Genomic DNA, 121,110 nt, shown 5'->3' on the forward strand with positions numbered 1-121,110 from the left:
AGAGATAAGGACACAGGGCTGTGAAAGGGAGTGGGATGTTGAAGCTCTCACTGGCAGCTGGGCAGGAGTGGTGCCAGAGTTCCCTCTCCATCATCCTCTTGTGGTGTCTGGCCATGCTGGGTTCCTGCTGGATGTGATTTTGGTGATGGTAAACAGGATATTATTTGCTTTCTGAATTAGTCTGCCCCAATGTCCTAACATCCTATTGAAAGTAGAAAATACTGTGCTAATCAAAAACCAAGCAACCCACTGCCTGTTACGCTATTAACTTTTATATCTCTGCTGTTTCAGTTTGTGACCTTGAAATTGTAAGTTTCACCATAGGAAGAGAAAGGCAGGATTTTCAAAGAGCTTAAAGTTTGTCCTTTTACTTATTTTCACTGACAATATTTTCATAACATATTTCTAACTTAAATAACAGGTGCCTTTTCTTAAGAGGTGCACTTACTTGCTGGTTGATGTTATCCTTACAGTATACTTTTTTTTCCTTTGCTCTTGAGATCCTAAGCTAGGGAAGCATCAGCATAAACTTTCTACTGTTGTTTATATTGTGTTTCTAATCTACTACAACAGAGATGAAAAATGTTCTTTCTTGTAACCAGTCTAAACAAGAGTTAGGTTTTAATATCTTATTTATGCATAGCGTTAACCCCTAATGATAGTGGCTTAATCATCTGCAGTTAACTTTGAAGATGTAGACTATATGGAAACCTGGGACCTTGTAATAGAGCTTTTAGCACCCCTGTTAGAAATAATATTTTTTAAATACTCATTGTAACCTGCACAGAATAAAAATGAGGCTAGAGACGTTCTTCCTCAAAAGCATTGGACTTAAAGTTTAGAGTTACAATTTCCAGTAGCATAGGTATGACACCATTGCTTTAAAAAAGAAAATTTCTTTATTTTACAACTCAGTTCTCAGAAATGCATCAGTATTTCGCATCAGTATTTCTTATCAGTATTTCTTATGAGCAGTTTAAGTATAGGCTGCATACAGAAGCCTGGAAAACTATGTATTGTCATTCATTTGAAATACTTGTGCCTGTGCTTTGCAAAATGAGCATCTGGGGGTTTTAGTGATGCTCACAGGACAGGACTTTCTGTGCAGGTGGCAGAACGGTGTGAAGTCTGTGTCTGCCAGTTTTCTGTTCTGTGTTACCTGAATCTGGGTTGCAGGAGCGGCTGTGTGGCAAAGTTAGCGCAGCACGGCTTGGGCCCCACCTGTAGCGGTGGCAGGGGCGGATGAAGTTTGAGCCTCCATCTCTGGGATTACACACGTGGCCACTCGGGCAGCATCCCATGCGTTACCCATGCCAACACTTGAATGTTTGCATGAATGGAGATGTATGCAAGCTGCTGGCTTATGTGGTTGATCACATTTTACTTCTCAGTGTTTTAATGTAGTCCCACAGTAAAACTGGAAAGCTCAAGCCAGAAACAAAATGGACTGTTTTTAAAGCCTTCAACTTTAAAATGTGTGGAATGTGACTTAGTCTGTGTGGCAGATAAAATTCTACAGATAGGTCGTTTTATTTTATGCTTCCTGTGAACGTTATCTGAAATATTCACTGCAAAATGTTAGTGTACTTGTGCTTATGCTTCCAGCTATATTTTATCGTGGGATGATTCCAGATGTAGCAGGTTAAATCGGCACAGCAGCACTTGTTGGAAGGCTTATGTTTGAAATGTCTCATATAACTTCAGTAAAACAGGCTGATAGTGTGTACGGTAACCTTGTAAGTTCATAGGCACAGAGTGTCTCAGTAGGAACTGTTTTGAATTCCATACTTGGCCTGAAAAGTTATTTTGCAGGAGTTCTGTGGAAGTCAGCTTTTATAAAAATGCAGAAAAGTAATCTAGCTGTTTATAAAGCAAGACTGTTTGTGAGGCTTTGTTCAGAAGCAGTTTATGCTCATTGATGTTTCTGTTAGGATTGTGCATCTTAAGAAATGTGTTTTCTTGGTTTGTTACCAACAGAAAAAAACTATTTTAGGCAAATGTACTTTTGTATTTTTTAACTAGTTTTATAAGCAAAGCAAGGGAGAGCCTCAGTTGTTACCAGAATCACATTTAAATTATTTTTTTTTTCCTTTTATGTCAGTTCTAGGAAACCATGTAAAGAAACCAAACCACCAAAAAGCTGTTTCCTCCAGATAGAAAAATTTGTATTTAAGTCACCATGAAAACAAAGTGCCTAATGTGAGTAGAAACTAAATTGAAAAACCTAGAAGGTCCTGTAACACAGCCAGTCTCACTTGAAAATTTCACTTATTGTAATAGTATTGAGATTTTAGACAGTTATGTCAGGGAAGAGACAGCAGAAATAATCTAGTTTTTACTGATGATGAGGAAGGCCAAAGTAAATGATTACTACAGATGCTGCAGAATCCAGTCTTTTGTTTCTGTTGATGTTTCTAACCTTAAGCAAACAATAAATGTATTGTATCCTGCATGCCAAACTGAAGTCTTAATAAAAGAATTTATTTTCACTAAACATGGCAGAATTAGGGCTGTATTGAAAATGGAATCAGGATTAGCGGTATTGAAATGTGAAGAATTTAATTCTCTTCCAATCTCCCTGAGGAACATATTCTAAATATTAGAAAACAGAGCATTAAGTGACTAAGGAAGGGCTTAAGTGCTGCAAGTTTGAATTAAAATTAGGGTTGTTCTCTCTCCAGTGGGACAACTAAGTCAAAAAATGTTTTTAATTTTTGAGTGTGCTACCTCAAAACACTGCTGACAAGCAATACGCATGGTACTGCTGTCAAAAATTTAAGTTATTTTCATTTAATGACTCCTATATGTCAATTTTATTGCTTGCTATATTATGCTGAAAGGCTTCATGTGCAAACACGAACCAGCTCCTTATATCCATTTAACTAGCGATAATTAGTGGAATTACCCGAACAATGGAGCCATTTTTTCACTATTCTCAAAATCATCTGTAGTATCAGAGCTTGTTTCACTGACAGGAAATGTCAGCCAAGACTGGAGGCATTTGCTTTCATATGTATACACCTGTACATGCTTTACACCACTGCTTTAATTTCTGCCTTCTCTCTGTCCCTTTTCCATTGCTTTCCTTTAAGTTGTAATGAGATCTTCACTTTCTGCTTGGGTATCCACCAGGCATGAGCAGCACTTCTCAGATTTTCTATCTGACATTCTGGTTTGCCACTGACTGGAGGCAGAAAGGAGGCTGGGCGAACTTGTAAGAGCAGAAGGGATCACCAAAATGCAGCCCTTCTTCTTCCCAGTGTCTGCACTTTGTGTCTGGGAGCCCTCCTGTAATACCACGGGAAGCTGCGTGGACTTGTATGTGCTTAATACATCATGCGTGGGACCTAAAATGACAGTTCTTGTTAGCTTGTTAGAATCTCCCACACGGATGCTTCAGTTCTGACTTAAAAGAACTGTTTGTCCAGGCTGCTTCCTGCTCTCTAATTCTCTTCCTTTCTGAGGCCCAAATTTTTATTTGGGTCGGTAGCACTTCAGTAAAGTTTCAAATAAACTTCATTATATTTTTGGATTGTGCTTCCAGAGGAAGTTCAATGATCACTTTGAAAAGCATGGTTTGAAGTTGCAGCATCAATACTCACCTTGATGAGACTTTTGGATCTGTATTTCATCTCTAGAGTGGTGTATATGAGGAAGGAAGAAGTGTAAATTATAGTACTCTTAGAACTCAAGTATTTCTCCAGATTTTTTTTTCCACTACAGGTAAGCAGTGTATGCATTACCTCTAAAGTCTTTGAGACAGTTACAGAACAGGAAACTTTAATTATAGTTAAGAATTACTCTGTTCAACTTCTTATGCTTATTGCATTGTTTCTACTGAGTTAGGTACAATACTGCAGTGAAATGTTGGTGACTCCTCAGAAAAAGATGCCTACTTTTCCATGAGCTGTATTTACTTAGAGCACCATCTTCGTCTCTGTCATCTGTCAACACAGTGTTCATGCCAAAAAAAAAAAGGAAAAAAAAGTGGTGTTTCCAGCAAGCCAGGAACCCCAGTAACCAGAGTCTCCTGTCTCATCCTGCCTTTCTGACCACAAAATGTGGCTTTTTTGGAGAACATGACCTCTGACACAGCAAGGAGAAATGCTTCACTTGTGAGAAAATGTCTCTGCTGAGATGCCACTCCACAACTTTTCAGTGTGGAGAAGATGGGAGTGTTTTGGAAGTTCACAGGGAGAAAATTTAGTGCCCAAAAAGAGTAGCCTCAGTCCTGGATTTGTGGTGTTGGAGGAGAGAAGTTTTAATGCTGGGGAAGGCATCCTGGCTGTCCTTCCCAGCTGCTCTCCTCCTCAGTGGAAAGGCAGAGGAAGCCCAGGCCTGCCCTGTGTCTTCGTGTGTGCGCATGTGTGTGCAACACCTATTTCCGCTGGTTTGCATCAGGTAATTCTTCCCCTCCCTTTGCCTGCAGTGGCTCCTGCCAACCATCTTGTCTGTCTTCTCACCATTACTAGCCGTGGCACATGCTGCTTTTCTTCCTTGGTCGGTCCAGATATGGCTCTACTCTTCGAGCTTTTATCTTCCTTGCTGGATGGAAACAGTTGAGGCTATGAAAGTCTCCTCTCTGTGAGCAGAAAATATACTAAATTAAAGAGCTTGTGATCATACTCGCTTATCAATTATGCTAGAATTAACTTTTAAAGATCTTTGTGTTATATGAACATGATAACTGTCTTGTGGTGAGCTAAGGAAAACAATGGAGAGGAAGTACTGTTTTATAGCTATTAGGTTGGTCAAAGTCTGTGGTAGCACTGAGGCCATAGCGATGTGAGTTTATAGCGATTAAGGAAACCTAACCTGGCTGCCACTGCCTTAGCTGAAATGTCCAAAGTGGAATGTTTCATTGAAACTTCCCCACTCCCCAAGAAACTATTCATAATTATTTTGAGAGAAAAGAAAAATACTTTGGCTTTTCAGTTCTAAAAAATATCTCAGGCAGGTATGAGTGTCGGGTAAAGTAAGTGTTTATCCTTATTTTTAATTCTTTTTTTTCAAGGTGGCTGGGCTCCCTCCTGCCAGCATGCCATTGTTGGAGGGGTTTGCTCATTAATCATGGAGGACTTGAACCTGGAAAGTGCTGGATTGTCCTCAGCTCCTTTTGAGTCAATGGGAGTTCATGGTACTCAGTTTCTTGAAAAATTAGACCTTCTGAAAGTTGGGGCATATAAAATGTGCTTTTACCTCAAAGCTCTTCAGAAAAGGGCATGGAGCATGCTATAAATGAAGTATTCAGAGGGGAAAGCAAAAATTTTCTGGCTTATTCCCGGCACCAAGTATTTAATCATGACTTTTGGTCTAAGAAAATGTACAAGCTCTCAACATTGCCAATTTATTTTACCCACAAACCAACAACAGACTGATGATGTGCACACAAAGGTTATTTATTTTGAGCACAGCCAGGGAATGTGAGTATTCCAAATGCTTCCTTATATCTCCCCATGGGATCTCTTTAATAAGTTGCATAATATTTTTCTGTACTAGAGGATTGTAAGATAGACATGGTAGGTCTCTTCTTTACTTAAATGCACTGGTTATGTTTTCTCTTTTCTTCTTTGAAGGAAGTGTAAGCACAGAATGAATAGTTTGAGAACAGTGTTAAATTAAAAAGCATAACTTCAAAGACCTTTTTAACAATTTATTCTAAAACTATCAGCCAACAGATAATGTTCCAAGCAAAATAACTAATTATGTGGGAGGTTAGGCAAGCATTGATTTAGTTTTTGATTTCTTGGACTGCTAGATAATTCTTCAATAGCAAGAAGAAGAATACATGAATTAAATCTCTGGACTTGAGTCCAAGTAGACCCTCTTCTGAGGATGAGTTTATACGTAACAATTTTCTTGGAAAATGTGAAAGTTACTTGGATATTTTCTGTGGACCTTGGCTGACTCTAAGACGCTCCCCATTACAGATTGACAGAAAGGTTAAAGAAGGATAAGGGAGTGCCGCAATGAAAGTATTTTAGTTCTTGCAAACTTATGTTAATTTAGAATAGCATTGCTCTTACAGAATGTAAGGGTATTTATCTGGAGTATCAGGCACAGTTTGACAGTGATCATGTTACTAGGAAAAGCCGATGGGGCTCAGTGGGCCAAACATCATTACTTTATATCATCAGCACATGACAAGGTAAGACTCCAAACACATAACTTTAGCATTTAACATGTGGAGACATGAAGATAAAATTCCTTTCTATCCACTAGAGCACTGAACCCTTTTGCGTTTTGGCAAGAGAGTTAGAAAAAGGGGAGCACTCTGTAGTTACTTGTTTTCTGTTTCTTCGGTTCTGGTGTAACTTGTGAAAATGTTTCTGCTTCGCCTACTTTGTATATTTGCTCATGGCAAGTGATTGTGCCAGTTCTAAATTGCTCTGGCTAAACTGCACTCTTGGCCCTAGCTTGTGCAGTGGGAGAAGATTCCCTCAAATAGTGTTGACTTTCAGCTTCAGGTTTCTAAGAATTCTTAAGACCAAAGTGTTACGAGAGGTGTACTTGCTGTGACATATATTCTGCTTGGGAAAAGCATCTGGACATTTGGTTTTTCTTCATCTGTTATCTAGCAGCTATCACTGAACAGAAATTGAAGAAATCCTCAGGCTGTCAGTGAAGCTGATTGTTTTTGAAACAGTCGGCTTGAGTTTGTAGGGTTTTTATGACAGTCTTTGTGAAGTACATGTCATGACAGCACAAGTATGTTACATTTACTTGTAACGCTTATCTTGGATGCCCCTATTAACTTTTTGTACCTGGTTATCCAGTCACCACATGCTGTGTTCATATTGGATATGCAGTTTGTGGATTTAATTTTGTTAGATAGAACCTGCTTTAACAGGACCTGTGTTTGTCTTTTCTAGGAATAACATGCTTGGAAGTACTTGGTAGTGTTCATCACCTGGACCCCAGCACAAGAGTTCCAGCTTAATCCTTTCAAACACTTCTAATAGAACATGGGGGAAAACGATGATGAAAAATACAGTCAAGCTGGCCAGATATTTGAAAACTTTGTACAAGCGTCAACATGCAAAGGTACCATTCAGGCCTTTAACATTCTCACTCGTCAACTTGAATTAGATCCTTTGGACAATAGAAACTTTTACACCAAACTGAAGTCAAGAGTGACCACGTGGAAGGCCAAAGCTTTGTGGAACAAGCTTGATAAAAGAGCAAGTCACAAAGAGTATAAACGTGGAAAATCTTGTATGAACACTAAGGTAAGTGGAGAAGCTCAGGTTTGGGTTTCATAGCTTAGAATCTTTTAAACTTGTTTTTCTGCAGAAGCAAGCTTTCTACCATCACATGTAATGTGTCTACTCATGTAACCCTTACTTTAATATACTTTTGGAAACTATGGTTGTTACCAACTGATTTTGACAAATTTTTGTTCTGCAAGTTATGTGGAAATGCACAGCATGTAAGAGTGATCCAAAAAGCACACTGTTTTATAGTCTGCCTCAATCATGGCAGAAAAGGTTTCTGCCCTCTTTAGATATCAGCATCAATCAGGCATAAGATGTAAACTCATGAGGGCAGTAGGCTTTGTTCATTCCAGGCTCACAAAAACTACCTGCTTTATTAAACAGGGTTTTGCAAGGTTAAAATCATTTGCATATTTAGCAGGCTCCTCAGTTTGCTGCTTGGTGCATGCTGTAAGAGACCAGGGCTGGCCATGTGTTTCAACAGCAGTTCCTAAACCATTCTCTGGTTTAGGAAAGTGCTGCTTGGAGGTCTGAGGATCTGTCTTTGTCACCTAGCATTGGCTCTACTTGATAAACAACAGCAAAAAGAAAATCCTGCACTATTGATGGATTTAAATACTTTCCTGTAACTGCTTTTTTGCAAGCACAATGTGGATAATTGCTATGTGGTAGTTACTGAAGGAGATCATCTGCTTGGTTGTGGAAAGGACAGGAAATGATTTCTTCAGCAGAGTATGCAATACCATATTTTGATAGAGAGAACCACTGAATGTTGGTATAAATCTTGTTGACAAAACTGTACAAAATATGGTAGTTCATGCCACTTGTTTCATGTAGCTATCACAGAATATTTTTAATAGCTTTGTTTCAGAGCAATTCACTTACTGCCAAGTGATGGCTAAAAGTTGCCCCAAGAAGGGCAAGTTTTAAGAAGTTACTTGACCGTATAGAGGTAGAAGAGAGAAGAAGGGCACGCTGGGGGGTAACTAGGCAGGAAACTGTGGAGGACATTTTAATTTAGTATCACTGAAGTGTTATTTTATGGATTCAGTAGATAGGCAGTGTTTAAAGTCTCTTTCTCTTTATTTGCATCATTGCATTGAAGCTTCTCAAAAGCAGCAGGGAGAAGGGCACTGCTTTACCTTCAGTACATATAGAAGCCTCTGTTTGTATTTATTAATTTTTAGTAAGTTCCCAATGATTATTAATTTTTTCTACAGTAATAAATGTCCTTACTGCAGTTTTCTTTAGAAAATGAAGAGTGCTATTTCAGCTGTTTGGACTGTTTTCCTGACAGCCTCTGTTTTTTTCCTTTCCTTTTTCCCTTCATTTCCCTTCTTGACCTATGCTTCCTTCCTCCCTTTTGTTCTTTTGAAAAGGCCTTGAACATATGTCGTTGAGCGTCTTTGTGATGAAAACAGACAGGAAAGGGAAGGAATGAGAAAGTGGCTGATGACTAACAAATTATAGCAGATACTCCACACGCACCTCACCTACATATACAGCCCCAGGTCCAAATTTCCATGGTTAGTTTGAGGAAATACTTGCAACACAAAAAAGCGGTTTTAAGAACCATGTGAAATATAAAAATGAAGTCCTTCTTTCTCAACTGTGACATTACAAAGTCAAGGCCTGGTTCTGCAAAGTTCTTAAGCAATGTGATTAATTTTATATGTGGTGAGAAGACTCATGGAAATTGGTTGGTACATAAAATGCAGCCTGTGTAATGCTTTACAAGGTTGCCAAACAGGAGGCTAATCAACACCTTCTGCAGTGTTGAAAGTATGGTATTACTGCTCGTTGAGAATAAAGATTAAATTTTAATGGCATGGTGTAAGTATTTGCAGAAATTAATGGACAGATCTATGATGCACACATCATCAAATTGCAAATCAATATAGAATGTCTGTATGTGAACAGTGTGTGTATAGATGTTCTGTGAAGTACTTGTAGATGTTCCTTAGGAACCTGGACCATGCCCAGAGCTGCACTTTACTGTGTCATCACTGATTTTAACGAGAGAAACATGAATCTTCAGATTGCTGCAAATGAAAGCAGTAACCACAGTCTGCAGGCTCTGTGGGGATATCTACCAAACATTCCTCACGCGTGAATCACAGTCTGCTCTGAAAGCCTATCTATGCAATGTGAATGAGAGGAGACACTTTGCGAGAAGATTGCGGGCTCCCTGATCATTGCCACGGTGTACTCTGACAGCCCCACTTACAGATAAGGAATTCTCAGAAATGCTGGCAATGCAGAGAGATTAGGCTACAATATACATACCTCCATTTTCCTTTGGTGCAAGTGGTGATTTTAAGTTTCTGTCTGTCTTAAGTGTTATGCCAGCTACCATTTTTAGTAGTGAAGCAGGCAAACAGGAGTTAGCAGGCTAAATCCTGAAAGCGGTGCCCAGTGCTCACCTCCTTGGAGTTGCCTGGGGACTGGTTGAAGTAGATCAGCCTGGAGTAAAAATCTTACTTGTTAAAGCAGGATCACAAAATGAGCTAAGTGGATTTTTGCAATTGCAGTTCTGTTAACAGAGCCAAGGTTGCTAGTAGGCACCATTTAGAAAAAAGATGTGACTTGAAGGCTTTATTATGAGGTTGTGGCCATGAGCCGTGTAGCTGAGTCTGCAGCTCAGAGTTCTTCTCAGATACGGCTTTGCAATCTGTCTGGCTTCTTGCAATCTTCCCAATATTCGGAGGAGATAAAGGAGATAAAATGCAATCAGGATCTAAACTACTTACAGGCGTTTTTTGGTGGTGTGTTGTTTTTGTTTTTTTTTTAAACTGTGAACCTGCTGCCCTGCCCAAAAACTGTTCATTTTTTTGCACGGTGTTTAAGAGCTGAATGCTGTACTTGTTGATTTTTGTGCTTGTAAACTCTTCAACCACACTTAAGTTACTCATTGCAATATACACAAGTTTTGTACTTACAGAACGTTGCACTCCAACTAAATAACAATAATCCTGTGTCTTAACCTCTCTTGAAGAACATTGCCAAATATGGCTTTCAAAGTTTCTACAATGATATGATTTTAAGCTGGATGAATAAAACAAGTTGACCAATTTTCAAGAAGTTCAAACCGAGTGCTATTTCAGAGTTGCCTTACTGTAGACTTCATTTTCCCTTTAATTCTTTGTAGAAGAAAAAAGCCCAAAAGCAAACTGCTGCATAAAGACATGCACAAAATCAGGGCAGAAGCAAACTTTTTTTTGAAACTGCAGGAGTCGATCTGTATGTATGTTAAATGTGTATTAAGCATACACTTCCTTCCATCACAAACTTGTGAAATAGGAATGAGTACTGTTCAGAATAGGTGTTTCTGGAGCTGGCATTTGCACAGTTCACCAGTATTAGAGAGAAACAGAAGTCTGTCCAAAGTAGCCAAAACTCTAGAAATCATACTGTGATTTTTGCAAATATGTCTACAAAAAGAGCACACTATTATTATCTTGGCAAAGTTTCTCTCTCATTTTCCATCTTTCACTAATCAATGGAGAATAGCATGCTTGGAATCTGATTATTTGTTTCTTCATGGAATTAAAAGTAGCTAGACAATTGAAGAAGATTAAAGGTTTAGCATATGCTGTTCACCATGCTAGCGGTTTGAGGGTCTCTCTAAATTTTTGAACTTGAAAAACGTAATATGATGATGAACAAGAATTCCTCCAGCTAGTTGCAGAGCGTCTTCAATAGCCTTTTTAAGGTGAGTGTTCTCTAGACTTTTATTTGAACCTCTCTATATGGAGTAGATTGTTTACTTGCACTTGATTTGCTGGCAGTTTTCTCTGTAAATGATACAGATGTATGCATGCACATGTAAATGAGGCTCCCACTGATGTTTGAGATGTGTATGTATATGTATCAGAGGGCAGAACCTGACTCACGCTGTGCACCTGAAATTCTGGCTCTCCCATGACTGTAGGAAGGATGCTTGAGGAGAGCAGAGATCGAGGCACATGAAAATATCCCAGACTTACTCTGAAGGGAGGTGTTGATTCTCTGAAGCATGCAAATGTGGTGTTGTCTTCCCCCTCAAACATGTATGCCTTTTTTTCCAAACACATGCTTACACTTGAGGAGAACTAAGGAAACTTGTTTAAAGTGCTAATGTGTAATTGTCAGCTCCCTTGGTAGACTCTAACATTTCTCTCTGGATATACGCAGTTTCAGGTGATGGTGTTTCGCATGGAGGGGGGAGGGCAGTGGCAAACTCCGGTGAACGGCTTTGGTCTTCTGAGCATTGTCTCTATTGTAGATGCCACCTTGGGCGTGGTTCTATTGTAGGCCCCACCTTGGGCATGGTTCAGAGGACTTGTACAGTCTGAGTGGGGATTTTGAGGCCTAACTGGACAACATTAACATAAAGCAAGTCAATTAAATTAAGCTAAGAAGTTTCAAGTGCTGTGTATATAAATACATACATATGTGCATTTGTAGGTATACGTGTGTGTATATATGTATCTTACAGATTCCTGAAAAACAAATGAAGTGATCTTGAACTCGGTCCCTGTTGACCTTTTGTTTTCCTTGTTCCTGGACTTGGCCTTTCAAAGCTTGTTTTACAATAGATTAGGTTCCCTTCCAAAAACTGCTGTTGGGAAACTTATTGCAAGAGAATGACTCTAAAATTTATTTATGACCACACTTCCAGGGCTTGCATAAAAACAGAGTGACTCTTTTCAGTAGTGTCATATGCTGTCAGTCCTATCCAGACTTGGTGGCATTGGTGTCTCTGTTGTAAGGAAGGCTCCACGGGCTCCTCTGGTGGGCTGCTGCTTTAGCTGAGGTAGCATTACAGAGAGCTTGAGGGGGGACGGGAGCAGAGGGGAGTCAGGGGCCAGGGTGTGAGTCAGCTGAAGAAGAGCCCTGGGTCAGAAATGGGGATGGAGGCTGGAGGTTTTGCGACTGACTCAGCAGTGGCCCCGAGCCTCCTCTCCGTGTACTAACCACAATGGTGTACCCGCAAATGATAAAACGGGACGGTCTTTATCTGCCAAACTCTTTCCATTCCTTTTCATGTTGTCTTCATTTCCAAAGACTGTCAAATGAATGCTTTGGGAGTTAGTAAAGCCTACTTCCCTTGTGCTCTCCTTCCCACAGAGTTGAGAAAGGAGAGCAACTCCCGGACCTTGCTGGGTGCTGCCATGTTACTTAGCTATAGGATAATCGGCAGGACGAGGAGTGGATACCAGGTCTCTCTCCTTGTTATTAGGTAGCAATTTGCTTCCTACCAGTCCTCAGTTGTTTACAAACGTCCTAATCGGCAGTCTTGTCCCTCATGGTAAATGAGGCAGGTTGGGTTCTAGATGTCTTCCTCTCCCCTCTTCCCACCTTCCTCTGTAGTGCTAAACAAATACTTGTCTCTTAATTAAGCAAATCTCAGCATGTATAAACCTGCTGGTGTTGTGGCTAAATTTCCTCCTGAAGGGCTGTCTTGGTTGATCCTTCAGACGCAACTGGGATTTCCAGCCAGGTTTCTCCTGTGCTGTATATACTGGTACAGAAGCCAGTGATTTCGTGTGTTCAAGTGTTGTGACTGATTGATTGTGTCCCTTGAGACAAATACTTGCTTTTTTAAGAGAGTAATTTAATTGTAAGGTGAAAGAAGGGAATACCAGTTATGTTTCAACTCAAAAATATCCTTATTATAATAAAAACTTTAACCTGTTTATTCTGTGAAGAGCGAATATCCAGATGGCACGTCCCTTTCGCTGGATTTACTAATCTCTTCAAAATAATAATTGAAATGGGGAGATTTCCAAACCTGATAATCAGGGTTTATAATGAACACACCAAACTTATCTTAGATGTATTAGATAGCATTGCTACCTTGCTTATTATAATAGAAGTGCATTCCTGTGAAGTTTATAAAACTTGAAACCAGAAGATGACTGCCATATTTATAGGAAGTTTAGTGAATGAAAGATTGTGACTTCTCACAAAAAGACATTCAGCTGCTTTTTTGGGGGTATTTTTTGTCGTGGTTTTTTTTTTTGTTGTTGTTGCTTTGGGTTTGTTTCTTGGTTTCTTGTTTGTTTTTTAAAATGCAAATGCACAGTGCTTGGATAGCAGAATCCAGAAGCTTTGGAGGTTTTGGGGGCATTAAGGGCCATTTATTTTACTGACTTCTTAGGTGACACCTAGATGTGTTCGGTGTACTTGAAAGTCAAGCCGTTTATTTTGGTAGCCGTGCTTCTTTGCTCTTGCCTTTTGGGACATGGCACCTAAAGCCTTGCACTGGATTTTCATTGTAAATTTCTTTTAAAGAACTTTAATAAGCAGCTTTTAGAGAGTTCTCTCAAAGTAGTAGAATATGTGGGACTGATGGGAATGAGTGGTAAGAAAGATTTGTTTGAGATGAGGGGAGAAGCAGCATATCACCTATGAACTTGCAGTGTATCCATAGTTGTTGACACTGTCTATGCCTTCGTTTCTCTAAAGATTTTTAGAGAGGGGATGGGGAGAAGCTCGGGTGATGACAGGACACACAGCAGACAGGGTTCTTTGAAAAGAAAACAAAGTATTTGACTCTTTGAGCTGTGTTTTAAACTGAGATTGGGCCGAATTACGTCAGCAAAAGCAAATGTTTGGCATGTGATTTGGTAATGAAATCACTTATTTTTATTATCCTACAGACATTTCCACAAACACATGATTTTTCAGCTTTATCAGTCATGAAAAGCAATGAAGCCTGGCCAAAGTAACATAATCAGACAGCCTAAATAAGACTTTTTCAGGCATTTGGGAATTTTAAATTTTTTGGCTTGCAAAATACCAGTAGCTTTACATCTGTACTTTAACAGCACTGTGCTGTGTCTCTGTCTCTTGCTTAATGACTTTGCAAGTAATCCGCAGAAGGGAACTGTCCCACCCTGACCTGATTTCCTAGATATTTTATAGAGATTCCCACAGGGAGTGACACCCAGTTACTTTCACACAAAACGCTACTATTGCCACCACAAGTGGCTTAATTAAGTTTGAATGAAACAAAAGGTCACAACAGGGTGTGATGCTCTAACTGTGGCTTTGTAGTGCTTCTGGGTTTGACTGCTAGGAGCAGCAGGGCTGTGTCCAGTGTCCATCCCCCAGGCAGGGCGGTGTGTGCGGGGCGAGGGGTGCTCTCGCCTAGCCCCCGGCACACAGTTCCTGCCAACCTGTTGCCGGGGTCAGGCCATTCTCCTGGCTTCAGAGGGGCCTCCACAGTACCAGATGTGGTTGTTAGGGATTTGTTGTTAGCGACATTTCCAACTTCGCTTTGGTAATGTTTGTGTACTGATAAGTGAGGAAATACATAACTTTTGCTACCAAGAAGTGATTAAACACTTGGCTGCTAGAAACCAGATTTCAGACAATAAGGCAATTTCCTGTCTCCTACAGTTCAGGTCCTTTGTGAGGTTCCCATGTCTGTCTTGAGAACTGGGGTTTTGGGGATGTGGTTGCTCTCTTTCTTCTTTGTGCTGATGAATCTAATTTTACATTATTTTCTGGTTTAGGCATTTGTGCAGATAGCTTTTAATACACTTTTGGTAGAATGTAAAATACGACAGTTCTAAGAGATGCTGTATAGTAAGTAAAAATGTAAAATATTTTCATAGAAGCTGATTGTCTGTAGCAAATAATAGAATTTCTATTTGCATTTTCTTGCTAAAAAGCCTTCAGAGTGATGGAGTTGTGGTCAAAAAAATTTAACTGGGATCTGTTGTCATGACAAAGTAGAAATTTCCCCTTTAATGCCCTTGAAATTGGATTAATTTGCCTTACTTTCTCTGCTACAGTGTTTAAAGGTGGATTATTTTGTGTCAGTCAGTTCTCAAAATTCCCACATTCACTATCATTTCTATATGTATGCACAAAATCTGTGAACAGTCAGGTTTCTGCAAACTAATGCAGACACCTGTTTGTCATTTCAGGTCTCTAGGATACTCGTGTCTTAACTTATATATCTGATGAAAAGTACTTATTGAAAAATAATCAGAGTTTATACCACAATGTGACATTATTATAGTTTTCTAATTCTTCAGTCTTTTGACCTTTTCCTCAGGTCAGGAATATTTGGGTGAGCTTAAGATGTATTTCGGAACAAACCTGGCAGGGGGGAGAACCACCTATTTCTGTGGTGAAAAATCCTTTTCAACTGAGAGCTGTTGTCCCGGCAGCTGGTCACAGTTTGCTTCAAATCTTCCTGACCTGTGAGAGTCTGGCAGGTACCTAAACGGGCCTCGGTTTTGTTCTGGGCCCTGGGTGATGGCAGAGAGAAGGACAAGCATTATATCATTTCAGCTAAGATAGAAGGTATGCTTCACATCTACAGAAGTTTTAAATTAGAAATAGAGATGAGCTGTGGGCCTATTATACTATATACCGGGAGATGAGGCTTGAGAGATGAGGTGGGTAATGGTGACATCTTGCATTGATTGTGAATGCTATAGCCAGATATATAGGTATCTTCCTCCTGTATGAAGAAGTTGGCCCAGCATGTCTGACGGAAGCAGAAGTTGCAATTCTGACTTGACCCTTATAGAACCCTTTCTTTAACGAGCAAACTTGTGAATATGGTTTATGTTAAATTATGTCACTGGAGAAGCTAAAGAACTGTACTTACAGTGATGCTAGTGACAGTTTGCTGCTGGACTGGGGAGGTGCATTAAGTGAGATTTCAGTGATTCATGTTGTAGGCTGCTACTTGTCATACCCAAAGACCCGAAGAGGAACGCTACATAGTTACTTGGAGCACAACCAGCGTTGTTATTCTTTTTACTTTCCCTCTAATAATCCTAACGCTGCTAGATCAAATTCTCATTAGTTTTTCAAAGTTTGCATTTTGCCTTGGCCATTTGCAGTTCCTGTTCCAGTTCTTAAGAACGGCTTGTGTTTCCCAAGGTCGTGCTGCTGAAGAAACCAAGCAAGAGATACTGCCATGCTTGTCTTGCATCGCTCTCTGGATTTGTTCATTTGACTAAGATGTTAACTTAGAAGGAACCATGTGGTTATGTCACACTTCAAATTAGTCTTGTGTTGCTTACTTCCACTGCCAACAGCGAGTTACAAGAGCAGCTTTAAAAGGAGCTGTGCAACAGCAAATACTTCTCTCTGTGACTGGTGTCCACCTTCCCATCCTGCCAATACTCTGCCATCCTCACTGGATTTACAATGCAGATAAAACAACTGCCCCAGGGTAAATTGCAACTCAGATTAGAAAACACTGCAGGAGATGGCAGTGAGCTTCCTGCCAAGGATGACACACCCAGATCATTAATAAGAAGTTATGCTGATCAGCAAGTGCTCAGTGGAAGGCGGAGGTGTTTCTCTCAGATTGGTTTCTTTTTCCTTTTTGTCTTGTTTGTTTGTTTTTTAGTGAGGTAGGAAATAATTGCATATGGTGGGAAGCCTTTCCTGACAGACAGGGCTGTTGTGACCGGTGGGGCTGCTACTGGGTCTTCTCGTTGGTGGGGCTGCAAGAGCTGGGCTGGTTTGCTCAGCCTCCTGCCTGGCTGTAGGCACCTGGGGTAGGAAGTTCACTGTCAGCCCAGATACAGCCCCGATAGTGGCAGAACAAGCGCAGCCGGTGTTGTTCAGGCAGGTGCCTCTGAATTTCACCCTGCCTGGAATGTGAAAACAGAGTCATTAATACGGGGGCTGTGTAAATAAACACTGATCTTCTGTGTATGTTTATCCCCCTTCTGTCGGATGTTGGTGTAAAAGAGACTATTACACCTGGTGACATGCAATTTGCTGCCAAATTTTATGTCTTCAACTCTCTGCCTCTCTCTTTGAAGCATGCTCCTTTTTATGTTTTTTCACCTTTTTTTATGTTTACTTTTGTTTTTCAAGACTCTTTCCTTCCGTAATAAGGGCTGTTATGTACCATCTTTGTTTTCAGCCGAAAAGGTTTTGGAAATAAGAATTAGAGGTTCTGAAATCTAATTTTCACCGTGTGATATGCTACCAGCAGCCTGGTTTGTTGCTTCTGTGTAAGTGCTGTTAACTTTCCCTGTTGCCAGAAGTCTTCCTCAAAAATGTTACACTAAAGATATATTTTCTAATTCTAATTGTTTGAACTGTTCAAGTCCATCTTGCTTGTTGCCGCTATCAGATGCCATATTGCTAAGAGGTGCTGGTTGGTCAATTCCTAGTATTTTCAAATTGTAAATAAAAATGTAAAAAGTGAAAGCATTGTCTACCTATGGCAAACTGGTATGTGCAAGTGACCAGTTAAATAAACTGGGGGGAAAAAAAAATCAGATTATAGCTCTTTGGAGCTATATTTGACTTTACTGGTTAAGTGATAGTGAGTGCTTTGGAGGTTGCATGATGACCTGAAAGGAAATAGGAGCCCAGAATTGGTACCTACTTGTACAGCTTTGCATTTTGAGCTCAGCTCTAGCTGCCACACACCACTACAGTCATTCTGCTGCTTAGAAAAGTTAGAAATGATGGGATTAAATGATCCAGCTCTTAATAAATAAATAATCTGGATTCTGACTCAGACCTGATGGCTAATTCTGTATGAGCTCATTTGCCCAGTACTGGCTTCTAAAACCCAATTCTTACTTAATTGGGTATGGGTTAGTAATTCATGTAATATAAAAATGTATTAGAATTTACTTTAAAATATTCTGTGAAATGACCTTGAAATAACTTGACTCACCACTTTAAAAAAGCCAGTTTCTAAGCAGAAGCTTAGCTGATTTATTAGATTGTTGTAATTGTTGTTGTTTAGTTAAGAATTTTAGGTTCAGTGTAGTATTTCATCTCAGTAGACAGACCAGGCTGTAGCAACAGTGCTTTGCTGCTTTTTTTTTTTTTTTTTTTTTTTTTTTTTTTTTTTTTTAAAAAAAGTGTATTACCAGCTTCTTTCAGTAGCAAAGCCATGGTTGTTGACCAACTTGCCTGCATGCTTTGGATGCCATAAAGCATGAGAAATCCCTTCCTCTGGGTCTGTGGACAAGTCCTTTACTAGCTGGTCAGCCCCTGACCCTGAAACCGTTTAGAGGATTAATTATTTTCTTGCAATTGCGATCTCACGAGGTCGCTACTTGCAAGGCTCCCAAGACTCAGGGCTTTGTCCCTTCTTAGTCTCTGCGCTGCTCAGAGGTGAAGCTCTTGGTGTCCTTGTTTCTTCATCTCTGGTCACCAGTTCGCTGTTTCTGGATGAGTTGTTTTGTTTCATGTATTTGGTTTGGGTGGTTGGGTGTTTTTGCTAAGTTTTTAAGGATAGCCTTAAAGCACTATCTCAGGATGACAGGCATAAGCCTACCAAAAAAAAAGTCAAGGTACTTAAATGCTGCCAAACACATTCATGACCGGGATAGTCAGGCAACATTCTTTCTGCAAGGTTTATCTTGTTTTCATTTTAATTGTTTAAGCATCTGGCCAAAAAAAAAAAAAAAAAAAAGAAAAAAAAGAAAAGAAGCCATTCTCTTCTCTTCTGTTTTTTGGGTGTGGTTTGGTTTTTTTCCCCCTCTTTTGATTATACTGAAAGGCAGGTAAGAAAACAGTAAATATGCTCTTAATTCCAGTGGGTGTTAGAGGGTTTATTTTATGCTTTATTTGAGGAGATTTTTGGATTAAAGCACTTGCCTGGTCGATAATCAGTTTATTCAAAATACTATAACATTCCTTGTCAGATGATGTGCAGGTTTTCATCAGATAACTGGAACTGAGGTGCAGTTTCTAGAGATACTTTTCTGTATTATGTCTCCAATTGCAATTTTTTAAAATTATTTTTTGTAGATTGTTATAAAAGATCTGAGATCAAGTCAACATATTTAAATATGACTAATGCCACCTGAGAGAGCTCTTCAGAAAAGCTCCAACTAACCAAGTCCTGACAGCTTTGGTGCATCAGCAAAGGAACTCTTGACCCTCTAGCACAATGAATGCGTACAGCCTTTCTTTAATGTGTTGCATAGCAGACTATAAGTTTCACGTGTCTTTCATACCATTGTTTCAATTTCAAACTATGGAAAGGCTTTTATATGCAAATCTAATATTAGTACATAGAGAGGATGGATGGACAAGTGTGTCCAAATTCATCCAGGAAAAATGAAGGCACGTGGTTTTTTCCATGCAGAAGCTTATCTTCCAAAAAAGAGAAAAAAATCCCAGTAAAGATGAGCCAGATGAATGCAATAAATCTACTAATGTTTCACTTCTGGCATTTTGACCCAATAAAACAGGAGGGCAATAAAGATAGATCCTCTGATCCCTGGATTGTGCCACGTCCAGCTGCGAGTGCAGCAACTGCAGGGCGCAGTGCAGGGGAGGGAGCTCTGTCCAGAATCAGCCTAGATTAAGTAGTCTCAAATCCATGTTACAGTCCTTTAAGAACAAAAATAACAATGTCTCTGTATTTGCTGGTTGCTGATACAGGTGCTTTTGGCAGGAGATGGCAAAACTGCATATTTTTGAGGTGCTCAGCTGGGTGTACAAAGGGTAAAATACTGGTGGGATCAAAAGCAGAAATGGACTTGTGTTGCGCTTCCTGCACCAGGACAGGGTTTTGTTGCTGCGGTTCGTGGCGATTAGGGGTACGTGAGTCTCGCTCTTCCCAGCTGCCTTTAAACTTCCCCAGCAGTGGTATTTATGTGGTGTTCACTCTACAAAAATGTCTGTTCAGCAAGATCCAGCTAGTCTTAATAATATTTTAAGGTAGATTTTGGAACTATCTGTAGTGCGTTTAAGTAGCGTTCACATAACCCTTTGGAGAATTGGGACCTCTCATTAAAATACACTTAACTGAATATTATTTTTGTCTAATGAAACATTTTTTAACCTTACTAATTTTATAAGGAGCTCATAAAACATAGTATAATAGAGGAAAATATGCTTTTAAAGATTACTTAATTTTTGCCGGGTGAGTTTAATTAGCTCCCATACCTTCTCCTCCCCCTTCCATCGAATTAATTCTGAAGTGGCATATAGGGTTTTATTTTTCAGTGACTTCAATTTTAATGTTTCAAATTTTAAAAACAATATTGACTATTTGGTGGATTTAGGGCATATTCGACTGCACTGCTGTATCCAGTGGCTGTCTATGAATTTATGTGATAAAATCTGAGACTACAAATGTGAGATGAACTCTAAGTAAGTCAGGAATGTCCTACTGAGCAGTCCTATTTTTGCCAGAAGCATTTTCGTGTCAAGGGCTGAAGTGAAAAGCATTGTGGTGGAGAGAGCTTCCCGCTGCAGTTTCTGGTAGCTGTCTGCCTTAGCTGCTTATGCAGCTGTTTCTCTTTGGAGCCTTTCCAGGGAAACAGTCATTGCTGATCCAGAAAATGTGTTGTTTCATTGCATTTTGTGCCTATCTCGTGTTGCATCACATTTAGCTCTATCGCAAATAAACACTTGCCCAAATCCATGTAGGATGTTATCCTGTGGAGTCAGTCAAATTAATCCCTTGGTGCATCCCTGTCGCCTTGGATGTTGCATGAAGGCTAGGGTTGGTGTGAAGTCCCAGATCTGGTGACTATGGAAACGAACACACATTGAGGCCCAGAGCAAAGGATGGAAGAGGGTTTGCCATGGAAAGTAAAGCATTCTGTCCCTCTGCGTCCTGCAGGCTGTCTTGAGTGCGGGCAGAGCCTCCTGTCACTGCATGGGGAGGCACCTGCAGCACCCGGCAGTGGCGTCAAGGTGTGTGGGGAAACCCACCCCTTGGTGCTTGTTCCTAACAGCATGATCCATTCCTATAGGTTTTGATTTCCAACTGGTGATTTGGATAAATATTGTGTATAAGCTAAAGGAAGCTAAATAATTTAGGCAGGTGGTTTTGACTATTTTTTCACTAGTATATGTGTGCATTTCCACTGAACAGTGGTGCTTCTGATTTGGTATGCCTTAGGACAACAAAGGGTATTTTCACTGAATTTCACTGAATTTTTAGAGTTGGAAGGGACCATAAAGATCATCTAGTCCAACTCCCCTGCCAAAGCAGGATTGCCCAGAGCATGTCAGAGCATGTTACTCAGGATTGCATCCAGGCGGGTCTTGAAAATCTCCAAAGAAGGGGACTCCACGACCTCCCTGGGCAGCCTGTTCCAGGGCTCTGTCACCCTCACCGTAAAGAAGTTTCTTCTCATATTTGAGTGGAACCTCCTATGTTCCAGCTTGTGCCTGTTGCCCCTCGTCCTCTCACTGGCAACCACTGAAAAGAGTCTGGCTCCCTCCTCCTTCAACCCACCCTTTAGATACTTATAAGCATTGATAAGGTCTCCCCTCAGCCTTCTCTTCTCCAGGCTAAAGAGTCCCAGCTCTTTAAGCCTTTCCTCATAAGGGAGATGCTCCAATCCTTGAATCATCCTCGTTGCCCTTCGCTGGACTCTTTCCAGTAGTTCCCTATCCCTCTTGAATTGGGGAGTGTCCATCCAGTTGCTGTTGAGCTGGAGTCTAAAATGAATTTCCTCTTTTTCACCTCCAAAACAACTGAAAGGCAGAAATGAGAAAAATCATGAATTCTTGGGGTGACTGTAGCATCTTTCTTCATCCCAAGAACATATGAGGAGTGCATCATAATTGAACAGGCTTTTATTTTCCAGGACCAATTTAATGGTTGGGCCCAAACCATGACACTTGGTCAGGAGAAGAGAGGGATTTAGAGTTGGACAGTAACAGTGTAATGCATTGAGCTACAACAGGATTTGTCTGTTCCTAACCGTGCAAAGAGGTGCTGTTTGGTTGCATCACCCATTCTCATGCTACTACCAACTGGTAGATTCCTTGACTGTGAGCATGTAGACGCTGAGAGCTGATGGTTTTTTTACATTTTTCAAGGTCAATGAGTAGATTCTACTTTTCAGGTATTAAAGTGGATGAGATTTTTGTGACAAGGTCTTTGTGGAGCGTTATTTTGTTTTTTGCTAGGCATGGTGCTAATATTCTTGCTCTCTCTCAAAACCTCAGTTGTTTCTGTAAGCTTACTTTACTGTGTGAAAACCAATGGAGACATTTTGCAAATTCTCAGCTGTTAAACTGCATATGGTTTTTCCAGAACGGGATATAGGTGTCTGGATTCACAGGCTGCCGATTTAATAGTGGTGGATGGGAGGGGTTTCAGGAGGCCCCTGCTTCGCATCCCTCTCTGTCTTTCCTCCTCTTTTATTTTGGAAGTCATATCATTGTATGTTATATACAGGAGATCACATTGAAAACCTGCGCCTGGCACAAAAGTCAGTCTGCTTTTGGAGAGGTAACTTGTGCTGCCATTTAGCTCAGCACTAAGTGCTCTTATTCAGTGTAGAAACATATTCTGGAGATTTTCAAGGCACTGCCATTCTTAAACATAGTAATAAGGAGAAATTAGCGTCTCTTACAGTCAGACTGATCTTTGAGTAGAATCAAGCTTATGAGATTTGCCAAATGCCATGCATGTTTATATTATTACAAGTGAAACTTTCTGATATCTTTTAATTGTACTGGGGGAAAAATACATGAAGTTTCTGCTTTATTTCAGTCTGAAGATAAATAATGCAATGAGCCGTGTGCTTGATTATCGTGTAGGAGGAGATCTATGCAGAAATACATAATTATCTTTTAGGGAAAAGCACAGTACTTTCTAACAGTACGGTAGAAACAGTATTTACTCAGCAACTTAAGTAGACAACTTTTATAAAATATGCATGGACTTAGTTTTATTTTGAAGTACAAAAATCTCCTTGCTTTACTTAATATTTATAATTTTAAACTGAAATAGTCCCGAGTTTGTCACTAGGCAACTACTACTGGCCTGTAAACCTGCGTTTGTCCTCTTCAATGAGACTTTTGTAACTGGTATTCTAAAAATGTGCTTGCAGAAATTTTAATTCAAACCAGCGTGTTCATTTTCTTATGATAATTTACATTCTAAGTGTAAAATTTTCATTGCCGTATTTATCGTAATCAGTATCATTCATATCCAGGATATTTGCAGAAGAATAGATGAATTTAGCTCACATAAAATTCTCATGAAAAGTACTCTTGGTGACCGTTGCTGGTAGGAGTTGGTGTTTGTGGGCAGTCTCTTCAGTACTGCCAGTTACTGCGTAGCTGCAGTTTGGTGCAGGAAATGTGGTGTACGCACCCTTACATGGTCCTGTTGCTGAGGAGGTGATGGAGCGCAGATGTCCCTGTGTGGGGCAAGCCACTGGGTGCTGCAGGGCATTGGCAGTGCCCAGCTTTTTTCCCCTTGGCTAGGGAACTTGTGGGCACAGTGCTGGGCTGCGGTGAGGACCAGGGCATGGGAACGGCCCAGTCAGAGTCCTTGTCCTGGCTCCCTTTCTCAGTGTGTGCATTTTGTCTTCTAGAGGATGTATTCTCAGTATTTTAAGCATTTATAAGATCTTTGGATGAAATATGTGAACATTTTAAAATCACATGCTTTAATCTGCCATATGAATGCATAACTGTGGTGTTTTCTCCATCCTTGTTTATTTGTTCTGTACTTTTGCCTGCTCCTGTCTTGTTGTAATGTAGGTGCTGTTCCTGGGGAGTGTATTAAATTTAATGAAGCTTCTCATTTGGCAGGAAGTATTTACATACATTTTCAGGCAGAAGATCAGCCCTTTATACTATGAAGTTTTCACTGAAAAAATGCCTTCTCTCAGTATTGCTTTCACTAACATGGTATACTCTCAGTAGTAAAACTGCATATAACATCCAGCGTGATACTGATTCTTCAGGCAGACCACAGAAGTCTAATCATGATCTTATTCTTGGATAAGCTGCTGTGATCTATACAAGTCTTTCTCCCTTCGTTTGCAGCCTGCACAGGAAATATGCATAAGTTCCTTGTCAGTCCTCTTCAGCGACCGTTACTTTGATTAATTTGCAGAAGATGCTTTGAAAAGTCAAGTTACCCTTTACCTTTTTAGGAGATGGTCTGGCACCATTTTAAGACAGTTAAGCTGTGAATGGTGATGTGGCTGTCAAGAAACCGTTGGCATTTGTCCAACCCTGTTTGTTGCATTTCAAGACTGATGGTTTGAGACTTCCTTATGTGATGTCAGTTGTCACGGTCCCTGTTAAATTGCAAGAAATTAATTTCATAAGCAGGACCTCATGAGACAGGAGACTGGGGTAACAGGAGATGAAAACAGGAAGCTAATCAAGGTTTCTTCCAGGCTGACTACAAGAAGGTTTCTCCTGTGACTTTGCAAGCAGAGAGCTGGTGAGGGAGGGTAGAGACAGCACAGCAGTACGGTCTCTTTCCTTACTTAATAAAGGTAGGAACACAAACACAGTAAGAATCACCTTTGCAAGAGTTTTGTACTGGTTCTGACTCCAGAAGTTTCAAAAGAGATGGCAAAGTGCCAAGAGTAAGCTCTACACCAGCAGGAAGTGTCCTTAATGAATCAAAGAACAAATGGTTCTGAGACACAGATAAATACGTTTATGGAAGGTAACCATGGATGATGGCAAATAAACAACCATTTTTCACAGTACCTCTAGGCAATTAGGAAGATATTTTGTCAAAGGTGATAGGAGGAGGAGAGAGGGCAGATCCTCCTTAAAATTGTAACGTACTGTGTTGCAGAGCATAAGGAGGAACTAACAGTGTTTTCTGTGTGGGTTTTATTACTTGGCAGGATCCACTATGACTAAATCTCAAACGACTGGTTGCATTTATTTACATATAATGCAGTTTGTTAGCCAAAAAATCAACCCCGCCTTATCAAACCATGTATGGTCTTTATTTGTAAAATGTTTCAAACTGCTTGCTAAACATTACTGGAAAACTATGTGGCTGTGAAGGCAGTCGCTTACTTGTCAGAGCTCAGAGTTCCCATGTTAATCACAACAAGCGTGTGCAGAAAAGACCTGATCCAGACTCCACCAGTGATCCTCTTCAGTCAGGATAACATCTGCACTCTATTTTATTCCTTTATATAATTACATCTGTTGATGTTTTCTTAATATTTAGCATGCAGTGAGGCGTGTTCTTCTGAAATTATGAACTAAATATACCCTTTTAAGAGGAAGAAAGCCAAGTGGCTAATGCAACAATCTAACTTTAACTTATTTAAAATCTCTAGTTAACAAAACACTTGTCTAGAGCAAAGCAAAAGCACCTCACAGGAGCTCTTCTTTTAGTGGGAACTTTTCAATTTATTCAATTCAAAAGAATTTTTTGCACTTCCATGATTGGGTTGGACGAAAGTCATGGACAAAAGTCAGCACCAGATAATTTTTGCTTAAGTTGTTAAATTTGAAAACAAATGACGAACAAACCAAAATAAATAAATGACTCTATTTTATGAAATTGAAATGTAATGGGAACCAGACTCGTATCCGACCAGCCTCCAGATACAGCCCCTGCTTGCTTTGAAACTGTAATCACTGTCTGGCTATGTGTGCGGGACGCACAGGAGCATGTCTGGCGTGTGAGATAATGGGTTTGGATTTGCAACGCGGCAGAGCTCGGCCTTGCAGCCAGAGCTCTCCCCTCCGCTCAGGCCCAGCGCCGCTCGCCTGCCCTGGCCCCGTGCTCCAAGGGACGGCGTAGATTTGGTGAAGTCTGCATGGGATTTGGGGGCTTTGTGGAACAGCGACCTTGTCCAGCTATGAGACTGTTTCTCACCCACTTTCAGTAATCATTCAGGAAAACGTAAGCATTAGATATGTTTAGGTTTTAATTAGTTTGCTTTCTGGAAATATTTTGCTTGTTAGTCTGTGAAAACTTACAGCTGTCAACTGAAATTTGGGCAAGAATTCTCTGTAATCATTTCTGAAGCGGTTCTTCTGAGGATGCCCAAACTTAGATTTAAGCTCCTAAAATGTGATTGTCCTGAAGGGTGAGGATGTTGACCACTGGATGAAACAAAATAGAAACAGGCTGAGTTCCCCAGCTCTGGTGAAGCAGGACAAGTCTGCTGACTTCCCTTGGCCTGCCCCGCTTTACAGCAGTAGGTGAACTAGACTGTTACATTCAGGATACGGCCTTGCTTGAAAGAAAAAGTAACTGATACTGTAAGACTACTAGCTTATCGTAGATTTGTCGAACAAGTCTCCAGAAAATGTACGCTGATTTCCTCTTTAAATCAAAAAAAGCCTACAAGACCACTTACTTCCTTTCCCCTCCCTTTTATGTAGCTGTAATCCTGTTTACTGCAAGCAATTTTGCAATGCTAAATGCAGGTTAGAAATGTACAAGCAGATGCTCAAAAGTGTTTGGCTTTTTGCTCTTTTCTTCTGATGCATCTTTTATCAGATGCTTTTATGTCTGCATGAAGCGCAGTTTATCCTCTTGTATAAATTGACTGAACACCACATGCGAACAAAATTTGAATGTTTATTAATTTAAATAGATGACCTGAATAACTCTCAGTAGTATAAGTCCGGTTGAATATCAAGTACCAATAGACTAAGTTAGAAACTGTGTGGAAGTCAATACAAAACCCTGTGTAAGACTCCTTCTTTTCTCTGCTAGTGTTTAATTATTGGAGGTGGCCCATGTGGCTTGCGGACTGCCATAGAACTTGCCTTCCTGGGAGCCAAAGTCATCGTCGTAGAGAAGCGGGATACTTTTTCAAGAAACAATGTGTTGCATCTCTGGCCATTTACAATCCATGACCTCCGGGGACTTGGAGCAAAGAAATTTTATGGAAAATTCTGTGCAGGATCTATTGATCACATCAGTAAGTACCTGAGGGCATGGGCACTGTTCAGATAAGAGATGTACTGGGGTCAGAAGATTAATGGAGACTTTCTTGATTTGGCAGAAAGCTTATCTACTTTAAACGTACGAATGCATGCACGCACACACACACACAGAGGAAAAATAATGGTCTCGTTGCAAGATGGCAATTGAACAAATGACAGTCTTATGGAGCAGCTTTTTTGTTAGTCTGGATTTGTTAAACAATAAATTTTTCTTATGAAGTATGAAGAATATTGATATTCATTCTAGTATGTTGAAGGTAGACACAACCCTTAATCTAATGAGAAAATACGCAAAAGTGGGATATTTTACAGGGAAATATGCTGTAAAATTTTCTATCCTAAAATGTTCAACATATTAATTAATGATATTTAAAGGATCTGCCAAGACAGAAAGCTCTAAAAAAGTATTCTAAGAAACTTGCTGAAGTGAGTTTTATTACCTATGAGATTCTGCTGCAAGAGGAAAATGAGCCGGAAGAGAACAACATCCTGTGATGGCTGCCACATTTGCATTTGTCACAGTATGGGAAATAATAATGCTGCATGCTTGTGTTAACAATGAATATCAGTTGGATGGCACGCTGGCAGCAGCTGTGATTATGTACATATTAAATACATCTTTGTTACTTGCTGTCTACAGGTATTCGACAACTTCAACTTATCCTCTTCAAAGTTGCACTTATACTAGGAGTTGAAATCCATGTGAATCTAGAATTCGTGAAAGTCCTGGAACCTCCTGAAGATCAAGAAAATCAAAGTATTGTTTATCTTAATGTAGTTCTATTCACAGTAACTTATTTTTATGTCAGGCATTAAGTGAAATCATTCAAAACAGTTGAATTCTGCTTAAAGAATTGGGAGTTTTTTGCCCTTCTTACTCAGATAAGTTTTCTATATGCAGTTGTAGGCATGATAACTGTCATTGTGATAAAGCACTGATAATTCTTAAAATATGACCCAGTCTGAGAAGTTGAGGTTTTGCACTATGCCTTCTGGCATGTGTTTGAGGCCTTGTAGGGAGTCTGGTGTGGCTTTTTGGTATCTTCTTGCAAAAACAATTTTTGATTGATAATATAAATATTGAGGATGGATTAAGCTCCCTGGGCCTCATTTTGCATTCACATTTGATATAACTCCCGCTGGCACGTGGAGTCTTATCAGCCATCTTATGCAAGATTTTTAAACAAAGTAGAGAAGAATTTCTTATTCTTTTTTTTCTACTTTTTTTAAGATTAGTATTTAGGGTAGGAATAGAATATTTTAAAATTTTACTTTAAATACTATGCTATCTCTCTTTAAATGGTTATATAGTGACAGTGGAATAAATACATTGTTTTAAGGAGTTAAAGCGTGTGTAATTTTTAAATATGGACAATACATTTTCACATGATCAGCTTTGTGCTAATACAAAGATTAAATTTAGCTTTGTGAGTATGCTTCTGTACAATTTCTGTTTAGAAGGCAATTAAGAGTATTGACAATGGCATGATATGTTTCTTCTTTTAATACCCAGCTCTTCCTGGCTGTAACTGAGTGTATGTACTGTCCTGATAAGGTCACTGTGGGGCTCTTTCTGAGAGAATGAATTCCTTAAAGCATATTCTTGTGACGTGGGACTGAGAGGAAGTTTAGTCCATGAAGTGAACCAAATGAAGGCTTCCTTTTCTTTTTTTTTTATTGTCAGTTTACAAGCTTGACGCCTTGCTAATACAGCCTGAACATAACTTTGACTGCAACAGAACTTCCCTCCATCAGACCAAGGCAGAATTCAGCTCCATTTACATGAGAATAATGGACCATTTGTCTTAATGCCCTTTTTTCAGACTCTGAAATCACTTCTTGATTTTATTACTGAAGAATAAATAAATAAATATTCTGTGTGTTTTTAGAGATAGGTTGGAGGGCTGAATTTCTCCCTGTGGATCACCCGTTGTCAGAGTATGAATTCGATGTTATTATTGGTGCAGATGGCCGCAGGAACACATTAGAAGGTAGGTGAATGTGTGCTTTTAGCTTTATTAATAGTCTTTAGGGTATTTTGGAAGGCCTGAAAGTCAGAGGTTACCTTTCCAAAGCAAGAGGCTACCTTTCAGTCCACTGAAGTCTGTATTGAAACTATTTTTTATGTGGTATCTTTTGCTTTTGTTATTAAGTTGTAGCTCAAAATAAAGACATTTACTGTCATTACTAATTCTCAGCACTGTGTATCTGCATTGCTGATGCACTTACAAAGTGCATCATGATGCCATTGGGCTTGCTTCAAGGTTAAGTAATTATATGAGGATTTAGCTTTAAGGAGGCTGACAAGAGATGTGTCAGGAATTGCATAGTCTTTGCTATTGTGCTGTAAATTTGCACTGTATGTTTGAACCAATGACCAAAACATGACTGCCAGGTATTTAATGAAGGCACCAGAAGGTATTGCTCTTTTATAGAGATGATTTAATTTCAGAAGCATTACTTTGGAAATGATACCTAAAGATAATAAATAATGCTAAGGAAAGGGGGGAGAATGCTTCATGAACTTGAGTCACTGCTGAGAACTCAGACCACCTGAGCTGTCCTTCTTAGCAAGACACTAGCTAAGCTGCTCCTGTATCACGTGAACAAACCTGTTACTTAATTATATGTTCCCCTTGTAGTTTTAATTATATCCATATTAGTTTGAGTTCACTAAGTACAGTCCCCTTTTTTTTTTTTAGCTTCATGGTTTGTCTGCTTATTCTTATATCTGCCAACTACAAAATACTCACAGTTAATCCCTTACAATGCTCAATTAAAAGTTTCCCCACACTATTGTCCACCTATCGCCCATAAAAGACTATTTAAATAGTCAGGCATCAGCAAAATGAAAATATTCTTACCTCAGCTGCAGAGTCTATTGAGAAGTTAATGGTTATCATAGTACTAGGATTCATGTTTAGTGCACTGAAGATGAAGAATATTAACATACAGAAGCTGGTCATATTAAATTTCATATTAAATGAAATAACTACAGCATATCAAGAAGTACAGAGACAAAAATTCATAGCTGATCTATTTCTTCCTCGAAAATGCATGTATTCTCTGAAAAGTCATCTGCAATTGGCTAAAAATACTCTAAGGACCCTCTGTCCTACTTCAGAATTTACTTAAGGATCGGGAAATGCGCAGAGGGAAAAACTTTAATGTATGATTGCAAGATTGTGGCTTCGCAGGCTGTTTTTGTGAAAAGAGGAAGCTCAGATAGAGAGAGCAAGTAACTTCTCAGTCAGTCTCACCTTAGAAAAATAACAGTTAAACCACTGAATATTTTTCAACCCCTAATATCTTTGAAGAACCTCATTAGCTGGTAGTGAGGGCACCTAAGCACTGTTACAGAGGTTTCTGTTTTTCAGGTCTTTCTCTGCTGCTTTTGACTGATGATCTCTTGCATGTTTTTTCCTAAGCTGTTTACCACCTGTATAACGCAAATCTTATTTGCTGTTTAGCCTGTTAAAAATGTTTCCCTCCATTAAATATGATCAGCTTTATTTCCAATCTGTTTTTCTGTTTTTCTTTAGTCATCATTTGTCCTTAACTTCTTCCCATGCTCAGCTTCTTCCCATAGCTCTCCTCTAGACCTATTTTTTTTATGAGGCTTTATTCTGAATGCAGTACAGCTCCAGTTTTGCAGCTAGAAGTGAGGGGAAAAGACTCTGCATTCAAGGGAATTTTGGACGAATGATGGTATCTGCTGACGGTGTGTGATACTGATGGTGTTTGAAGTGTAGGACTAAACATAGGAAAGAGACTGAGCAGCCTTGAGCTGACCCTCCCTGAAAGTCCAGTGTGAAGTTTCCAGTGTTCTTAATTCTTTCCTTTGCTTACCAGGTTTCAGGAGGAAGGAGTTTCGTGGAAAGCTGGCCATAGCTATAACTGCCAATTTTATAAACAGAAATACAACTGCAGAAGCCAAGGTAGAAGAAATTAGTGGTGTTGCTTTCATCTTCAATCAGAAGTTCTTCCAGGACCTTAAAGAGGAAACAGGTGGGTGCATCCTCATTTTTTCAACAACCAAATACAAGAGGCAGTAAAGGAACTCATTATGTGCCAGGCCACACTCCTGTTCTTATTAACATAATTTTAAATATATTGTTTAAAAACCCCAAGTGATAAAATGCTGTTGATGTCAGAATCTTGCAGACAGAGATGTCCATTTATGGTACAATGGGATTTATTTATTTATTTATTTAGCTTGGGCGTTGCCACATCATAGCTTGTTTTAATGTTTAAATTTTTGTCAACTGTAAAAATGTCTGCTATGTTGAACAAATTTAGAAGAGCACTTTTAGTGCCCAGAGATTTCCCTCAAGACGTGGTTTGTTTTGTTTATATCCGTTCACATACTGAACAGCTTAAATCCTGTTAAAAAGGTTCTGTCCTTCTGGGAGGAGTTTATTCTTGCTTTTTGATGTGTAGATCTGATAAACTGAAAAGAACTAGACAGGAATCTGCCATAAATACTTGAAATATAAACCGTGGGGGTTTCAGAATAGTTGTATCCACTGTCAGTACAAACAATTCCATTCTTGATTTACAGCTGATTTTTTTTTTTATTATTATTATTACTGAAACCAAACCTCTTGGTTAGATCCAATGCCAGAGCCATAGCAACATAAAAAGCACTTTGTTCCCTTGGCTCTGCTTTTCTACCTCAGAAAAGGTTGTTCAGGCTGTAGATAACTGGCTGTTCCTTAAAAGGATACTAAATAACTTTAAATTATGCTGAGACAAACTCTTGTGGAATAAGGCCTATCCCCTCTCTTGTTTTGTTTCATAGCATCTTGTCCACTAATGCTTTGTCACAGCTGGGAAAGTGAATGTACCCCAAGAAGGAAATGCACCTGTGCGGATCGATCACATGTTGTAAATGACACAGACAGTGCACTGCACTTCATAACAAATGTATTATCTCTTTTTAGGAATTGACCTGGAGAATATTGTTTACTATAAAGATAGCACTCATTATTTTGTGATGACAGCAAAAAAGCAGAGTCTTCTGGACAAAGGAGTGATTATTAATGTATGTAAAAATGCTGGCTAAAACCCTATTTTGTTTACTTGGCACAGAATAAGTGTGAACATCTCCATAAATGTTGTTGCATGTTACAGAGGGTGTTTATAAACTTACTAGGTCGCTTCATTAAAGCTCAGATCACTTAGGCCTTACTCTGCCTTTTTTTGTTTGTTTGTTTGTTTTTTCCCCTCCAGTCAGCACAAAGTTTCTGTAGAGAACTGAAAACAATATTTCCTAAATTTGTCAGGTCTGAAACTGGCTGAAATGGGATCTTGACTCACCTTGGAAGTACGTGGTGTGGTCATCACACCAGAAAATAAAAGCCTCATTCATTTAAAGGTGAACTTAAGACAGCAATGTCCAGTTTTATCAGGCAAATAAGGAAGCTTTAAAACCTACCCCTGGCTAAATTGCAAATTCATTAAAGTGGGTGAAACATGACAGGAGGAGGCTATAAACACAATGGCCTGAACTTTCAAAGGTACTTGGGATTTTGAGGCCTTTTTATTTTTTTTCCTTCTTTTTCATCCTTCTGTAAGATGTAAGGGTTTATTTTCTTTTGTTTCTAGAAAGTGTTTTGGCACCATTTAAATTTCTCTTCCTGGAAACCCAGGAGAGGTCAATTTTTCTTGCAAAGTAAGACAGTGCCAAAACAGTTGAGTATAATTTCCCCGAAGGAAGTACTTGTGGGGAGCTATTAGAAGGCTTCTCTGCTTTCTGATAGGACCCCTTAGCTCTGTACCACAACTTCCTTGGAGGAAAATGTGGGGGGCTCCAGAGCAGAGCAGCTGGTCTTGGCTAAGTGGGAGGGGAGAAGGGAAGGGTGGCAGCCCCCAGCGGTGTGGTGGGGAGCAGGACGTGAGCCCTGGGGTTGAGGGGCTGGTGTTCATAGGTGGGGGCAGTCCCAGGAGATCTGTGGGGAGTTTGGAGAAGAGGAACAGCAGCTGTTGCCTGTCAGAACTGTTTTCCTGACCTGCTCAGGTCTGAGTGGAGAAAAAAAAAACTAGTCTGTCTAAAACAACTGGGCTAATAGCGTTTCTGTGGTATCATCCCTGTGATTAGGGGTCTCATCCATGATTAACCTGTAAATAGAAACTGCCTTATTAATGATCACTGGCTTTAAGTAGGATGACCTGTAAAGGCAGGGTCCTTCACCACACTGGTCAAAAAAAAAAAACCCAACCCAGTCCAAAACAGAACAACAGGGAAGCTTCTGTGGTCCAAATTTGAATATGTTGTTACTGAGATGCTAAATCAAATCTTCAGGCTGAGACCCGCGTGTTACGCCATCAGTACATCGCTATTTTTGCTCTTGTGTGGTTTCAGATGTGGGGTGCACACATGCAAAAAAGCATTGCAGCAATGACGATAACATCTTCTGATGGGAGGGAAGTATCGTTATGAAAGAATTAACACATAACCGAGGAACTGGAAGGCACTATAATCTTCTAGTGCAAATAAAGCTGCTAATTTGGTGTAGGCATAGAGAGTTCCTGATTGGGGCAGTACAGTAACCTATGTATGTGTGTTAACTTTTTGGAGGACACAACAAATCTCCCTTGGTTCTTTATGCTGTGAGGTGTATGGTTGCCACTCTGATGCTCTGAGACTGCAATGCTCTGATCCAGAGAGGATGGTTGGAGTATCTAATCCTACTTCTCTCCTTGCAGGACTATATTGACACCGAGTTGCTCCTCTGTGGGGAAAATGTGAACCAGAGCAATTTGCTGTCCTACGCCAGAGAAGCTGCTGACTTTGCAACCAATTACCAGCTGCCTTCTTTGGATTTTGCAATTAATCACTATGGGCAACCAGATGTAGCAATGTTTGATTTTACTTCCATGTATGCATCAGAAAATGCTGCACTAGTGAGAGAGAGGCACAGACATCATCTCCTGGTGGCGCTTGTTGGAGACAGTTTGCTTGAGGTATATGTTGGAATGTCTTCCAAGTAGTCATTTGTGCTTTTTTTTTTTTTTCTTTTAATCCAGCCATTCAATCTACCCTCCAAAACAAACAGTCTTCTCTTACATGTCCTGAAACAATGGTACCTTCTTTGGAATGGACATTTTTTCCTTTTTCTTTTCTATGCCATAGTTGATGTCATAACTAATGCTTGGCTGGCAGTCTCTGGCTGAGATCCTGTTTTACTTTATGCAAGTTGTATTTCTGTCTGAAAACTGAGACCGGTGTGTCCTCAGCTTGGGTACATGGCATAATTTTCCTGACTTCCCTCACGGACAAAATCTTGGTTCCGATTTTTTTTTTTTATTGCAGCTTCTTTGCCTTAATATATTCTCTTTCTGAAGTGAAAAGTGTCTGTTGCAACTAACGTTTCTTTTTTTTTTTTTTTTTAACTCATGCTGACAGCCTGAAGTGTTTGAAAAGATCAGCCCAAAGCAAAATTAGGAGATGAGAACGCATCTTTTTTTCCTTGACTAATTCTTGAGAATTGAGTCTTTTTTTTTTTTTCTCAGCCTTTACCTTTTGAGGTTATGAAATTTATTTTTAAATATAGAACTTAAAAAAAAAAAAAGTGAAAGCAGTCTTTTTCATTACCTAAGACTTGGAAGAGAGGAACATCTGAAAACTTCAAGAGTTGGCTATGTTGTGTTTTAACTCTTTCTGGGCTACTTTTTTAAGACAGTATGAAACCCTAGACTCCACATTCACATTGCAAGTTACTTTTGTAACAAGAACTTAAGAAATACAAGGAATTAAAATGTAAACGCTTCTTACAGCCCTTCTGGCCAATGGGTACTGGCTGTGCAAGAGGTTTCTTAGCTGCTTTTGATACTGCATGGATGGTGCGGAGCTGGGCTCAAGGAAAACCCCCGTTAGAAATCCTTGCTGAACGGTGAGTGCTGCTTTTGTCTTCTCCATCGTTTCTACTGTTTTAAAGAGATACAATATTAGTAGAAGGCAGTGGAAACCAGAATGACAACAGGAGAAATAGTCTTCCTCACTGCAATGGCATTGGCTTGAAATTATCCATTCCTTTAGGTTACCGAAGAATTTACTTTAGTAGCAGGCCATTGCTCTGTAAGTTTCTGCACACTAATACAGAGGTGCAGCAATGTGCATGACATGGGTTTAAATCAATAATTTACACCACTAATGCCTAGAATTAAGTGTCATCCTTAAGGAAATAGACCAAAGATAGCTTGTGTCAAAAGAATAGCCCTCCAACCATTTCAGCACCTTTGGTTTTTTTAATTAAAAAAAATAATATATATATTCCTGAAACAAGTCTAAATAAAAACTTCAACAATAACACTTATCATAGTCCGTACCAGTGATTTTAACTCTGCATTTTACCCTAGTAGCCCTGATGCCCTCTTTATTTAAACTGATAAACATGTGGCAAAAGAGAATTGCTATAATGCTGCATCATAAGCTTCTCTATGTAATGTCTTTTTGACCAGAGCAAAAAATCTGTTGTTAAGTACACCAGCAATCCTGGGGTTGCCGTGGTCTGATGGTTGAAGTTGCTGACTTTGGTCCTGATGGCAACTGCCCTGCTCCACTACAGCTGCCCAGGCTGTTTCAGGGCAGATACATAATAGAAATAGTCATGTTGTGGTAATGCAAGTAGAAGCATTACTAAGTACAGTGCTTTGAGAAGTTTTAAGATAGAAGCCTGTGGGATGACTCAAACACGGCATAGTACCAAATGGAAAATTGAACAGCATAATAAAAAAGGCTGTGGTGATTATAGGAATTGCAGAATGACGGGATTTAGTGCTGTTATGTGGCAAAGAAGTTACTCCTTGGGTGGAGGTTAAAGCAAAACCAGATGACTGAATGATGTAACCTCCTTTTTTTTTTTTTTTCTTCTTCTTTTCTTGATCGCTTCCTGCCTCAGGAAAATATGGGCATAAGTTCTAAGAGTCTGTCTTTTTCTTGTCCTTTTTCTGTCTGGCATCCTTCTCCTGCTGAGCAGGGATAAGAAATGGGACAGATGCATTCTGCACTTGTCCTAGCAGAATCAAAAAAAGGCAGGTAGCTGCAAAAAAACCCAGAACACTTTATATAATAAATATTTATTTTAATCAATATCTCTCACATCTTTTTTCTCTATAAGAGAGAGCATTTATCGACTCTTGCCTCAGACTACCCCTGAAAATATTAACAAGAACTTTGACCAGTATACCATTGACCCAGGAACAAGATACCCAAACTTGAACTCCAGCTGTGTTCGACCTCACCAGGTCAGTACTTAAACAGCTTGCTTGTGAAATCACAGTTCTCTTTTTGTCTAGAAGAAATAGGGTTGCAAGTAATGTGTAAACAAAATCTTCGGGAGACTCCTTAATTTAGAATCAGCTGTTGATATGATATGGCTAACCTAGAAAGAAAACTTGTTTTTCCTCTCGAAGCAATCCTAACATTATGCTGCTAATCACTTTTACTTGTAGGTGAGACAGTTATATGTTACCAATGAGTTACAACAATGTCCTCTTGAAAGAGTAAGCTCCATTAGAAGATCAGTGAATCTCTCAAGACATGGTATGTGAGATCTCATGTTTGCTGTGACTTAGTATTTGAACTATCTGGACTTTTTTATGCTTCTGAGCATAAAAAACCTGATTAAAATGTTTCCTGTCCACTGTAACTGCAGAGTCAGATATTCGACCCAACAAGCTTTTGACCTGGTGTCAGAAACAGACAGAAGGGTACCGTAATGTTAATGTCACAGACCTGACTACCTCCTGGAAAAGTGGCCTTGCATTGTGTGCAATTATTCATCGCTTCAGACCTGACCTCATGTAAGTGACATCTATAGATCTTGTTGAGTGTAGGATATATTAAGCATTTACCGAAGTATAGTGTAAGACCAACCAGAACAACACTGATACTCTACAGTCCCACCCTATTGCTAGTTTTTGCAAAGAGGTGCAAACCATTGCCAGGTTTAAGGGATGAAGAGGGTGGGGTTGTTTTTGCTTTGTTTTCTCTTTATGTCCTTGCATGCAATTTAAAATGAAATATATATGCTTTCAAAGAGCTAGGAAGGCTTTGAACCTTATGACTTATCATTATGTTTGTGGGAGTCATATGGCTATTTGAAACAAAAATTGCAGTGCTTGGAGAATGCAAGAGTTGCATTCCCAGATCCCTGGAGACAGGTTTTTAGTGCATGTTTAAAACCATGGCCATAATGGCATTTTCAAAAGTTACAGAAATACCTGGATAAGCCTTCAATGAGCCATCCTCAGTGTGTTGTAATGGTTGCTGTGACAGTCACGTAGTGAAGCATTGAGCACATCAGGTGCACGGGAGATGGTGGTTTTGCACAACTCTTTATCCAGAAAAGTGCAGTGCCCTTGCACGTGGGCTATGCAGCAAGGGCTGGCCCTTGAAAATTAACTTCTTTAGGGACTGAATGTAAGCCAGCATTGCCCTTTTGACAGTGTTTCTGGGGTTCTAACCCTACAATACCTGACTTCTTATGTGTGAACATTTGGTAGGGTTCCTCAGTTGGCTACAAGAGAGTGGGTATGTAACGGGTGTCAGGAAATGGCAATTTCTAGCACCGGGTTACTGGGCCTGTTTGATGCAGTCTGTGGTGGGTTGACTCTTCTGTCCTCTGTGCCAGTCCCCAAAAAGCAGTGGATGCATTCTCTTGCCTTCCTACACAGACTTAGGAGTCATGAATGAATTATTGCCAGCCTCCCTTTATCATGGATACATGAAAGAAATGATTGAGCTCTTTTATGAGGTGTGATAAGTTGTAAAAAAAAATAGGAGCAATACCCAGGGTGCTTGTTTGTATGGCTTTGCCAGAGGAAGAGCTAACATTGTAAGAATAAGATTTATTTTTTGCCTTGGTTTAGTTTAAAAAAATGAGAATTATGGATGGTTTTGTGGATATAAGTTGGGGAGAGAGTGTGCAGAAGGCAAAGTCATCTTTGCTATCTGTGGAAAGCATCTCTTATACACTGGTATCTCTAGAAAGTTTATAGATTTATCTTCCTGAGCTAGCAGACCTGCTGTTTAATTAACATTGTGTTCGGATCTTGTTGGCTTTTTTTGTGTTAAATGGGAGTGCTGAAGGACTTGGCCAGATGAAAGCTGGGCAGGCAAGAGAGGCAGCTGCCTGTGGGCAGCGCTGGGGTGGAGGGCTGCTGGCAGCGCCATGGCTCCAGAAAAAACAGGCAGAGTGTGTGGGTGGAGGGGAGAGAGAGGAATTCTTTGGGGGTTCAAAAACTCGCATTCCTTATGAGGAGAAAGAAACTACCCTGCCTGGAGCTTTGTAATTTATTCACATGTTTATTTTAATCATGAATTTTGGAAGCTGTTCAAGGGATCAGAGTCTTAGAATAGGTCCCATAGAAAATGGATTAGAGAATGGATAATGCAGTTCCAGATGTGTGATGGACTTTAGTGCACTGCTAAATCCAGTTATGACATAAACAGGAGGTCCTCATTCAAACTGTGTGCATAACACCTTAAACAGGAAGGTAGTGCCTGCGCATGTGTATATGCACATGCATAACATGTTTCATAAAATGCTAGCCTAAATTTACTCCTCCTGGCTTTGATGATTTATAGAACTAATTGAAACTAAGAAGTCAATTGCAAACAGGTGAAAAGTGTAGTACCACAGCTGTATTTGGAGACAAAGAAGGTTTCTTAGCACTTCTGAGGATGAATTGCATTTCTTCATAAATATGGGAATCCTTTTTCATGGGACTACATCAAAATCCAGTTTGGTGAAATTTCTTTTAAGTTATATTTCTGGCAAAGCCAGGCTTTGTAATAACGGTATTTGAATGAGACTCTTACCTTTGGCATTGTGTAGACTCTGTAGCTTTGACCCAGTGAAATTCCTGTGCCCTCATTCATGGTGCTGTTCTGCACCTCTCCAAGTGGACAAGGGAGCACTGTGTGTTTCCAAGGGGAGTGGAGAGCAGACCACCACTGATGCCAGTTTGTTATCCCTGCAGTGACTTTGATGCTCTGAATGAAGAGGATGTTGTCAAAAACAACCAGCTGGCATTTGATGTTGCGGAGCAGGAGTTTGGTATCCCCCCAGTGACCACAGGGAAGGAGGTGGGGTCGGCTGGGGAGCCCGACAAGCTCAGCATGGTCATGTACCTCTCCAAGTTTTACGAACTGTTCAGGGGCACACCTCTGCAGGCAGTAGGTAAGCTGAACCCAGGCTGCTCCTAATTCTTGCAAGTTTGGGGAGCAGAAGAACTTCATCCGGGCTGCTTATGAGCACTGCTCTTGAGCCAAGAGTCCTTTCCCAGCTGAGCTGTTCTGGCATGTGAGTGTGCCAGCTTCCGTCTGCAATAGTTACCTGGTGCTTAAAAAAGGAAAGGGGGAAAAACTTGATTGAAGACCAGGGTTTTGTGGGTCCTTGGTGGTTTCAGAGAACAGGATCAGCTGGATGACTGCTGCTTGACATCATGAAGTTCATGTATCAGGTCGTTAGAGTGATTTTTCTGGTAAGGATGACAGCATATGACTTGTCCGTTCCTGGGTGTTTCTCTTCTTTTTTTAAAGTCACCCTACATTGTATGTATATACTTTTACTTGCTTGGGTTTCATATAGATAATTGCTACCAGCACTCAACTGGAAAGTTCTGGCTTAGTTAAAGTATTTAAAAAAGAAACCTGAATAAATATCCTAAGCAGTTGGGTCTTTTTGAACAGATGCTGGCGACAAGCAAAATGGAGAAAATAATGATCTTTCTTCAGCAAAATCATCGAACTTCATCTTTAATAATTATATCAATTTAACATTACCAAGAAAACGTGTACCAAAGGTAAGTTGTGAAGGAAGACTTGCCCCTATAAATCTTTCTCTTTAAAAGAATGAAAACAAAGACTCAGGCTCAGAAATCAGGGTTTCATTTATATATATATATATATATATATAAATATATGGTTTTACATATATCCTACCTGTAGAAAAGACCTGTAGAAGGAGATTTTTGAGCATATTAAAAAAGTAAAATAAGATTTCACGGTAAACAAAGCTTATACATGCACACTCAATCATGATGTTTTTAAGGATAAAACTGAAGCATTGTTGGTGTCAAATTCCTAAGGCATTAATAATGGTCACAGTTAAACATTCTCTGTAAATCCAAAATTTCGAATCACAGTGAGAAATTGAGTTTATTTGGGGATAAATTGTAGCCATTGTCCATGTCAGTCTTCCTCAGTGTAGGATGTTTTATTTCGTGTGTTTACAAGTTGCTGTTTTCAACTTGAAATATTTTGAGATCTTGGCTTTGGTATGTGTACTATCTTTTGTGTTTTATTTCTGGAATTTTTTCAAAAGGTGTTTTTAGGAGGCTTTGTGCAATGCTAGATGCTAAGTGTTTTTTATTTTGGGGGGCTTTGGTTTTGTGGTTTTTTTGAGATATGAAAGTGTGAAGTTTTTCTGGGCTATTCCTACCTTTAAGAAAAATAGTAGTGTAGTTTTGTATTCTTGGAGTCAAATATATAGCCATAATATTATATATATCAGTTCAAGTAATCACTGGTATGCTAGATTGGTTATTGATTGGGAGGGAGTGCTGTTTTTTAACAAAAGCAGTGATTTGAACAGTTTGTGAAAGCTGCCAAGGCTCTGGAGGGAAGCTCTCAAACCCTTGTAGATGCATAAAGCCTGCAACGGTGACAAGGAGTGGGCACGCTGACTAGCGTGACTCTGATGTTGTCTTAGTCATACACATGTACTTTTCTCTCTCAGTCACTTATTAATGAAAACTTATTGACATGCTTTGTTTATGTCCCTCTATGAAACACCTCCATGCCCATATATGTTGTGATTAAAGACTCCAGGGCTTTGAGGGGTTATTGAGACCTGAGTTAATACTGTCTGGCATAGGACTGTGGGCAGGGAGAGTATTGTTTGTGTGTTTCTGAATGGATTATAACTTCAAAAGTTTTATATGACTTAATTTAAGAGTTTCTCTAATGAAATCATTCAGTAATAAACTGTTCCACCTTCTGCCTGTTCATTAGCTTGGTCCTCTTCTGAAAGGAGACCTGAAGGAGGGGCTTTGCTTTCACAGCCAAGCCTACCTTCATTTTAACCTCAATTTAAATGGGGAGTGTCTGCACAACCTGGCTCAGAGGCACCAGTGTCTCAAGTTCAACTGTTGCAGATTAACCAGCACAGGTTAGACAGCAGCATGTACTCCCCACCAAAATGAATGTAACTTCTATATTTTTTCAAAACACAGTTTATTGCAAAACTGTTCCAGGTTTTGAGTTTCCTGGGCTAGCCAGAAACTCTGTATCTACTACAATGGTTCTGAAGTTCTTTCTTTGGTTGTTTATTTTTTCTTTTCTGTTTGTTTTTTTTTTTTTCCCAGGTTTTGGTTTGTTTGGGATTTTGTTTGTCTGTTTGTTTTTAAACAGACCTCCTTAATGCTTAACTGTATCACTTCATTTATACCTATGCAGAGACTCTAAATTTTGCCTGCAAAAGTACAGATTTCCTACTTCTTTTAGAATTCATTGTCCTTAATAAAAGTTCATGTGCACGTGTATGAGCTGGATTTCTCAGTATTTTAATATATTGCTTTTAAAATTTGTTGCTATCTTCTCAGTTTTGGTTAAAATGTGATTTCTTTTTTTTAATTTATTTTTTTTCACCTAAAGAATTACTTCAGAATTTCCAGATATTTCCTAGACTGGCTTATGTCTTGACTATTTTCCATCGACAAATACATTTTCAAAAACTGTGGACAGTCCATTGCCCAGTAACCTCATATATCCTTGTTAGGAAATAACTTTTCCCTGCCACCCACTTATACACAAAACCAAGTAACATGTTTCCCAGCTAACTGAGCAGCGAGAAACCAAATAAGCAAAATAAACATTGCTTTTTCTTGTGGGTGACTTCTTTAGAAGAAAAACCTTTTTCATGACCACAATGTTTTTGTTTTTCCATGAGTTATTTGCAGAAGTAAATAGACTTTTAGTAGTGGCGAGAGCTTTCCATTACTAAGCTATACAGCCCTTTGACTAACCTCCCGTCATGAAATAAGCCTCCTGTCGTAACAGGAGGTATAGTTCTTGGCACTACATGAAACCATGAGGTGATTTGCTTGACAGGACCCTGTGGTTTCACACTACAGGGGCTCATTTGAAATAAGAGGTGGAAGTGATATTTTCCAAATCAGCTCGGGGAGCGGGACTGTCAAGACCTTGTTTTGTTGAGGCTTTGCAGCCCTGTCACAGATAGGGCATGAAACTAAGCAAGAAACACAGTACTCGGGTTAGGACAGAGACTTGCAAGTGCCATAACCGTCTGAAACTAGCCGGGAAATGAAGCTCCTTGGAAAGCAACTGCTCAAGTTAGGAGTTTGGGTGTGGCTTCAGTTTTATGGCTCTTTCCCCTGCAAAAAGTGGTGCTGAGCATTATCTAGGTACGACTGTAGGAGAGCACTCGCATACCACAGAGTCAAAAACCAGCTGGGTTACAGAAGGTAGCTTACTAAACTTTCTGTACCAGCTAATTTGTCCTTTTTTTTGGCTGGAAAAGGGACTCTTATCTGGGTGCAGGTTGTGAGACCCCAGGATGCGGGGGCCTGGAGCTGGTGTGGCAGTAGCTGTTCTGGCAGCATATGCTAGGCTGGATAATGTTTTCCATTCTCCTATGAGTGTCAGCCAGGCTGGAGAGGAACTGAGATTTCCTGTGCTCCAGACTAATAAATGAATGGAGGTGTTTACACAATAAAGGGCAGAGTCGTCTTTCTTGGAGTTTTGCTAGGCAATTAAATTGCTTTGTCTTTCTCTTCTTTGTAAATACGTTAACGAAAGTCCTTTATGTAAGATTTTTGAAAGGCAGCATCTTGTTTGCTCCATTCACTTAAGCAAATTCTGCTTTTATGTGGTACAGATTATTATGCAGAATACACTGTGCTGTAATGTTGTTTACTCCTCCTTGGTAGACTAATGACTATAGGTAGTGTAAAGCTAGATTACTGAGAGCTGGTGCTTGAAAGACAATGTACCAAAGCATAAAAAGTAATCAAAATATTGTCATCTGATTCTTTTGGTTTTTGCCCAGGAGTTGTTTGGGATTACTTCTATTCATTACATAATGATTTATTACAAACAGTGTATATGTAAAAAGGAAGCCTGTATTCTTTGATCTTTCTCTCTTTATTCTTTTTTTCCTCTTTTTTTTTTTTTTTTAATTGGCTGAGCAATCACTAATTTACAGCATTGGCAAATGCAAATAAGTGGAATGTAGTTTATTGTTCATAAAGTATAATGTAGCATGACATTTTTCAGACAAAAAAAATCTCTCCATTGTACCAAATCTTCAAGACTGAATTTAATAACTGGTACAAGTTTTTAAGCATTGACTATTTTGCAAGTTTGTGTGGACTGAGTATGAAGTATTATTTATTATTTGTGTAATCTCTAGTTCAGTAAAATAATTAAATATGTGCATAGCTTGAGCACAAAATAGGCAAATTTATTGTAATATAAAGCCATAGTCAGGAGAGGAACCTTACAAGGGAGACAGACCTTTAAGGCAGACAGTAATTGCTCCAAAAAAGGAGATATGTCTGCACTGGGAACATATGATCTGCCTGCAGGTATCTAGGTTAAAAGAGATGTGAAGACTATAGTGAAGGAGTGATAGGTTTCTGGATTTTTTTACTTATCTGGAAACCAGCGTAGTCTGGATTAAAATTCACAGACTAACTGATGCTGTAATGCCTTTTTCTTCAAGGATGTGCTAGTGCTTTATGAATTATAAACTTTTCAGTGCTGAAAGAGGAAAAGGTGAACACCAACATTGTATGGCCTGTGTTCAAAAAACGTGCGAGCATGTATTTTCATCCATCAGAGTCCATTGAGAGCTCCCAGTCAGGGGTTCACAGGGCAGCTTTTGCCTATGTGATAACTTCCATGAGGGCCACCAGGCTCCTCATGAGGTCCTGCTGAGCTGGGGGGGAGTGGCTAATGAGGCGCATCAGTGCTATGAGGACCCTCGCACACTGGCACTGCTCACATGTGTTTGCCTTAACACAGGCCAGACCACGCTTGACTGGTTGTGAAAGTTAATATCCTGGGTGGAACTGCTTGGGTAAATCTGGGAGCTGCTGCAGTAATCTATAGAACTTGTTTTGGCTTTACCGTTTCAGGTTGAAGGGAAAACAGAAGAAAATGAGACTAACAAAAGACGTCGAAAAGGTCTTTTTGGTGTTTTTGAGGAGGTTGGTGTTCAGTAGTGTTCACACACATCCGGCTTCTTGATGAGCAGCAGGAGTTGGGGGGCCAGGGCTTGGCCTCTTGTGTTTGGTGGGAACAAAAAGCCTCTCCCCTTAAAAACTTGATTTTACTGTGGTGTGCACTGCAGAAGAGCTAAATTTATTTAAATCATTTGGTAGTGAGGAGACCATTACCTAAATTGCACTAGTGTTCTTTCTGACTCAAGAACATTTAAGGAATTGGGTTGGTTTTTTTTTTTTTTCCCTTTTTTGCAACTCACTTTACCAAATTTTTGTTTGAAGAGTTTGCATTGTAGCTTGTTTCCTAGCCCCTCTCTGATTAGTTTCCGTTGTGACCCTTTTTTATCATCACCAGTACTGATTAATGTTCCCTTCTTTACTGTACTCTGGAACCAAAGGAAATATTTTTTGGTGACTTTTGCATGTGAAACAGTGTCACTTTTAATATACTGTAGACTGTATTTCCTTTCACCTTTCACTAATAAGGATGTTATCTCTCTATCTCTCTCTCTCTCTCTTCATGAGTATCATAGCTAAACTCAAGGAAAACATTGTTTATTGTTTCCTTGCAGGCTTCAGGCCTTTCAAGCCAAGGGACAAATTCTGGGAAAGAACAGAGTGATGGCAGAGAAGGAATGAACCAGAACAAAGTTAAATCAATGGCAACTCAACTCTTGGCAAAGTTTGAAGAGAATGCTCCAAATACAATTTTTCGGAGGCAGGTAGGTCATAGATGAACATAAAGATAATCTCTGAAATTAAACTCTGTAGTCCCTCCTTGAGAATGCGATGCAGATTTCCAAGGGAAAAAATGGATGTTATGTGTTTGAAGTGGGTTGTCTTTTTTTTTTTTTTTTTAATACTTTATACAAATTGAAGGTATTCCTCGCAATACTTAGGAAGCAAATATGAATAATATAGATTGACTAATGCATATTAATATAATGTATTGATATATATTATATTAATAAAGTGTAGTGGAATTGCAATATCTAGAAATCTCTTGTAGAATTTTTGCTTTGTGTGGAAGTCTAAACTGGCTGCATGTGGTATTGCAGAAGGACTTTTTTTTTTTTTTTTTCTTATATTGTATGAATAAAGGGCGCTATATAACCAGTGGACTTCTTCTTTGTGGAAAATTTAGAAAGTGTAAGAAGGGAACCTAATCTTGTGCAAGATGTGTCCGGCTGCCATTTCCATTCCTAAAGTATGCATAATGGAATATATTTGTACCTTCCACATAATTTTCATGGTTTGTTGTTAGTGTGACCAGTGGCGTTCTAAAAATAATTCTGTGCTGTCAAGGTAGGGATGATAAGGTCAAAATCACACTTTAGCCAGTGAGATGGTTTGAGTCAGCTGAGTTTGAATCTGTCACCTAAAAGATCTGAAGGAAGGATGAGCAAAGTGTCGCAGTTCCATCAAAGGTGGTGGCTTTCTTAATTCTTTGTGCTTTTATCCATTTGTTTATTTACATATTTAAGTCCTCCAGAAGTGCAGGCTTTACAGATGTCAAGCGACTTTCTCAGTCTGTGAACCACTGTAGTTTGCACTCTGCCTGGCTACTCGTCAAAGCCCTGAGCTTTCTGCATGAGATATGTATGCAGAGGTTTCTTTGGCCACGTTGAAGGAATCCTCAACGCGTTACCTTTTGATCATATCCTCTCTTAAAGAATACCGAATGTGCTGAATTTTAAGTATATTTTTGATGGTAGAAGGAGTTAATAAAATGGGTAGGTGACAAAAGGTGCAAAATGTGTTGTTAAACTCCACAGTAATGTGTCTTTAAAAGCAGCTTTTATTTCTTTCTGCCTCAAAAGATATTTGAATCCTATTTACTGTCTTCCTTTCCTCCCCTCCACCTCTGTCTTTATAATTTTAAAAATGCTTTACAAGGAGCTAATAGATAAACCAGCTCTGCTCTCTTCTGACCCTCCTGTTAATCCTCGCTTTGCTAAACCTAAGGATCCAAGCCGTCTTCCACCTCAACCAAAAAGGCAGGTAGGAACTCATATGGGTAACACCTGACAAACACGCCATTTCTCGTAGTGCTGGGAACTCAATGTTATTGTGTAACTACAGAATATATAAAACAATATTTAGATTTAATCTGCAGAGCTACCAGATATACTTAGCTGAGAATTGTGAAAACCATATTAAAGCTTAAGGCAATTTTACACCTGATTGGCCAGATGAGAAAACTATTTGAAAGAATTAGTAACTGTGGAAAAAGCCCTAAAAACTTAGATGTTGATTTCTGTGTTATCACATCTAGACTATAAATTGTATAAATATAATTACATAGCTACATTTAACGTGCATGAAAACTACAGCAGTACCTTAAAATTTGTCTGTGCATGTACTCAATACTTTGGGCTGTTGCAATGATAAGGCAAAGGGAGTTTTCCACCCTGAGAAACCTGGCAAAAATGTCTAAGATAAAAGGTTGAGCATTGAAAGCCTGATATTGATGCCCAGGGTTTTTTATTTCTTTAAGCAGAACTTGTGATAAGAATTTCTGTTGAAAGTTCTTTTGCAATGTCATATACGTGGGCCAAAATCTTTGAATACGTTGTCTAAATTTTTCTCATAGTACTTTCAGTGAAAGCAACCTCATATCAAGTAGTACTGATGTTCACTTCACATGAGAGTTTTAAATGGAAGTAAATTAGTGGCATTTCAAGAGTAGTCTGCAGTGAAATGAGATCTGCATTGCCTGTGGAAATCTGCAGATCAGCTTGATGAAAAATGCAGGTTCATAAACCAGTTGAGAATGGTTGTTTTACAGGCAGGTGTTCTATCCTGAAACATCAGGAGCATACTGAAGTTGATTGGCATTAGGTTTTTTTAATTTTAATTCTGAGAAATTTGGAAAGTTTGTGCATTTGTTTGAATTGGACAGATGGGTTGAAGTAGAAAACTGTCATGAAACGACCAGCTTGGAAGGTCGTTTTTAAGACTGAATTTGATAAAGCTGGACTGGTTCAAATGTTTCATTTACTTCAAAACCTATTTTATATGAAGATTCAACGGAGACCTATTCTGAACTCCTCAGAAAATGCTTTTAATCTGAAATACATTATAGTTTGACTTTGGTCAGATTAGGTTTAGAATTATGCCAAGAGCTACTGTTGATATTCTTACAATTTGATTGTAAGTTTAGTTTCAGGCAGATGTGATGCTAAAAAAACCCAACCCTAAAACCTTTACTAAAAACCCTAGAAGGAGATATAGTGTCATGTTCTTCTGCACTGATGCTGTCTGGCGTTATTCATTAAAACTCACACAAACCTAGAGAACGATGTCAAGACCTGCGTAAGTTATGTAGGACTGATTTATTTCAGTGCATGGACACAAGCATCAGAGATAGAGTAGACAGCATGCAAAGAGTGATGTGAGAACATTTTATTTCTAGTTGTGTGCATGACTGTGCTGCGCTTTCGGAAGCATCCTTAAAAGCTGCATATACTGCATGGTAGTGCAGAAAGCAGATTTTTTTCACTTCAAGTGTTTCCCAGTTTCAGGTGGTAGCTAGGAGTGAACACGAGGTCAGGGAACCCAAACAGTCTTTAAATGGTTCTGATCATATGGCCAGGAGAGCAAAGACCGTACAAAAACCAGATACCCAGCCCAGTCTGTCAGAAACCTCTGAAAATCTTGCATCTGCCTGTTCTGCTGCATTTGTACTTTCTGGAGTGCTTGAGCGTCTTCAGCACCTGGAGGAAAAAATGAAACAGGTGACAAGCAATTTATTTTCCTTTCTGTCTCTTAACTGCCTGTGCTAATCTCTATACTGTATTTTCCCTAGATATGCTGGCTTTTTATCTGTTGACTTTAGGTTATATTAAGACAATAAAAAGTCTTTCTACAAACTGGCTGTAATTCTGCTGATGTATGTGACATTAACTGAAATCTCTCTTTCTTTCTTTTCTTGACTTTCCTTCCCTGGCTCATATTGCAGAAAAGAGCTCAGACCATAGCAAATAGGGAATTCCATAAAAAGAACATTAAAGAGAAAGCAGCACATCTTGCCTCAATGTTTGGATACATGGAGTTTCCAAAGGTGAATATTAGGTTTTGCTCCTGAAGAAGTGCTAAGATAGAAGACGTATCAGAATTCATGGGAGCGGAAAAATTGCAGTGGCTTTGTTTTTAACTTTCCTTTTACCCTGGATGGATCTAAAAAGTAACGTGGGTTCCACTGAAACTGGTAAAAAGCTTTGTTTAAATATTACTGCATAATTGAATTGAGGTAAAACACAATAGAAATTATATAGCTAGTAGGAGTACTTTAGCACAAGAGAACTGTGTCAGAATAAACCATGTCTTGTGCTTAAGTATATGCTGATAGCTCACAGTGCGATATGGAATTTCTTATGTTTCGTTATGTTTTCTCCCAGCAATATCTTATCTTACTGCCCATTGTAAATATTTTTATAAGAAAACTGAGTACTATAATATCATCTGCTGTGAAGGTTTTGCCATGATTTCCATGGCTCCTCACTCTGCAGAAATAGAGAAAAGAGCAGAATTGTAGTTATTATCTTTCTATTTTTTTGATGCATGACTGTGAAATTATTCTCTTAACCTTTGCTAATGTCACTGTCTCTTGGATAACTCTCCTGTTTCTGCTCTACACAGAATAAGCTACCTACTAAAGGCTTTTCCCATTCTCAGTCCCCAACTCCCTCTTGCCCTCCACCACATGATTCAGCTGCTGCCTCTTCTCCATCATCTGTTGGTTCAGCTTCCCCTGCTGTTCCTTCTAGACAGGTACTACTATTAACACATTTTACCTGTAAAATCCAAACTTGCACTACAGCTGCTTGAGAAATGGCTTGGATGGAAGGCGCTGCCAGCAGATCTGTTGTATAGGTTGTATTTCACATTTGAATCAAACTTTACTTTGTTCATTGTTGTTAATTCTGCATGTTTGTAGGAGGAAAGGCATTGTTAAAAATAGTTCAGGTATAAAGCTGAAGAACAAAGCAAATAGTTAACAGAATTTCTGCTTTCATTCTGAAAATTTTACATCGCTGCTTATTTTAATTGTTCTATTGTTGGATAGTACCACAGACATGCCTAGCAGAGAAAGAGCTTCACATTGTACAGCCAACTGGATCTGATGGGATCAATTAGTTGTTCTTGGGTGGCGTTTGTTTCTTTTTATAAGAATATCCATCTGGACTGCAGGGGAGAACCTGCACAATAATGTTTTTTTAACTAGAGGACGTCTTAGAATTGTATGAGCACTTGTCGAGACAGACAGATTTTATTGTTGTTTGTTTACTTATTTCTACCTTAAACTTGCTTCTGCATATTAATTGTTAGCATTCAGTTCTTTGTAACAGCAAACTTTACAGAGAGGAAATATGCATACTCTGAATGAAGGTGATTAGATAACACTTGAACTGGAGATACTCAGCTCTTGTTACTTATGCTGATGTCACAATGCACTGTGCTTTCATCTGTGGAAGATGATATTGGCTCCTACCTCCCCTTGTTTTAGAAGGATTTTAATTGAAGAAAGTTTGGTATTTTTCAGCTTCTCGGGACAGGTAAAGCCTGGGTTCCCTTTCCTTCACACACAGATTACATAGCAGCAGTCTGGGAGCACTGCGGTATTGAATAGGGTGGTGTGGAAATAAAGCTGGAAACACCAAGTTTCTAGAGGTATTAAAGGTGACTGCTGTGACCCAATGCAGGTGCTGCTGGAGCTGGCAGATCTGCTGCCTGACACGAAAAAAGTGCTATTTGGCAAAATGGGTACCGTCTTTGAGGCACGTTCCTTGGTTGAGATAGAGCTGTGTTGAAAAGCCTCCCTTCCTCTCAGTCCCCAGGAAAATATAGGCTACACTGCCTTTCAAGGACACTGCAAGCCCAGCAGGTGCCTTACTGTGGTAATCCCCTAATTCCCTTCAGCTTCAAAATAATTCCTTTGTCTGGATTTACCTCTTACTTTTTATGACCTAGGAGGTACAGCATGTGATAGGTTTTAAGCTAAGTAATGGTTTCCAAAATATCGGGGACTGTTGCTCATTTGATTTGGAGAGCTATTGTGACACTGCAAATAGAATAAAAGTAAAGCCAAAGAACTATGTGAACAACAGCTTGTAATCATATGGAAACTGTGAGTGATAATTTTACTAGGATTTTAAACTTTTTTCTTAGAGAACATTTAACCTGAGCAATCATTTCTGTATGTTTAAATTCAACTGCATTTTGATTAAAGTGCACCCATAGCCTTTTATTAGTTTGCCATTGTATTTAAATGGTGTAGCAGTAGTTTGTTATGACTTGATTTCACTCAGGCTGAGTTGAGTTTAATTGAAAATGATCTCTCCAGAGGTAATGGCACAGAATCGGCATAGCTGAGCCAAGAAAATCTTGTTCTGTCACCAACACAGTAAATACACGTTCATCTCATTTGGCAAATATTTGGTTGGTTAGGTAGGACTACATGTATTTGGCAGATCTACATGCATGAACGTCTTGATGCGCAGTATACTGCTTGTACAGGCTCAGGTCCTCTTGTATGCTGTCTGCATTACGTATGTCTAAATATGGTGCATTTGACAGAGCATATTTGAGAATTTTTAAATAGCAGGCCTGATATGAACAGGCAAAATTTTGCTTTCTTCCCCTTTGTGGCAGATGATGAATTACTGTAGATATTTCAGTGGGAAAGGTATTAAATAGATTTTATTTTTAAAAAAAAAAATAGGAGGGAAAAAAAAAAAAGGCAAAAACCTCTGAGTTTCCTTTCCAGGGTTGCCAGTGAATACAAGTGACATTGTTGGTGCTGTCCTTGCTACAGGGTTAACTAAGAGGGATTGAAGGGGTTAGACGGGGTCGGTCAGCCATGGTGTCTGTACAAGGCTGTTGTGGAGAAGGGGAAGGTACCTGTCCTCCATACCCACTATTGGCACAGTAAGGGGTGATAGGCGGTCACCATGGAAATGGAGATTCAGGTCAGGCTTGGGAATGGGCATAGGGGGCACTTGAACAGTAATGAGCAGGATGCTGGGGGAGGCCTGGAGTCTGCAGCATGGAGACCTTTTGGAGCAGGTTATGCCAATGTGCACTTACTTTATACAAGTAAAGTGGATGCTGCCCTGAGGACAGGGGATGGACTCAATGTCTTTTTGGATCTTTGTCCGGGACCGTTATTTACGTTGGTGATGTGCTGGTGAAGTGTTAATGGATGTGCAAGACTTCTGTTCTCCATACTATTCAAGTTCTGTGAGGTCGACTTAGTCCTGTGATACCCCTGTTACTTAGCTTTACCTCTCTTTGGCAACTTAAGTTCTGTTCCTCTTCAAGACACATTTTAGCTTACCTTTTGTTATTTCTCAAGCAAAATTTTTCCAAGAAGCAGATTTCTTATTGCTGTTTTTACTGTAAAAGTAATAAATCTTCTGGGAACACCTGCTGCAGCCTTGATTTAATTACAAGCAATCTGTCCTTGCCCTTCCATGGTTAAATTGTTGTCCCCATCCATGTTTTATCTTTTAAGATTGCACACTTTACAGAACATGAAAATTTTATCATACTCTATAAAACACTGGCTACATGTGCAGCACTATATAAATAAAATTTTATATTATTTCAGGTGTGCAGTATTGGGCGTGATAATTTAACAATATGTTTGAACCTCTCTGCTGTGAATATGTACCAGTAATTGCCTGTGTTTGTCTTATCTTGAGGGTGAGGTTATAGGACTCAGAATTTGTATTTCTGGCCTCTGTTCTGAGAGATATCAGTAGGTAAGTATAGACTTTAGTTTGGGAAAGGACTTCAGGATTGGTAAGCCAACAGAAAGAGCTCCGTCATGTCGCGCTTGGTGGTTCTGGTTTTTCCCAGCAGAAACCAGAAGATAAAAGAAGTCTTTTAAGTTTTGTAAGACTTCATGAGATATGGCCTGTAAATGTCAGCACCCTCCCATCTTTTAAGTAGTTAGTACTGTCATTTTAATTTCGAGTACTGAAATTGTTATCAGACATAACGATCCTTTACATCTGTTGAATTTTCATTGGAACAGTATTAGTTAGGGTGGCATATTTATTGAAAATGGTGGCTAACAAATCATGCTATCTTATTACAGAAACCTGTCATTAAGCCTTGGTCCTAAAAGGAGCACTTGAAAGGAAGGCTATGGAAGCATATTGTTTCTTTTAAAGACATACAGTCATTACAACTTATTAAGAATTAACTTCTATATGACATACATGCAAGTTGTCAGTAATAATCAAAATTACCTTCTAGCTTTAATCATCTGTCAAAATTCACATAGGTAGAATTATGAATTGACAAATATTACATTACAGGCTGGGCTTTGGTTATTCCTGTTTTCTGTTTAAAGTTGGATTGACCTTCAGAAAACTCTGTTCACCTGAGCTTTGCATGAGTGAATCCACAGTACGTCATAAGAACTATGAAGATGTTGCAATCAACAGGCTTTGCTGCCTGCAGAGTTTGGACCAACTACTTCCCTTCAGTGACGTGGCTGTAATTACCAGGAGTAAACAGGGCTTGGGTGTTTCCCACACATAGTAACATTACTCTAATGTTGTTTATCGCAGAATTAAAATATATGTAGCAGGTGGTACCAGAAGTGAATAAATTGCCCTCAAAGCAAAATAAGATCAGGAAAATCATTAAGGATATGAAACAACAAAGGGGAAGCATTGTATGCATTTGGAGGCAGAGAGCATATTTCCTTTGTTTTATGAAAATACTGCTGAGGCTTACTAGGTGGTTGGCTGCGGTGTTATAAACAATAGCACAGGGAAATACAGAAGGCAGCTTTCTCTCCCCACAATAACCACCCTGATCAACCTGCTGGAAAGCTTTGGCGACATGTCATTGACAGGTCAACAGTCAGTAAATCACAAACACTTGGGCTTTTTTAAAGTATTTTCTTGGTTGTTTTCTGAAATTCATCATGTAACGTAACTCTTCAAGATTTCCTTTTCAACAAAGGATTTAAAGCTACTGGTATAAACCTACCTGAATGGTGAGCAGTAGCCTCAATATGTATATCAATATCACTGATATCATGTATATCAAGTATCAATATGTATATTGATAGTGGCCCCAGCACTACAAAATTGCATGTGTGTGGAGGACTTCACGTACGTGGTAGCCTCAAGGGTAGTAGAGTGCATGAGCAAAATATAAAACCTATTAAGTGTATGCTGAGTTTCTAGGGTACACGAGCAGAATCAGGCAGGCAGAGATCTGTGTGCTGTTGACCAAAGCTAAGCCATGTAAGAGCTCTAAAGGAACGTGTGTAGATTTGGGATCAGACTCTCTCTCCTGCAACTGGAGTTTTTTACATTTACATGATGAAATGGGTGAGGGTGTTACTGAAGCCGTTGTCCATAGGCAGGGTGAGATTTAGAGAAGACACAGGGTTGCTGAGCAGTTGTGGTGCTGTTGTATGAGGGCAGAAGTCACAAGCCTTGTAGGGCAGCACTGCTCTTGCACGCCCTGTCCCTCCCATTCTCCAAGGGTTTCTGATGGTGGCAGGTGCTCATGGGCCTGCTCAGGTGGATGCTCGTCCTGCCATGGTATTTCTGTTTTGTGATCGAATGGCATTTGTATAGAATAGAGTATTTCACTTGGAAGGGACCTAGAATGATCTAGTCCAGCTGCCTGACCAATTCAGGGCTGACGAAAAGTTAAAGCGTGGTATTAAGGGCATTGTCCAAATGCCTCTTAAACACTGACAGGCCTGGGGCATGTTCCAGTGTTTGACCATCCTCTCGGTAAAGAAATGCTTCCTAATGTCCAGTCGGAACCTCCCCTGGTGCAGCTTTGAATTGTTCCCATGTGTCCAATGCATAATTCAGTGGGATAGTCACCCTTTTCACCGGCTGGCCACGCTGTGTTTGCACCCCAGGATGTGGTTTGCCCTCTTGGCTGCCAGGGACACTGCTGGCTCGTACTGAGCCTGCTGTCGACCAGCACCCCTAGATGACTTTCTGCAGGGCTCCTCTCCAGCCACTCCTCTCCCCATTTATACCTGTGCCTAGTGTTACTCCATCCTAGGTGCAGAATTCAGCATCTGAACTTGTTGAATTTCAGCTCATTAATCATTTCCCAGTATTCCAATCTATCTAGATCTGTCTGCAAGGCATCTGAAAGGTGCAGTACTGAGGCTGTAGCAAATTGATCTCCTCTTGACTACCCACATATCCAATTCAGTAAGGAGAACTAGTAGAGATCTTTCTCCAGTAATAGGTCCTTATTAAGTATTTTTTCTAAAATGAGATCTAATCAGTCCTCAAGTCCACTTGCTTCCTGCCCTCCCTGCTGGTGAATAGCATGAATGTTTGTGTTGGTCATTGTTGATTGGGAGATGAGAGCAATCAGCAGTCTTCTGGTCGCTAGATTAAATTGAAATCCCATTTGCTTTTACAGGGAATGTGAATTCAGGTTCATTACAAGAACATTTCCTTTTAATAACATTTTTTAAAGTACATATAAACATGCAGTTTTCTTGTTTTGACTGCTTTAATGTTGACACAGATTCCTCCAATGGGTGGAGAACAGAAATCAACCGACCTGATGAATTGCAAGGTGTAGTTCAGGCTCAAGGATACTTTTCCTGAAATTCAACTACTTGCACTTTAACCATAGCCTTATTGTTTAACTAGTTCAAGGTAAACTTTCTGCTTCAACTGACTTTGAATGCTTCCTTTTACCTGGAACCTCACGGGTAATAAGTTATATATAGTCTAAAAGTTGCTCAGCATATTCAGAGATGCAGAATTTGGGGAGGAAAACTTTGTCTTCTGTGATCTTAAACAATACAAAGGAACTTAGTTTTCCTGTAGTAGCAAGTTATATCACTTTTAGTATTGGTTTATAATTTAATGTACCACTTAGGACAGTACTGCAGTATGTAATTAACAGTTTACTTTGCTGTTGTTACCCCACAAGTTGTGCAGATACTGGAAAGTATTTAAAAGTCTTTTCATATTAAACAAAACCAAGCAGTACAGAAAATTGTCCCTTGAATGGCCTTTGTCATCTTAACATACGTATTTTGTATTTGCCTGGATATTAAGTTAATTATGGGATAACTCTCAAAAGATATGGGGATCTCTACCGGGCTGGACACCTTCCCAAGTTCCTGAACTTGAAATTTTTTTATTAGCAATAATATTTTTATCCATCATAATTTTTGAAAACACACCCCAAATGCATTATAGTTGCTTTTAATCTTGATAGAAAATGCTTTGAAATTATTTTAAAGTATCATGAATACCACTGCTATTATATTTTTTCCTTTCTCCGTGGTGACTTTCTGATATTTTAAAACCTTTCCATCAGCAAGACTTGGTGTGGTGACAGTAGAAAAATCATTTATCTGAGAAGTGTGGGACTTAATACTTGGGCTCTGTGGGAGGCAAATGGAGTGTAAGATATGAGATTGTGAATTCTCTAGGGGAAAAAAAAAATCCTGGCTTCAGAAGCAGAGTATCAGATCCCTGGCTATACCAGGATGGCCCTTGCTGCCTTTGCCACCAAAGATGTTGTAGGTTCTTAGATTGACTATAAAACTAAAATCAAAATCACTACAAGACATTTGGTTTAGGGCAGAAAATACTACTGTAAATCTATGAAGTCTTCACAGGCTTTTTTCCAGGAACAGAGAACTAGAGTACCTGCCTGCCACTCACACACATGCCCACGCACACACACCTTTCTTCTTTTCCAGTCCCCAGGGATGGGTTTTGGCAAGGAAGCCTGGACCATGCAGTCAATGATCGGGCTGTAATACGTTTGGAGCCACAGCCTAAGGAACAGCAGTCTGCTTGCAGGCCTGTCTGTGGGTAGATTTGGTTAGAAACAGCCTAATATTCATGGCTGCAGTAGTGCGATGAAGCAGATTAAAAGAGATGTCTTCCTTTCGTGAGCGTAGCTTCTCCATTTTTCCGTGGCGTTAAGATGAGTCACTGGGGAGAGGCAGAATGGTTGCTCTGTGAGCATCAACAAAACATTTCCATGTGGGACTTCTAGTATGCTTTCATAGAATGTTTCCTGAAATGCCACGGTTTGTGGTCCATTAATGTAAAGTTTAGTCCCCACCTCCTGTTCTGAAATATGACAACAAAGTCCTAAGAAGTCAAAGTGAACAATAGGGGGTTTTTAATTTATTGGAATGGTCCAACCCTGATAGCCAGGCAGTAGCTCCCAGCTCAGCCTCTTCATGGACATGGTGGGAGGCCTTGTGCTGTGGGAGCAATGTTTGCTCCCAGCAGCTATTTCTGCATTGTCTGCAGGGAGAAGTGTGTGGGCTGCACGGAAGTCTGCTGTGGCCACCAGCTGGACCACACTGATCATGCATGAACATGCTTGTGCTGTGCTAGGCTTCACCTCTGCTCTTTCTCCTAGCTTCTCTTTATTATTGTTTGCATGCTTTCAAATCATTCTGGTCCTTTTCTCATTAAATTCGTTTTCCAGAATAACTAAAGCTCTTCCTTCTATTCTTCATCTTCTCCCCTTTTCTGGTTAGATGACTGTAGGGAAGGTCTCACGTGCAATTGGAGCTGTGGCTGAAGTTCTTGTCAATCTGTATGTGAATGATCACAGACCCAAGCCACAGCTTCCCCCCCTTGAACCGGTAAGGCTAAACCCACAAAGAAACAATAACTTGAGTGGTGTTTCCTATTACATCATCGCAACTTAAGACCCTGGTTGTGGAGCACTTTAAGCATTATGGAAGGTCTTGGCCTAACACTTGCTAAGGAGTCAAGTGCATATTGGCAAAACATGCTGATGCGGGGATATGCTGGAAACGTTGCTCACTGTGTCTTCTATTTATATTTTTATAAGTTGTCTGTATGAATTAAAACTTCAGGAGGCTTTTATTAAATGTAATTACTAGTACAATTAGTAACAGAAGACGTTTATTAATCAGGGTGGCTTCTAAAGAAAGTTTTGTACAGTACATGTTTGTGCAGTTATTTTTAACTCTCAAATGCTGCATCACCGTGCCTCATTTTGAAGAGAGCTGTTTTTAAACTCTGACACTGTTCTGTGTTGAATTCAGAAGCAGTCTCTGGAGAGTGCTACAGGTTCTTGCCCCATTCCTCATTCTCCATCTCCTGCCTCTACTGCTCGGTGCTGTCAGGTATTGGGAAATGAAGTAAGGTGTTGTGTTGTGGTGATGACACTTACTTATTGGCCAACACTAAACTCAGTTGTTTCTGCTTCATTGTAACTATCTGTTCTATTAACACCGTATTTTTAAAAATACATTTGTATGTTTTTCCATTTGCATGGCTGGTCATTTGGAAAGTTTCATGCTCTGAAATGATCCGTCACAGCAAAATGGATTACTAATGGCAGATTTGGAATAGGATTCTCGACTTTTAGGCACAAGACAATGTGACAATGACAGTTGTGATTTGCACTTAACATTAAAAAAACCTGTTGCAAGGCTGCCTTTTGCTGGCAAATTAAAGATGAGTTGTGTGGACTGTGTGCTGCTGTCTGAATGTGCCTGGACTCTGCCAGGCCTGTGCCTCCTCTGTCCCATGCGTGGTACCTCTTGTGTGGCAGCAGGGATGGTGGAAGGGGAGGGAGGTGGTGATGGCTGTGGTAGGGACAGGATACTCATTTGTACTGACCTATAACTACGCATAATACAATAATGCAAAGTAACATCCTCATACCTGCCTCTAATAAGAGAAGCTCAGTAGCATCTAATCCATTTTATAATTTATTTTTCTGTACCTTTTGCATGTATATCTGGAGAAGATGAGATGTGTGGCAATTAGAATGTTAATTGCCAGCCCAAATGCAACAACAACTTTCAAAATAGTTTCAATTTGTTAATGTGGATCATAATTAAAGTTCAATGAGTTAAAAATATTCTGAATGTCAGTGGTAGGAATTAAATTGATTTTTTTTAAAACAAACCAAGCCACAGCTTGGGCTGTAGTCTCAGGAGGAACATGGTTGAGAGTGAAAGCACGTCTGTGGTGATGTAAATTGTAGTTCAGCCACCAGCATCAAAGACTGACAGTTTTTCTTCCTGGACCTTAAAGCATGAGCCTACGTTTTCCTCCAGAGTGTGTATGAACTGAGTTTCCAGGGTATCTGTTTGCTTAGTTCCAAATGTACGTCTGTTGTTTGAGGCTGACGAGGTCTGCCTTTGCCCTCTTCTGAGAAGGACCAATGCCCACAGCCATGAGATACGAGTGCCTGAGCCAGCGCGGTGCAGGGTCGGAAACGAGCATTTGGGGCTGGTGCTGCTCTTGTACCTGAGTAAACACAAAATGTTGGTGAACTCCCAGAGGGAAGCTGGATGCAAGTCTAACTGAAAACTTACCCCTTAAAGTCCTTGTGATGTCTGATTTATGAAATGCTGCATAAACATACAGAATCACAGCAAATGAGTAATAAAAAAGCTTACTAATGCTTATTTTAATTGTGTGTGGAGGGTGCTGTGTAAAACTTCAAGCAGCTAAAGCAGCTGCCCGCTTAATAAGAATTTATGTCTGGGTGTAGTGCAACAGCTTTATGTACATTTCTTTTTTTCATCTTTTAACAGGGATCTCTGCGAAAAGAATTTCCTCAGTCTATTGGAGGGAGTGACATTTGTTATTTCTGCAAAAAACGGGTATATGTCATGGAGCGGCTGAGTGCAGAAGGCCACTTCTTTCATAGGGAGTGCTTCAAGTGTGAAATATGTTCTACAACACTCCGTTTAGGAATTTATGCCTTTGATGTTGAAGAAGGTAATATAGGAGCTATTTAAAAATATTTTAAAATGTCTGAGTATTGACGCTTTTAATGGAACTAGGGAAAAAGACCTTGCCGAGAAGCTCGGTCAGGAGGAGGTCTGCCAAGTATGTTGTTTGCGTCTATGCTGATCTTTGAGTCCTTGTACTTGTAGTTCTAGTCTTCTAGAAGAATCCATTTATGACAGACCTGAGCTTTAAGTGAAGAAATCCTCAGTAGAAAATACATTGAATGAACAAAATGCAATTTGTCCAGTTGCAGGTCAAAACAGGGAGAGGGGGGAAAGGTGACTTTTCTCCAACAATACAGAATTATTCTCATCCCTCGTTTATAACTGGCCATTAAATAACGTGATCTGTAAAGATAAGTCATGAAAGTGGCAGATTTACATGGAGGGAGGGAATATAGGTTATTTCTTTCAAGATATAATGGCTCAGGAGCTGAAAGCAGTAGTACTGGCCAAGCAGCAGTGTAATTTATTCCAGTCTGCTGTAGAACGGGAGGTTCAGATCTTGGGCACTCAGTCCCTCCTACAGCCTGGGGTTTGAAGGTGGGGAATTATTTATTTATTTTACTTTAGAGGGAAATTATTAAACTGAACTGAAATTCTTTTGTCACTTCCAAATGATGTGAGTAGATCAGAGTATTAATGTGATCTCCTTCTACAAAAGGATATAAGACTCAAGGCCAAAGGTGGTTCTTTTGCAGTCCAGAGAATCTTCTGCAAAGATGTTTTTGAACTGATTATTTGACTTTTTGCTGCTTGATGTTTGTGACTTGGTAGAATCTTTTTTTTTTTCTTCTATTTATTAATCTTAAAACCTGTGTGGTAGATAAATGACCTTGCTTTATCTAACAAATGTGTAAATCTGTGTACTGCAAAAGTAACCCATTCAGAACTGTGAGCTATTGAGAGTCAGTAGCAAATTTCCCATTCCTCTTGGTGCCCAGCCATTAATTATCCTGATTTCATCTTTTTCAAGATGCAGCGGTGGGGCTTCAGTTCATAGGCGCATAGATAAAATATCGTATAACTTATTTTTTCTCTTGTAGGTAAATTTTACTGTAAACCTCATTTTACTCACTGCAAAATCAGTACTAAACACAGAAAGAGAAGAGCAACATTACAGATCCAGGGAAAGGTACGTGTTGGTTATGTTACTAATGCAGGAAATGTTGAGGCAGCTTTATCTGGAGCAGGGTGCAGTACTTGCGTTTGTGCAAGATGTTTTCTGCTTGGTGTCCAGAAGTTGTAAAATCAATACTAAAATATAAGCTCCTGGTTCTGTAAAGCTGGCATATTTATAGTCTGGTTGTCAGTGGAAACTAGCTTTTCCTATACAAAGTAAAGTAAAACTTAAGAGCAGTTGAAAATTACAATATACATAAAAACTTGAAAACAGTAACAGAAACTGGGCTTTCCAATTTTTAGAAGTATATTTAACATTTTTTTTTAAATGCTTTATATAAGGAGGCAACAGAAGCATGGAAGAAAGAGGAACCCAAACCCCCAGAGACCACCACAGAAAGCACTTTGTCTACTGCTAGCAGTCCAGAGGACAGGTCCCCAGGTATCCTGACTTCCTTCTTTAGGGGCACACTAAGCTGGCCCCTTCGGGTGACAAGGGATCTGCTTGACATTCCCAGACGCCTGTCTAACTGGATGCATGGTTTTCTGCACGCTACCAATCTTCATTTCAGGGACAATGCATATAACTATACCTACTTGTACGAACTCTTGAGCCTTGGTGTGCCATTCCTCTGTGCTCTTTTAGAGGTACTTACTCATATGTACCGGGAAGCAGAGCTATCACTTGAAAATGTGCTTGAATGGGTGAAAAAGTTCTATAGGGTTTAAATTCTTCTATGTGTCTTGCTCAGTTGTGCCTTTCAGATTTTCAAAATTAACAGCCTCACAATTTTCTTGAGGTTTTTTTTTTTGTTGTTGTTGTTTTTTTTTTCACTTTTCATGCAATTTAATATGTGACTGAAATGAACAGTGGATTCCTTCCGATATAAATGAGGTGCAATCAAAATTTTCAATATAAAATGTACTGTATGTTAGAGCATGAAGGGCAGTGTCCAGACACATTTCCAGAACACAGAGACAGATGAAGGATGTTTTGTAGATTTCCCTATCCCCGCCCCATTTTATCCTGTGATCAGACCACTGGGGGGGCGATACGTTTTAAAACCATTCTTCTCCCTGGCCCTCTCCCTCCACACCCTTTTTTTTTTTTTTTTTTTTTTTGTTAGACCAAGAAAGAATGTGCATTCTTTCAGATGTTTGTGGAATATTTATGACAAATGACTGGGTTTTGAAACCTGAATATGGCGCATACCTTTATTTTTTTCTTGCTTTCATCTTTGCTCTGGGTTATGAGGTTTATAACTTGCATGAATATGTTTAAAAAAAAAATAATCATGTACTTAATTCACATTGCTCCTAGTCATGACTTTTACATTTCTTACATGTGATAGATACCCTTTGTCGATAGTGGGTATAATCTGTACTACTAATTTATTTTAAGTTTTGAAATAAATTTGGAGAGCAAATCTTAGTTGAGTGAAGGCTTGATTGAAACTGTAAGTCAAAGGAACTGGTAGTGTTGACTTACTCCTCGAGTCAAGGCTTCCTCATTAGGTGGCTGATTTGAGGAATACCAAGTTATGGAGCACTCATCTAAATGAAATCACTGCTGTTGTGTCTCTGGGTAGCCACTGCTCCTGTTGTCTTTTGGAATTTTTTAAAAATACAAGTTTAGAACAAACGACAAAAACCTACAAATGTATTCTAAGAAGATTACTTCTTAGTTGGGTATTTCATTCATTTAAATGTATAAAACTGATGGTAGAAAAGTGAAATTCTATAATCTGGAGCAGCTATTAAGTAAATTTTTCAGATGTTTCTCAACAAGGTCTACCTTAATCAGAAGTTGTTGGGACAGGTTAAATAAGCTATTTAACAGCAAGGAGACACCAACATCGCAAATTCTGATTTACTGTCAGCCTAGTTAGCCAGTGAGGTAAGCATGCTCTCTGCCTTTCAGATACTGCAATGTTTAAATTCAGAAGTTAACCAGGAAATAGGTAAATACATAAACATGGTAATATGTATAGCCTAAAATTAAAAGCGTCTGTAGCATTTATTTCTAGCCAAAAGAATGTGGCTTAAAAAATAGGAAATAATGTCGCATTGGATTAGTACCAAAGTTGAAGATCACCTTCCAGTGGTCTTAAATGACTGCGCTGCTTATGGGCTGGCAGTTTTTTCATTTTAACATAATGTGGGAGAAGATAATTTGAGTTGTTTTGTTTCTAGGGTATTAAAAGGAAATGTGTCTTCTCTGTAAAATAAATGACAAACTGGATTTTTCTTCTAGATAGTTTGACTTTCTTTAAACCCTGAGGATAAAGCTTTTCACATTTTAGAGTGCTTATGTATTTCGGGGAAAAAATTGTTAAGTATATGCACAGAATTTGAAAAAGTGCTTAAAGAAAATTGTTTAGGTATATTGTGGCATTCATTTGAAATAAATTGCCATTGATTCTCAAATGTATTCAGTAAAACTTTGCTAGAATATTGACTGGACACAGCGACAATTATAGTAACACGGTGGGCATCTGTATATATGTAAAGAAATGTATCTGTACCTCTTTCATAGCATTTTAAAAAAACTACTTTGGAACACTATATTTTTTAATTATTTGCTAATGAAAGTAATTGTTTCACACAAAAAAACAAAAACAAACCAAATATCTGCAGTGTGATTTACCATCTTATTCCTACAACACAGCAAACTGGTAAGAGGTAAACTTTCAAAATTTGGCTTGCCATCAATTTTGATTTCAGTTTGTCAACAGCACAGTCTTTAGAAACCTTTTCTCCTGCTGTTTACTACAGGAAATTTTCTGCTTTTCAGCAGAGGGAGCATAACTTGCAGAAAATGGTGATATAGTAAGAAACTTGGAAGTCCCTGATGTCCAATGAATTTAAAACAAATGAATCTTAATAGTAGGAAGTTTAAAAAAATAAAATAAATAACATTCCCACAACAAAATTCAGACACTTGCATAATGAAAACATTTTCCTGAGGAGTCTTAATTACATGCATATTCCACTGGGAGGTTGCAGGTGATTCTCTTGGGAAGGTTCTTTATTGGTATCAGTCAAATTGGTAGATTTTTTTTTTTTTAACCTCTTCATCTTAAAATTCTACTAGTAAGATTCATACCTATTTGTCCTCATTCATGATTTAATGATGAAAAGGCAGTTTTATTTTGGCAAATTCTTCTTTGTGCCTACGTAATCTTTCTGATGCTTTCCTATATAACGAAGTTAAGTTCTGTGTTTGTTTTTTTTCCTGCTGTCTTCTCTGTCAATCTCCCTCATTGCTTTTAGTCCAATTCATCATTCCGGTGCTGCACCCGCTCACTGGCTGAAGCCTTTCTGCTCTCAGGTGATTTTTTCCGCTTGCCAGTTCCAAAATTGTGCGACTAACACTGTTGTTTGACAGCATTACATTGTGTGGGTTTTTTTAAGACTTTTGGAGCAAACTGTGTGTGTCTGGTATATTAATGGATGCGAGCTTTGGCATGATCATTTAACCTGTTGCTGAGTTCATGGTTCTAGAAAAGGTAACGTCTGCGGTCTCTGTAGGGAATGTTTTTCTCCCTGTGTCTGTGCATGTACGCTTCCTTGTGCCTTTAAGGTAAGTTAGGCAAGTACATTGTTTCTTGAAAGAACTAGTTAAAGCCTTATTTCTTTCAAAGTATTGAAGAAAAGATTTAAAATAAGGTCAGGACCAGATTATCCAGCCGATTCTCCTGGTTAGTGTGAACACCTATTTCCATTGAGCTCAAATATGCAATAAGCCAACGTTGTTTGAGCATTGTGGCTCTTTCTAAGCATGTTTTTGCTTTCATACTGGAAAAGTACAATATAAAAGGATTCTGTTAGGAAAGGTAGCCAAAGCAATGCAAATTCCAGTCTGCCACCCCAAGTAACATAGTCAGCAGGCCTAACAGAAGTAGATGTGCATGCTATTTTTAGTCTGTATATCAAAATGCCAAATTTATATAACAAGAGTGTTTTGGTTCGAATTGTTTTGTTAAGTAATTAACTGGGCCCCATTTGCCATTCTGATGAATGGATTTGTCTTGCTGCATGAGACGTTGCCACTACTCTCCATGAAAAATTTGTGTGATTATTTGTATGCACCTTTTTGTATAAATTCCAGTATGTGTAATCACATGTCAATAATCTGGAAGGGGAAATGAATCCGAACAAGAACCAAGGGCTCAGGCTGACAAGCAAGCATGCTAAGGTTTTGGTTGATATGGTCATGACCCAGTCTTTCTTGCTGAGGATCCCTTTCAAAGGGAAGGTTCCCTTAGGGAACTGATGTAAGCAGCAATTTTCAGGAGGGGCCAGACATCCTCTGCCACTTGCCCCATTTCACACGCCTCGGCCAGGAATGCAGAAGGGCTATGGGGTCAGAGCCCCACACCTTATCTTGCTGACCTGTATGTTCGCATGCTTAAAGCAGTAGTATTCATTTATGTGGATATCCTAAAATGTCTTGATGGCTTTGAAAGTGCCCACACAGAAACTCCTCTGTATTTTAAGCGTCACTTCCTGCACAAATGGTTAGGACATGAATTCCTATGTATTTCAAGGCTATGGTGTTTTGTTACGAAGCTCAGCATGCTTTGAGAATGAAGGTCGTGATGTAAAGGTCTGCCATTTCAAACCACTTCCCATTGCTGTGTTTTTTACCCTCTGTTGCAGAGTCTTCCTAGCTCTTCCTGGCCAGTGAGGATTCTGTCCTTCTCTTCCTAAATATTCTGTCTTCATTTTACTTTATAATCTTAACTGAGTATTTTTATTAAATAGTTTTCAATGCTGTATTTAAATTTTCACATGGAAATTCTGTATTTTGCACACAGTGAAAATTGTTTTAGCTTTATTTATGATATCTGCTGTAAACAAAAATAAATGTAGTTCTTTATAAGTCTCCTTGTTTCATCTTTTCCTTTTAAAAGTATTTCCTGAGAACAGAGACTTAATAGTGACTTCACGCTCGTTTTGCAAATTCCTCTTCTGGTGTATGCTGTTACGTTATCTTTGTGGTGGCCTGACCCAAAGGCCAGAGAGTTTTCCTTTGATGGTGTAATCACATGTGTCCCTTTTGAAAGGGATCTACATCAGGGTCCCTGACAAATTATCCTATCCACTGCAGATCAGGAGATGCCTGGTGTTGGGATTTATGCTTCCTGGGAATGATAAACTGGTGGTGGTAAGCTTGGGGGTTGTTTGTATTGCATACACAAGTGGCATTTGTCCTCTTCTGACTTCTGTTACCTTTCCTTATGGTTTTGGTTTTTTACATATTAACAGATGTCATAAAGGTCATGCTAAGTTACATGTATTTGGGATCTTCTATTGTGTACAGGGAAAGCAGGTAATAACTGTGGGCAAAGCTTTACCTTTGCTCCTGGCTCTGGAGTGCTATTTAAAAGCTCCCTGTATCTTCTGGAAGCTGTAGCTAATGGTGACCTATTATCTGTTAACAGTGGCCTTCTTTTATTTATTTATGTATTTATTTTCCCCTCCTTTGCTCTGTTACGGCTTTTTTTTTTAATTTTTTTTTAAATGTTTGGTTTTGGTTTTAAAGCTGGTGTTGTAGTTCTTCTTAAACAGCAGGTTTTCCAAAAGAGCTTTCCTAAGTCTTCCTCCCCTTCGTACCAGGGATTAGAGCATCTCCCTTATGAGGAAAGGCTGAGAGAGCTGGGACTCTTTAGCCTGGAGAAGAGAAGGCTGAGGGGAGACCTTATTAATGCTTATGAGTATCTCAAGGGTGGGTTGAAGGAGGATGGAGCTGGATTCTTTTCAGTGGTTCCCAGTGATAGGACAAGGGGCAACAGGCACAAGCTGGAACATAGGAAGTTCCATTCAAATATGAGGAAAAACTTCTTTACAGTGAGGTGACAGAGCACTGGAACAGGCTGCCCAGGGAGGTCGTGGAGTCCCCTTCTTTGGAGATCTTCAAGACCCGCCTTGATGCAGTCCTGAGTAATGTGCTATAGGCAATCCTGCTTTGGCAGGGGAGTTGGACTAGATGATCTCTAGAGGATTCCATGATTCATCATCTTTCTTTTGCCTGCTCTGCAATTGTTAAGCTATAACCTCTTCCTTTGTATTTCAAGAAAAAAACCAAATCCCAGACAGAATAGTCCCACCAATTTAAAGGAAAGATTGTGTGATATATTTTTTTAAAGTTAATTCAAACTGAGCCTCACTAGAGCTGATTGAATGACAGTAATGTGCTTTATGAAAGTGTTGCTAAAGACAACATTGCTAAAGAACAACAAATGTTATTCCCAATGAACTGTTCCATCTTCCCTGCCAAAGAAAAAGCCACCATGCACAGTAGGAAGTTTTCTGTCTGAGGGGGAGATGATTTGCATAATGAAAACATAGGGCAACAAATACCATTTAAGACAATGCTTGACACTTCCTTAATTGCAGTGGACAAAGCAATTCGGGTAAAACTAAATTTACTCTTTGTACAATTTACAGTTTTGGAGCAGGCTCCTTTCTGCCATCTTTACTTGATCATTTTAGGCAGAGGCAGTGGTGTGGAAACATCAGAAGAGGTTTCTGTGTCTGCAGAAGGTGATGATTTGTTTGGCACTGAAGCTCTGGGAGGCATCAGATGTTCATGCTGTTCTCATAAAATTTCACTCATTCCTGCTAAAGTATCAGTACAATAGCTTGGAATTGGAGTAATGTAGTAATTGTGTTGCTCGTGGTGATGCAGAAGGCCCAAAAAGTCAAGTCACTGGCAAATTCTATTACTAGAGGGATATACCTACCAGTAAACAGTCTGTGCCCTGGAACACCGGTGGACAAAACAAGACACAGTGTACAGAAAAGAAATAAACCAGACAAAATGAGCAATGTGAGGGAATCAAGTTTGTTAGTTCCCTCACTCTCAGTCAAAATCCTTCCACAATAAAACTTAATACCCCTTGTTTTGCTCCCAGTAGTGCTACTAGAGGAGGAGGCTAGTGGGTTAAGTTTTGAGTAAATTTAACAAGCCTAATTTGGGACTCTTGCCTTCCTCTGGCCACGTGAGCAGACCTCCCTGTGAGTAGGAGGCCTGAATCCCCCTACTGCTCTTCCGTTGAGCTCTCTCCAGAAACCCCAGTGCTCCCAGTCCGCAGAAAGCATGTGCTGTTATAAATGCACCCCAGAGCAGTAATGCTTTGTCCCTTCGCGTAGCTGGAATTGGCAGCAGTGCTGGTTTGAAAAGCAAAATGGATGCTGCTCTGATCTGGAGCTGCCGCTGAACTAGGTGCCTTCCAAAAACTGTGTTTTCAGAGCAGATGATGCTAATGCCTCTTTACATAGTTAATGTTTTCTAAGACTTGAAAACTACTTGTTGTTATAGATGCCATTATAGCCATAGAGGTGCAGAGGCGGTTTGCTGTGTCTGGCAGGCTTAGGAGTTGCTCTGTCCTTCCTCCTCTTTACACTGGTTCAAATGGGTTCTGAACTTGTCTCTTGCCACGGGGGCCATTTGGATTGAAAATATGTACACAGGTGGGCTTTTTTTGAAAAGACAGGCTGATCTTTAATTCTCAAAGCAAGGCAGCATTACCTGACTAGATGTCTGTTAATAAAAATCAGACATGCTGGGTTTCTGTAAAGGTAACCTTCCTTTATTATAATTATGCTAATGCTTTATAATGAAAAAGATCTTGCCGTTTTTAAACATATGTGATTTAAAAAAAGAAAGAAAAAGAGTAAAGGCAAAACTCAAATTCAAATGTCAGCCTTTCATTAACTCTACCAAGAAGAGTAATTTCTATTCCTCTTAGTTTCTTGCTACAGCTATAAAATGCCAGTGAAAGTTGCTTCTGTATGTATTCCAACCTCAAGCAAGGGCTATGGTCTGCGTTTTCCCACAACATTATGGCAATTAGTTACTGTAATTGGCTTTAATTCACTCCTGGCTCACTCATTCCAATCAAAACAATGAATTCTGAAATGCACTGAATTCTGCATTAATATTTATATTTTTGAAGGCATGACATGTTTGCAGATGACTTGATTTCTTTTTTTCATGAAAGATCATGTCGCTGAAGATCAGAAGACATTATGTGTTAGTGCTTCATCCTAGTATATGTGTTAGTCATGTAAATATTTCCCCAAGTCTCTTTCCTTTTTTTCATGAACTGTGTTAACATAAAAAGAAGGGAGGGTTTGATGTCATCTCATCAGGTGGTGGGCTCCAAACTTGTTTAAAATGGATGGAATTTCTGAGACCGCTTTTTGAAATGTGAAATTACAAAGAAATTTGCATTTTGTTATAGTCTTGAATCTGCTCTTTCAGCATTTATTCTGCAGGTATTCATTCACATCTTTGTTTAAAGGTTTTTGGTGCTTTGAATCTGTGTGTAAAAATATTATTCTGACAGGCACTGATCACTCTAGAGACCAAAACTGTTGTCGCCGCACTCTGAATTCACAATTGCTATATGCATTAATATACCAGACTAACACAGATTGCTCTGATAAAATATTTTTTATTTACTCTAAAAGCATAGAAATAGTGTGTTATCATAGCAGTTTTTCTTTGAGAAGCAATTTTTCATAAAGATATACATTCAGTATATTTTCATTGAGTTCATTTTTCCTTCACGTCTATTAATTTTTGCTTAGCTTATATTAGAGTGTTTATGTGCACCGTCCCAGATGCATTCAAAAGTTTGTGTGCTCTTGTTTGTCTTGCTTTGGCTTCAAATTCCCTGGTTATATTTCAGAATTCAGAAATGTCTGTTTATTGAGTAAGCAATGGACACTTTGAAAAAGTGTTTTGCTGCTGAAGAACTTGTTTACGTGCTGGCATGGGCCCACAGGGGAGTGGGAGAAGATGGGCATCTGACATGAGGGCAGGAGGAGGGGGCCGTGGAGGAGCCCATCACTGGGCCATGGATGGAGAAGGGGCAGCAGGAAAGCATTTGGTTTTCGGTGATTGGAAGCTGAGCAGGCGATCTGGCCCCACTGCCACAGGGAGCAGAGTGCCACCCCGTGGAAATGGGAGAGATGGTTGCCTTTATTCTTTGCCATTTGTTAGCCACCATAACATGGAAATGACTGCCGCAGATGTATGGAGCAAGCATGAGGAAAAAGGAAGAGAAATGTGGCAAGTACAGAAATCTGTGAGATGTCGGTCATCATCTCTTTCACAGGAGTCCTCTTTCAAAGACAAACTAGTTTCTCAAGTGTGATGAAAAGTCAAAGTTTGGACAGGACATCAGTTTGGGAATGCTGCTAGATGCCCTATAGCCTCCTAAGGCAGATCTATGAAATACCCTAATGGCATGTCTTCAGTTTCAAACTCAAACACAGGTGATCCTCCCGCGCAACCTTACATGTTTTGAAGCTCAGGCCAAAGGGCACAGCTGAAGCTGTAACAGGTTTGAGCTTGGATTTCACTGCAGTGTGAGCTGGTAACCAGTTGTATTGCAGCAAGACCCAAGTCTAACCAAGGTGGAGGTGTGGTAGTACCCCCATCCCCTCTCACAGTCCCTCATGGGCTGTGCTTCCCTGGTGAGCCCTTTCTGCTCTGTATCTCGTTCCTGTGCTGGCTGGGTTCATTTCAGCTGGGGCTTCCACAGCATTGGTGTAAAGACACCTTCCTCTGCCCCCGCAGCTTTCTTCAAGTACTATAAGCAGGACTCAAAAATTATTTTTTTTGGTTTATGATACAGTAAGAAGTCAGGCAGTAAACTGTGCTGGGTGTGCTACAAATCAATTTATGGTCTGCTGACTGAATTTCTTAATGTCAGGTTTTGATGCCAACCGGTGTTTGCTTTCACCATCAGAGCTGCCTACGTTTATGAGTAATGCCACTTTAAAATTGTTCACTCTTGTCATTGCCGTAGTCAGCAGCTCCATACAAGGCCAGGCAGTGTTGACTCATCCTGTGAATGAGTTATGGAGTGATGGAGTTTAATGGCAGCCTAAGAGCCCCAGGACTGCCAGCCGGAAAAGCAGGATGCAAGTTAGGCTGGGGGCTTCATGGATTGCCACTGTGGTGTATCGGGCCAGTCGGACAGCAGGGAAAGTGAGCCGAGTGCCAGCCCTGGGTGCCCAGACACCTCCCTCCCGCTGGTAAGAGCAGCACTTGGGATTTCAGTGGTGCTTTTCACCTGAGGACCTGAAAGCCCTTTGCCAGTCCCGAATGGGCAGCTGTGGGTAAGTACTGCTCCCACTCCACAGCCGTCAGGGAGTCAATGAAACGTGATGTGTCAGAGGTGCCAAAACATCACATGCAGGTTGCGACACCTAATTCCAGCAGGTTTCCTTCTCCCCCCCCTCCCCCCGAAGAAGGCCCACACACAGATATGCAGCATGGGCAGGGCTGTAAGAAATCTTACCTGCTTTTTCCTGAGCCACAGGGTGGGTGCTGAGCTGCCTGGCCTCGGGGCAGAGTCCCCTTTCACTGCCACCAGCAGGTATCAACGATTTCTTCCCCCCTCCAAGGGCCCAGCCGGGTGGTCTCCACACCATCAGCCACCAGACCCTGTGTGTGAGGGACCCCCAAGCTGGCTGGATCATGGTGTTCTTGGGGACGATTTCTGGCCCAGCCTCCCAGCAGAAACTTTCTTCCTGACCACCAGTATACTGGGTGTGTTGTGGCCCAAAGCAGAAAGGTTGATATCATTTTAAAATTTGTTATTTCCTGGCTCTGTTTCTGTATTTCATCTGCCTTTAAGGATATTCTCTGGGTCTGTATTAGTTTGTTTTCATATTTTTGTTAGCTCGGCAAGGCTCGCTCCCCCTTTCTGCTTGTGTGGGGCTCCCATTTAGTCTGACTTGCCTTAACTGGGATATACCATGGGCGCTCTTGCTGTACATTGCTTAAAAATGAATTCCCCTCTTATGACTTAAAACTGGCTAAAGAGGAGGAGGGAGGATAAATGTGAACGCTTCTGGCTGCTTATGGCACAGCTGCTGCAGCTGCCTTGGTTGGGGATTCTTCAGTGGAGCATCTTTGACCATTTTTGTCCAAGACGGGCAGAGGCACGCTCAGAGCAGCGGCTTCGCAGCAAAGCTGATAAAACACAGCTGCCCTGAGCCAGCTGGTGTCCGAGGCGCTCGGCCCAGCACTGCTGGTGGGGAGGGGGATGTTTTTTGGCGGAGTTCAGGCTTTGTGCCATTGTGGGCAGCATGTGCTTTGCCCAAAGTGGGGGGGCAATGGCCTCTCTGGCCCAGCTGCCCTCAGCAGGGACTTGGCTCTGCCCAAATTTGGCTGGTTCCCGAGCCCTTGTCATCTCCTTGTCAGGTCACAGTAATGTGATTTGCCTGACATTGGTTTGGCAGATGACTCAGGAGCAGCAGCCCGTACAGAAAGTCAGGCTGCCTTGTCAAGCGGGACCCGCCAGTATGAATAACATCTCCCGCTTGTGTCTGTTCGTTGGCCCTGGCTTTATCAGTGGGGGCACTTAGATGCGGGAGTGATCAACGCCTTATAAATGGTAATCGTAGAAGGTGCCGAGAGCCATCTGTGAAGCCCCGGGTGGGTAGATGATAAGCCCCTTTGGAAAGGGCCTCTCCTTTGCTGCGTATGCGGTGGCACGATGCTCCCAGGCACCCCGTGGCTCTGAGCAGGTTTCTAAAGGGCACCTGCACCAGGGACAGTCACAGGAGTGGAATGTTTTCATCAGTTAAGCAAAGCCCATTGCAATAGTTCCACTAGTGTGGTATAACACAGAAATGGGTTTCAGAGCTTCTCTGTGCAGCGCTGAATTGGCATGGCGTGCGCGGGACTCCAGCGTGAAACTCAGAACCTTTCCCTCATTAAATGGGGCTGGTGTGTTAGCAAAGCCTCTGGGACCAGGAGGGAGGGATGCAATGATGCATTTATCTGTTTGGCAGTAGCAGAAGGAGCTTGCCTGAGCAGTTTGTTAGTCACGGAGGGGCAGTGAACAGCTTTGAGATTTGAGCTTTCAAAAATCTGAGCTTGAGCTTTTTGGCAGAGCGGCCTAGTAGAGCTGGCATGGCCTGGTGGTGCTGAGACCGTGAGACAGTGTCAGTCCTGGATTTGGGTCTGCGCAGCTCAGTGCCCCATGTAAATGCTCCCTCGGTCCCTGTGGGGACTGGCAGTGACACCCTGTGACACTGGGAGAGGTTTGCTCTCTTCAGCATGAGGCTGATGGGTCCGTGCAGCTGTGCTGCTCCTGTTTAGCTTGAGCAACACCAGCACAGATGCCTCGTAGCTGTGGGGAAACCTGCCCTGTATTTCCATGGGTATGAACTGCCTTAACATCACTCCAGGAGAACATGACTAACAAGACTAATTGCAAGCTTTCAGGGCTTTAAGGATATTCACGTAGCTCATGTCTGTAATATGAGGCATATTACAGACAAGAAGGACCTCTCCACTACTGTGCTTGGATGTCAGCTTTGCCCTCATACTGGAGGGAGGAAGATGAACCAGGTTATTCACAAAAGCACTTGGGATCAAGTCCCTGATCCTGCATACTGAGAGGTTTCTCCATCCTTTTTTATGGGCTTTGGGACGACTCACAGGGCTGTCCCCGCTGCAGAGCTGGGTCTCGGTTCTGCACGCACAGTCGCACTGGCGTGCTCCCTCCTTGGCCATTCCCACTAGGCACAGAGCCTTTGCAGGGGAGTGGTGCTGCTTGAAGGCATTGTTAGATGCTGAAATGCATCCAGACCACTGAGGATGCTGGTACAAAAATTTATTTAAAAAAAAAAAAAAAAGGTGGCAAAAATGCTTTTTAGGTTATGATGGATCATCACTGGATGTTACTCTGTAAGCCTGTGAATTTTACAAGCCTGTCATTGAGAGAATCACAGTTGCAATGATCTTTCAGCAAGCAAAAGAACCAATCTGAATTTGCATGCTTTTTACCAGCATGAATGTGCTTTGAGCTTGTGTGCTCTCCACAGGGCTCAGCCATGGACAGTGTCTCCAGAGAGATGAACGGAAAGATCTCTTAAAAACTCCTACAGGAGGGCTGCTGCTGGACTTGTATATACAGGGACCTCCATATACCATCATTATGCTCCTAATTAGAGACTGCTACTTTGCCGAGCCATAAACAAACTACAGGTTTTTTTCTTATATTTGATAATCAGCTCAAAACAGGCCCCTGCCGAGGTACCAAACCTGCCCGGCTCTTGCTTGACAGCCATGCTGAGATGGGAGCATCTTCACACAGCCCATCCTCCCCTAAAGTGGGGTGAAGGATTTTGAAGGGCTGGGGCACTGGTGCAGGCTGGCAGTCTCATGCTGGGCTTTGCTGGGCTGTCGCAAAGGCTTGGGTCACTTTGCTGCCTTCTCTGCTCCTCGGTACAAACTTCCCTGAGTGTTACAGTCTGTTCAGCTGTGGTCTCTGCTGGGTCTGATGGGCGAAATTCCGCAAGCCCACCCAGAAGCCACAAACTGGCTAAAGATGGTCTTCCAAATGGTCTTGCTAATTTACCTTTCATGAGTAAATGACCATGGTGTTTGGATTATTGGTGCTATGGGGAAAAATCGAGGATTTGCAATCCTTGACCATTTCTGTGCGGCTGCAATAAGGTCCACCTCCAACTTTTGTGAATCCTCCCAGTGTTGCAGAGATCTTTTAATGTCTTTGTCCCTCACCAGCTGCCTCTCTGACTCATTTGAGACTTGACACAAAAACTGCTCTCTCAAATGCAAGGGTGAGCTGGCACTCTTGGTGAATTGGGAAAACTGGGCATGAGATTTAACGGAGAATAAAAGTGTGTTTTACTGGAAGGAGATTTGCATCTGTCTGTGGGGTCTGCAGGGGCTGTTTGGCCAAACCTGTAAGTTGCAGTGAGTTTTGAACTGCCCTGACCTTCTGGGTGAGCACCGACCCAGACATGAGCCCTGCAGATGAATCTTTAGGAATACTTCTCAGTTACCATGCAGTTTAGCTAAATCCTTCCCCTGTAAGGAAAACAGTTGTCTCTCTCCCTGAGTGAGGAGGATGAGGTGGGTTTTGAATTACAGACAAAGGAGAAATTGTTTACCCAAATTTTTCATCGTGTTTGAGTGGGAGGCTCAGATGACTACAGGATTGTTCTGTTGAAATCACTGACTGTATTGCTGCTGTTTAAATAACTGAAGGCTCCAATGTTTGCAGGAAAAAAAAAACTGAAACCAAAAAATCCTAAAGCCAAGTTATTTGATCTCAGTGCAAGTCAATCAAGGACTCTGATCAGGAGAGCTCAGACTGAGGAGAGACACTTGCACTGAAGAGACAGACGGCAGTTTGTGCGTGGATTAGGGACGTACGGTTTTGACACACAGTTTAGGAGCAGAAAGCATGAAGTTGGTTTTGTGGTACCTCAGAGCTGTTCTTGTTGCTTTGTTGAGCAGAGCCCCCCCAAGCTCTTGCCTTGGGCCAGATCCACCTGCTGTTGAGCGAGAAAGGTGTCCCCAGCCCCAGAAATTACCCAGACCAATAGCAGAGCCAGTCTGTAACTGGGTGAGGGTTGGAAGAGGAGGGAAAGGAGCACACAGGAGCCTACTGGGACATCACCCTGAGAAAGGCAGCTGGGGAAAGGCAAACAGGAGGTAGGGGATAAATTAGGAAAGGCACAGTGTGCTTGGCAAGTGAGAGGAGAATTGGGAGATTAATGAAAAAGGCAATGGTGGGGCCAAAACAGAGCACTGGGGCAGTGTGATGGATGAGGAAGGATCATCATATGTGGATGACAGCAGAGTTAACAACTTAAGGAATGGAAAACTTAAATTCTCTTAACCCCACCAGACCTTCAGACAGCAAGGTATAGTTGTGTAAGTGTAGTCTATAAAACAGACAGCATAAACAGCGGGTTGCGCAGGCTGTGGAGGACCTTCTGCTTGTGTCTGAGCAGAGCCGGGGGGGCTGCCCTGCCTCACCCCAGCACAGGAAAGCACCAAAGGACATGGAGGATTTGGAAATTAGCACGTTAGCTCCTTGGTTTGCTCATGCTGACTAGCTTAGGGAACTTCAGTGCCTAAAAATGCAAAGACAGTTGTTTTTAGGACATTTCCACTTTAACTGGCTGGCAGCGCACTGCGAGATACTTGTGGCGTGTGCTGCCTGTCCCTGCAGCCAGACTCGCATGACAGATCTGCTCCGCTGACTCTGACCTAAGATTAACGCCTTCCCACTGCACAGCTTGTCTGTGCCTTCACCCCCTGGATAAATTATTTGAACATTTTGGCAAAGGATTAATAGGGACTCCAGTCCAACTGCTGCGGAGCAGGCGTACTCCCTGCTGGAGCTCTTTAGCACGCTGAGACATAGGCAGTAGGAAATCTGAAGTGAGTGTGATGGAAATGAAGTAAGATCTTACGCAAATGCTATTTTGAGTGACTGTTTCCCGAGGACTGGGTTCTCCTCTGATAACGTCTAGTGCTGCCCCACAGAGGTCAGTGGCACGGCACCAGTGTGCATTGGCAGGAAATGGGGCTGTGCCCTTTTCTGTCCCGCAGACCGGATGCCTCTTTAGTTTTTACATTGCATGTGTTTATCTTATAAAGTTCAATTCCTCTGACTCAGTCTCTTAGCTTCAAATAGAAAAACTCCTGTCCTGGGGAGGAAACCTGATGCAGAGCAGGAGCACCGGCTGGCCACAGAGATGCCTGCAGTGTCACAGGCTGCCCGGGTAATCCCAGATGAGTGGCTTGGGACACCCGCGTGCCCCTTCCCCTTTGGGAATAGCAATAAGGCCATTTTTATGTCTTTTGGTGAAGAAGTGGGATAACATGGTAAGTACAGCCAGGCACAGATTTATGGAAGGACTCAAGCACAAGCTAGATAACATATCTTGGAGCTTATGTGGGAATTGTCACCTTAGATTTAGGAGCTGAATATCCACCTCAATCCTTCTGCAAGAGCTTGAGTTTCCACAGAGAGCGGGGGTGGCAGGGGGGCTGCTGCATGCACCCAGAAGTGCTGAACAGCTCGAGCTTGTCCCCTGCCTGAGCACGGCTCAGCCTCTTCCATAAGGGCCGGTGTACCAGCCAGCTCGGTGCGTGACCAGAGTTAGTTGCAATGGTCACCAGAAGTGCCAGTCCAAGGTGCTTAACTCTCAACATGCAGTGTGATGGGAATAAGGGCACTAAGGCGCTTAGAGCATGGTTTCTACCCTGGAGTAGACTTCCAAAATATCGGTATCCTCCTGCTCAGCCTCGCTGTGCCAATGTCTCACTGAGGACTGGGCTTCCAGTGCTGCGAGGATGAGTGGCTGTCCAGGATACAGGGAGAGCTGCAAGGCTCCCAGCTGGAATGGAGAGGTATGAAGACTGCTTGTTATTTAGTCTTGCATCTGTTCAAGAGCACAAATGTATGCTGCACTTTGTGTAAGCACTCAGCCTTTGGGCTGCTTCAGGAGAAATTGGTTCAGATAGCCCTTCTTATCTTTTTTTTTTTTTTTTTGTGCAAAATAAGAGCTTTAAAGACATTCTGGCTTTCTTTTTAAATTCCTTGTTTATATCAGATCATTTTCATATTTCTCCTTTTTAATACCTCTTCAACATTAAGGGCAGTGACGACCAGCGGTGGGGTCTTGCTGCTGGTGGCCGAATGGATTTGTTCGCATTGCCGTGGAGGGGCAGGTGGTAATTGCCAGGCAGCCTCCAGGCCTGCGGAGCCCCCAGCCTTCTGTTTGAATTGCCCATGCTCTTCCTCTGCGGCGTTTACATGAATCCAGCAGCTGCTTATCCCCACTCTCTGTGTCCCTCTTGTTCTCGGGGGTTGAAATCTCTCTGTTGTGGAAACCCGAAGTGCTCTGCCAGGCTGCGTTTCACCACTCGGTGCCTGCACATGGGGTCAGGGTTACGGTCTGGCGGTGCAGCAAGGGCTGTTTTTTAGGAGAGACCAGTCAAATCATGTACTGTCATCAGAGCCTACAAAAAACTCCCTGACGCTTGGGGCATCTGGGACATCTTTGCCTTTTGTTCGAGCCTGTTACCAAGGCGCAGCCCTGTGGTGAGAAACAGCAGTAGGAACTTTAATCTTTTCAAACGTCCTGTAGAACTTGTAACATGGTGTTTGAGTTAATGTGCGCATGTGGGTGTCCCATGCACTGACACACCGAGGCGGTCCAGTTTCTGCCTGCTTTTGTGGAGTTGAGTGCAACGTAGTTTATTCAACTTCATATGTCACAGAAAAAGTATTGATTAAATACATTAGTAAGGAGTGGGTTTGCTTTCCAATCGTAAAATCATAGAGTGGTTTGCATTGGAAGGGACCTTTAAAGATCATCTAGTCCAACACCTTTCACTAGATGGGGTGGATGCTAATGCAGGAGGCTGACCTCAAACCTGATTAGTATTCCCATGAATGAATGCAAACTTACCTTGCTTAGAAGGGGCTCAGCTGTCTAACAGATTCCTGAGGCCCAACTTCTGGGTGCAAAATTCAAGAAGGGGAGATACTATGATTAAAAAAAAAAAAAAGCAAGCATGGAAATATACCTCTTCAGAGAGAGGTGACATCCAGTGGCCTGGATGACATCCTGAGGTCCTTCACCAGCTCTGACTATTATTCTGTAATGATTTAAAAAATGGATGTGTAATGGGCTATTGCAGAGGGACTTGTTGACTTGAAATCTGTTTGCATTCAGGAACCATGCTGGGAATCGTTTTAGGTAGTCTGTCTGTCTGTGGGTTTTGATGCTCTCCAGCTGTGTGTGTCTGTTAGTCATAAACATGTTTTCTCCTCTTTCCTGTTAGCGTGGCGTGGAAAGCATTAATGTGCAGGATGGGGAGGGAATACGTACTGACCATGCAAGCAAATGCACTTCTGCTGACTTTCTTCAGCAGAACTGTCTTTCTTCAGCAGCCACATGCAATGCTTATTCCCAGCATGGGTACAAAGTTTATACACTGAGCTGGCAAGGTTTTGTGGGGTTTTGCTTGCTCTGTTTTTCATATAAAATGCAGCATCTTCTAAGGAGAAAGTTGAGTTGAAGGAGTTATTTTTTCAAACTGGCTTACAATACTGATTTCTGTTTTGATTCTGGAGAGTACAAATGGCATGTCATGGTCCAACCCAGCTCTGGAGGAGTGGGGGCCATTCCCAGGAGCGTTTTATGCCCCATGTGAGGAAGGGCAGCTGTGCCCTGCTGTGACCCATGGACTCTCACGCTGCCACCTAAATGCCTCCAGGCTTACTGTGCACTGCCTGGGAGCAGCTTTCGGGTGGGTGACCTGGCTGGGCCAAAGTAGAAGTCAAACATAAAAATCAGAGAGGGATGAAGTTCCTCCATCTCCCAAAGGAAATGAAATCTCTATTGGTCAAGAAACACGTGGCTGCAGTGGTGCTAGTGAGCTGGACATAGAGCCTGAGCACATGTTTTCACATGGGAGCATCTTGCTCTGAAGAAGCAGTGAGCCACTCCTCCTTCCTTCTTGGCCTCCTGTGCATAGAATTAGAATAATTTAAAAAAAAACAAAAACAAAAACAAAACAAAAAAAACCCACACAAAACAACTCTTTGTTAGCACTGAAGTCTTGAGGAGTTTTCGAGCCAAGAAAATACATTGACTTCTGTGAAGCATGAAAGACCAGAGCTCACCATAGCCTTTTGAAAAGTACAATGTTGTGCCTCTTGGGAGAAGCATAATCAGTAAAACCACTAAAAAAATTACAGCAAAGCCATGTTAGTCTGTGAGCGCAAGTAAGGGATCTTCACCTGGCCAGCACAAGAGTTGGACCTGTGGAACAGTCATCCCTGCCACTAGCAGCTGGGCTTTCCTCAGTGGTGGCTGTTTGTAAACATAGAAGGGGGTGAGCACAAACAATAACTGGGAGAAGTGCAGAAGCTCAGAACATCAGTTTTTCTGGGCGAGACTGGGAGCTACCTGAATCATGCAGAATAAAGGTGTGGCTCTACTGTCACAGCTTGTTTTGAGGACCTTGTTTCACAGCTCCACAGAGATGATACCAGAGGGAGGGGACAGTGATGGACAGACCAAGGGATCCAAGATGGGGTTAGAGCTTGGTGTGGTGTGGGACATGCACCCATGATATCTGCCATGTCGGCTCCCAGGAGCAGCAGTGCCCGGTAGCCGCAGCCTCCCTGGTGAACAGCCATGTGGGATAGGCGGGGAATTGCAGCTCTGGAGGGTCTTGTGGGCCAGCACTTGGGCTCTGTGGTGTTTATAATCTCTCTGATGCTTCTGGGACAAGGATCTGCTCATAGCACTCTTGCTCCCAGCTGGTTTGTTTCCCGTGTTCAAGCCATACAAGTGCTGGGCGTTTGAGTTAAAAACCCTTGCAAAATGAAGGAAAGGGTTGAGCGCATTCCTGCAATATATGGAGGAGCAAGTTAAAGAGGAGTTTAATTGATGTTTATTAGATAGTTTGCTCTAATAGATGAGAAAACAAGCCATGTCCCAGGTCTGATTTTTTTCCACTTAGATGTAAATTAGAAGCAACAGTGTTGAATTAAATGCGGCAAAAGCACCATACGTGGGAGGTGAACCAAGCAAAGCCACACTCCCAGAGCTTGTCATTTGTCCCTTCTGCACTGAGCCCTGGGGGAATTTGTGTGGCTGATATATTTGTATTTGCTTATGCAGGAGGCTGTGGATAAATGAGGTTGCTCAGAAATTAAAGATTTTACAGGGAAAGATGGTCTCCTGTCTTTGGCTCTGTCTGCATCACCCGGGGTGAGCGAGGGAAATTTGGCTTTATTCTTTATTCCTCCTGTCTGAATTCAAAGGTCAGGGATGGTGCTATTTAACTGCTGTGATGCCGCTTCTTCTCCCAAATCAGTGTCTGTATTTGCTGTAAACACTCAAAAATAATTTTCTGAAGAGCCTGTGTTTATTTTGCTCACTTCTGCTGTCCTAAATTGACCTAAAGTTGCAATAAAACGCTGAAGTTTTAGCCACCCAAGCCAGGTTGGTCCATCTGCTTCCCACCACACACACACATACACCTGGGGCCTGAGAAGAGACCATAAATCCCTACTTGTGTGGCTGGCATATGTCTTCATTACTGCTGCCACCAGGAGCCCAGCCTGATGGCTGTCCCACCAAGCTGAGTGAAGACTGGCAGCTGCAAAAGCTGAGACTGCCTCTGAAGTTTCCTTCTTGCATCCAAGCTGGTGAACCCTGGCAGGGCTGTACCGGGTTAAAGGGATGTTCTTGCCGTGCCAGACTGTTGGTGCATGCACCTTGCCTGTATCATGGGGACAGCATAGGGCCCCCTGTGGAAACTGCTGGTGGTGGCCAAGGACCATCTGAATGAGGGGGCAAGATCTGCCCTGCAGACTCCCTCCTCCCCTGACACCCCACTGTCACCTTTGTGCTTTCCCAGACCGCTGCCTGCCCACGGCCGATGAGCCCACCTCTCCAAAGAAGGCGAAGAGCATCCCCGACCACTGTGGCTTGGAGAGCTGGTTCTCACCCCCTTCCCCCGAGTGGGCCACCGTGAGAGTCATTCCTGAGGAAGAGATGACCGAGCACAACCTTCTCGCTGTCCGAGTCATGGTCACCAGTGATGCAAGCAGGTACTTTAAAATACAAGTAAGCCAATAAAAACCCCATAAGAGCAGCTTGGTTTTCTCTGGAACACAAAGGAAAAATGTAACAAATATAGTACTGAATGTACGTATAATTGGGGAAAAAAGAGAAAAGAAAAAAAAAAACCCACGCTCAGAATAACAATTGTTCTTTGCCGCAGCCATAAATCCCCCAGACACATGACTCACTTGCAGGAAATCTTCAAATGTTCACATCCCACACAGAGGCCTGAATCAGAGAGAAAAACATTGCCCTGATCAGCTCGGGTTCAGCTCTTTGCATAGCAGCAAATGTCGGTTCAGGCATTAGGGCAGTCGGTGTGTTGTGGCAAAAGGTGCATCCTGTCACAGGGTCCTCTCCCACCCTGGACATCATCCCGCAGCTCCACACCCCGGTCCTCTCCCAGGGTGTTTCAGGGCCTGTCCACACCTAAGAAATCTGAAATTTGATCATTGGGGAGCTGTCAGAGGAAGCCTGATTTCTGTGTACAGATTAGAATTTCTTTGCTTTCTGGGCAGGAATCTGTGAGTGTTCATTCCATCTAAAGAATAGATTGGTATCTCCAGAGTAAAGCAGTTTTCGCCACTGAGAACTAAAAAAGAATGGGGGGGGGGGGGGAGGGGAGCAAGGAGGGGAGCAAACCCAAAGCCAGCTGTTGCAAACATGGAGCTATTGCTCTGTAAGGAAGGTCATTCATGCTTGTGATGCTCTTTAAACACCTCTTTGTGGTGTTGCGTATAGCTTGTAGAGAGCAACATTTTTAGAAGTGCAACTTTCTGCTGTTCCCTGCAGGGGTTTTAAATGGCATTTGTGCTCTGTCTGGCATGGTTCCTCTCCCACGGGGGGCTGAGAGCTCGGGGAACAGTTTCCTACCTGTTTGACAGACCCCCGCTGCGGAGCATGTTCTTGTATCCCTCGCTAATACGCTCCGGCTCGTGGCGCCCCCATGGCGTGCAGGCAGGGATGAGAGTCGGCTAATCCCTCTGATCAGAGGGATCAGCTCCCTTCCCTGCGGCAGCCCCCGTGGCTGGACGGCAAGGACCCTGGTTCCCCGCCAGCAGGACATGGTGTGAGAAGTGACGTCACATCTGTCACCAGCATGGCAGGTGCCAGCAGCTCTGAGGTCAGACTCCTGCTGCTGCAGCAGCTCGGGCGCCTGTCGCCTCTTGCCACTCTGGTAGGCCAAACCCCTGCCTAAAAATGGGGGACGAGAGAAATAGCAAGTGACAAATAGCACTGCTGAGCTGGCTGCTGGGCACTTGGTGGGACGGGGAAAACAACCAGCTTGGTGACATAGCTTTGCAGTTCAGGCTGTAGGTACTTGTGAATAATGACCACCTATCAAGCAGAGATCAGAAGAGAAGCCTCGTACTATAGCCCTTACCTCTTTGGCAGCCAAGGAAAATAAACATTTTGCTCTCTAAAACAGAAATATGTCGATCAATGTTAATGGCAGATCTTTTTCTTTTGTGTGGCGCTCTGCCTGATCTCAGTGTGGTATCTCTCCATCCACACAGGATCTCAACTATCAAAGACTTCATACATTTATATATTTTTATACATATCTGTGTGTTTGAAGCAGCTTGAAAGACACCTAAAAAGTATGCTTTGGTAGTGAAATTTGAGGCCACTCCGATCCAGCCAACAGGAAGCAACGCACCTGGAGCTGTGCTCCCGTCCTTGCTGCCTTGCCAACCCCGCTGCTGGTTTGATCTGGGTGAAGCTGGGGTGCAGGACTGGCAGGCACTACCTTTATGGCATTTACCCTGACTTTATACCATCTGCAGCCTCTCCTTTCGCTCTTCTTCCTCCTGGCTCCTGGGCTGTGTCTTGGGCTGTTACAATAAATCTTTACTTTCTACAAGGCAGTCCTATGCAAACACGAAGCAGCTTTCTCCTGGCATGCAAACAGGACTATTCACAGCATTAAGAGCCTCTTTTTTTTCTTTAAGGTAGAGCTATTAATCATCACAATAAATCTCTGAATTAGCTTAGCAGTATTGTTTGCATTAAAAATAGGCCGAGTGGGATGGTGGCATGCTTATTTATGGTGATGGGAACGCGGTCACATCAGAAGGGCCTGAAAGTGCCTGTTCCTTACAGCCTGACCTTTAGAGATGAAAGAAATCCCATGATTATTGAAGAAAGGACTAATAGTCACCTCAAACGGTTGTTGTCCTGCCCAGAGATGAGGTCACAAATTGTGTGCTATTCACATGTGTTTGTGTGGCATATTTTTAATTACATTTAAGGAAGGGGATGACAAAATCTGCCTTTGTGATCAGCTCAAGTGCCTCATCGCACTCACTGTTCCATGGGCTGTTCCAGTGGCTCCCAGGGACAAGGAGGGTTTGTTTTCTTATTTCCTAAAGGTGCCTTTTGCATGTTTGAAGGTTGCTCGTGTAGCTTCATTTAGTCTTTTCCTCTTTTCACTAATGCTTACAATTTTCTCCAAATTCTTGCCTAAGCCCTGCCGGGCCGGTGGCCATCCTCACCCCTCTCATTCGGGTTCTTTCCTCCTCTGAATTGTAGCACCCAGAAGTGGGATCAGGACCAAGCACAGCCTCTTGTGGTCCAAAACCCTGCCTGTGGCTCTGCAAAGTGCCCGGCGCACCATAAGAAATGATATTGTTGCAATAACAAATAATAAAATACCCCAGTTCTACAGAGTTCTCATCTGAGCTGTCTGTCCTTCTGTATGCTGAATTAAATATTTTCCCAGCTTTCAGGCATACCTGCAAAGCTTTTATTTTAAAAGGTGTTGTTTTATCATGCTTGATGTTTCAATTTAGAAACCACCAAAATAGATGGTTTCAGCCTGTTGCCAGGGCAGTGTCACCTGTCACCTTGGGGCTGAAACAACTGATGCTGCATGATTTCCAGCATGGGTTCCCCCAAATGGCTAAAAGCGTTTCCTCACCCTCCTTGGCTTTGTCTTCTGGTGAGAATGTAGTTTTGACCCTTCTGCCTTGCTTCTAGGCCAATTACAGCATTCCAAATCTTGGTTCCCTTTCTTCATCTTGGTGTACAGCCTTGCAGGCAGAAGGGCCTGTCCCTGCTAAGCCAGAAGTGTGGTGTTTCACCCCATGTTTCTCTTGGTGGCAGTTTGATTCCAGGTGCTGAACATACTGATTGTGAATCCAGGCAGCAGAAGTCTGATGGGAATAGAGATATCTCAGCTGTGTAGCACCTACAGAAAATTACGGTCTTCTAATAATGACAATGAAAAGAATCAGAATGAGGATGTCAGCTCTGGCTGCAAAACATGTATATCTGTGACCTGCATCGCTGTCAGTGCTGATCCTGGTACTTGTTGCACTGAAGGGGAACAAATAGTTTCGTGCTATGCATCTTCTGAAATGTCCCACTTTCTTTCCGTCTCGCCCTTTTCCCCTGTAGCTCTGACCTGGAGTCTGATTTTAATGGGGAATCATCAAACTCTGAAGTGAGTGAAGGACAGACCTCACTGCTGGAGCCCCCCACCTGCCCGAGCCCTGTCCAGAGAAGGGCATCGCTCACCAGGAGCCTTGTGGAGCCAGAGGAAAGCCCTAGAACATCCAAAGTCGCTGATGGTAAGCAGCATCCTGATCCGGGGGTGCTCCAGCAGCCTCTCCTGAGGGCTGAAGTCAGGGCTGGGGGGAGAGGTTTTGAAGCAGAGACTGTTGCCCTCAGTGTGGCGAGGTTGTACGTGTTGATGGTGTCTTTGAGAGATTTCTGTCTTTCGGGTGATGTTACTGAAACAGCATTTCCGTGGTGCAGGGTAACCTGGAGCAGTTGTACCTTGTGCTTAGCTTGCAGGGGTGGATGAATGTTTTCTCACTGGTAAAAAGTTTGGATGTTATTAGTAGTCAATGCAATATCTGCAGTATTGTCTAAGCAAGGGTGACATTGGGAAGCACTAGAGAGCTCTGCTTCATTCAGTTTGGATTTGTATCAGCAGCTGCTTAAAATTTTTTCATCCAGTGAAAGCACATGGAAGAAAGGATATAGCAAGCAGGGAGGTGGGGATAGATTTAGGAACAGTTTGACTCCAAATGGAAACTCCTTTCTGGAGCTGGAGAAGATCAGAACTAAAAGATACGCTAAAAACAGCCAAAGCAATGGTTTTGCAGAAAATAAAAGGCCATCAGCATTCATTTCTTTGCATCTCCAACCACCCCCACATCTATATATGCATTTTTAATCCAAACAGAAAAGAGGGGATTTCATACAGCAATTCAAATTGATTCTTGAATAACCAAGCCCTTGTTTAGGGCAAAAAAAAAAAAAGACAGCAGCAGCCCCCAAAGCATGCCTAGCAGCATGTGACCCCATGCAGTCAGTCACTGAAGGTTTTTATCCTTTTTGCTCCCCAATTTTATGCTCTCCCCCACCTCTGGCTGCTAAGGTCACCTTCCTCCCACCATGCCAGCCAGGTTATCTAGATCTTCATGAGCAGCCTGTCTCTCAGCTCTGCAACCTCACCCAGCTGCATTACAGCATCCCTCAGTTTTTACCCCTTCAGCCTGTTCCCTTGCCCGTCTGTCTGTCTGCCTTTCTGCTCGTCCCGGCTCCCCTGAGAAAAGAGCCGGGTTTGGTTTGGGGATAGGTGGGAAGGGGTGACGTGGGCTCGTCTTTGAGCCTCTCCCAGCCACCCAGCAGCTGGAGCCGGCGGCGGGTGCGCGCTGCCCCCTCCCGGCCGCCGCCGGGGGAGAGGGACCAGGGGGAGCTGGTTAGAGAACTAACCCCCCCACCGCTTGGTTGGGGTTGGTTCTTCCCCTGTCTTTTTTCCCCTCTCTATTTTTGCTCTCTGGGTTTTGCTACGTTAGCTGACCATGTGTCTTGTCTGTTTCTCTTCAGCACTACAGAGAGCCAACAGTTTTCACTCCACGGCATTAAATAAGTACCAGAATTGGAGAAGAAAACTCCAAATGAGTGAGTAAAGCCTGAGAAGCAATTGTATCTTCTGTTTATACTGTATCCTGTTTTCCCGTCTCTTAAATGTCTGCTTCTCCTTCTTTCCTTTAAAAGTTTTGTAGTTTTTGCATCACTAGCTGGGAAAATGGAGATTTAAAATGCACAAAATATTTCTTTTCCATTTTCTTGTCCTGAATAGATCAAGCTCCCTTTTTGCATGATTGTTACCTACGTTATTACACCCATTGGCAAGTTGTGTCTGCACTAATTCTCCAGCCAAGAAAACGCACCCCTATCCCAGAGCCACATATTCTGTCTATAGCCCAGTGTGCACTGATTGCTTTTGATTAGGTCCAATGCTGGATCTAACATTTTGAGTACTGCATATTAGAAATGTTCCTGGAGGTGCCCATTTACACTTATCTACAGGTGCTCTATCACCTCTTTTGTTGGAAAAAGAAAAGGCGATGTTTCAGGGTTAATGAAAAGAAGAGAGTACTAACAGCCATCCCAAGAGGTGAGCTGGTGAAAATGAACATTACTTGTTCCTATCCTCTGGCAGTTTCTCTTGGTTTGGGCTGACTGTCCCTGCCTATGGGAATCACACAAAAATGCAGTGATTTCAATAGCAATTGGGTCTGTGCCCTATTTCCTTTCGATACAGTGTGGCGTACTCCTCGCAGCTGGTGCTGCATCCAAGTAATCCTCCTGGGCTGCGGTACCCAAAAAAGCCAGCCATCCCTGGTCACATCTCTGCTGCTCGTAACAGGGTTGCCCGTCTGCCTTGGCACAGCCCCTCTGCAAGTGCACCCTGTGCCTGTCCAGTCCCCACTAAGGGCTCACGGGTACCTGCCAGGATTGATCATACCAGTATGGGAGCTGGGCGAGCTTCCCAGCATCCCAAGCCCTCTCAAAACTTTGTTAGAAACAGAGTCATTTCTGTTAGATTGGGGTGTTGACAGCCTTAAGTATAAAACATGAACGTGCAGCAGTGGAAAGAAAGGATTTGTGCACATGACCGAGTGCCACAGTTTCTGGGCACGGAGAAAGCGGGTTTTGGGGAATGGTGGTGACAGCCACTCTTTAACCCTCCCCTCAACTGCCCTCTGCAACACGGGGGATTTCTGCTGCTGCTCAGAGTCCCAGTTGCCTTCAGAGAAGTTAAGGCTCTGCTCCTGAAACAAGTAGGATCCCTGCGTGTGTTATGTGACCAGCGTTCAAGCAGAGGCACCTCGGCTTGCTTGGTTCGAGTGCACAAACAAGTTTCAAGATTATTTGCAAGTACCTACTGTGGAATGAATTTTTCTGTCTCAAAAAAGGAGACAAGCTGCATCTCTCCTCCCTGGCAGAGGACTCACATCCAGGTCAGATGCTTTCAGGTACACGTGTGTACTGTAACTCACGTGTCCCTTGGAGGCCTCTGGTGCCACACGTCTGGGGTACCTCAGTGGAGGATGCACAGGGCTATTTCACGGTCCTTAGGAGATGCTTCCAGCAAGCTGGACTTCAGCAAAACATGCCCTGTTACGATTTCCCCCAAGAGGCAGCTGTGGCAGACAGACAGGCAGATGGGTCACGATGGGGGCTGTTTCCTGGGATTCACCACACCTCTGAGATGCAGGGGACATGGCATGCCTGCGAAGCCTCTCTGGAGCAGCCATACAGGATGTCCCACCTGGGGGAAGCTTGTGCCATGCTGGGGATGTCTTGCGGCATCTGTGTCAGCCTCAGGGCTGACTCTGAGCACTGTACAACATTTGAGGATTGGCTTGTAATCAGGTATTGTCTTCACCAAAGGCTTGGATTTAAGATCTTGCCTTAATTGATCCCAGTTTTTAAAAGATCAAAAAAAAAAATTATGCTTATTCCAGGTTTGAGGGGAAAAAAAATATTGTGAGAGAGGGGAGAAGAGAAGACAGGAGGTCACTCTTAATTTCGATTCATTTTCAGCTTGTTCCCAGCAAGTGTATTACTTAATCGTTTGCCAATTAATTTTCCCATCATTTTATTAAAATCTTCATGTGCCTCCAAAGGGCTGTAGAGGGAGCTAAAAGCCTTTGAGAGGAAGGAGATGCACTGCATGAATTTGTCTGAACCTCAAGTATGCTGTTAAAATGCGGTGTAAAGCACATTTAGCATATACTGGGAACAGAATAAAGGCAGTTTTTACTCTCTGGAGGAATATTGTAAGTCTTAGTTTCTATATTTAATCCACTTAATATTTAGTTACAAGAATTCATATGATCATCAGTCACATGAAAGAAAAATCTGTCTCCTTTTCAGACTTATTTCCCAAAACACACATGTTTCATAAACAGCAGGAGGTACGCGGCCAAGGAAAGGAAATCAGTGTCATGGTTGTATTGGCTGAAAGGCTCAGAGCAGGATATTACCTTTCAAAATCTTTAATCCCCATCGCACGGCCACAGGGAACACAGTGCTCTTAATTTATCTTGGTCACTTGGAGTAGCTTTTGGGCCAAACAGAGCATGATAGTGCCCAAGGGAACTTTTTTAAAAATCCTGTTTTGAATGTGAAGCCGCAAATATGGATTCAGCATCTTGGTGGGAATAAATCCATTATCTCTGTGAAAGATGGCAAGCTGTGGCTTTGCGCAAATCCATGTTCTCACATGTGCGGGCCCCATCCTTGTCGGCTAGTGCATGCTCACGAGAGCTGTAGTGGGAAGTAGTTGTCCCCGTGGGCAGGTGCCATTACCCTGCAGACCCCTGGGCTGTGGGTTTTATGCCCTTATGAATGTTACGGCTGTCGCTGCTGCAGAGGTTGCACCTTCCCTCAGTGTGCTGAGCCATGATGTTCGCCCATGCCAGGAGGCAAAGGACTTTAGTGGACAGGGCTAAACTCCTCGGCTCACTTATACAGGTAACGGGGGGGGGGGGGGTTAATCCTAATTCTGGATTCTCGTGTTTTCCCATGGCTCAATTCACTATATAGAATATAAAGGTCAGCCCTTGGTTGCTGATCCCTACAGGAGTTCCTTAACAAACTCCAGCAAATTGTTTCCCTCGGTCCTTGACTGAACGTAATAAATTGCATCAAGATTGGGAACGAGCAGGTGAGACGCTGAGAGGAAGCGAAATTTAGCCTCTGTCCCTGGTTTGCCTTTTCTGAAGCCCACGTGCAGGAACTATCTTCTCTGCCTGGCATGTTGCATTTGTCCTTATGCAGCTTTTAATCCCTACATACAAGAACCAATGTTTGCTTTGGGAACCTTTGTGGGTTTCAGAACTAATAATTGAGTTTAGGAGTTAACGATTCAACTGTAAATACACTTGTCATGTTCAAGCTTGACATAGTAATATCTTGGCTCAGGGATACTCTCCTTCTGTCCAAATAGTATTTATTATGTAAAATTCCCACAGGCACAAAGATTAGAGAGCTCTCCTGACTCCCTTCAGGTACAAGTTAACTCCCTACTTTTTTTTTTCCAGCAGGTCTAAGTCTGTGTGTGCTAGTTTTGGTTCAAGGCTGTTAGCAATGAGTTACCTTGCCTATCAGGCAATCTTCACTCAGAGAGCCCCCAGTGCGCTGCCTGTTGGCCTGGTGTGGGACATGGCAGGATCGCTTCTGTCCTTATTGCCTGCAGGTGGTTGCATTTCCCATTTCTTTCCCACTCTGACAGACAGCACTCTCAGAAGTCATCCATTTCTTCATTTCTCAGAACTGACCAAAGCTTCAAAGGTCGCTGCTTTTGACTGCCTCTGCTTTGAATGCCTGGAAACCCTCTAAAGAGGGCTGTTTTTCCAGAAAGTTTCCTGGAACTCAAAAGCTGCTTCACTACGTCCAGACAAAAAGTGGAAGCAGTTCAGATCCACTGCTGAAAATGTCAACGTGTGTTTGGCACAGAGTGCACACACATGTGAGTGAGGCCATAAACTTCATTACTGTAGGTCCAGATGACTTTTTTAGCTTTCTACACTCATTCTTTAATTGCAAGACTTATCTAAGACAAAAGCAATACAAATATGATGGTAAAATCTGTGTCTTTGGCAGGCTTCCCTCTACTGTCCAGCAAGAAACCTGGGTTACACTGGAAGGACAGCTCAGCCAGCTGTCAAAGTGGTCCTGGAGAGGATCACTCCCAAACACAGGTATGAAAGAGAAGTGTGCACAGCAAAACGAGTGTAACTATTGGCATGTCTGCTCTTAGCAGGCTGTCTGAGCATCCTCTGCTCTTTCAAACAGTTTTGGTCCTCACAGCAACCACTAAAATTGAAGTTATGCCTGTGCTATGCACAGGGAAGAGGCTTCAATGCTCTGATTGATGTAACCATACCCAAATCATGCAGATAAGTAGCATTTGTTTTCTGTGGGACTCGGACCTCAATCGTACTGAGAGTTAGGCACTAACCTGTTGCATCAGCCAACATGTAGGCACCAACACCTTGCCCTTCCCTTAATTGCCACTGGGATTTCATTTGTGCCACAATTCATGCCCAAAGGAGAGGAAACCTCCCAAATCTCTGTCCCTTGGTGCTCCCAAGCTGGCTGTTTGTCTGCCTGTGTGCTTGTGGGGCTGGGTGGAGACAGGTCTCCATGTGTGGCATGTTGGGCAAGGCCAGGTGCCAGCAGCAGTGAAGTGAGAAGGGATCGCATCTGGGTGGCTTAAATGCCACTTCCATCACCAGGGGAAAGGCAAGTGCCAGCACTGGCCTTGGAGAGCAAATCTGGAAGCTGAGGTAAGGGGTCACATAGTGCCAGCCGTAGGCAACTTGGCATGGGAGCCTGGGTGATTTCAGGCCATTAAAGCCCTTACACATAGGTATGCCTGTGTCTAATGTTTACCACTTGCACCTGGTGGGCAGAAGACTTCTTCTAATTTGTAGCAGGCCTCTGACTCATAGAATCATAGAATGGTTAGAGCTAGAAGGGACCTTGAAGATCATCGAGTTCCAACCCCCATGCCATGGGCAGGGGCACCTCCGCTGGACCAAGTTGCTCAAAGCCCCATCCAGCCTGGCCTTGAACACTTCCAGGGATGGGGCATCCACAACTTCTCTGGGCACCCTGTTCCAGTGATTTCACACCGCCCCTAGGTCAGGAGCATCTTCAGCTTTTATCAGGACCTAGGATTTCCTTTGTATTTTCTGCTTTTTTTAATTTATTTTTTTTTTTTTTAATGCTGAGGAAGGGTGGGCCTGCCCTAACTGCAGTGCTGCAGCAGGAGTCATGACTGACCATTTCGAGCAAAGGGCAGCACGTCCCCAAACTTGGGGCTGGGTGGAACAGGGACCAGCCCATGTCCTCCGTGTTCTAGCCCGTTGTCCTCACCCTTGGGTTAAACATTATTAAAGTTGCTTGACCTCAGGTCTGCATTAGAAAAAAAAAAATCAATCTTCCATGTCCACAGTGGTAGTTGATATCCGGTGCAGGACAATAGGGCCAGGAAGGGAACATCCCAGGGGAGCAGAGCTGCACAATGCTGCCTGGCCATGCTGCGCTTGAGGAGAGGTGACTCCATTCAGCTCCTGCTCTATAAGCAGCGCTTTGTGGCCTTTTTCCTACTCTAAAGAGAGAGGATTAAGAGGGTATTTGTTTACAGGTGTCCCTCATGTTTTTTTAGCTGAGATCCTGGCCAATATTAATTTTAGTCATCAAATACAACTGTGAAATAAGGAGTAATCATTATTGTCTTACTTCTAATGCTTCTGGGAAATGAGAAGTCAGATTAATGGCTTCACCTGTGTGAATTTGGGAATCTGGCACATAAGTGGAAACAGGAATTGAATCTTCTCTCTATCTGCTATCACGTAGCATTGAGGATAAAATGCCTCCCTTTTAAGAAGTTAAAAACCTAGTTTTGGTCTGCTGGCTAGGTAACATGGATGTTTATCCTTGTTACTATCTCCAGCAGAAGATTTTAGTAGCTAGAGTAACGAATTTAAATCTTTACCAAATGAAAAATAATCATAAGAGAGAACTATTTGAATTGTTCTAAACTACCATCTTGCATTTTACAGTCTTTTCTGAGTCACTTCATTCATTCCTACCTGCACCATGTAAGCATGCAATATTATAAAAGCAGTTGGAGACAAGAGATGATGGTCTCTTTGTTTGCCGGAAACTCTAAGGTGATGCAACTGAAATGCACCCAGGAGAATAGAGCAGATCTGCTTTTGTTTATATTCCAGTAGATGGGACTGTTTCTTTCTAAGGAAAATATTAAAAGCAATTCATAAAAATATGACAGATTTTTAGAATGAATAATGTTATTTTTAGACTATTAAATTTAACAGTAGTATTAGATCTACACTTGCAGACAAATATTAGCCCTCTAGGGAGAAAAGCTTTTCTTCCTATTGTATTATCATCTACATACGTATGCGTGTATATAAATAAAATATTGTGTTTATTGGTGTTATGTTAAGAGTTAAATTGATTAAAATATTATATGAAATAAAAGATACAAAAAACTTTATTTTTCTACCCGCAAAATAATCTTCTTTTCATAGTTGGCTTCTTACAGGAAACCACCAGAAGTTGCAACAGGACATTTCAAACCCTGCAGCCCAGTATTTCAAAGAAAAGAAAAAGCCAGAGAGGTGCCTGAAGACATCTGTCTCTATGTGCCCCATTGCCCTGTTCAGAGCAGCACCAGAGATTCTCCAGGGACGCCTCCTGGGAATGGGACACTGGCTGCTGACTTTTCTGAGCCTCAAGATATAGATGGTGACATTGGGACATACACAGCCCAGGGCTGGAAGGTAAAAAACCAGAAATGTACATCTGAAGCAGAAGATTTTAACAGGAAGTCAAAAATAGTGTCATCTCTGAATTTGAAAGAAAAAGATGATAAAAATACAAGACCCCCAGAAGAAAAGTTTGAGCAAGAATTAAAGGAGGCAAAAAAGAGGATGGTGCTTTATACTCAACAACAACCCTTGTCATATGATTTAGACGGCACGAACTTAAGTGGAACCAGTCAGGGGTATCGAAACAAAGGAGCAATGAGGACTTCAGAGGAGAAGGATGCTGACTGGAGAGAAGATGTATTCAAACTACCTGGTTGTCCTGTGCCTCCCTTATTTGCAGATGATACTCAGCCAGCTTTGCCAGGTGACACAAAAGATGCTCTGAGGAATCCAGATGCAGTCGCCAGGGAGCACACAGCTGGCCAGCCGAAATCACCGCTGAGGCTCATAGCCCATGCGATCAAGAGGTCCATTTTGGAGCCTCTAACCTCATCTCCAGAGGGACTAAAGCAAGACTCAGACAGCAAAGTCAAAGCCTCTTCAGAACAAGCTTTTTTCATCTTCCCCAGTACTCCTGACTCCCTAAGCCAAAGGAACAGTAATAATAATAGAATAAATAACACTCAGGCACAGAGCCTTAAAGTAAGGGAGTGGTCAGGAGAGTATTTAGAAAATGGGAGCCCTCTCTCAAATCCATGTCATTTTTCTGTCAGCTCTCAAAAGAGATCTCTAGGGGATTACAGCGAGAAGGTGTCCTTCCCAGTCTACAGTCCTCACACCAAGCCTCCCAAGACAACCAGTATACCTCAGAAATCATCGTGCACTAGGATGGAAGATGTCCCAGGTCTCCTAGAAAAGTTTACCTTTAAAGAGACTCCTTCAGGGGCTCCTGTGGATGACATATTTATCTGTAATGAAAAGTACCTCCTCCTTTCATCTCCAGAGCCCAAGAACACCTCCAAGGACAATTTGGATGACTCCACACAGAAGGGTAGTCTTGGGTCACTCTTTGGTAGACTGAGAAGTAAAGTTTGTGACAGAGAAGGGAATTATGTCATGTCATCTCTGTCTTCCATGAAGGACCGTTCTCCAGAGGACAGGCTACGTTACCCTTCCACAGATGAGGGTGAGTGGAAAAATTTATTTCTAGTAATACCACTTAACATTTAAAATACCTGTGTGTGATCACACAAACACATCTATTGCATATTATATTTAATTTATAGTTACTTCTACTTAGGAAGACTTAATAAATACATTTTTTGGTTAAGGTTTAGGAGTTGCTTCTGGTTTAAAGGAGCAGAATGGATTTGCAAGCAGAGGGTAGCTCTCTGGACCCACGTTTGTTCTGCTGCTTGCTGCTGTTCAAATGTGTTTGGGACAGGAAAATATACTTGCTGAGGTGGTAAGGCAGAGTGGGATGCTGTGAAGAGCGGCTGCTGTTGTGATGTTGAGTGTGTTGTAGAAGGGGTCATACAGTGGGCAAACAAAAGGACAAGCACCAAAAACTCCAGTGCAGAGTACATTTGCTACCCTTTTCATGAAGAGGTAGGAGACCAAAGGAATACGGTTGCAATAGCAAGAAGCTTTGCTTTGTGTATCTGCTTTCTCAGTAGGTGTCTCTTCAACTCTGTCTGCTGCTGTAGTCACCGAACTGTAGACATACTTTTGAGAGCTCTTCACTGTCATTAATATCCCCTTGTTCTTTTATTTGAGAGGAGATAGCAGTTATTGTCCTACTGTGACCTATTTGCGAGTCTATTTGTAGGGATTAAAAGGCATCAATTTTCATGTTTCCTTGCAAGAACAAGGTTAGTATTAAAATTGCAGATGGCAAGACATATTGATATCAGACAAAGAGCAATCTGAGTAATCTGAGCATAGAAAAAATTAAGTGCAGCACAGTTTCAGGTATAAAACATGAGGTATGAGAGCTGCACCCACCTGTCTTTCTCCATGATCCATCTTTCCACTATCCTGTTGCAGAAAGTCACAGTTATCTAACTAAATAACCTATTGAATTTTATTGACATACCTGTTTGTTTCTTTATTAAATTGCAGCCCAAGAATTAATCCCAAAATTGCTGCTGTACTGCAGCATTAAAATAACAATCTGTATGTAAAATGTGAAGTAACTGAAATATTCCCAGTGAACTGTCAGATCCTTTTTGCATCCTTTCTGCTTCAGAACTACTGCATGCTGTGAGGAAGATATGTAGTATATAACAGACTTGATCTGAAGCTTATTAAAATCAATAGAATAACTCCTGCTCTCGTTCCTTAATTTTTGGGTTGGATTTTTGAAGCATCCTTTATCAAACAACTCACAAAACCAGGCATCCCCGTTGAGCCAGAGGATGCTAAGGACCGCACTGAAGCCACAGAGAGTGGCTACTGTTCACACCTGTCACCTGTGGTCTCAAACAGGACACTTCCTGAGTCTATACGTAGCTATCATCCATCAGCTAAGCCAAGCTGACTTGCTCTTAACTAAATATATTACAATAAATATGTTGTGTTCCTACCAAAATGGGAAAAACTCTTGTTAGGTTTGAATAATTCTATAAGTTATTTATATTTAAAATATTTTGGAAAAACATGCTGGTTTAATATATGCTGCATTCTTCTGCTGTGCAAGCCAAAAGAGGAATCATTAAATTATTATAATTATTGAATGTAGGCATTGCAAAGTCTGTTCAGAATAAAAAAATGCAGTTTTGATCTAGCCATTTGCCCAGTAATCTGTCATCTTCAACGTTTCAGCACTGCAGCTCCCTGAACTTTTTCAAACACTCATATTTGAGTAAATCAAACTGGTAAGGAGCCAAGTCCTTCTTGGCTCTCTGAAATGGCATTTCTATCTCATATTGGCCCTTGTCTGAGGCCCAGGCTTGGCAAACTTCAGTCATGAACTGATGACAAGCTTTAGCCCACATTATATGTCATTATTTTTCTCTCTTGAAATTTACCATGAATCTCAGAAAAAGTACTTTCTTTAAAGAAAGAAAAATACTCCTAGCACCTTGCAGAAACCAATTTAATGAGGCTCTTTCTCATACTCCTTTTGGCTCTTCTCAGTAGGGCTTTTCCATCCTATTTGAGGCCAGACAGACCTGTTCTGTGTGAGTATGGTTGGTCTTACATTATGCTGGTGTTTTCTCCCTCAATAGGATGTGGCTTGTGGACCCAAAAAATGAGCTGGGTGATAAAACTCCACGGGCTTGAGATGAGACTGGGCAAGCTCATTGAAGAGAAATCCACTGAGGATTAATCAGGTGCTTAGAAACCACATCCAATTTAGAAAGCTCCTGCACTGAAAAATGCTTGGAAGCTGGGCAAGTGTTAAGGGGAGGAATGACTGTCCCGTGCCAATAGCATTCCTTTAGACATGCACTCCTGGAGACAGTCTGGAAGGACCTTCAGTCTCACCCCACACATTTACTTCCATGTTATGTTGCTCATCTTTCCCTACACCTTATCTTAGTTACTTCATCTGCAAATACATGTCCAGATATCTTTCCTATGCTGATGACTTCTACATTTCGAATCCAGGTGTCTGTCCAAGCTAAAACTATATTCTGTCCTTCTGTCATCTCCTACCAAGTGTTCAACCACCTGCTGAAGCTCAGCATGAGGAAGCAGAGATCTTAATTACAAAGCAGCAGGTTGCCTGTTGCTCAAACTTACACCTGCAGTTACACCTTCCGTATGGGTCATTCAAGCTTCTGATAGCCAGACGTGGTCTAAAGAATTTCTGGGTAATGCTTTCTGTTTCATAAGAGCTATTTCTCAGAGCCACTTGGAAGTTTTGGGCTGTGCAAAATCTGGCTACAGTCATTACCGTGGCACAGAAATACCCCAGGAAAGGGAAGTGAGCTGTGACGTGCAGATTGACGGCAGTGGTGGCATTTCCAATTTCTAACAGAAGGTATCACCTTCTGAACCTGTCCATATGATACCTCCCTCTTTGTTCAGAGGACCTCAAGTTTCCTAGGAAAAACAGTACGTTAGATTTATATGTTAAGGGAGGGGTTCTCAAAAGCACTGGACTTTGGTCCATTTGATCCCTCTGAATACAGCAAGGGTTTTACTGCTGGTGGCATTCCGCATCAGCATGCTTAGACCAAAAGCAAAGTGTCTGAGACCCACCCTTGGATTACCATGGTGTGAGGAACTGGACATAGGAAGGAATTTTAATTTTATGGATGTATTTTTTCTTATCTCTTATGACATACACATATGAGGATACTAAGTCCCAATAGCAAGAATTGGAGGTTCCCTCCAACTTTGTAGTTTCAAGCGTATTCTGTGACACTGTCAGACTGAATAACAATTAATAACAGTAATAATTAATACTCAGTTTCCTGCAATTTGACAGCTGTAAATCAGGTATGCTGGAAAGGTCTCTTCACTAAACTCTTAGTAACTACTGTGAGGTAGAAATCAAGAATAGATTAATAAAGATTACAGGAATATTTCATCCTTCCCCCTTTTATAATTAAGAATTAAACCCATGGCTGACCATTCCTAGTGATCCGAAGTCACGTTAGCTGAGGAGGAAAAGCTGCAGTATAACATCTGTTGATTTGGAAGTCAGGGAAATGTTAGAATACTTAAGTAATAAATAACTCCCATTTTGGAGGAATGAGATGGCAGGAAAGCAAAAGCCCAGGTCTAGAAGGGTTGAGTTAATATTTGGAGAAAAAAATATGGTTTTGCAATCTTTTCTGTAGCTATCAAGCTTTAAGACTTGCCGTGTTTGGAGCAGACAGATTATTATTATCGAACTTTACTATTACAGTTATAAGTTTCAGATTTAAATGACTCGGTAAGTGTAAAGGTCTCTAAGTTGAACATTTTTATGTGTTAACTCCTTGTCCAAATCCTCGCAGCTGGCAGCTAAATTCTGCCTATCCCACCCCTTTGGAGATGGGAAAGATTAATGCTCAGTCATCTAGTAGAACATGTAAATGCTGTAATACAGAAGAGTGTTTTGGTTTGGGTTTTTGGGGGTTTTTGTTGATGTTTTGGGTTTGTGTTTTGTTGTGGGTTTTTTTTTTCAAAAATAGTATAAACTTGTGATATTTTTCTCTAGCTTTGCATAAAGCAAGTTCATTCAGTGAGGTAACTTCTTACTATGCATGTTACAGTTGTCTTGAAATTTGCACCTGGGGTAAATTTTGAAGCATATTTCTGGTCTCTCCAAAGAAAAATAGTTGAGCAGAGCACTGCATGGCTGCCCTTTTAATATTGAAAGGCACTGTCCCACTGTTTCTATATCCCCGAAATGTGCAGGACCACACATCTGAGAGCCAAAACCCTTTATCCTCATCCCAAATCTGTCATTCTTTGCTGTGTGCTCCTTGGAGCAGCCCATGCTTCAATTATCCACATTATATTAGTGGAGAACATCAATGCTGTGAAATATACATGCAATAAATGTGACAGAGACCACAACTGTAAATGAGCACAGGTAGGTTCATCAGATGCCTCATCACTGAGTGGTTTCACATGGTTCTTTTTTCTACAGGCTTCTTGGGTGGAGATGATGAAGGACGTTGCTGATCACAGTTGGGTGGTTGTTGTCTCACAGAGCTTTGGGTACCACATCACTTGAAAAGCTGAGCTGTTTTGTAGCAATCTAAATGGCTTTTCTCTGCAGAGGAAGACGCAAATACCTGGCTCTCCAGAGCAGATAGGCATTGTGGATGTTATGAATCTATTCTGTGCACAGATATTGGCTTCCTAGTGCTCATGAGATAGCCCTTGGAAGTCCTTGGGGAGGTCCTTGACCCTCTCTCTGTCCCAAAAAGGCAAAAGGCTCTCATGTCACACTCCCTGAGGAGGAGGCAGGTGCCCTTGTTTTACAGCAAGCTGCTTTTCCTTTAGACCTTGTAACGCTTTTTAAATTATTGATATCACTCAAGGAGGAGGACTCAGGGAAGCGGTCACTTATTCCCACAGCTGATAGAAGAAAGGGAGCGTGTAATTGCTTGTGTTTCCAGCCCTGGTGGGCTGTAAGGTTTGCTGCTTGCATATTATGGAATTTGATTTCACCAGTGGTGTGACTGCAAGGTAGTTACTGAAAACTTTTAGTTGCACAGGGAAAAGCAAGATAGGTGAGTTTACTCCCCAAAAGAAGTACTGATGGTGATACCCACCGTGTTTTCCTCCATCTCATGCACTGGGAAGAGCTTTACAGCTGACTGTCCCTGCCAGGGGCAGAGATGTGGTGGAGCTGGATTTGCACCCTTGTCTGCAGAGCATGGGGCTGTGCATGGCACTGGTGTGACCCCAGCAATCGTGAGCCATCAGAGAGTCCCCAGCAAGTCAGCAAGCAGGAGCTGTGTCCCTCCTCCAAGTGCCTCAAAGCAAGGAGGTATAGGGTCTCAGCCTGGGCAATTCTGGAGCAGGGGAATCACCTGGGAGGCTGGAGACCCACCTGGAGGGCTATTGCACCTCCCCGCTTTTGCTTGCAGTGAGGGAAGCAGAGAAGAACTTGTCTTCTACCCAAGAACTGTCCTGCAAAAAGGAGGGCAGGACCCAAGTCTGTTCCACTGGGCTCTCTGAGCTTGCACCTTCATTGAACGCAAGGACTGGGTGCTTCTAAAATTGAGACCACTGATAAAAATCAGAATTTCTTGATTGCTTTACTGCCTGAGATGAATGTGTTTCATGGATCCTGATTTTAAATTTGGGCTTGAGACAGAAGTCCTATTTCAGGACTGGGATCCAGGACAAGGCAAAGAAGAAACATTTACGCTGGGAGAGTAGGAAGTGATTTTAATCTGAATACAACTTGCACACAGAAAGCCAACTGTTACCTCTCAGATACAAAGAAAAATGGCACTGTTAGCTTTAAATAATGTACATTTCCAAGATGTTGCCCAGCTGTTAATCATTAACCCTGTAGCAGGTTGAAGCATAGAGACAGATGTTCCAAAAGCAGCTTTATTTTCTGAAATAAAGAGAATGAAGCTATGAATTAGACAAATTAAGAAGAAATTCAAATATTTACACCCAGTTGAAACAAGATGCTGGAAAAATAGGCATGATAAAATTGCTGCAATTAAATGTAATTTAATTTATAATTCTGAAAGCATGCTCCTTCCAAAGGCAGCCTTTGAGTTTTTTCCTTATGGAGTGCATTGTTGTGATATATGGATTTTCCTGACTTATTATGGCATTTTAATCAACAGTTCAATGATGTGATAATATTCCTAAAGCAGAAAAATAAGTGACGTTTGTTTAGACATAATTAATGAAATATTTATGTTGCATGAGGCTGTGTGATAAAGCCTTGTTCTCTTAGTCCATTTGCTTCTGATTACATTTGTGATTTTTTTATATGACCAGACATTCTGACGCCAACTATTTTACACTGAGCAGATGTCATGTAGTAAAAATGGGTGCCAGATGCTACAAGCCACATAAGGATAATTTGTTTAAGAGCTGGCTCAGACTTTTTGCATTCAATTACACTGTATAGTGAGCCTTATACAATCATTTGGGTAATATGGCTAACTTCAGATATACATTTTAATGAATGTTGAGAGCATTCAGAACAGCATGCTACGTGCAGGGCGCTCAAGGAATTAATCTATTTGTATGCAATACCTGAAAAAAATCAAATATACCCAGACAGAGTTTTTGACAGGGATCAAAAATTTAATTAGTGCTGTCAGCCAAATTTTCAAATTACTCTAGGTGCTGCTGATTAGAACTCAAGACAGGTGCAAAGTGTCTGTGTAAGTTAAAGAACAGTATTTTTTGCTTCACTAACTATTTTGTTTCTGCATTTTAGGATGTGAACACCCACCTGTCATAAAACAAGCTACTGAGTGTTCTACTTCTTCCTCTGATGATGAATTTGAATCCCAGCCTTCATTAACACACAAGGTAACCTTGACTTGCAAACAAAGATATTTCCTCAGTTGGACTGTATTTAAGATTTATCATGTGATTTTGATCCAAACACAGTGCAATTTCTCCAAGTGGGGATGGGAATGCTTTATCAGTGGAAGTTACTTGTCATGGAGAGAAAAATATGGTAAAACTCTTTAAGACTGCTGAAAATCAAAATTTCTGTTCCCTCTTTGGATCTTTAATTCTCCCAGGTTACACCAACGTTGACAGAGAAGGTCTTAATATGACAAGCAGACATGTTTCACTGAAACCACTTTGAAGCTGCATCCTTAAGTGGCCTTAATATGTAGCCCAACAAGCAAACCATTGAAAAAATTAAACCAAACAGATGCAGATTTCTCTTGGGGAAATACAACTTCATTTGAGAGGTGTTACAGGCAGATTGCATGGAAAACACTGTGTTTATCCTAATCAGCATGACTGCCTGAGCTATGAAGTTGGACCCAGACCTTATATGCCAAGGATCTCCGAGCCCTAACTTGGTTCCTGTGGCTGGCAAGGAGCGGTGGGGTTAAAGCGCCAGTGAACTCTTGATAACCAGCTCTGATTTAAAGAAACAGAGCTTTTATTCCCCGCATAGCTCATCAGAAATATGTTTACCTCTTTCCTGTGGAGAGAATATCAGTAAGTGGAATTAATAGTATGAGGTGGGCTGTTGATTTGTTGCCTTTGAGGGTGGGGGAAAAAAGGAAAGCAAAGCAAGTGGCTGCCCAGTACACTGAAAAACATAACCGAGCTGAAAGCTAAGTGGGGCTTTGAATGGAAACCCTGTTGCGTAGCTCTAGAGGAACCAAAGGGCCACAAGGCAAAAGTGCAGCAATGTGTGGCAGCACATCCTGCCAGCGGCTCTGTTTCAGGATGCGCTGAGATGTCAGACTTCATCTTTCATCCTTCCTGTTACAGGAGAAACAATCTCTAGGAAGATAATATTTTGGTGAACTAAATAAAGTTTAAACAAAATGAAGAAAAAAAAGGGAGACTTGGGAGAAAACTGAATAGGAGCAACTCCCCACAGCGCGGGCAGCCACAGAGACAGGCAGGACCAGGCAGAGGGAAAGGCAGCACTGCCAGGGCAGCTGCCAGAAACGGGGTGAATGAGCAGCTGCTGCGCATGAGTGTTAGCAGTGATTCAGTTTTGATGCATGTTCCCTACTCAGCTTGTTTCTCTCGGCTGCCTCCTAGCACCTCTTTTCCTGCCAGCTCTGGCTGCTATTTTGCCAGTACCACCGTTTTTCTCTGGGGAAACTCAGTGGGAAAAATTTAACATCTTCCTGGCTTGTTAGCTTTTTAATCGTCTTGTCTATGGTGCGCATATATTCTGTCTCCTCCAAAATGGGAAAACCACAGCCTTGAAGCACTTCCAGATAGCTTGGGTCAAAGGCAAGCTGGAGCAAGCACAGGTGATTCCCTCGGCCAGCCCTGCAGCATGTGCTGCCCCTCTTTCCTGGCAGCAGCAACAGGGGCCCAGGGAAAGGCAAAAAACCTCCATAACACCATAGAGAAATGGGGTTGGGGAAGGTTTTGTAGGGCTTCAGGTAGTGTCCTGTGATGGCTGTTTCTCTCGGATATGTCCCTCTTACCGTGTTAAAAGTGATCCCAAGTGAATTTTACTACTTAGCAGCTACAGCAGTAGAAATTAATTGTTTCCTTAAACTGGTGCTTCCCACCGCCTGTGCCTGGCTTCTTACCTGATGAAGGTGATGTCTGCAGAAGCCACGTATAGTGGTATGTTGTTTATAGTCAACTTTGTGATTTGGACATTTTTTCATTGATAGACACAGTTCACCCTCACTTAGGGTAGCAAAAAGAGCTTGAAATGATTTAAAGTCAGTGTAGACAAATGCACGAAAACTTTCCTACGTGAATATTTTCATTTCAGTTAGGTTGCCCCAAGCACTCTGCAGTTGCTCACCTCAGTTTGAGCAGGGGAGTCAGGTTAGATGGACCGAGAGGTCTCTCCCAACCTCAGTGGTTCTGTGATTCTGGGGAAGGTTTGAGGAAACCTGTAATAGCATACTTATGCTTTGATTGCCTTTTTTTTTTTTCTCTCTTTTGTAGGCAAAAAGGACTCTCAGAAGGAGAAGGAAGCTGGAGAAGGAGACAAAGCAATTGATTAAACAAGAGGAGCTGAAGAGGCTTCACAAAGCACAGGTGAAAATGTAGCTCGCAGATGTCCCATTTGTCTCCCAAGAGTGACTAGCTAGGATGAGGACTCCCCAGTGCGGGCTCTGCATCTCCCCTTGCTCCTCACTGCTGTTCACTGCCTTCTGTGTGGAAATCCCCTAAAACCATCAGGAACAGAAAGATGTATGTGGCAGGGCCTTGGATCTCTATATGTGACAAATCCACATGTGCTCTGGGAGATCATCATAATTTCATAATTGTGTATGAAGAATGAGAGGGAATAGGGACTGGCAATAAGAGAAGAATACACTTAAGATGGAAAGACATAGAAAGGAGGAATAATATCAGCCGCTGAGAAGGTAAGGAACTGAGCTATTACCCCTATGTACTGCAGAAGCATGCAAAAATAGCGTGATAGGTTTTGTTCTTTCTCTCCTACAACAGTGAAAGTAAATAATTTTCTTTCTTAATTATGGAAAGTGACTTCACTTTATGCAGGCCCTGCTCTTTGGAAAATGCTGGCAAAGCTCTGGACTCTGCTAATGTTTTATTATTTCCAGTTGTAGTTCAAAGATTTAGGAATGCGCTACTGCACGACTTGATCTCAGACTGTGTTCTCTCTGGTGTCAGAATTTTCAGGTTTATCTGTTTCACTTACCACATATACATATGTATATGCATATATATACACACACAACTTAATGGCTTATGTGACCATTAGCACTTTTTGTGTGTGTCTGTACTGTAGCATAGGGCAGAGAAAATTGAGCTAGCTTTAATCTCATTAATTTAGGTTGTAATGGTAATCAAGATATGGTAGTGGGGAGAGCAGGCTTTTTATGGGCAGAGTTGTCTATCATCTTCTGTTGTGTTACTATAACAAGTGGATAGTTTTGGATGGAGCTCCCACTTGCTATTTCTGTACCAATATTAAATTAAAAAAGAAAGCTAATAAATTGTTTTTCAGATGTGAGTCTGAAACCTTCATTTTTGGAGATGTTACTGCTTTTGCAAAATGTATTACTAAAAAGGAGAGAAATTTTGTGTTTGAACCAGTAGATTTTAGAAAAAGGTAATTTCTAGCCATTACTATAAAGTCCATGACAGAATAAAACCCATGTAAAATTAAAACAGTGTCATGGTTTCAGCTGGAATGGAGCTAAATTTTTGCTAGCAGCTGGTATATTGCTGTGTTTTGGGTTTCGGGTGGGAATCGTGTTGGTAGAGCACTGCTGTTTTCAGTTGTTGCTAAACAGTCAAGGCCTTTTCTGCTCCTCACGCTGCCCCGCCAGTAAGTAGGCTGGGAGGGCACAAAAAGTTGGGTGGCGACACAGCTGGGACAGATGACCCCAACTGACCAAAGGGCTATTCCATGCCATATGACATCACGCTCAGCATATAGAGCTGGGGGAAGAAGTGAGAGATGTTTGGAGTGATGACATTTGTCTTCCCAAGTAACCATTACACGTGATGGAGCCCTGCTTTCCTGGAGGTGGCTGAACACCTGCCTGCCCATGGGAAGCAGTGAATGAATTTCTTGTTTTGCTTTGCTTGCACATGCAGCTTTTGCTTTATTTTTTAAACTGTCTTTATCTCAACCCACAATTTTTTTCTCACTTTTAGTCTTCTGATTCTCTCCCCCATCCAAACTGGTGGGAGTAAGCAAGCGGCTGCATGGTTCTAGCTGCCAGCTGGGGTTAAATCATGACAAATAGTATTTTATTTAATCCAAAGTAAGAACAACTATGCTCCAGTTTTTATCTGAGAATTGTAAATTATTGCAAGGTAAAATTAGATGCATAAGCAACTTCTCTTATTTTACTGCTTTGTGGAAATAATCACATCCAAACTTTTCAAACCATCTTTCACGTTTGTTAGGCTATTGCTGAGGGCTTGGCTTAGTATTCCCTAACGCAGCCTGAAATGGGAACTGCTGAGCGTTTCTTTTTGACAATTTAACCTTTTAAGGTGTTTCATGCCTACTATCTACATGGCACCTCTGAACATCTTATTTAAAAGGGGACAGATCAGTGAATGTAGAAGTCCTTCCTGAAGTGCCACTGAATTATCACTTCTTACTTATTAGACCCTTTCCCCCCTGTGTCAAAGGCTTGTGAAATATGAAAGCAAAACAAACAACAAAACCCCACGGACAACAAAATAGCCAGCAAGCTTTCTAGCTGTAAAACTTTGATATTTATATGAGCTTTATTAATGTAGCCTCTCAGAATATGTGCCTCTGAATCTGTAAGGTAATGACTTTTCACACCTTGTGAGACACAGAAACGTTGATTTCTGTTTTACAACAGTAAAAAGTTCAGAAAAACTGAGGTTCTTTTAATACCTCTGATACTTACCCACTAAAAATGTGGATAGATACCTAGTGGAATTATTAAATTGCTTAGGCGCCTAATATCCTCAATGAGTTTGCAAATCCCATGACTCCTCCGAGACCTTTTCAAGCTGTTTCTCTAACCACTGAGACCATCTTTTGTCTCCGAATTTTAAAGCGCTGTCTGTAGCTTTCATACCATTACGATTTTGCAGGCAATCCAGCGCCAACTAGAAGAATTGGAAGAAAGACAAAGAGCTTTGGAGATTTTTGGTGTCAAACTGGAGAGAGAACTAAGAGGAGAATCAGGTAAATGAAGCAATGTCTGTGTGTTTGGTGGTGGTTTTTTAACCTTTTTAAAAGCTGAGGGGTTTTAATGATTGTCATAGAAATAGAGTCCAGAGCAAAATCTGAAATGAAAGAGTAACTGGAAGGACAAAGATTATTGTTTCCCCTTTTCCTCAAACTCTGTTAGCTCAAGCACCTTTACACTGAGTGCTATAAATTACTGTTGGCTATCGCAGATATGGAATTATTTGCCCTGCTATTGAACCTGAATCTACATTTCCCTCCCCCCTCCATTTTTTTTTAAATCCTGTCCTGAGCTTAATTTCATCTTCTGGAGGTAACCAGTGAGGTTTCCAGGAGCTGTATCTCAGTTACCAAGCCAGCAGCAGCCCGTGCCTAGTAACAGAGTCCTTAATGACTTCTCCCAGAGTGTGAAATGCCATTAATGTGATTAGAGCTGGTGACCATGCTATAGCAACAGCAGCATGCAGGCACACAGACCTGAACCACACAGCCTTTCCCCCAGTGGGTAGAAGATAACAGGGATGTTGTCCTGGCCCCGGTTGGAGGCAAGGTATTTACTTACCTGAAGCAACAATCCCAAGCACCCAGGACTGTGGCATCCTCCTGCCAGCCCAGCCTTACAAATGCTCCCCAGTGCTCATGGGGTGAAGCTGGGGAGACCTCTTGGAGGGGGATGGGACATCTGGGTGCTCCTGCCAGGCTCAAAACAGGGATGGGATTGTGAACGATGCATGTAAGGGACTTCAGAGGGGGCTGCAGTTCTGGGGATCTGACAGCCCAATTGCAAATGTGTCTTTATTTACCTCTGTTTTAGAAAGCTGAGCCTCATGCTTTCATGACAAGCAGTTGCACAACACTGAAAACTTAGCTGTATTTTGGCACCTGATCTTGTTGTTGTCTTAGCTAGGCAACCCAGCACAATCTCTACATGCCAGGTTTTTTAATACCATATTTCTTAGCAGTTACCGCCCCCATTCTAACACTGCACTAATCAGTTCAGTAAGGCATCATTTGTTCAGCCTTTTATTAACTGATTTCCTATAATTGATAGTGCCAACCTATTTCAAATGCTATTTAAAAGGCTAGCATTTTTTTTTGTCTTAAATGAAAACATAACTATTTATCATTATGTCATTATATGACTACATATGATATGATATATGACTATATATCATTATTTAGTCCCTGCTGACTGCGGGGAGGTTGGACTAGATGACCTTTGGAGGTCCCTTCTGGCCTGGACCAATCTATGAATCTATGAATCAGATGGCACTTGTCTCACTGCCTGTGAGGAAGTCTGTTAGAAGACTGAGGATTTAGAGTGTTAGCTTTTTCTTTACTGCTGATTTGTATCAAGGTGGATGTTTTTTGGAAATGTCAAAAATATAGAGGGACAAGAGGCTTCTTGCTCTTGGGATAGGCACTGAATACTGGGATAAATGGCCTAGAGCCACCTCTTGTTTTTGCTGTTTTGACAATCGCATTTCCTAAAGAAGGCTGTCTGCCAAGAGATTGATGCTTCTCATTCTCTCCCCATCCTTAGTAATTGGATTGCCCTCATTAAGGTGAAAGTACTATTTTTTCTTCCTGTTGATTGTTTGTGTGTAGGTGGCCAGTTACAAATAGGGCAGATACTGAAACGTAGGATGTTACTGTCTCTCAATAGCTCTTCTGGTGCAAAAGCATGAAGCTGTAAGTTTTCCCAAACAAAATGTGAGTGCTTTGTTGCTTATAATAATATACAATTAATGATGCAGGAATTGGCGAGTTTAATATTCTGTTCAACCTTCTTAAAAATAATGAGCATTATTGTTTAATGAATGACCAGTGTTTATTAGGTTAAGTTGTATTTAAGGAGGTCTGATCTTATGCAATTCAAGTGATTTAATAGGTATTAATAAGGTAATTAGAAAACGATCACAGTTCAGCAATAATATTGAGCTGCAAAGGTTGTGAATAACCAAATTTAGAGACAAGCCTGCAAACACTAGTCTTCAGTGACATTTACGCAACTGTCCTCTAATAATTCTGTAAGCCTGGGATGAATGGCCCCTTTGTTAGGGGGAGTTACTCATTAGCTCCTCAACTGAATTAGAAGAGAACATGCGTGGGTTCGAAACAACTGCCATAAAGACTGATGAGCAAAATGAGGCTTTGATGATCTTCTAATTGTAGTGACAACAATTCATGCACTTAGAAAAAAAAAAAAAAGAAAAAAAGAAAAGAAATAATATCAATCCTATGAATAATATTTCATGCCCGTTATTTCCTTTTTTCTAGTTCAAAATACCAAATAATAAATCATTGTTGTACCATTGCTTTGTTTTTCACTGACATTTGTGGAGGCTTATGGAGATCTTCTGCCTACAAGAAAATACAGAAATAAAAATCTCAAAACACATTTTCCACTGAAATTAGCATAACTGATCAGTTGACTAAACAAATCATGAAGAATGATGGTAAAGAAGAAAATCTGTGTTGAATGGTAAGACATGTCTCCATGTTTTGGAAGGTGAACAAGTATCTGCACACATTGCAGCTAATTTTTGATTTCATAAGGAGCATATCCAAGGTTTCTCAGAACTTTCAACAGAGTTAAAAGAGATCGGTTGAAAACCTGGAGGAATAAGAAATACGAGATTTAGCTGTTCTTAAAAGAGCGCAACCTGGCCAAGCACTCTTTACCGTGTGACTGGAGTATGGAGGGACAGTGTAGCATCACTATGGAGAACAGAAGGTCAAGGTTTTGAGAACACTCTACAGCCTGTCATTCCATCAAAAGTGATGAATATAGAAATTACTATGATGTAATTAGAAGAATATCTGACTTTCAAATGGGATCCAAGTTAAAGGAGACTTGGGTAAACCAGGAGGAAAGTTTTGCTTTAGCAATGTTGTAAGAAAAAGCCAGCATGGCTCACAAAACAAACTCACAAATTGTTTTCCCTTTAACCTTTAAAAAGATCTGTCGTCCTGTATTACACAAAAGAATTCATTGGCTTGTTCTGCCCTTGGAAGGCATAAAGCGCTCCATCAAACTTAAATAACTGTTAACATTATTATTAACAAACATTTGAAAAACTCAGGGAAAAAAATGCCCCTGGGGACACTTGGGGGCTGTTCTGTGGGATGGACAAGGAGGAAAAACAAGGCCTATTTTTATTTCAGCTTGCAGTGAGGATTTTGCTAAAATGGGTGGCATTTTTGAGAAGTGTGTTGCTTTTTGCTTGCCTCAATCAACCTATGATGCACAGTCTTTTGCTAGAGATATAGAGACTTTAAAGTTTACAGAGGAGATGTTAAAGAAAAGAATGTTTTTGCCTAACCAAGAAAACAGCAAACAGGGAATAGTAACCCTCTGTGTGAGTGGTGCAGGACATATGCATACCTACAATTGCAATGATTTTACTGACAGTAAGATAGATCAAATTTTGATGTTAACTGCTGATGGTGGCATACAAAGACCTAAGGCTCTGAATACTAACGCTGCATCCCTGCACTGGATCTGTGAGAAGTTACCATTGACATATTCTAGTGAGAACTGCTCCAGCAGTCACTCTGACTAGACTTTTTTTTTTATCATCGCTTGATGACCTGGAAGAACCCACAGGAAACATCCATTACTGTCAAGTTTTAATGGAATCGGGTAGAAACTGGATGAAGATTTCTTTGCCCTCTCCTGCTGCTTTATCCTTCTGTTTCATGGTAACTTCAGATTGGAGTCAAATCCTGATGAGAAATTGCAGAACTGCACCCAAACCAGCATGACTCCTGTCCTTGGCGTGGGGCCCATGTAATTCCTCTGACGCTGGCAAGAGGTGACCTGGCCTTTCTGGGATGACAGTGCCTGGTGAAGGCAGGCAAAGCGACCGGTGATCCCAAACACCCAACAATTTTCCCCCTGCTCAGGAAGATTGCTAAAGGGCTACTCAGGCGAGATCATTACTGCCCGGAGGAGATGGGCTTTAAACTGCCGTTTTTGAGTGGAGTCAAATCCTGGCTTTGATGTTAAAGTGAAGGACAGCTGAAGCAGTAGAGGCAAGAGGGTAATTCCTGGGCTGAGAACAAAGCGTGTGTCAAAATGCCAGCACAGAGGCATCTGAAACACTGCTGAGCTGTCCAGGACTCTGGCTATCTCTCCACTTGGTAACCTAGTTTAATGATACTCTTGTAATTGTTATCTCTGGAGCTTGGACCTGAGACCTTTGGGCTTAGACTTCAGTGCTCTCAGTTATCTGAAACGAAGGTGCAGTCCTCCTAAAGTAGGAGAAATCACATAAGTCTTCATCCACAGAAAACAGCCAGGCTGGTTTATGGTGGTGTTATGCTTGGCTATCTAGCAGCGTGATGCAAGGACTGAGAAGAGTGCTACATTCCCCTGCCTGACCATGGCACCTCTTTTTGCTTTGTCCCAGGTCTGGCTGCCTCAAACACGCGGCAGCAGTGTGGTGGGATGGGCAACTATCATGTGCTGAGGCAGGAGCATGGGCTGGCTGTTGGTTTTATGCTTCTGAAGGGGTCAGCCTGTCACCTAAATTGTAGCCTCAACCTGGAGTAGTGCAAGACATTTGCTTCCTACAAATGATCACTTTTTTGTGGCAACAGAGGGCAGATGGGCAGAGGGACATTATGGGAAGTGTGTTGCAGTGCCATTGCCTCTGCTGTAATTCTGCAACAAGAGGTGGTGGGCTGGTTTTGTTTTGTGAGAAAATTAATGGAAAATGTGAAGTGATGAGTGTGTTAAAAAGGACAGCAAGGAAAAGAAATATGTGCGTGCTCTGACTTGCCACTTGAAAACAGCCAGAGGTTCTTCATTGCCAAAGATTTTTGTATAGATGGCTTTTTAGGAGCAGTAAAGGCCCTCACCTGCTGAAAGGGAAAGCTCTCCTCCTCCTCCTCAGCAAGGTAGAGTCAAGCGGTGTGTTCTTTGGGAGAGTGACCATCTCATGTTTCATGCCTGAATAGTGCCTATCAGTGATGCCCTAGCCCAAAGCATTACAAAACCACCCAGTAATATCAGATTTTTCCTGTCCCATGGCCCTTCCTATTATTCAAACCAGATGCAAATTTAGAGGCCAGTTGGCAAATGAATGGAAATTTGTAGAGGATTCGATTGTGCATCTGATGCCCACTGGAAGCAGGGACCAAGTTGATACTTGCCAGGATGTACATCCTGAAGTCTGATTGTGTTAATGGGATACCCATTTATACATGTAGTTCAGCTGCCAGAGTCCAGTATCAGCAGAGAAACTATGTTGTCAAAGGCAGAACTAAGAGAAAGAAAAAGTGCCCTTTGAAAAAAAGAAAGACCATATGATTATTTGAAAGAAAAAACTTAACTTCCAAAGCAAAAGTGTTTTTAAATCTAATGCACCTTTAACTCTAATAAACTACAACATTCAACCAAATGTAGACAAGAACGTTATAGCTGTTATACCCAGACATTACTGATGTCAGTTACATACAGCAAAAAACCCTACATTTGGACTCACCTAGGCTTACAAATGAGGGCTACTTAAAGTGAACTCAAGTTGTAAGAGCATTGGAAGGAAAGCTGGTAATGCACACCTAACTCTCCTATTTTAAACAGATTCAGGCACAAAGGATGAAACTCAGATGCTACATGAATGGTTTGAGCTGGTCCTGGAGAAGAATAAATTAATGCGTTATGAGTCTGAGCTCCTGATTATGTAAGTAAGGACAAGCATTAGTACTAAAGACAGGGAGGGGAAAAGTGCACTCACGTTTCACCTGAACGCCTTGCTGTGTGCTGCTGTTTGAGGTTGTCATGGAATAAACGTACCCAGAGTAGCTACAATCTGCTTTGAACACAGAGTTTCAGTTGGAGCCCTCCTCATCCTTCCCTCTTATAGTGGTTCAATTATTTCAATCGTATATGATACTCTAAATCAGTATAGCATATGGATGCTCTGCCTTTATATAATGTGGGTCTAATGAACAGTGAGGCACTTTCTCCTGTGGAAGAAAAACAGTCTGAAAAGTTTATCTCGGTTTTTATTGGACATAGGAGAAAAGATCTAGGAATTCACTACACCGATGAAACAAGCAGATACACAAAGCAAATAACTGTCTCAGATGCCACTGACTGTGGTTGATGGAAACAATATTGGCTGTAGCTCCCTCACCTCACCTCCTTGGAAAAACACTCAACAGATAGGCGGAGGTGACTCTCAGCTATTTTCTCAACTATTTCTGGGCAATGTGGGAAGGCGATGAGAGCTGCAGCAGTCATTACTCACCCCTGGATTTCACGCCAGTGTGGGCTGCTCATTGCCATTTATCATTTCCATATCACTGAGTCAGCCCCCTGTGCTGTGTGCAGACCTGCAGCCCAGCCACTAGCTCCAGCTGCACCCCAATTTCTCCCCAGCTGTGCTGATGCTGCCAGGGGCCAAACTTTTTCTTTCCACTTCAGTTGTCATTGGGTGTTGCGGTAGCAATCCTTTCTGCTGACAATGTCTGCAAAGCAGTTTCAAAAGCAAAAGCAGGCTGTTTTTATTGCTGCAGGACAATATTCACATGTGTTAATTCCCTTGCCTCAGGATCCACTCTTGTGAAGAGGGCCTGGCAGTGCCCTTCATGTGTGTGAGCGTTCAGTCCTATCCAGAACCACGTTGTGGGTGCCACCAGCAAAGCACAGCTGGTTAAAGCCTTAAGGGTTGCAATGTATGAAGGGGCTTAATGTGATACACAATGCAAAAAGGTGGTGGTGGTACTTCTGGGATTGCTGTGGCAATGTAGGCTCAGGCAAGGCTTTTAGCCTTGACTGCCAATGAGGAGAAAATACTGGATAAACAGAACACAGAAGCTCTTTGTTGAAGGAATATTAATGTATATATCTTTATTTTAAAAAGCTTATTCTTTAACATACTTTTTATTGTACCTAGTGCCCAAGAGCTAGAATTGGAGGATCACCAAAGCAGGCTGGAACAAAAGCTGAGAGAAAAAATGGCCGTTGATGGTAAGTCAAAGTGGGGAGTATGCTTCAGCTCACAGTGATGGACCATGCCCATAGGAGTCCTTGCTGGCTTCAAAAAGGACCAGAGTGGCTGAGGCTCTTCCTCCTCTGCTCTTCTGCAAGAGCAGCTCAGCCAGCAAAATGCAACTTGTGAGATCTTCTCATCTGACTTCTAGTAAAGACAGCTAAACTAACCTGCTCAGTTTTACACTGACTGGATCAGAAGCACTCGCACATGTAATTCCACTAATTGTGCTGTGCAGACAGCAACATCCAGCTAACGTGATGATGGGCAGCAGCAGAAAGTAATTTCTTCAACCACACAAACACAAAAGAGGTTATCTGCTTTTATGGTAGCTGTAGCAATATTGGTTACTGCAGTATTTCGGAACTGCTTTTAGGTACTTGGAATTACAGTTTGGGCATGTCTTTTCATCTGGTATTAGAAAAGAGAGCGTGGGAAGGAGGAATGCAGGGAGATGGGGGTTACATGGTGCTGGATACCCCAAAATACCCTGTTGTGTTCTAAGCATGTGGATCATGAGTGATGCCAGTTTTCAATACTTTTTTCTGAAAAAACCTTTCCCTTTTCTTACAGGTACTACATTTCATGGTTGGGCTTTTTACCTTGTATAAACCAAATTTAAACTCCAGCTGAAATGTTTTTTATGAACAAGTAGTGCTTTTCCTACCCCTTCCAATCTAAGTTTTGCTAAAAGATCTACTCTAGATTTTAGGAACCTTAGCGGTCAACCTTAAATGGCCCAAATGCAGGAGAAATTTTCCCTGAACTGTAACATGAAAAATATTAACTGCTATTGACATCATTTGTCATTGACTATAATATTACATCAACGTGTACACCAACAGTTATAATGCAAAGTGTAATAACAGAGTGATCCGGATTTTGACTTCTTGTTTTGTGATCTTTTAGACAGCCTTAAAGATGAGATGGATCTGAATGAGGAGGATGAAATTTTTACTGAGATGATGAAAGTGGTTGAAGAAAGAGACAAACTTGTGTCTACCTTAGAGGAGCAGAGAGTGAAAGAAAAAGCAGAAGACCAGCACTTTGAGAGCATTATGTTATCTAGAGGTTATCGACTGCGCAGGATTTAAACAGCCACATGCAAATAAACATGATTTCAGCAATATTTGTAATCATGGAGATACAGTCTTCTGAAAAATGAAGGAATTCAAATTTACTATCAGTTTACTGGGGAAACATGTCGTTTTGTTATCAAAAGCTCTTAAGCAGATCTTTTGCTCATACTGGAGTGAGTCATTTCACTACCAGCCTAAAGGATCACCAAAATACGGAATAGGACTGAATTTACTTGTCTGATGGGCATCAGGGTCTGTGAAAGGGAAATCAGAGCAATGTTGTTTTTTTGGAATTTTGTTTTAATGCTGAGAATAGAGTTCCTGAGAAACATGATGACATCATTTAGTATTTTTGAGATGGTATTGCTTCCATCTGTTTGTCTGAATCTGTATGTGGTTTTGTTAATATTTTGGCACAGCCAACCCATGTTGAACTATTTAAAGGTCAGAAAGCAAGCATCTCATCTAAAAATAAGGTTACATTTTATTTCTGGTGGAGGAAGGGTCATTTGACTAATAGCTACTTATAAGCACTCATTAAAACTACTGTAAATGCAATGTAAGAAATTAATTCTCCAGTTATTTTTAAGTTTTAATGTACTGTATATTTTTGAACAAGAAGTTAAAGCAGTATTACATCCCTACATTTTGTAAAATGGTAAGGGATTACCAAAGGGGTGACTACCCTTAAGACTATCACATGCTCAAAAAAGCTTTTGTATGTCACAGATTAAGGTCTTCTCTAAAATATGCTAAATGATAATTTAAAAATAGTAATCCAGACTAACTGTTTTATAATTGCTTGATCCAAATACATCACAAATAGTATCATAGAATGTGATGAGTAGTGTAGTAGTTAAAGATCTCCCTGAGAAGAATTCCTCAGAAGCGTTGCAAAAAATGTTGTATTTGTAATGTCAATATTTGATAGAAAAATGTTCTGGCTATATTTAAACTACATTTGTCTTGCTGCTCAAGAATGTATATGTATACTTTTTTGCTTAAAGGAGACATCTCCTATCTTTTTTGTACATGCATTTGTAGATACTGGCAAAGCAGATGTGCAGAAATTCTTAGTATTCAATGTAATTTAAGTACTTTCTTAAATCTGAGATAATTCTGCTATTTAAGATTGGTAGAATTCCCAACTGTATGTATGATGCACTACATTTTCAAACTGAAAAAAACAAGGAGAAACTGAAAGACTGTTTCTTTCTGAATATCATTTTACCTCATGCTCTGAGAAGATTTGATGTTCTCATTATTTCATGAATGGTGCTAATTTGCAGCAGTTACCTATGGTACAGCCAAAGCTAGAAGCATTCCTGTTACAAAAGCTTTAAGCTAAAAAACCTCTTGGTAAGCACTTGTAGGTTAGCAGACACACTGGATCCTGTCACAGTAATTCATGAATGATCTTAAGTTTTTGATGTATTGTGAGAAATTTAAAATACCCTTTCTAAAGATAAAAAAAAAAAAAAATTTTGCTAGTGACCATGGATAAATAATATACCTCTATTGGGCAAGGAATATACTATGGTTCTACTATATTTACGTATTTATATTTATTTATTAGACTGTTTAAAGTAGATAAGAGTGTCTGGTTACATTTTACAGTTTGGATGTTGTCTCTGATTTTGACTGATAAATGTGTGTTTCTGACAGCCTTGTATAGGTAAAGCTGTGCATAGTAGAGTAGATAGCTTTATCGATTTGGTAAATAATTAGTAATAAAATATGAGTTAAGATTTTTAAACAATGTTCTCAGTTACCATAACTTCAGGGTTTACCCTTAAAACATAACATGTAGGGCTTTAACAATATAATTTGTTGTTCATCGCAATGGAAAGACGTAACAGAATCCTTGAATGTATTCCAAAGTTACCATCAGAGTTCTTTTTTCCCCTATCATTCATAGGCTAAGCATACCTGATCTTCAGATTACATTTTTAGTGAGATAGATTGCAGCGATTGGGTTTTTTTGTTTGTTTGTTTGTTTTTTTTAACTAACTCTGTTACTTTAGATTGACACAAAGTAAGAGCAGGTAGAGCAGCAATAAATATTTTCATTTCCTCTGTTGAGATCTGCTGGTATTCCCACTTTTGTGGAGAAAATTTCTGGATTTTACCGCTGTTCCCAGAGGCCTCATGTAATCCTGTAGAACAAGACTGTCTAGAACAGCTATCACAGGTTTCTGTTGAAAATGGAGAGTCATAATGCTTTCAAGGTAGTTTTAACAAGTTTTAAAGCAAAATTCTTAGTACTTAGCACACAGGGGGAGAACTCAGCAGAAACCTCCAGTTATATCAGTCAAGGATTGTTTTTGCACCCCACTTTTATAATCTAAAAAGTCTTAGTGTTGCTGCCATACAAAGAGTAAGAGCAGCCTCAGGGACACATGATGCCCCTAGACCTGAGGAGGAGATTGCTCTCATCTGCCAAAGTCCAGTCTGTCTGCCCAGGGGAGATGCACACACTACAATTGGTGAGGTTCAGGTTGCTCTGAATTGTATATAAGCCCTGAGATTTCAGTTTACAGCAGATACCTGTTTGCTATAAAACCAAATGTGAAAGGGTTCTTTCCTTTTAGCTGCAAAGATTTGAGTTCTTGAGAGTATTAGAGTCAACAGAAGCTGAGAACCATCAGCATTTTATGGACCTCAAAAACATTCTTTGCTAAAAAGATACTTTTCTGGATGTCATGTGGTCATAACACATGCTCCACCCAAAACTGTGTGTCTGCTCTTGGGTGGAAAACCCTGTCAGGCTACTGTTACCCTGCCTGATATTAAGTACCTCACAAGATTAGATCCAAAAATGAACTGTGCAAGTGATTTAGAAAATTAATAAACTCTTCAGTCATTTAAAGCAGGTCTTCATATATCATGAGAGTAGATGAGGAGGAGAAAAAACAGAGAAACTATGTACACTGTTCACAGGTCAATTTAATATGGTTGGCTTGTATTAGAAATGTATTTAAACATTGGTTTGCTTATGAGTTGTCTTGCTGCTCAGTCTTTTCTGTGAATTGACTCACTAACTTATAATGATTTGTTCATTTTTAAGTCCTGTCACTGTCATCGTTGCATATAATGTGATGTGCTGGAATGTATTGACTAGGTCCAAATGAACTAGATGTGAGCAATTTTCTATTTGAAAAAATAAAATTATATCTCACTCTCTGAAGTCACTGAATCGTTTCCATAGTAATTTCTCTCCACCAATACCTATAGTGTAATAATGTGGGTCTAGGAAATATCTATAGGTAAGAAATTATATCAGTTTCTTAATTAATGTACTGGTAAGTAAATCACACCATCTTGCAGTTCACAGATTCATTTTATAGTGAAATAAGGTTTGACTTGACATTTGTCTGACTACCTTTAACACAAGAGGTTGCAAACTCCATGAGATCAACAACTTTCTCACTCTAACATAGGAATTCACCACCTAAGTTCCTTATGCATGACATACAAATTACAAGAGCTCCTTGAAGACTTGAAGGAAAAGTGTCACTGCATGGATTGCTAAGAATTGGTGATTGAAACCGAACTGCCAATTTTCAAATTCCACTTACTTCACTTCTATTAGGTCATCTCGTTTTGCCACTTTCTACCAGTGGGAGACCCTTAAAGAGCAAGACAATGTGCTTGAGGTGAGAGAAGTGAATAAGCAAGATTTGGGCTTATGTTTTAACCTCTGCTTTTTAGCTCAATGCATATCTGATTTCAACTAGGAATTTAACTTTAGGTTAGTAGTCTATTTCCCGGCAGATATACTGTAGGTTTTTTTCTTTCTTAAGCAAGTAACAGTATGTGGCTTAGCAGATTGGAGATTCTGTACATCTTTTAAGACTTCGCTATTGTTAAGATCTAAAACTGTCCCTGCCAGGTTTTGCATTGACCATATAGTTTTTGCATAGTTTAGCACGATGGGTTTGCCATGTTAGCATGCAAAAACTATCCCTGCAGTTTTCATGGCAGCCATATCTCATGAACCTAGATCCTGGCAAATATTTTGTGATGAGTAAGGAACTTGCTGGATTTCACCTAAATCTCTTTGCCTAATATTTATGAACAAATTGTGGTTTCTTCTGTTGGTTCTAATGAACTACGAAAAGAGTGTGCTGTGTGCCAGCAATGTGCTTGCTGAAATATTTATGTAACGCAGATGTACAAAAGTACAGGCACAAGTGAAGGGTACAAGTGAAGCTTACTAAGAAAAAATCATAATACTGCTTTTTTTCCTAAAACTATCTCAGCAAGGCCAGATGTAAATGCACATAAACTTGGCTCGGTATTTATAAATAACTGATTGATGGAATGACATGTTATCAGAAGCATTAAATGCCAGGGTGATGTTCTCTTCATACTGAAAAGTTTAAAACCTACTTCTTTCCTCTGAAACTTTCCAAATAATTACTCCCTGTGACTGTATGCAACCTGTTATCTTTTGCCTTTCATGTACATTTTTCCTCATTGCATCTTCGTCTATCTTTTTTTTGCTCCTTGATGTACAATAAATACATTGTACTTTTTAAGGATTTGGTTGGAAATACTCTGACACTTTTATGAAATTATGTAAATTTATTATTTGTTATATTATTTAAAGAGAAGATTCTTATCCCAAAGAAGGCATAGCTCTGCTTTAAATTCAAGCATAATCATATGCTCAATCTTAAATTCGCCTTGTGAGCTGGAAATAAATTTATCCTGAAGTGTGAGTTTTAGATGATGGTGACAATGAAGATTTGCAGCCCTTCTACCCCTGATACTGATGCTTTCTGCTGTTAATAATGCAGCCACATTGGCATGATCAGTCAACCCTGAGCCTGTCTAATTGAGTCTGAAATCACAAGCAGCAAAATCCTCTGGGGGGTGTATAAACTTTCTTACATGGGTATGGGATAAGAGATGTGGCTGTATCAACGCCAGCCAGGTACGGCTGTGCTTTAGCCTGCTGTTTCCAGCAGTGTGCAGAGGTGGTCGCTGCCCCCAGCCATGTGAAGAGGAGTGGGGTTTCCTGGTGAAATTCAAAAACACTTTCCTGCAGGACAAGGCTGGAGGCAGATCACGCTTCCCAGGCTCCTGAGGTGACAGTGGCAGCCACTGCCTTACCACACCTGAGGGAGCAGTTCCTGGCATGTCTTGCTCATGGGCACATGCAGGAGGGCCAGATCCTACCAGAGCTCTTATCTCCAGGTATTTTGGGGCACTCTCAGGGAAATCCCAATCAAGAAATACATTTTAAACATCCGCAAAGTAACCTGTGTGGATACGCGCTCTTTTCTAAGCAGGCTCTTTTAATGTGCTGTTAACTATTACTCAGGGTGGGGTGCCCATGTTCAGCAGTTAACCACACAGAATTGGCAGGTCAGTAGAAGGCTGACCACAAATACTTAGAAAAATAAAGAGGGTAGACTTTGATCTAGTTCTGGTCTTCCTGAAGGCCAGAAGGGTGTTATTGCAGACAATCACAGCAATAGCAGCAGGTTGATAAAATATTTTTGAAAATTCCACTTCCACTCTTTAGATGATGAAATGGTTAAAAGGCTAGACCAGAGGTACACCTCAGAGAAAAATGTTAGGAGAAAATCCCAAGACAAACAAATATTTAATGCATGGCCTTAACCAGCTTGGCTGTGGCAGTGCTCTTTCTTACTAGCCTACCCCATGGTCAGCTTATTACATACTCTCTCTTCCACCTCATTCAGGAAGTAAGACTCTGATCATTCTGAGTACTGTAGTAAAAGAAATAAAAGCCAGGTGTGCATGGACAGATATACAGGTGAATAAGAAGTATTTGGATTTAGCCTTCTTTTATTGCCTGGCAAAAGTATATATATGAACAGGATGCAATTAATTTGCGCTACTGGTTGGCTCATCTGTAAGAACACAGTGCTGACAGTGAGCACGGTGAGAGCTTTTTTGGTCTGCTCCAGATTTCTATATGCTAAATGCAGTGGGGCCAGCCTGGACGGCCGCCTGCTGACTACTGTGTCCTGTGTGGGGGATCATGGAATGTGATCGGGAAAGTATTCAGTTATCAAATATAAAGCAGAGCAAAAACCTAGCCAAGCCAAAATCCCCATCAATTTATATGACACTTTTATTTGTGGTTTAAATACTGTTCAAATAAGAACTAGGCATTTAAAATCAACATTTCTATATCTGCCATAACTTAGATGTTGTGCATATCTATATGGCCTTTTGTGCTGAGTGCAATATTAATTTAAGGTCATATATCCATATATATTCCCAGATCAAAAGAAAAAAAAAAGTAGCATATGTAGTTCTAAATTTAAGGCACAGGAAGAAAAAGATATTGTAACTATCCTCAAAGAGAAACATCATAAGTGGAAAAATACTGCAATAATGTTATATCCAAGGAACTGCAAATAAATTCTGAAAGAAACCCATAAAAAACCTCCAGTAAACGTAAGTCTGTCTGTGGCTTTAGCATTATTGCTTAAAGCACATAGTATTTGTGTTTCCAGATCTGATTTGCGTATCCAGATCTGATAAAGTTGATTTTAAACACATTAGGTCTAATTTAAAATTTATTTTCTCCTTGTGATGTGAAACACCCATAGCTCATAAGGCTATTAAATAAGTATTATTGCATTTGTCATTAATTTACATATACTGTGTGTAATGAAATAGGAAAGAACGATGCTGGGTCTTTCCAGCTATTTTGTGTGAGACTTGGCAAATGCACATTGAATTCTTACTTTCCTGTACTGCACAACCCAGCACCCGTTACTGGTTGTGGGTATCTGACTTGTTCTTTCTGTCTTTAACACAAACGTAATGGTACAAAGGCAAGCACACTTGTGTTTGTCAAAATGCTGTCTCTTCTGTTGTGCCCACAAAACCCTATATTGACATCTCTGTACAGTAATTTGGGTCCAAATGGAAATTTAGTTGGGTCATTGTTCTGTTTGTAAATGTCACAGTTTCACATAAAAAAGGCCCTGATGTGTTTATTTCTCCTTTTGAAATAGTCACTTATTATGTTCTTAAAAATTATTCAAAACTGCTTATCTCCTTATCCATACACTGTGTGAGTAGCACTTCTGTAAAAAGAGAATAATGTGTGAAATTTGGACTGTTCTGTAGACAACAGCCCTAAGACACAATTGGTGCTACGAGCCAGAGAACAAATGTAAGGAAAGGAGAGATTGTGCTAATGGTTTTGGGCTTGTTCCTGCTTTTAACTGATGGCAGTATGGATGAATAAAGTTTTTCTCCAGGGCATATACTAACTGCACGCAACAAATACGCATTGATGTCTACCCCTCATCAGCTAACCAATGTTACCGCCTTGTAAAAACACAACAATTACTAGCTGATTTAGAAATATCCTCATGGTAATTTCATTTCACTTATTATGCTTAATGGATAGCTAGATATTTGCATGAAGTGTGTGTGGCTTTTTGCCTGAATTGTTAATCGAGTGATTAAGTGGTAAGTGAAAGTAGTGCATCCAGATGACATTAATGCTGTTCCAGTCCTGGGTGCCTCCTGAACCAGTCACAGCAAATTATCTGGTTTAAAGATACTTCTCTCTTAAGCTACTCATCTGCAAATCAAAGCAGAGTTGGTATAGACAATCTATCATACCAAGTCACCTTTCTTTCCCACTGGCTTTTATACTGGTCTAACAACAACAGTTGGTTTCTTTTGTGAAGTGGACATGATGATTCGTGCTGCTCTGACCACACACGTAGCCAAAATCCACAGGCAAAAGACACCCTTGCAAAATGTGCTCAAGACTGAAGTGTATCTATTAAGCTTGAACTTTAACTTGCATAAAACTATTTAGTGACACTTTATTACTTCATTAGTTCTTTTCTACTGGTGTTAATCACAGTGTGTAGAAACACCTGCCTTCTGCTGCAACCCCCCACCCTTTCAGAACCTTCACTTATGAGTAGTTATGGATGAATTGAGCTGTCTGATCCCTACTTGCATTCAGTTTTTGGCACCCGTGTTAACTAGCACTTTCACATGTGTGGTCACTTATACTGGTGTGTTTGACCAACCAGCCTGTGTTAATGACTGGCTCCTCTGTGAGGCAGCGCATGGGTGGATGGACCACGGGGCGAGGTGATGTCCTGTGCTTTGGTGTACAGCCAGCCACCCAAAAAGCTGTGGGTCCCCCAGCTGGGAAGGGAGCATGGCCTTCATACCACCCCGGGGCTACAGGCTTCCTGAAGGCCCAGTGTGGTTCCTGCTACCAGGCTTTCTCCTTCTCAGGGCTTTATGAAACA

General features: G+C 41.2%; 1 protein-coding gene across 1 annotated transcript; it reads left to right on the forward strand.

Annotated features, from left to right (window-relative positions):
• Positions 1 to 6,965: 6,965 nt before the first annotated feature.
• Positions 6,966 to 114,298, forward strand: MICAL2 (microtubule associated monooxygenase, calponin and LIM domain containing 2). The gene is made up of 35 exons (XM_074149933.1): positions 6,966 to 7,229; positions 26,626 to 26,833; positions 27,499 to 27,615; positions 28,748 to 28,849; positions 30,711 to 30,866; positions 31,802 to 31,902; positions 33,567 to 33,824; positions 34,638 to 34,753; positions 35,981 to 36,107; positions 36,315 to 36,405; positions 36,518 to 36,665; positions 38,847 to 39,046; positions 39,559 to 39,671; positions 44,028 to 44,099; positions 44,687 to 44,836; positions 46,011 to 46,115; positions 47,639 to 47,851; positions 48,076 to 48,177; positions 48,756 to 48,887; positions 56,641 to 56,748; positions 57,178 to 57,273; positions 58,684 to 58,870; positions 59,928 to 60,016; positions 60,346 to 60,445; positions 80,246 to 80,438; positions 83,851 to 84,023; positions 85,291 to 85,365; positions 89,362 to 89,459; positions 91,821 to 93,186; positions 99,865 to 99,959; positions 102,045 to 102,137; positions 104,658 to 104,751; positions 110,345 to 110,444; positions 111,663 to 111,736; positions 112,668 to 114,298. Exons 1-35 carry the CDS (start codon positions 6,966 to 6,968, stop codon positions 112,850 to 112,852), a joined length of 5,901 nt encoding a protein of 1,966 aa, XP_074006034.1. The 3' UTR covers positions 112,853 to 114,298.
• Positions 114,299 to 121,110: the final 6,812 nt, after the last annotated feature.

Source organism: Numenius arquata, chromosome 6 (assembly GCF_964106895.1).
Source record: "Numenius arquata chromosome 6, bNumArq3.hap1.1, whole genome shotgun sequence".
NCBI lineage: Eukaryota > Metazoa > Chordata > Aves > Charadriiformes > Scolopacidae > Numenius > Numenius arquata.

Bases quoted from the DNA above. Each gene is read 5' to 3' on its own strand.
- MICAL2 (XM_074149933.1), top strand. From the start codon at position 6,966: ATGGGGGAAAACGATGATGAAAAATACAGTCAAGCTGGCCAGATATTT. The intron at 36,108-36,314 runs GTCAGTACTTAA...TTTTACTTGTAG, and splicing joins GCTGTGTTCGACCTCACCAG to GTGAGACAGTTATATGTTAC. The intron at 58,871-59,927 runs GTAATATAGGAG...TTTCTCTTGTAG, and splicing joins TGCCTTTGATGTTGAAGAAG to GTAAATTTTACTGTAAACCT.